This window comes from Schistocerca cancellata, chromosome 1, assembly GCF_023864275.1.
Source record: "Schistocerca cancellata isolate TAMUIC-IGC-003103 chromosome 1, iqSchCanc2.1, whole genome shotgun sequence".
NCBI lineage: Eukaryota > Metazoa > Arthropoda > Insecta > Orthoptera > Acrididae > Schistocerca > Schistocerca cancellata.
This window is the reverse complement of record NC_064626.1, coordinates 663,659,761-663,803,939: the sequence shown is the minus strand read 5'-3', so window position 1 is coordinate 663,803,939 and position 144,179 is coordinate 663,659,761.

Genomic DNA, 144,179 nt, shown 5'->3' with positions numbered 1-144,179 from the left:
AAAGGGCACGCACAAAAATTTGTGGAAAGAACGCACGTACGCATGGGCATTATTGTATCCATCGTTGCCTCATGGCGCAAGCAGTCTTCTATGAATCTCCTTTGCTTGGGAGTTTGTGTTGCGTTTATTGTGATGAAACGGCGACAGAAAAAGAAAACGCAAAAACGATTGTAGCTAATGAAGTATCCGGTATATAAACAACAGAGGTACGACAAATACAGTGATATGAACGTTTTGTCTGCAAATTTCAGAAGGACGTCACGACGAGATTTTAGATTTTCTGCTTAGGAAAATGCAGCAATAAGTCTGGCAATACAAGTTCGTTAGTTAGTAACTGGCGACTTATATACTCGTTAGAATTATTTATTCGTCATTTAAATACAAAGCATGTCAATTCTATCCAATTTGTAACCTGTAATGTGGAATAATTGTAATTTATTACTTGATTGTTTTGTACCTCTTTTCACTGTAGGAAATGCCTAAGCTTGTAATTATTAGCATATTTTGGTCATACACAATATTACAGTTTGTATCTGTTAGCATCTATAAGTACTCTTCTCATGTATAATTATGACTCGTTCCATATCCATGAATATTGGGTCAACGGAACACGAATATATAAACAAAAATAAAAGTGATTATTCCTGAAACTGAGAAATACTTAAGGGAAGTTATATGTTGTTATGTGAAAGTTAATTTACTTTCAATGCGTCATTTGTATTTAGTCCTGAAATACAATCCTGGAAATTGAAATAAGAACACCGTGAATTCATTGTCCCAGGAAGGGGAAACTTTATTGACACATTCCTGGGGTCAGATACATCACATGATCACACTGACAGAACCACAGGCACATAGACACAGGCAACAGAGCATGCACAATGTCGGCACTAGTACAGTGTACATCCACCTTTCGCAGCAATGCAGGCTGCTATTCTCCCATGGAGACGATCGTAGAGATGCTGGATGTAGTCCTGTGGAACGGCTTGCCATGCCATTTCCACCTGGCGCCTCAGTTGGACCAGCGTTCGTGCTGGACGTGCAGACCGCGTGAGACGACGCTTCATCCAGTCCCAAACATGCTCGTAATGGGGGACAGATCCGGAGATCTTGCTGGCCGGGGTAGTTGACTTACACCTTCTAGAGCACGTTGGGTGGCAAGGGATACATGCAGACGTGCATTGTCCTGTTGGAACAGCAAGTTCCCTTGCCGGTCTAGGAATGGTAGAACGATGGGTTCGATGACGGTTTGGATGTACCGTGCACTATTCAGTGTCCCCTCGACGATCACCAGTGGTGTACGGCCAGTGGAGGAGATCGCTCCCCACACCATGATGCCGGGTGTTGGCCCTGTGTGCCTCGGTCGTATGCAGTCCTGATTGTGGCGCTCACCTGCACGGCGCCAAACATGCATACGACCGTCATTGGCACCAAGGCAGAATCGACTCTCATCGCTGAAGACGACACGTCTCCATTCGTCCCTCCATTCACGCTTGACGCGACACCACTGGAGGCGGGCTGCACGATGTTGGGGCGTGAGCGGAAGACGGCCTAACGGTGTGCGGGACCGTAGCCCAGCTTCATGGAGACGGTTGCGAATGGTCCTCGCCGATACCCCAGGGGCAACAGTGTCCCTAATTTGCTGGGAAGTGGCGGTGCGGTCCCCTACGGCACTGCGTAGGATCCTACGGTCTTGGCGTGCATCCGTGCGTCACTGCGGTCCGGTCCCAGGTCGACGGGCACGTGCACCTTCCGCCGACCACTGGCGACAACATCGATGTACTGTGGAGACCTCACGCCCCACGTGTTGAGCAATTCGGCGGTACGTCCACCCGGCCTCCCGCATGCCCACTATACGCCCTCGCTCAAAGTCCGTCAACTGCACATACGGTTCACGTCCACGCTGTCGCGGCATGCTACCAGTGTTAAAGACTGCGATGGAGCTCCGTATGCCACGGCAAACTGGCTGACACTGACGGCGGCGGTGCACAAATGCTGCGCAGCTAGCGCCATTCGACGGCCAACACCGCGGTTCCTGGTGTGTCCGCTGTGCCGTGCGTGTGATCATTGCTTGTACAGCCCTCTCGCAGTGTCCGGAGCAAGTATGGTGGGTCTGACACACCGGTGTCAATGTGTTCTTTTTTCCATTTCCAGGAGTGTATATGTAGATTGGCATCCTTGGACTCGACAAATTTGGATTTCCATAGACACCAGAATCCACTAGAACGGAGGTTGTGTTTTTCAGTTTTGTATATTTTGCATCATCGGTGTGCTTCATTTCTATTTTTAGTAGTCTGTTGAGGAGCTACACTACCCTATCACTTCTTTTGTTCAGATGTCAGCCTCCTCAGTTGTGCTTTCAAGACGCCATAGCATGAATATTCGTCCACAATTTTCATACACACTTTTCATAAATTTTTGGATTATTCTTCTCAGTTTTCCTACTTCGAAAGTACAGCATAGCAAAGCATAGAGTAAATATTCGTCCACAGTTTTCATATACACTTTTCATAAATTTTTAGATTATGCTTCTCAGTTTTCCTACTTCGAAACTTACGGTATGTTATTATTACAGGTATACGATTAGTGACCTTTTATCTAACACGTGACGCTCTGGGCAACACATTTCGAACTTTTATTCAAATAACCTTCAGGAGAGTCATTACAGTCGATGTTTTTCTTTGTCTGTAATCATCTACAAACTTGAGCGTGCTTCCGTTGGAGACGACAGACGTTATTGCACATAAATCGCTTCACAGCACAAATGCTCACGCTTAGTAGTTGCGGTCTTGGAAGCTTACGCGCAAGCGTGTGGACGCACCTTAAGGAGAATAGTGTCAACTAACTGAAAACGAGGAACAAACATATCAATATCAGTAAAAGATAGCTCTTATGAAATTATGGCGCAACACAGTCCATCACAGAACTACACCCACACGGAAATGACGCCCCGGCTGCGATACCATACTTATGCCACTGGACCTGTGGAAAGAAGACGAATGATCCGCAGATGTTTGCCTCAGAAAGATTTCCAGAACAATCTTCGGTTTTTTTAACACAGCTAAAGATTTCACTTGATTGATCGATTTTACCATTTTTGTTTTTATTCTCGTGTTTCTTTCAAAATGGTTCAAATGGCTCTGAGCACTATGGGACTTAGCATCTGAGGTCATCAGTCCCCTAGAACTTAGAACTACTTAAACCTAACTAACCTAAGGACATCACACACACTCATGCCCGAGGCAGGATTCGATCCTGCGACCGTAGTGGTCACGCGGTTCCAGACTGAAGCGCCTAGAACCGCTCGGCCACGCCGGCCGGCGTGTTTTTTTAGTTTCTCCTTTCTTTCCTTCGTGCGCCATGGCCTCTTGTCCTTGGCGTTCCTGTGGTGTTGTGCAAGATGCCACAGCCAAGTTACGCCATGCTGTTATCGCTAGACAGTATTCTTAATTTTGTTGCCTCTGAACACTATGGAACTTAACTTCTGAGGTCATCAGTCCCCTAGAACTTAGAACTACTTAAACCTAATTAACCTAAGGACATCACACACATCCATGCCCGAGGAAGGATTCGAACCTGCGACCGTAGCGGTCGCGCGGTTCCAGACTGTAGCGCCTAGAACCGCTCGGCTACCCCGGCCGGCGATTATCTTACACATTCTTCTAAAGGTGGCTACACATGTAACTGTATACTTGGCAACCAAGTGTGATCAAGCGTTTTGCACAAGCATACACAAACCCCTCACTCCTCTACATAGCTCAAGCATGCTTTATAAGCATCGATTCGTACCCAAGTACGCCTAGCGCAGACGACCATGCATTCACATGACTAGTCCAAAATAGCGAAAGATTTTGCAAAGAAGTGAGATTTTCGGTACATTGTTTACTGCATTGCTCGAAAACATACAGTGCCAGTTGCTTCAGTTTCAAGTGACTCATTTTATTTGAATTCAACCATACCCACAGTATGATTCTATTTGCCATAGCATATGCTAATTACGGATTTGTTGGGTAACATCTCTGCACAAATGACAGAATACCGGATGAAGGTGTTCTTCAAAATGCAGAACTTTTATTAAACTTTTGTCACTGAACATTTGAATGGGACAAAAAAAGTCGCAAACAGTTCACGAAAATGCCATGTGTACACTAAGTGATCGAAAGTATCCGGACACCCCCAAAAACATACGTTTTTCATATTAGGTGCATTGTGCTGTCACCTACTGCCAGCTACTCCATATCAGCGACTTCTGTAGTCATTAGACATCATGAGAGAGTAGAATGGGGGGCTCCGCAGAACTCGGATTTCGAACGTGGTCAGGTGGTCGCGTCTGTACGCGAGATTTCCACACTTCTAAACATCCCTATGTCCACTGTTTCAGATGTGATAGTGAAGTGGAGAAGTGAAGGGAGACGTACAGCACAAAAACGTACAGGCCAACCTCGTCTGTTGACTGGCAGAGATCGTTGACACTTGAAGAGGGTCGTAATGTATAATAGGCAGACATCTCTATCCAGACCATCACACAGGATTACCAAACTGCATCAGGATCCACTGCAAGTACTATGACAGTTAGGCGGGAGGTGAGAAAACTTAAGCCAACATCACGCCGGTAAATGTCAAACAATGCCGCGCTTGGTGTGAGGAGCGTAAAACATTGGACGATTGAACAGTGGAAAAACGTTGTGTGGAGTTTCGCATCACGGTACACAGTATGGAGATCCGATGGCAGGATGTGGGTACGGCGAATGCCCCGTGAACGTCATCTGCCAGCGTCTGTAGTATAAGAAGTAAAATTCGGAGGCGGTGGTGTTATGGTGTGGTCGTGACTTGTAAGTCATTTTCAGCCAGGTGTCCGGATGGAGGGGGCTTGCACCCCTTGTTGTTTTGCGTGGCACTATCACAGCACAAGCCTACATTGATGTTTTAAGCACCTTCTTGCTTCCCACTGTTGAAGAGAAATTCGGGGATGGCGATTGCATCTTTCAACACGATCCAGCACCTGTTCATGATGCACGGCCTGTGGCGGAGTGCTTACACGACAATAACATCCCTGTAATGGACTGGCCTGCACAGAGTCCTGACCTGAATCCTATAGAACACCTTTGGGATGTTGTGGAACCGAATTCATACCAGGTCTCACCGACCGACATCGATACTTCTCCTCAGTGCAGCACTCCGTAAAGAATGGACTGCCATTCCCCAAGAAACCTTCCAGCACCTGACTGAACTTGCGAGAGTGGAAGCTGTCATCAAGGCTAAGGGTGGGTCAATGCGATTCTGAATTCCAGCACTACCGATGGAGGGCGCCATGAACTTGTAAGTCATTTTCAGCCAGGTGTCCAGATACCTTTGATCACATAGTTTATTCATGGGAGGCGATGCTTATCCTCTGAGGACTGATATGCTGAAACCATACATAGTTACTTGAACTGCATGAAAAAATTACAAATACCGATTATGCAGAAAAAATGGTTCAAATGGCTCTGAGCACTATGGGACTCAACATCTGAAGTCATCAGTCCCCTAGAACTTAAAACTACTTAGACCTAACTAACCTAAGAACATCACACACATCCATGCCCGAGGCAGGATTCGAACCTGCGACCGCAGCGGTCGCGCGGTTCCAGACTGAAGCGCCCAGAACCGCTCGGCCACACTGGCCGGCGATTATTCAGAAGGCGCATTATTGAGAAAATTACTGATATTTCTAAAGCACTCTTTAGAATTTTTCGCGCTGCTGTATGTTTGGAAGTAAGTCATATCGATAAAAAAGTAAAAGCAACTGTTGGTTTATATTATTATTTAATGGTCACTGTGGCTCAAAGCTATACTGTGAGTAAATCTTATAAGAACATGCAATATGGCGTAATTCATGCTGGCGTAACTTCAGATAATTCGACTGTGGTAGCAATATAAACATCTATCGCTGGAAACATTTTCACATCGCTTGACATGATGGTTACGGAAACTATTCACGGTACACAAGCTATGAAAACTGCCCGGTAACAGACGAGTGTTTGCACAAGCCCCCCTATTCTCGGTACACACGCTCAAGCATGCACACGCTTGCGTGCTTGTACAAGCTTGCATAACTAACATTAGATCAGGCATCAAGCAGTTTGTACAGGATGGGGCAAATAAAAGTGGCCCAGAGAACAGAGTTCCAGGGTACAAAGAAAGACACCAGAGGAAAGGAAATTCAGTACTAACCTGACTATGGCAGGCGTTGAAGGTGGCCACCATTCATCTTCTGACACTTTCGGTCTGTAGTCAGAAAGTTGCTGGAGGGGGATCGTAGCTGGACTGCTGGAATTGCTCCAATCTCATGCGAAATGTTCTGCTGCTGATCTTGAAGACTGGGGTTGTTGTGGTGCACCTTAGACTTGAGGGCTCCCCACACAACGTAATCGCATACTGGCAGATTAGGTGACCTGGGTAGCCAGCTAGGGTCGCGACCAGACCTAACAACTTTGTCACGGGTTAAGATTGTGAAATGTGTTCGAACGTTAGGCCGGCTGTAAGGGCAATTGCTCCATCCCGTTGGAATTGATTGTAGGTCTTTTCTTCCTCCGTTAGTGCTGCCGCTAATGGTTTCAAAATGTTGGCACTGTAACGCTCCGAAGTCAGCATCTGATGAAAGAAGATGGGACCAGTAATTTGGCGCGCAGACACTGCACACCAAACCCCAACCTTCTGATCAGCAGTGGCTGATCATGCAGTGGTGTTTTGTGAAAGTTATGCGGATTCTTCGCTGCCCAGAACTGTGTTTCTGTGACTTGACGTGACCACTCAGCTGAAACCAGGTTTCATCAGACATAGAGAACAGATCCATATCCAAGCCATTCATTGTTATCTCAGGGAAGTTCCATGCCGCTTTTCGCGGATGATTCTGTTGTATACAGAGAAGTTGCAGCATTAGAAAATCGCAGCGAAATGCAGGAAGATCTGCAGCGGATAGGTACTCGGTGCAGGGAGTGGCAACTGACCCTTAACATAGACAAATGTAATGTATTGCGAATAGAAAGAAGGATCCTTTATTGTATGATTATATGATAGCGGAAAAACACTAGTAGCAGTTACTTCTGTAAAATATCTGGGAGTGTGCGTACGGAACTATTTGAAGTGGAATGATCATATAAAATTAATTGTTGGTAAGGTGGGTGCCAGGCTGAGATTCATTGGGAGAGTCTTTAGAAAATGTAGTCCATCAACAAAGGAGGTGACTTACAAAACACTCGTTCGACCTATACTTGAGTATTGCTCACCAGTGTGGGATCCGTACCAGGTCGGGTTGACAGAGGAGATAGAGAAGATCCAAAGAAGAGCGGCGCGTTTCGTCACAGGGTTATTTGGTAAGCGTGCTAGCGTTGCGGAGATGTTTAGCAAACTCAAGTGGCAGACTCTGCAAGAGAGGCGCTCTGCACTGCGGTGTAGCTTGTTGTCCAGGTTTCGAGAGGGTGCGTTTCTTGATGAGGAATCGAATATATTGCTTCCCCCTGCTTATGCCTCCCGAGGAGATCAAGAATGTAAAATTAGAGAGATTCGAACGCGCACGGAGGCTTTCCGGCAGTCGCTCTTCCCGCGAACCATACGCGACTGAACAGGAAAGGGAGGTAATGACAGTGGCACGTAAAGTGCCCTCCGCCACACACCGTTGGGTGGCTTGCGGAGTATAAATGTAGATGTAGATGAACAGCCAGTTAGAAAACTGGAAGCTCTGAGGAGCATCTGCTGGTTTTAATGCATTAACAACAAACACTCGGTGGGGATGCATGTGCAGGTCCAGGTAGAGTATTTGCCATTCACAACAAGAGTCGAAGAAGGATTTACTACTGTTGTGTCGGCCATATAGGCGCTTAGATCTTCAGTGCAGGGACAAGTTTTGCACATACGCTTTCGCCTGCATTGTCACACGATACGGGTGGTTTGAAAATGGACATAGGCGTCCGAAACTCGTAACCAACAAGAAATAAAAAAAAGATACTTCTTAATGCAACTTATGACGGAGCTATAACCATTTATTTAAATAATAAAACAAGCTTCTGACCTGTCTTTTAGCTGCAGCAAGCTGCAGGTCCGTGAAATTTATAAACCTTGTAATTACGCAAACCTCTATTAAAACAAATTATTACTTCTTTGAAGTTTCTGTGCCAAATGTTCTTTTTGATGCGCTCGTGCAGATTGTATTAGACAAGCTGAGTTTATCACTATCACCATGACGTCGTTAGTCACACATTTACCATGAAAATATCATATGAAAAAATACAATTTTATAAGAATTTGCATCCCATTGCAGACGTATTTCATGCATAAAAGTTTCTTTACAAGCAAACTCATTTGCCTCTTAAACCATAGAGATCTTGAAATTTTGGACAGTAACAGAATGAAGTGCAATTTGAAATTGTTGTCTCTGCTTAACATGTAATTAATTGAGGTGGATCAGATTTATTGTCTTTGTATGCAGTCGTATCCTTAAGCCCTGTGCAGTGTGACCACATCCAAACAAATGATGACAAGACGGAGTTCTCAACAATAGAGGCGTCCCTGTAGCAGCCAATGCCGTTGCGTGGCAACAGTCTGGGACTAGACTATTGGTGAACAATGTTGATGAGTCCGTCCTCAGTCAGCAAAACCTTAGCAAAACGGCGAATCGTGGTAAGAGCACGGAGCAACCGTAGCAATCGCAAGGTAAGACACCGACAAACATTTTCCAATTTCTGAAAAATCCGTGGCACCCAAAACAATGGTGTAAATTCGAGTGCACCTTTCTTCGGAGGCATAACAAACTTTCACTGTCGTATATCTGTAATGAACACAACCAGCTCCCTTCCCTGCCCAGTAGCAGTAAATGTTTATCAGGCCCTGATCCGGCTAGTAATGGAGTATGCGTGCCCTGTCTGGGGATACGCGGCAAACCAGCACCTGGACAAACTCCAGAGGCTGCAGAACCGCGCCCTCAGAAGGGCACTGCACCTACCTCTTGGATTCCCCACAGACGACTTGCACGCCGCAGCCGAAATCCCACTCCTGAGAGAGCGTTTCCAGGATCTGGCAAGGGCCTTCTATGAGGGTTCTTCCAGATCTGGAAACGCACTCATCCACTCCCTAGGTCGGTACGACATGTCCCGCGGTAAGCACAAGCGCCCTATGACGATCTTCGACGATTAAGTCGAAGAGAAAATCCCAACACCCAATCCCTAATCCAGTTCCTTCCCATATAACACCAATACATCTCGCCTACCCCAGGCAAGCACCAGACACATTCACAACAATTCATCACATATCACAGACATCAAAAATATATAGAAAAAACACACACACACGTACACAGGGGAGTAAAAGCCAAATGGCTACAAACTCCCCCTCACACTTCCCCAAAGAGGGGAATGTATTAGATGAGAGCAGATATCTGTAATGAATATGAAGACCTCTCAAACGGCATTTATCTTCGGGGTAATTTGAGGGGGCAGATCAGTCACCCAGACTTCATTACCGCTTGTCTGTACAGTTTGCGCCGGAGAAGCCTGAATTAACGGGGCAGCTGAAGAACGGGATATAACCCGTCGACTTTGACCAATGACGTCATAGGTTACTCATAGATATTAATGTCTTTACTTTCGAGCCATAGATAATAAATCGGTTGTCTGCTGTGGATAAGTGCTATCATCGTAAATTGAAATAAATGAATGTGTTTTTAAAACACAGCGTTACTTCAGTCTGGAACCGCGCGACCGCTACGGTCGCAGGTTCGAATCGTGCCTCGGGCATGGATGTGTGTGATGTCCTTAGGTTAGTTAGGTTTAAGTGGTTCTAAGTTCTAGGGGACTGATGGCCTCAGAAGTTAAGTCCCATCGTTCTCAGAGCCATTTGAACCATTTTTGAAAACACAGTGTTAGACACTCTTTGAGGTTTTCTCGTTTGCATTGATTTAAACAATTGGTTCTTTCCAAATCATTCGTTACTTAATTTCATTCTTAGTGAGTTTGAGATAACTTGGAAGAATAGTTTTTCATTTAGAAGAGTTTTTAGTTTTTGATTTTCTTTTGTAGATATGAATTTATCTATTCCCATGAATACGGAAGACTTAAAGAAGGCCTTGAGCTTCGACATGATAGCAACCATTCGATTTTTGTAAATGTCTGAACTTGTTGATTATATTATATGTCGTGATTGCGGCGAACATATGCACTTGATAAATGTGTCTCGTTGTCGTACTTACGATTTATTCATGTAGAGGTGTAGCAAGGATCGACTATGACATTCAATTAGACGATGAACTTGGTTTTGAGGGATATAATAAAAATTACATACTGTTGGTGTTTGAGGTATCCTGTGTGGTTGCGCGTGCATGAATGTTGTATGAGTGAGTGTAACGTTTTAGACTGGTTTCGTTTTTTAGGGAAGTTTTTGGGGAATATAAAGTGTAGGTGACTTTGGTGGGGCGCGGGTGGAGGGGGGGGGGGGGGGAAGGGTGTTATAATCGAAATCGATGGATCTCATTTTGACAAAACCAAGTACAACAGGGGAGATCGTGCGGTGGGGTTATAGGTTTGGGGGGGGGGGAGGAGGTTGTAGTTTCAGGTCCCGAATGTGATGACGTAGTTTTTAAAGTAGTTCCTAATCGAAAAAAGAATGTGTTGGTGAAATTAATTGAAGATCATGTTGCAGAGGGCTCTTTAGTTATTTCTGATGGTTTTTCTTCATATAGGGATTTGAGGAATTGGGGTTTTCAGCATCATATTGAATTCAGATATCCATCAACTGGGGCTTAAAGCAATAACATAGAAGGTTGTTGGTCAGCCATAAAATCTGACGCATTTCGGCAGTACAAAGCCATTTAGATGGATATTCATGGAGGTATAGTGTACCCAATACATATTGCCCGTTTATGTGTTTTCTTAAACGTGTTGGGCAAATGTATCCCCCAACATTTGGTAGTTAATTTCAGGTTGGGTTGCGTGTTGGGAGGGGGGGGGGGGGGGGGGAGACTGCTCGGGATGATTAAAATATTGATTTTGATTTTTTGGGGTTAATCCATCATTCTTCATTTTCTTATGTTAGGTAATTTTCTTCTGTGTTTTTGTGTATTATTTTACTTCATTTCGTTGATGTGAACTTCTGGGTTTATATATTTGTGTGTATGTGTGCTTTTTTATGATGTTGTGTTTCTTGTGTATGTGGGTATGTGATTTTTCTTGACGTCTTTCAAGGCGAGCTTTGTTTTTTGTGGAGGATTTTGCGTATGTTAAGTTTATTTTTTTATTTTGTGCTGAATTTGTCTATTTTGATGCATTTCTTTGTCGTATTATATTGTTCAGCGTTGAGTATTGTTTCGTCATCTGCAGTACGAAATACAAATTTTGCAATTGTTGCTCTTTTTCCCTTTCCTTTACTAGTATCACTACGATTTTTTCGAGTCTATACTAGCACTACTGAAGGAGAAGAGACAGAAATACGTAAAACTTGTATCACGTAATTCAGTTGACAAATACAGGTCAACTGGACTACGGGATACTGGTGCTAGCTATACAAAAAAAAGTGACATATGTGACATTGGTATCTTTTACGTATATAGGTCAACTGAAGAACAGGATACAAATATTACATATGTCGCCATTTTTCGCCTTCGCTACCACTAGTATTCTATTCTTCAGTTGACCCACATGGGTCAACTGAAGTACAGGATACATATGTTATAAAAATCGTGATTTTCCCATTCGCTAGTACTAGTATCCTATTTTTCAGTTGACGTATATAGCTCAACTGAAGAATGAAATATAAATATTACTGTTGTTTTTTGTCATCGCTAGCAAGACTATGATAATTTTCAGTCGATACTGTAGTATCGAAGGCAAAATGAAATTTTGGCCCATTCTTCAGTTTACCTATATAGTTCAATTGAAGTATGGGATACAAATTTTATGTGTGTGGGGTTTTTTTCGCCTTCGCGTAGTTCAACTGAGGTACAGGATGCCATTGTTGCTAGATTTCTTCGTTTTCGTTAGCAATAGTATCATAGTCTTCAGTTGACCTATGTAGGTCAACTGAAGTATGGGATACAAATATTATATATGTAGATCTTTTTTTTGCCTTCGCTAGGAATACTATCTACGTAAGAACATAATGCTAGTATTAGCGGAGGCGAAAGAAGCAACAGCTGTAAAATTTGTATCCCGTGCTTCAGTTGACCTATATAGGTCAACTGAAGAATAGGATACTACTGCTAACGAAAAGGAAGAAATCGACGTACGTTAAATTTGTATCCTGTACTGCAGTTAACATATATATATATATATATATATATATATCGACTGAAGTTCGAATACAACACATATATATGTCAACTGAGGTATTCCATGCTAACGTTACATTTATTCCTTTTTTCTCTTATTTTTTACAGAAGTACTAGGACTCAAACAAGCGATATCCTCAACATAATGTTCGAAACATTAATGGAGTGATATATGTCCAACATGCTTTCTCTCCTGCATTCTTTGCTGTTAAATCTGTGTAATAAGTCATCTCTGGCAAATTCTGATGTCACTGGCCAAAGCCGACGCGTTGTATCCCGTTCTTCAGTAGTTCCATTTAATTTATGCTGAAGTTCCAGAAAACTGTGATTACCACAAATTATTCACTTTGCTCTGAAGTATCCGAGCCAAGTGCTCTATTGGACTCGCTCGTGCAGATAATGTTAGGAAAGTCGAGAGAGTATCACCATGGAATTTTAAAATAAATATTTTACCATGAACATACCATAAGGTATAATACATTTCTATGAGAATCTGTAGTGTCTTACAGACGGATTCCATGCATTGAACCTCCTTTGTAAGGAAGATTATTTAGCGCTTGGTCTCTTGTCTTGAAAAGTTTGGACCTGAACGTATTCAAACGTGATTTGTAAGTGCTTTCTCTGATTACGGTTAATTAAATAAGACTAATCAGCTTTAGTGTCTTCTTGCCAATGCAGTACCAGTATAGTGCTACAATATATACTTGCCTCCTCGTGTCCCTAGCGCTGAATCGGTTGAAACTGTTGGGTGTTGAAGACTTGGAAATGCTCACACAGTAAGTTTTCAATTAATAAAACCATAGCATAGAAGAAACGGGTTTAAACTCAGTATAAGTTCGGCTGAATATAGACTACAATATATAACCAAAGTGAAGAGACTTCCACAGGATAGGCTAGCATGTTGGGCTCCAACAAACCAGTCTTCAGTAATTATGTAACGCTAAGCAATTTCTATCATCAAAGAGTAATTTGTTAACACTGTGTTATTATATTTGTACAATGAATTTGAGTGTGAAATATCATTTTATTTTACATGAAATAGTCAGTTACCAGGTTGGGAACCTAGCTAGGGGTCTGTCTCCAGGAGTGGAGGTTCACAAATAGTTGGGTTGGTAAAGTGGATTGTAGGCAACTGGAGTGTGGGCAACTGGACAGCACTGTTGACTATGTGGATTCGCCATTATGAGGAGCAGCTACCAAATGTGTCAGCCACTGATGGTGCAACAAGATGGGTTAGCCACAGAAAGCTATGCCACTGGAAGTTTGATAGCTGAATGGTTCTGGTACCACAGGGGTAGGCCACATTTAGTTTTGGCTATGAGATGAGTCGGCCATCTGAGGGTATTGCAGTTTGGGACAGGTCAGAAACTAGATGAATTGGACACTTGTAGGGTTTGCAACTGGAGGTGCCAGCAATAAGAAAGGTCAAGAACTGCAAGTGTCAGACACTGGGTGGTCAGTTACCAGGGAAGATTCACCACCAAGGCGGTTCAGCAACCATGAAGATCTATAATGAGGGTGATTGACAAGCAGGTATATGCCACTGGGGACATCTGCAACCAGGGAGGTCAGCCAAAACAGGGCAAGCCACTGAAGGTGTCAGCCACTGAAGTAGCAACAACCGAAGGGTCAGCTGCAGAGTGAGGCAGTAACCAAAGGGGTCGCTATCCAAAGGTGTCAGTTACCAAAGGTGTCAGGCACAAAGGTGGTAGGTCAGTGGAGGGGTTGGCCACCTGAGGCGACAGCAACTGGAGGGGTGGGAAACTGGCTGGGCTGGTCACTGGAGGGGTGTGCCACAGAAGGGCATGGCAACTGAATGAGTTGGTAACCAAAGGGACAGATGACTGAAGGGGTTGATCACACAAGTGGCCAGCTGCTGGTGGGGTCAGCCACCTGAGGTGTCAGCAACCAGAAGGAGTGGCAACCGGAAGGACACTGGGGATGGATTCACCACCAGGATGTCAGTCACCAGCAGTGCACACCATCACCTGGGAGGGTCAGTGATGAGGGTTGTTGGCAACCATAGGAGCCACCTATGGAGTGTCGGCAACCATGGACATCAGCCACCACAAAGCTGTTGGCCACCGAAGGGGCCGCGGTCAAGGAATGGACTGTCCGTTATTAGCTAAATATTCAGTATATGATATGAACCCTGATTAATAAGCACCACATCCTCTGAAAACACAAATGAAGACAAACGGCCAGATTTTTGACAAGGAATTCCAGGACAGCTTCCCAAAACTATCATGAAAATATAGTACAGGATGTTCTTTCCCAAAGTTGTGTTGGATGTTTTCCCAGCATCCCCCATTACTGCGAGTTACCAACTCCTGGGACTACCCCCCCCCCCCCCCCCCTTCCATGATGCATGTAATCCTCCAGTGTCAACTCACAAGAGGATTTCCCTGGCTGCTGATCCCCATTCTTATCAACCACACCAGCTGCCAATTGCAACAGCTGGCAATGCCTCTGTCTGAGGAAACCTCAGACACACTTGTCTCTTATTCAGCAGTGGACTATGTTTGGAAGCACAGAAACTGACCTTGCAAGGATGTTCTAACCTTGCTACTTGCCTATCCACCTGTCGATATGTCCTGTTATCATTTGTCTGTATGAGATCAGCTGTCTTAGTCACTAGCTCTCCCTGTAAGCATAGGAAGCCTCTCTATCTTTTGGGCAATACTTATCAGGAATGAACATAAATATAACCCGTTATACCATGGTACAGTCGAAGTCGAATTTTAATTAAGAATTTTTGCATGCAACCTGGTGTAATGGGTACTTCTTGAAAATTGTTGCCTAAGACAGCTATAGTTAAGCTATAAAATAGGATACTAGCAAAGAAAGATGATCTGATGTATATAAGTCAACAGAAAGTATGATGAGGGTAGCCTGCATTTGAATACTGATATGTTGATAGACAAATGGCAATGTTAGAACATGATTGTAAGGCCATTTATGGTGTTAGTAAACATAGTAAACAAATGAGTAAAAGGAGAGGCAGCCAGATGGTACCACAGCTGGATGGATTGTTCACCAGAAAGGTCAGCCAGTGGATGGATGAGTCAGCTGTTGAGGCTGTCAACTGCTATGTAGTTGGTCGCCTTGAGGGTTCACCACCAGAGAGTCAGACAGGAGGTGTGGGCATAAACAATCAGAAGGGTTGGTAATGAGTGTTGTTGGCAACTGGAGGGTGGGCCACTGAGGGGATTGGTGATGAGGGATATTGGCAGGCGTAGGGTATGCCCACCAGAAGGGCCAGCCACTGAAGGGGCAACTGTTGCAGTTTTCAGCCATGGAAGGGGACTGCATCTGAAGAGATTGGTACTAAAAGGTCGGCTACTGAAGCAATTTATTGCAATTTAACGCAGGTACCAAAGGTTTCATTCACTTGAGGGGAAGTCAACTGTAACTGTCAGGAGCTGGAAGGGTTGGGCACTGGAGGATTTTGCCACTGAAGGTGTTTGCAACTGGCATGGCTGGTGACTAGAAGTAAATGACCCCTGGTGGTGAGTGATCAGGTTGTGTACCCACCTGGTGTCAGTCACCAGAAGTGGGTGTTCAGTGGTTGGGTCAGTAATGTGGATTGTAGGCAACTGGAGTGTGGGCTACTGGGAACTATCGACCAAGTTGGTTCGCCATCATGAGGGACAGCCACCAAATGTGTCAGCCGCTGATGGATCAACAACAGACGGGGTGAACCACAGAAAGGTATGCCAACAGAAGTTTGATGCTGCACTTAGGCTTTGTCACAAGATGATTTGGCCACCTGAGGATATGGCGGGGTATGGAGGCAACTGGGTGGGTTAGGCACTGGAAGGATTGGCTAGTGGAGGTGTCAGCAACAAGGAAGGTCGACAACAGCAAGCATTGGACACAAGGTGTTCAGTCAGCAGGGTGGATTCACCACTAGTTGGGGTGGACAATGACAAAGATCAGTAATGAGGGTGTCTGGCAACTGGTTATATGCCACTGAAGACATCTACAACGAGGGAGGTCGTCCAAAATGGGGGCAGCTGCTGTAGGTGTCAGCCACTGATGCAGCAACTATCAAAGGGGTCCATTACCAAAGGGGTCAGCTACAAAATTAGTGGGCCACTGGAGGTGTTGGCCACCTGAGGGAATGGGAACCAGAGGGTTCAGAAACTGGAAGGGGTGGCCTCTGGAGGGGTCTGCCACAGAAGTGCATGGCTACCAAAGGAGCTGGTAACCAAATGGGTAGGTGATCGAAGGGTTGGCCACACAATTGGATGTCAACTGAGGTGTCAGCAACAAGAAGGATGATTGACAACCAGGGGTATGTCACTGGGGACATCTGGAACCAGGGAGGTAGGTGAAAATGGGAACAGTCAATGAAGGTGTCAGCCACTGAAGTAGCAACCACTGAAGTGGTCAGCTACAGAAGGTAACAGCAACCAAAGGGGTGGGTAACCAATGGGGTGGGTTGCCAAAGAGGTCAGCCACAAAAGTGGTGGGCAACCTTAAGGGTAAGTCACATGAGGGGTCTGTGTCCAGAGGGGTAAAAACTGGAAGGGCTGGCCACTGCAGGAGTCTGTCACTGAAAAGCATACCAACTGAAGAAATTGGTAACCTAAAGTGTAGTGACCCAAGAAGTTGCCACACAAGTGTATGTCAACTGGAGGGGTCAGCCATCTGTGGTGTCAGCAACTAGAAGATGAAGGATCGGCTACCTGGTAGTCAGTCACCAGGGAGGGTTCAACGCTGGGCTGTCTCTCACTAGTAGTGTGTGTCAGGAAGTGTGGGGTTTGGTAGCAAGGATTGTTGGCAATTGGAGTGGTCACCATTGGCATTTTGGCAAAGATGGACATCAGCCACCATAGGGGTCAGCCACCAGAGGTGTCAGCCACTAAAGTGGGGGCCGATGGAGGGGTTGATCACAGAAGGAGATGGCTTGGCAACCAAAGGGGTTGGTAATCAAAATGGTTGGCTACTGAAGGGGTTGGTCACATTGGTAGTTGACCATCAGATGGGTTGGTCACCTGAGGAGCCAGCAACTGTAATGATTGGCTACTGGAATGGTTGGCCAATGGAGGTGTCATCCAACTGATGTGTTGGCAGTTGGAATGGTAGGCATCCTGAAGGGTCAGTAAGTGAGTAGTCTACTGATGTAATGGCTTTGCCACCAGGAGGTCAATCACCAGGAAGGGGGGTTGGCAGCTGTGTTGGTTAGTGAAAAGGGCAACAACAAAGGTGTTTCAGCGATCAGGGAGACTGGCAACCGTAGGGGAAGGTCACAGAAAGTTTTGGCCACAGAAAAGATGGCCACTAAATGGCTCAGACGCAATAGAGGATGACAACCAAACGGATCGTTAACTGAAGGGGTCAGCTACACATGTACCATGAATGTATCATAATAAATGATACAACTTTAGAATGATTTGTATTGCATTACAGACGAATTTCGTGCATTAATCTTTCTTTGTTAGGAAGCTTATTTGCGACGTAAACAAGAGAAACTTTGAAAAATTTGGGTCTTAACAGCGGATAACTTGACTTGAGATTAATGTGTGTGCTTATGTTCACTTAAGTAACTTGGATCAGCTTTGCGATGTTTGTGGCAGTACAGTTGTTATCCTCTCTCCCAGTATAGAGCTACCATGTACACTTGGCACCTCGTGTTCCTAGCTGTGCACCAGTAGAGAATGTTAGGTTGAGTGTGTTTAACATTACCTTGGAAGTACTGAGGGAGCAAATTCTTAAATCCTATCACCATATGATTGACGGTGACCAAGGCTTGATCTCAGTGATCACATGCAGCCATTTGAGTCTCGTACAGATTCCCGTATGGAGGACATAGTGATAGACGTCCCTGGAGTTGTGAAGCAGCTGAATGGGTTGAAAATAAATAAATCGCCAGGCCCTGATGAGATTCCAATTCGGTTTTACAGAGAGTACTCTACTGCATTGGCTCCTTACTTAGCTTGCATTTATCGCGAATCTCTTGCCCAACGTAAAGTTCCGAGCGACTGGAAAAAAGCGCAGGTGACGCCTGTATATAAGAAGGGTAGAAGGACGGAGCCACAAAATTACAGACCAATATCGTTAACATCGGTTTGTTGCAGGATTCTCGAAGATATTCTCAGTTCGAATATAATGAATTTCCTAGAGACAGAGACGTTGCTGTCCATGCATCAGCACGGCTTTAGATAGTATCGCTCCTGCGAAACGCAACTCGCCCTTTTTTCACATGATTTCTTGCGAACCATGGATGAAGGATATCAGACGGGTGCCATATTCCTTGGCTTCCGGAAAGCGTTTGACTCCGTGCCCCACTACAGATTCCTAACTAAGGTACGAGCATATGGGATTGGTTTCCAACTATGTGAGTGGCTCGAAGACTTCTTAAGTAATAGAACCCAGTACGTTGTCCTCGATGGTGAGTGTTCATCGGAGGTGAGGGTATCATCTGGAGTGCCCCAAGGAAGTGTGGTAGGTCCGTTGTTTTTTTCTATCTACATAAATGATCTTTTGGATAGGGTGGATAGCAATATGCGGCTGTTTGCTGATGATTTTGTGGTGTACGGGAAGGTGTCGTCGTTGAGTGACTGTGGGAGGATACAAGATGACTTGGACAGGATTTGTGATTGGTGTAAATAATGGCAGCAAACTCTAAATATAGATAAATGTAAATTAATGCAGATGAATAGGAAAAAGAATCCCGTAATGTTTGAATACTCCATTAGTAGTGGAGCGCTTGACACAGTCACGTCGATTAAATATTTGGGGCGTAACATTGCAGAGCGATATGAAATGGGACAAGCATGTACTGTCAGTTGAGGGGAAGGCGGATAGTCGTCTTCGGTTCATTGGTAGAATTTTGGAAGATGTGGTTCATCTGTAAAGGAGACCGCTTATAAAACACTAATACGACCTATTCTTGAATACTGCTCGAGCGTTTGGGATCCCTATCAGGTCCGATTGAGGGAGGATATAGAAGCAATTCAGAGGCGGGTTGCTAGATTTGTCACTGGTATGTTTGATAATCATGCGAGTGTTACGGAAATGCTTCAAGAACTCGGGTGGGAGTCTCTGGAGGGAAGGAGGCGTTCTTTTCGTGAATCGCTACTGAGGAAATTTAGAGAATCAGCATTTGAGGCTGACTGCCCAGTACAATTTTACTGCCGCCAACTAATATTTCACGGAAAGACCACAAAGATAAGAGAGATTAGGGCTCGTACAGAGGCATATAGGCAGTCATTTTTCCCTCTTTCTGTTTGGGAGTGGAACAGGGAGAGAAGATGCTAGTTGTGGTATGAGGCACCCTCCGCCACGCACCGTATGGTGGATTGCGGAGTATGTATGTAGATGTAGATGTGAATAAAATTTGCAGAATACATACTCAGATGAAGAGGCTCCCATAGGATAGGCTGGCATGCTGGGCTGCATCAAACTAGACTTGAGAGTGAAGAGAGCAACTCTGTCTTCCAAAAGTAAGATATAAAAATTGTGTTGTTACATCTGTAAAACGAATTTGAGTATGAAATATCGTATTACTTTGCTTAAAGTACCCTGTTAGAGAAATTTGCGAAGACTCTACACATTTTCCAGTCATAAATTAACGAGAAAATTAATTCCAGCTTGTACTTCGGATTCCAGCAGAAAGCAGATAGCGGTTTCTATTTCATGAATGGCTTTGGAAACAAGTATTTAAATAGATTTGTCAGAACTGTTGAAGTAAAAGAATGGACTGTCCGTCACTGGCTGGATAGTTCAGTGTATAGAATGAGCCCTTGGATAAAAACACATACAAAGACAAATGGTTAGATTTTTGTGAAAGGATTCCTGGGCAGTTTACCTAAACTATCATGACAAAAGCACAGGAAGTTCTTCGCCGAAGCTGTGTTGGATGTTTTAGCGATGCCCCAATGGAGCCAGCTGCTAATCCCTGCTGGCCCCCCACTTTCCACGGCATGTGATCTCCAGTGGTCATCTCCCAAATGTCTGATCCTCCTGACTGCCCATCCCCAAGGCTGTTAACCCTACCAGCTGCTGATTTCATCAACTGGCGACCCCTCTGGCTGCGGAAACCTCAGAGAGACTTTCCTCTGTTTCAGCTGTGGACTATGTTTGCAAACGCAAACAGACTTTGCAAGGATGTCCTAACCTTGCAAATTGCCTATCCACATGTCGATGTGTCGTTCTTCTATTAACTTTCCTATATGAGATCAGCTGTCTTAGTCACTGGCTTCCCCTTTAAGCTTATGGAGACTCTCTATCTTTTGGGCAATACTTATCAGGAATGATTATAAATTAACCCATTATACCAGTTTACAATGAAATTTTAATTAAATATGTTTGGATGTAGCCAGGTACAATGGGTGCTTACTGAAAAGTATTCGTCAAAGGATAGAGTGGCTTCTGAAAGTCCTTTAGAGTGAATTGGCTAAGAAAGATGATCTCATGTATGTAATTTAATAGAAAGTAGGATGAGGTTAGGGTGCACTGGAATATTGAAATGTGGGTAGACGAATGGTAACATTAAGACATATTTGCAATGCCATGTATGGTGTTAGTAATCATAGTAAACAGCTGAATAAGAGCAGAGGTAGCCAGTGCTACCACAGCTGGATGGGTTGGCAGCCAGGAGGGTCGGCTGCTGGATGCGCTAGCAAAAGCGGATGTCGGCTGGCGGGTAGTTGCTGGCTGGGAAGGGTTCACCACCAGGTCTTCAGTCAGGAGTTGTGGGAATCTGCAATAGGGAGTGTCCATAGTGAGTGCGATTGTCACCTCGTGTGTGGACCACTGGAGGCATCGGTGATGAGGAATGTTGGCCAGTATGTGGGGGGGGGGGGGGGGGAAGGGGGCATAGAACAAGGTGTCAGTGAGAGAATCATGCAAAAGCCTGCATATCAAAACAAACTGATACTCAATGCACTCAAATGACCAGCCACAACTGTAGCTCCATCGTAGCTCTGAGCATGTTCACCATTTACAAAAGTCTTCGATCGTATGGACTAACAGCTGTGACGCAGCGAAGTACTGCTGAGATATTACATTCATCAGTTACGTCATCCAGAATAACTTTGACAAAATTCGATTCAGTACGTCCTTTCTCATAATACTCATGAGTGTGTCTGAACCATAACCAGTCTATTCACTCTTATTAGATATCCCATTCCTTAAAATGCAGAAGAATACTATGAATGGTGTTTCAGCTCTTCTTTTTATTCAATGAGAAGATGTACAAGTTTAACAATGTTGCGTTTGTTGGGCTTTTGCATATTATGACATCCTGACAGCCACTTTTTGGTGTTGTGAAGACGGGTATTGAAACACCATATGCAGTATTTATAGTTATGTTGCGTGATTCACTCTTAGGTCTACACAATTGCATTATGTACTTTCCCTTTTGGAAAGTGTGGGCAGCAAAGCTGTGCCGCAGAGTCCCACTTTTACACTGGTGCCGTCCTCCTTTGATTTCCATGATTTCGCTGCTCTGCGGTACAATATGCAGCGAAATTTGTTGCTTACACTCCGGCCAACAGTGGCATAGTTAATTAATAGTTGAGACGATTTGTGGTGCTGAGATAACATTAGACTTTATACCTCATGTGTAATTTGTTATTTACATTAGTCATGAGTGCGTTTTCCGTAGCACCAGAGCAGAAATTACAACTTTTAACTCATCTAACCCAGTGGTTCCCAACTTGGGGTTAATTACCCCCTTATGGGGTAAAATGAAACTTTCTGAGTGATAAAAAGTAAAAAGGTTTGATTTTGTTTCAGTCATAAAACTAAATTATTTTTAAAAGGTCATTACTATTACAGTAGTTAACAAATTTAAACTTTTTTTTGCATCTGGTTTGTAAATGAGTGGGTTTACCTAATTTTGGGGTGTTGAATACACTGGTAAAATCAGTTTTTCTCTATGATGTCACATTTCCTAGATACACAGCAGAATAAAAAATGGTAATAGCGAAAATGGACACAATTAAGTCAAACAAAAATTCACATTCAGAACGTTTGAAATCAATACTATTTTATATGTATATATTGGCATGATGCCAATAAAAGATTCAAATTAGTCAAGAAGATTTTTTCACCTTTAATCGTCTTTAGTTTTTGAAAAATGCGATGAGGGAGTTCTTCTTTTGTTTGCCGTTTCATCACTCTCCCTAACAAGACCCCAGCCCAGCAGTAGACACCCATCATCGAAGGCTTCCAGTGGCCTTGGTAACGGTGTTCCATGGTACGAATGCCTTGGTGGATGCATTCACCATGCTCATCGCTTACGGCTCCCAAATTTTCCGGAAATAAATGAAGGTGAGAATGTAAAAAGTGAATTTTAAGCGACAATTTAGACCTCATGTTCTTATATTTGTCCCACAGATCATTCACAATGGTAACGTAGTTTTTGTCTTTTCTGTTACCCAAAAAGCACTTCACAATCGCTTTAAAGGAAGATCAAGTAGCTAACTGGGTATCTGTGAGTTTGGTATCAAAGGTAGGATCGAAACTTCCTGGCAGATTAAAACTGTGTGCCCGACCGAGACTCGAACTCGGGACCTTTGCCTTTCGCGGGCAAGCGCTCTACCATCTGAGCTACCGAAGCACGACTCACGCCCGGTACTCACAGCTTTACTTCTGCCAGTACCTCGTCTCCTACCTTCCAAACTTTACAGAAGCTCTCCTGCGAACCTTGCAGAACTAGCACTCCTGAAAGAAAGGATATTGCGGAGACATGGCTTAGCCACAGCCTGGGGGATGTTTCCAGAATGAGATTTTCACTCTGCAGCGGAGTGTGCGCTGATATGAAACTTCCTGGCAGATTAAAACTGTGTGCCCGACCGAGACTCGAACTCGGGACCTTTGCCTTTCGCGGGCAAGCGCTCTACCATCTGAGCTACCGAAGCACGACTCACGCCCGGTACTCACAGCTTTACTTCTGCCAGTACCTCGTCTCCTACCTTCCAAACTTTACAGAAGCTCTCCTGCGAACCTTGCAGAACTAGCACTCCTGAAAGAAAGGATATTGCGGAGACATGGCTTAGCCACAGCCTGGGGGATGTTTCCAGAATGAGATTTTCACTCTGCAGCGGAGTGTGCGCTGATATGAAACTTCCTGGCAGATTAAAACTGTGTGCCCGACCGAGACTCGAACTCGGGACCTTTGCCTTTCGCGGGCAAGCGCTCTACCATCTGAGCTACCGAAGCACGACTCACGCCCGGTACTCACAGCTTTACTTCTGCCAGTACCTCGTCTCCTACCTTCCAAACTTTACAGAAGCTCTCCTGCGAACCTTGCAGAACTAGCACTCCTGAAAGAAAGGATATTGCGGAGACATGGCTTAGCCACAGCCTGGGGGATGTTTCCAGAATGAGATTTTCACTCTGCAGCGGAGTGTGCGCTGATATGAAACTTCCTGGCAGATTAAAACTGTGTGCCCGACCGAGACTCGAACTCGGGACCTTTGCCTTTCGCGGGCAAGCGCTCTACCATCTGAGCTACCGAAGCACGACTCACGCCCGGTACTCACAGCTTTACTTCTGCCAGTACCTCGTCTCCTACCTTCCAAACTTTACAGAAGCTCTCCTGCGAACCTTGCAGAACTAGCACTCCTGAAAGAAAGGATATTGCGGAGACATGGCTTAGCCACAGCCTGGGGGATGTTTCCAGAATGAGATTTTCACTCTGCAGCAGTAAAGCTGTGAGTACCGGGCGTGAGTCGTGCTTCGGTAGCTCAGATGGTAGAGCGCTTGCCCGCGAAAGGCAAAGGTCCCGAGTTCGAGTCTCGGTCGGGCACACAGTTTTAATCTGCCAGGAAGTTTCATATCAGCGCACACTCCGCTGCAGAGTGAAAATCTCATTCTGGAAACATCCCCCAGGCTGTGGCTAAGCCATGTCTCCGCAATATCCTTTCTTTCAGGAGTGCTAGTTCTGCAAGGTTCGCAGGAGAGCTTCTGTAAAGTTTGGAAGGTAGGAGACGAGGTACTGGCAGAAGTAAAGCTGTGAGTACCGGGCGTGAGTCGTGCTTCGGTAGCTCAGATGGTAGAGCGCTTGCCCGCGAAAGGCAAAGGTCCCGAGTTCGAGTCTCGGTCGGGCACACAGTTTTAATCTGCCAGGAAGTTTCATATCAGCGCACACTCCGCTGCAGAGTGAAAATCTCATTCTGGAAACATCCCCCAGGCTGTGGCTAAGCCATGTCTCCGCAATATCCTTTCTTTCAGGAGTGCTAGTTCTGCAAGGTTCGCAGGAGAGCTTCTGTAAAGTTTGGAAGGTAGGAGACGAGGTACTGGCAGAAGTAAAGCTGTGAGTACCGGGCGTGAGTCGTGCTTCGGTAGCTCAGATGGTAGAGCGCTTGCCCGCGAAAGGCAAAGGTCCCGAGTTCGAGTCTCGGTCGGGCACACAGTTTTAATCTGCCAGGAAGTTTCATATCAGCGCACACTCCGCTGCAGAGTGAAAATCTCATTCTGGAAACATCCCCCAGGCTGTGGCTAAGCCATGTCTCCGCAATATCCTTTCTTTCAGGAGTGCTAGTTCTGCAAGGTTCGCAGGAGAGCTTCTGTAAAGTTTGGAAGGTAGGAGACGAGGTACTGGCAGAAGTAAAGCTGTGAGTACCGGGCGTGAGTCGTGCTTCGGTAGCTCAGATGGTAGAGCGCTTGCCCGCGAAAGGCAAAGGTCCCGAGTTCGAGTCTCGGTCGGGCACACAGTTTTAATCTGCCAGGAAGTTTCATATCAGCGCACACTCCGCTGCAGAGTGAAAATCTCATTCTGGAAAGGTAGGATCTTTCAGAAATTTTCTCATTTGTGGTCTAACAAATATAACCTCTTTCAGCTTTGCCACACTTAATTTGAGAAAATTTTTTTAAAGTGATTGAAGGCCTCACCTTCTTTATCCAGAACTTTTACAAAGTTCTTGATAAGGCCCAACTTGATATGAAGGAGAGGCAAAATGATTTTATCGGGCTCAGCCAGTGGAGTATTGTTCATGTTTACGTTTTCAAGAACATATGATTTCCTTATAGGGCATTCCTCGATTTGGTGTCACGGCTGTCCCAGAGGCACAAAAAGCAGCAGTATTTCGTGAATCCAGCCTGTAAACCTGTAAGGAATGCAACAACTTTTAAATTACAGCAAAGCTGCCATTCATGATCCTTACATTTGGTTGCCTCTAGACGCAAAGCCATGGTTTAATAAGTCTCTTCCATGTCTACTGCGTAAGCCAAAGGTACCGATCGAAATGCATTTCCATTATGCCGTAGTGCTGGTTGTACTGGAGTCAATAAATGGGCGCCACTCCTGTGGATTACGTTGTACACCTAGCTGCATCATCAGACCATTGACATCTCTACTTACACACATTGAATTCTGTATATCGAAATATAGAGCGAAGGAAGCACCTCTTGATCTGAAACAGGAAATTTTTGTCCCTGGAGCTAGAAGGTTCTGTTGTTGCAGTCTTGACCCCAAGAGTTCAGCTTACTGTTTCGAAAGTTTTAGATCGCGAACCAGATCGTTCAATTCCTTTGATTAAAGAGCTGAGGCGAAGTGTCATGATACTGAGGGCAGTACTCTTCTGTGTGTTCAGTACTTTATGATTCACTTGACATGGTGTCTGGTTCCGTGGCTTTCAAGTTACAGACATCAACAGGCAACCCCTCATCATGGGGCACAGAAAAATGCACTGAAGATACATTTGGATACTTTATTTTGTGTCTAGTTTTGCTTGAATGTCCCGAAATATTTGTAAGACAGAAGTAATAGACTGAATAATGGTCATAGGCTCACACCACACCATCGTAACAGCGAATGGGATGGCTCGGCGTTTTCCTTTCAACCACTCGGTTAAGGTTGTAGCACAGGTTATGCAGGTAATATGAGGTACAAAATTTTTATCTTGATTACCACGTCAACCATTTACTGACGATTTGTAGATCTTCTAGCTCTCCTCTGCAAATAAAAAACAAACAATTAAACATCGAGACAGAAGAAAAGCAAAAACGGAAATAATGAGTACGAAAAATAAAAAAACCTCTAAAAGGTATATTCGGATTCCACATAGCAAAATACATACTAGTTGATGTATCACATTCCAGAAGCAAAATGGCTTTTGACTAGTGTTATCATAGTTTTATAAAACTCTGATATTCTTTATATTAGTTGCTCCCGTGGTTCTCGCATGTACTGACGCATCCGGTCATCGAAATTCTATGATGTTTCGGCGCACAACCGTTACTCCACCATCAGGTGGTGCAGATGGAATGAAATATTGCTGCGGGTCGATGGTATTTATTAGAGATGGGTCGTTCGTGAACTAACGGGTCCAAAGGAACGGTTCACCAAGATGAACGGAACGAGCGAGGAACGAATTCTAAGGAACGGTCTTTCATAGTTCACTTCGGTCGCGGATTTCTACTTAAGAGTTCCCGGGAACGGGAAACGGTCGGTCGGAATTCCCACAATGGCACGTCGGCCGGTCTCGTTCCAGCCTCGGTCCCGATCCCACCTGTCTCGCTCTCGGTCTCGGTCTCGGTCTCGCTCGGCCGGACTCGTCCTTCTTCGCGTGGTCGCTCGTCGCAGTTCCACTGCCGACTACTCATAGCTAATTCAGTATCGAGTTGTTGTGTTTGTTTCGTTCGATTCGGACACCCATTCTAGATCTGTTTCAAACCTTTTTTGAACTCTGAACTTCTGGTTCTTTTCGTAATCTATTCAGCGTCCACGACCGGTAAATAAAATGTATTTTATAATTACGTCAGTTACGTAAAAATTACGTTGTATGTAATACATAAATCTTTTCAGGTAACAAAACGGCGTATCAGCTTACTTCACTATTTCGATAAACAGCAGAAGAAATACTTGTAAAAGGGCAAGATTTTTTGTTGGTATACATGCAAAGGACTTCGGCACGGCACACGCAAGTGGCCATTTTCCGTCTTTTTTTGATCCAAGTTAAAAGTGCATGTTCATTGTTATGGAAGGCAGACAGACTTACAACCGAATGAAGCCCGCGCTTCGTGATCTAGTGTATGGTGTCACATTTTGTAAAGAGAATATAATAACTCGTACAATATTATTTCAGTGGTACAGGGTGGCGCACGAAAAATCGGCCCTGAGTACTAGACTGCTCATTGTCATCTATTGTTTCGAAATTGTTTGCATTAGCTTATTTGTTATTCTTTCTCTGCCTATTTATTACATGTTTATCTATCCTGCTCGTAGCAGTCTGTACTCGGGGCCGGCTTTACGTGCGCCACCTTATATTATTTCATTGCGATCAGCCACATAACGCTGTAGTTGGCTAAACGAGATGTTTTATAGAATTGCGAAAGTTACAAGTGTTTGAGGATTCTGTTATGAATAAAAACTCTGTACTCCAGGGGGGAGGCAAGTGCCCCCTCTTGGCGCCTTCCATCTTCGGTAACCTATGCTACTAATTTTCAGTTTTTCATAAGAACCATATACCAAGCACAATGAACGGTGAACGAGTAAAAATGAACGGTTCTCAAAAAAGAACGGTCACCAGTGAACTAGTTCCCAAGGATGAACGATTTTGCCCCTCTCTAGTATTTATACCTGCCGGTCCAGAGTTCAGGACTCGCCGGTCCTGCCCATGCTCGTTGGTGGAGATGCGTGCGGCTGCGACGAGACGGGAAGTGTCTCAGTTGCTTTCTGTCCGCCGTCTCTGTCGCATCTTTCGTCCAAGAGGCAGTTTTGCTTTCGTGAAGCTTAGTACTAGGTCCCATGTCTTCCTCAGTTGGAAGCCAGTGTCCCTGCTGATTAAATTTTCAGTCACACGAATTTCAGTTGTTTCTTTGAAAATGCAGATCCAAATTTTGTCGTTGGTATGCTGGTAACTCGTTTTATGCCCCTTTTCAGTGCAGTGTTTTGCTATTGCAGACTTGTTGGGCTGCAGTAAGCAGGTGTGGCGCTCATGTTGTGCATATTTATCTTTAGTGGCGCGGATCATTTGTCCAGTATACCTTTTCTCACGTTCATACGGTACTTGGCAAACCCCCGTTTTTTTTGAGACCCAGGTCGTCTTCCACTATCCCTAATAAAGCTCGTGTTTTAGTTGGCAGTCGGAGACTGGAGTTTTGTGCTGTTTTCGCAGTAGTTTGCAATTTTTGACGGTATATTGGCAGGAAACGGCATGAAAGATGTCGTCTTCTTCGATGTTTTCGTTTTCAGGTCGTTCCTGGGATTTTATTCGTCGCAGTGCCGTCCGAATTTGTTGGTTGGTGTACCTATTCTCGTGGTAGATGGATTCCAGGGACTGCAACTCCTCTGTCGGACTTCGTTCATCTGAGATGGATATATGCGCTGCATACTAGAGTGATGAGAGCGCCTTTCGCTGCAGTCATGGACTGTGCGGCTGGTCCCGGCGGAAGTTCGAGTCCTCCCTCGGGCATGGGTGTGTGTGTTTGTCCTGAGGATAATGTAGGTTAAGTAGTGTGTAAGCTTAGCGACTGATGACAGCAGTTAAGTCCCATAAGATTTGACACACATAATTTAGGCTAAGTAGTGTGTAAGCTTAGGGACTGATGACCTTAGCAGTTAAGTCCCATAAGATTTCACACACATTAATTAATTAAAAAAGAACGCCTTTCTTCTACAAGGGATGTTGGCAGCTGGAGGCCCGGAAATGTAAATCCTTTTCCGTTGGGTTGTGATATGCAACGTGAGTTCACGGGCCGACGGGACAGCGCTGAACAAAAACGTCGAGGAAAGGAAGTCTGACATCTTTTTCTGTTTCTATCGTAAACTGGATGTTTACTTGGATGGAACTCAGGTGTTCTAACCAAGAAGGGGTGGGGGCTAAGAAAAGTAGGGCACTAGTGCTTTATCCCCCCACCAAGGCCCGCCGCAGTCGCCTCACTGTGGCAGCTGGTGGCCGGGTGTAGCAGGTAGCCGCGCTTCTAGCCGATCCAGTCGCCTGTTGTACAGTACATTCAGGAAATAACTGTCTATTACCTGAAGTGTAACTTACAGTTAGCGCATGTTACGAATTTTCCGAGACTCATGAAAGGTCGTGAAAAAAATATTGTGTAATATGGCATTTGTCATCCCGTGCAAGGTGTACTATTAAAATTTAGTTTTTCATTAGTTACGCATTTGTTACCAGTTTATGGTAGGTAAGCAGCGTGCTTGCCTTGCGTCTATTGAATATACTGCACTGCGATAACCAGTCTAGTCTGCAGGATATGTCAGATGCACGCTCCCTCGTCTGCATACACCACCATCTGGTGCTCTAGTGTCTTCACTTTCCACTTATGTACACAACTGGCCATTAAAATTCCTACACCACGAAGATGAGATGCTACAGACGCGAAATTTAACCGACAGGAAGAAGATGCTGTAATATGCAAATGATTAACTTTTCAGAGCATTCACACAAGGTTGGCGCCGCTGGCGACACCTACAACGTGCTGACATGAGGAAAGTTTCCAACCGATTTCTCATACGCAAACAGCAGTTGACCAGTGCTGCCTGGTGAAACGTTGTTGTGATGCCTCGTATAAGGAGGATAAATGCGTACCATCACGTTTCCGACTTTGATAAAGGTCGGATTGTAGCCTATCGCGATTGCGGTTTATCGTATCGCGACATTGCTGCTCGCGTTGGTCGAGATCCAATGACTGTTAGCAGAATATGGAATCGTTGGGTTCAGGAGGGTAAAACGGAACGCCGTGCTGGATCCCAACGGCATCGTATTACTAGCAGTTGAGATGACATGCATCTTATCCGCATGGCTGTAACGGATCGTGCAGCCACGTCTCGATCCCTGAGTCAACAGATGGGGACGTTTGCAAGACAACAACCATCTGCGTGAACAGTTCGACGACGTTTGCAGCAGCATGGACTATCAGCTCGGAGACCAAGGTTGTGGTTACCCTTGACGCTGCATCACAGACAGGAGCGCCTGCGATGGTGTACTCAACGGCGAACCTGGGTGCACGAATGGCAAAATGTGATTTTTTGGATGAATCCAGGTTCTGTTTACAGCGGCATGATGGTCGCATCCGTGTTCGGCGACATAGCGGTGAACGCACATTGGAAGCGTGTATTCTTCGTGGTCATACTGGCGTATCACGTGGCGTGATGGTATGGGGTACCATTGGTTACACGTCTCGGTCACCTCTTGTTCGCATTGACGGCACTTTGAACAGTGGACGTTACACTGCAGATGTGTTACGACCCGTGACTCTACCCTTGATTCGATCCCTGGGAAACCCTATATTTCAGCAGAATAATGCACGACTGCATGTTGCAGGTCCTGTACGGGTCTTTCTGGATACAGAAAATGTTCGATTGCTGCCCTGTCCAGCACATTCTCCAGATATTTCACCAATTGTAAACGTCTGGTCAATGGTGGCCGAGCAACTGGCTCGTCACAATACGACAGTCACTACTCTAAATGAACTGTGGTATCGTGTTGAAGCTGCATGGGCAGCTGTACCTGTACACGCCATCCAAGCTCTGTTTGACTCAATGCCCAGTCGTATCAAGGCCGTTATTGCGGCCAGAGGTGGTTGTTTTGGGTACTGATTTCTCAGGATCTATGCACTCAAATTGCGTGAAAATGTAATCACATATCAGTTCTAGTATAATATATTTGTGCAATGAATACCCGTTTTTCATCTGCATTTCTTCTTGGTGTAGCAATTTTAATGGCCAGTAGTGTATCTTCTTAGTCCAGTAGTAGACAATATTATCAGCACCCTCAGACTTATCGCAGATTAGGCACTTACCTATAAGAAGTAGTGCCTGAAAAAAAATGGTCAGAACTCCGAAAATATGCAGTCTAGAAAACATTAAAATGTAGTACCCTGTTGCTGCAATACGACTGAATCACAGTTGAAATCAGGCAATTCTTACAAATATCCGGGTATGACAGTTTGAATGGTCCGTTGTAAATAAATCAGATGGCAGACTTCGGTGTATAGATAGAACACAAGGCAAACGCTATAAGTCTACAAAGGGCATCGCTTAGATGTCATTCATCCGACCCATCCCTGAATGTTGCGCAAGTGTTTGGAACTCATACCAATGGGGCTAACAGGAGATACTGAGTGTTTACAAAGAAGGGCAGCACGAATGGTCACAGGTTTGCGAGACCTGTGGGAGAGTGTCACAGAGATGCTGAAAAAAAAAACCCTGAAATAGATGCAAACTATACCAAGAAATATTACGAGGACCACTTTTTTTCAACCTCCGATTCGCCGCGAGACGGAAACCACAGTGAAAATGTAAAGTGTTTTATTTTCTGCATTCAACTTCACCTTCCAGCTACTTCTCCTCACGGGCGCCACTCCGACTCAGACATTTGTTATTGTGCGATACCAACTTTCCAATACCCCCATCACAGGGGGCTTTCCGGCGATTTCCTGTGCTGGTCTGCAGCTCGCTCTCTTTGCCAAACTGATGTCCTCATAGCCAACGGTTCGTATAAGCGAAGAGATGAAAATCTGAGGGAGAGAAGTCCAGGCAGTATGGTGGGTGATCAAACAATTCCCACCGAAAACGCAGCAGTAACTTCGTTGTTGCACCTGCACTGTGCGGTTGGGCATTGCATTGAAGAAGGGAATGCATGACAGTTACGTTATGTGGGCTGCATGAAATCAAGCGGAACCCCTCAGCAGGAAGTTCACACTTTGCAGGAGACTGTATTATTCTAAGCATCTTTACGTGCTCACTGTGCAATCGGATCTGAAAAGTGCGACGTGACGCGATCAACAGGCATACTGTAGAAACTGCCCAACACTTCTATGCAAAGCTTTATCGGATTTGCACTGTGGCTCTAATTTCGCGACTGACCAGAGGATAAAAAAAAGCCCTCTTATATTGATAACTGAAGGGGCGAGAATGATATAGCCCAAAGTCACACTTTTCTCAAAACACGTTTTTTGTGTTAGTTTAACTTCTACTCAACAGAGGAAGCTACTGCGTAAATACACTCCTGGAAATGGAAAAAAGAACACATTGACACCGGTGTGTCAGACCCACCATACTTGCTCCGGACACTGTGAGAGGGCTGTACAAGCAATGATCACACGCACGGCACAGCGGACACACCAGGAACCGCGGTGTTGGCCGTCGAATGGCGCTAGCTGCGCAGCATTTGTGCACCGCCGCCGTCAGTGTCAGCCAGTTTGCCGTGGCATACGGAGCTCCATCGCAGTCTTTAACACTGGTAGCATGCCGCGACAGCGTGGACGTGAACCGTATGTGCAGTTGACGGACTTTGAGCGAGGGCGTATAGTGGGCATGCGGGAGGCCGGGTGGGCGTACCGCCGAATTGCTCAACACGTGGGGCGTGAGGTCTCCACAGTACATCGATGTTGTCGCCAGTGGTCGGCGGAAGGTGCACGTGCCCGTCGACCTGGGACCGGACCGCAGCGACGCACGGATGCACGCCAAGACCGTAGGATCCTACGCAGTGCCGTAGGGGACCGCACCGCCACTTCCCAGCAAATTAGGGACACTGTTGCTCCTGGGGTATCAGCGAGGACCATTCGTAACCGTCTCCATGAAGCTGGGCTACGGTCCCGCACACCGTTAGACCGTCTTCCGCTCACGCCCCAACATCGTGCAGCCCGCCTCCAGTGGTGTCGCGACAGGCGTGAATGGAGGGACGAATGGAGACGTGTCGTCTTCAGCGATGAGAGTCGCTTCTGCCTTGGTGCCAATGATGGTCGTATGCGTGTTTGGCGCCGTGCAGGTGAGCGCCACAATCAGGACTGCATATGACCGAGGCACACAGGGCCAACACCCGGCATCATGGTGTGGGGAGCGATCTCCTACACTGGCCGTACACCACTGGTGATCGTCGAGGGGACACTGAATAGTGCACGGTACATCCAAACCGTCATCGAACCCATCGTTCTACCATTCCTAGACCGGCAAGGGAACTTGCTGTTCCAACAGGACAATGCACGTCCGCATGTATCCCGTGCCACCCAACGTGCTCTAGAAGGTGTAAGTCAACTACCCTGGCCAGCAAGATCTCCGGATCTGTCCCCCATTGAGCATGTTTGGGACTGGATGAAGCGTCGTCTCACGCGGTCTGCACGTCCAGCACGAACGCTGGTCCAACTGAGGCGCCAGGTGGAAATGGCATGGCAAGCCGTTCCACAGGACTACATCCAGCATCTCTACGATCGTCTCCATGGGAGAACAGCAGCCTGCATTGTTGCGAAAGGTGGATATACACTGTACTAGTGCCGACATTGTGCATGCTCTGTTGCCTGTGTCTATGTGCCTGTGGTTCTGTCAGTGTGATCATGTGATGTATCTGACCCCAGGAATGTGTCAATAAAGTTTCCCCTTCCTGGGACAATGAATTCACGGTGTTCTTATTTCAATTTCCAGGAGTGTATAATAACAATGCAGGTATGGAATCTGTTACATAGACAAACTGAAAACTTATTTTTCTCAGTGTACAGCTGAAATTGTAATCTTTTGGTGAGAAAAATGGAAGCACCCAGAAGACATGATCCTATATCAGTGTAAGTTGGTATTTGTCACACCATCGGAAAGTATGTAAATAGTCATGAGTTCAATTCTTTAGGACAGGAGAACGATCACCAGACTGCATTATTGTTGTTCGTGCTTTGAATTTTACCAGGCCTGTAGGGTGTAATAAAGGGCCTGGACTGCGTAAGATGTTGAGTGATCTCTGTGAACAAAGATGTGTGAGACAGCTTAATCAGCACCTGGCCGTTTTTGAAAGGGTCCTTATTGTGGGTCACCTTTTGGTCGACTGGTCGAATCGCGCCATATTCAGTTTGTGGGTGTGACAGCGATCCAATGTGGGTAGACGTTCCATTCTTCCCATGGTTTGGAGAGGCACAGTGGCTAAATGGTTCAAATGGCTCTGAGCACTATGGGACTTAACATCGGAGGTCATCAGTCCCCTAGAACTTAGAACTACTTAAACCTAACTAACCTAAGGACATTTCACACATCCATGCCCGAGGCAGGATTCGAACCTGCGACCGTAGCAGTCGCGCGGTTCCGGACTGAGCGCCTAGAACCGCGAGACCACCGCGACCGGCGAGAGGCACAGTGATGTTACTCTTAGCATCACAGTGAAGGGTGCCATCGGGTATGACTGCAGGTAATGGCTGTCTTGCGATTGAAGGAACTCTGACGGCATCCTGTGTCCTCACGTGTTACCTCTCATGAGAGAATATCATAATGCCATTTTTCAACGGGACAGTGCTTGTTGGCAATGACCACATGTCTCTGTGGAATGTCTGCGTCATGTCGAGGTATTATTGTGACCAGCAAGACCCTGAGCTCTGTCCTCGATAGAACTTTTGTAAATGAAAATGATAATCTTATTTTATTACATTGAGTAATTACTAAATAATTTTTGTCCCGGCTAAAGATGTGGCCAAGTTGCTAAAGAACTCCAAGTTAACTTCGTGTTAAAGTGTTGTCTGTAAGTTGTGTGTCACTCAATCACAGTTCATACGACAGATTCTATACAACTATTGATTATGATGGAAGCAGTTATCTTCAGCAAAATGATCATTAAAACCACCGAATATCAGCAGCGCACAACACTGACTTATGTTACCTGAAACAATATTCTTCGCAACTCGTGCTTAATTAGTTTTGGCTCCATACGTCAGCTAGAAAAGTTTGTTATAAGGATCGTGCTATGAGCACTGTTTTTAAAGAACCAATCTGATTCGAAATATTTTCATTAAAATGAGTTCGGGACCACCGGTGCACATTTATTTTATTCATTTGTATTACGTTCGGCATTTATGTCTGCAGAGTTGCGTAATTTGAATTTGCCGCTGAGATAATTGTTAAGATGGCGGCAGACAATTGATAGAGACTTTCTATTGCTAGAGCATATAAGATAAGTATTTGAATTGCTTATTAAACTTTACTTTCGTATTGTGCAGTATTTAGACTTCATGAAGCAAACATTTGATTTTTCTCTAAGGAAAACACAGACAAAAACGCGATACAAATCGCTATCATCAATGGTTGCGCTCCTTGCAGCGCAAAGAAATAATCAACACAGATAATGCTTACTGAGAGAGAAATTAGTCACAAATAATTTTTCACTCATATTTATAATAATAATGAACTCTATTCACAAGTAATAATTAACAAATAATTACAATTTCTTAACAGGCCTCAGTTTGATATGCGTCCGCAACCTACAAAAGCCAACCAACAAAAGGTAAAAAACAAAGGAAGACAAACGCAGATCATAAAAGGAATTTACAATTATCATTGTCTTTGTATGATAGACATCGATATATCCAATTATATCATAAAATATTATATAAATAATTAATATTTATCATCGTTTTCACTGTTTTTTTTATATGTCGAATAGATAATGTTTATTTAATGTTACAGACACCGATCTGAAAGAATTTCTGTCTGTCATTGATTCTCTGGTTCTAGTGCAAGAGGACGCCAGAAAAAATTCTGACGTGATCAGCAATACCAATAGTCCTAATTTCCTCTCGTCGCACTGTAGCTAAAATTTATCTCGTGGATGTTACACCGTACTCACGATATCAAGGATCAGTTACAACAGTTGTGTGCCAGCTTGTCTTGGTAGAGGCTATAACGGGTTTATGACACCCTTCCCAACAGTATTAGTGCAAGCATCCAGGCCAGCTGAGGTGGAACGTCATACTGATCTGTGGGCTCATACTGTAAGCTTCTTTGTAAATATCAATTGATTTTTTAATCACTGAAAGAACATGCAATACCCTTTCAAACCGTGAAGTGACAGTGTATATTTTGTAAGTAGGCTGTTTAGGTTCTTATATTGGTAACGCCGCCGCCACGTAGCGCTCTCTGTGTGAAAATCACTGGCTGTGCTGTGTGCAGTCTGTGGCTAGTTTGCATTGTTGTCTGCCATTGTAGAGCGGCAGCTGGATGTGAACAGCGCGTAGCGTTGCGCAGTTGGAGGTGAGCCGCCAGCAGTGGTGGATGTGGGGAGAGAGATGGTGGAAGTTTTGAAATTGAACTGCTATATATATTATGATTATTAAGGTAAATACATTGTTTGTTCTCTATTAATATCTTTCATTTGCTAACTATCCCTATCAGTAGTTAGTGCCTTCAGTAGTTTGAATCTTTTATTTAGCTGGCAGTAGTGGCGCTCGCTGTATTGCAGTAGTTCGAGTAACGAAGATTTTTGTGAGCTAAGTGATTTTTGAAAGGTGTAGTTTAATGTTACTCAGGGCCATTCTTTCGCAGGGATTTTTGACAGTCAGATTGCGTTGCGCTAAAATTATTGTGTGTCAGGTTAAGCACAGTCTTGTATAAATTGTTCTAAGGGGACGTTTCATATGGCGACCCTGCCAGGATACCTCACTGGAATCTTCTGATTTTTTCTTGTAGTTTGTGTAATTAGCGTAGATTTTGTTTATTGCTAGCGTGTAATTGTAGAGAGAATCTCCTTTGTAGTTGCAGTCTTTCATTGTTGTACAGTAAAACAGTTGTGGCATGCAGGTAGATTTGCACCAAGTATTTCGCAGCTACGCTTGCAATTAACTAGATATTATTTTCAGTGCTATGTTAATGTATTCTCCTATTTTTGCTATTCAAATTGTGTTTTTCTGTGTTATCGTGTGAAATATTGTCACAATAATGGCGTGTGAAAAACGTAACATTAGGTTCCAAAGTAAACTGAGAAATAATAGTGACGACGAGCGTAGCTTATCAGCACCACTGTGTAGTGAATTAACAGACATTCCAAGTAGTAATTTGGTAATTGTGCATAGGGAAATGGAGCGGGCGGCAAATAATGGTGTAGACAGTGAAACAGGTTGTGAACAGGGTCGCCATATGAAACGTCCCCTTAGAACAATTTATACAAGACTGTGCTTAACCTGACGCACAATAATTTTAGTGCAACGCAATCTATCAAAAATCCCTGCAAAAGAATGGCCCTGAGTAACATTAAACTACACCTTTCAAAAATCACTTACCTCACAAAAATCTTCGTTACTCGAACTACTGCAATACAGCGAGCGCCACTACTGCCAGCTAAATAAAAGATTCAAACTACTGAAGGCACTAACTACTGATAGGGATAGTTAGCAAATGAAAGATATTAATAGAGAACAAACAATGTATTTACCTTAATAATCATAATATATATAGCAGTTCAATTTAAAAACTTCCGCCATCTCTCTCCCCACATCCACCACTGCTGGCGGCTCACCTCCAACTGCGCAACGCTACGCGCTGTTCACATCCAGCTGCCGCTCTACAATGGCAGACAACAATGCAAACTAGCCACAGACTGCACACAGCACAGCCAGTGATTTTCATACAGAGAGCGCTACGTGGCGGCGGCGTTACCAATATAAGAACCTAAACAGCCTACTTACAATTTGAACACTCATTACCACAGAAAATCAGCACATACGAAACAAGAGTACGACTTGAACATCTCTGAGAGCCACGGTTCTGTTAAATCTTGAAGCCGATTTTCGGAAAGGGAATTTATCGTTAATTGAACTTAACTAATGGAGACACTTACGCCACATGAGTGTGATAATTAACACCATGGCACAGAACTGGCGAAGAGCAGCTGCGAGGCTACCGAAGGATTCGCAGCAGCGTTACAGTTGATAAATTTCCTCGCCCAGCCGCTGCCAACGTGGTACTCGTAATTGGCTCTGGGATCTCCAGCGTCGTATTTCATAGCGTGGACGCCTACATAATAAGGCAGCGTAAGGAACACCGAATAACCGTGCGTGTTACAAGCGCACGTGGACCTTCATACGAGAATACATCTGGTAAATTACGAAAGATGTTTTATGCAGTAGGTGTGAACAGTTGCATCTGTCCATAGATTTCAATATTAATCAGGTTACGAATCCGCTTACACACATCCTCGTTACGGCTGAGTGAAACAGTAATCTACCTAAATTGTGCCAGTGCCGATGAAACAGCAAATCCTCAGCATCAGCGGGCGTTAAACGGTGCAAAATCCGGGTATTTGGGAAGCATTGTCCTACAAAAGGACAATGACGCTATAATAGCACGCAAGCAAGTTTCATTCAACATGGAATCGTCACACGCCTCAGAAAAATCTCATCGTTTTTTCACTTGTTAAATAAAGCTGAGTGTTGTTCTAATATTTGTGTCGTACTTAAATATATGGCAAAATAATGATGAAATTACAATGAAAAGAGTACCCGTAACTGCATACAGGCGTTGAGTCAACGGGACAGTTGAAAACGTGTGCCCCGACCAGGACTCGAACCTGGGACCTCCTGCTTACAAGGCAGACGCTCTCTCCATCTTTTTTTTATTGTTCTCATTTTGTTCGATTTTGTCCGTTGCATTTGTTCGGTGCGCATGTCCCATGACACCCGTTCAAGTTCAGTGTTCAGCTGTTGAGTCAGTTTTTTATTACAGGGGGCAGCTAACCCTCTGACCGAACACGCTGAGCTACCGTGCCGGATACTGGTCAAATGGCCGGTGAGCCTTATATATATATATATATATATATATATATATATATATATATATATATATATAATGATGCGTTATTTTAATGTGAAATGGAAGATTTCAATGCGAAAATCAGTCAAAAATAAAGACCGCAGATGTCACGGCCGCTGTTTACAACCTGACTGATTTTTCTAATGGTTCAAATGGCTCTGAGCACTATGAGACTTTACATCTGAGGTCATCAGTCCCCTAGAACTTAGGACTACTTAAATCTAACTAACCTAAGGACAGCACACACATCCATGCCTGAGGCAGGATTCGAACCTGCGACCGTAACTGTTGCGCGGTTCCAGACTGAAGTGCCTAGAACCGCTCGGCCACACCGGCCGGCTATTTTCCTAATGCTGGAGACATCATCACAGGCTTGAAAAACGTTGTAAGACGATTTTCCCTTTCGCAGATACTTCTTCGCCAGAAGCTTCAGATCTTGTAGGATCTAATGGAGTATTTATCTCTTTGTCAGAGTAGCTATTGCTCCTGGAAGTACTGACATAGTTTTTGAACACACAAAGTTCTTGAATGTCAGTGCTGCGAAGGAACTGGGCCACCGCGCACCACAGAAGGAGTGTACAGAGTCCGTAGCGCATGTCGTCTACGTCTGCATCTACATGATTACTTGCAATTCACAATTAAGTGCCTGGGAGAGGTTTCATCGAGACACTTTCAGACTGTTTCTCTACCGTTACACGTTTGATAGCGAGCTGGAAAAACATACATTTAAATATTTCCGTGCACGTCCTGATCTCTTTGACTCTGTTATGACGATCGTTTCTCCCTATGCAGGTTGGGGTTAACAATATATTTCCGCTTTCGGAGGAGAAATTTGATGATTGAAATTTCCTGAAAATTCCTTTGTTTTGTCGATTGCCAGTCCAACTCGTGTATCATAGACGTGAGACTTTCTCCCCTACTCCACGATAATACGAAACGAGCTACCCTTCTTTGAACTTTCCTATCTGGTACGGATCCCACACCAGGCAGCAGTATCCAGACGAGGACGGACAAATGTAATGTAGGCAGTCTGTTTGGTAAATTTGATACATTTTCCAAGAGCTCTATCAATAAAACGCAGTCTTTGGTTCGTCTTCCCCACAACGTTATCTATGTGATCGTTCCAATTTAAGCTGCCAGTAATTTTAACCCCTAGGTATTTGTTCAACTGATAGTCTTTAGACTTGCTTAATCTATTGTGTGACCGAAATTTAACGGTTTCCTTTTAGTATTCATTTGGATAATCTCACTCCTTTCATTATTTAGAGTCAATTTTCACTTTTCGTACCAGACGGATGTCACACCTAAATCATTTTAGAATTGGTTTTGATCTTCTAATGACTTTGCCGGACGGCAAATGATAGCATTATCTGCAAACAATGTAAGAGGGCTGCTCAGATTGTCTCCTAAGTCGTTCATGTGGATCAGGAACAGCAGATGACCTATAACACTTTCATGCGGAAAGCTAGATATTACTTCTGTTTTGTTCGTTGACTTCACGTCAGTTCCTACGAACTGTGACCTTTCTGACAGCAAACCATAAATCGAGTCGCACAATTGAGACTGTACTCCATAGGCAAGGAATTTGATTAGAAGTCGCTTAACTCCACTGTCGATAGCACTTATTACTTCGTTTGAATAAAGATATAGTTGTGTTTCACAAGAACTATGTTTTCTGAATCCGTATTGGCTTTTCGTGAATAAATCGTTTCCTTCGAAATAGTGAATGTTGTTTGTACACAGTTTGTTTAAATTGGCTCTGAGCACTATGCTACTTAACTTCTGAGGTCATCAGTCGCCTAGAACTTAGAACTACTTATACCAAACTAACCTGAGGTCATCACACACATCCATGCCCGAGGCAGGATCGAACCTGCGACCGTAGCGGTCGCTCGGCTCCAGGCTGTAGCGCCTAGTACCTCACGGCCACTCCGGCCGGCTACAAAGTTTGTATTCCAAGATCCTACTGCAAGTCGACGTCAGTGGCAGGGTTCTGTAATTCAGCGGATTACTCCTATTTTCCTTCTTGGTTACTGGTGCTGCCTTTGCAACTTTCCTGTCAAATGTACACAGAAGATACTAAAAGAAAAATCAAAATCCGGGCTAAAGAATACAATAGTAATTGTCGTTTCGGCAACACTCGTAAATCGGCAGTAGCAGATAATGCACGAGTCCAGACAACAATCTATGTTATGCTATACTGAGAGCTACTGAAATTCAGTAACGTAAACGCTAGAGATCAAATGGATATCTGTGACAGGTATCTGGTATCCGGCCTATTTGGCCTAACTTTTCTTTCCGGGCGGTTACTAGAGAGTAGGTCAATTTCCCGCGGTACCGGATTTTCAATAAATTACGAAAATTTCATAACATCGAACTTATTTAATTAACATGTGAGATACTATTAACACAAATAAAGGCACAATAGCTTCAAATAAAAACACTGGTTATTATTAACGTTAACAAAACAGTAAATTAATTAGTGTCCGTACTGAACTAGAGGCAGGCTACAATGAATGAACACAATTTTTTCTGCATTAAGAAGTAATAAGCGATTCTGCTTATCTCCATAAAGATCAGTTGAGGGAACAGACTTTCTCTGGGTACTCTGCTGAAATGCACTGAAAGAAGAATTCTAGTGAACTTTGTCAAAACAGGGTACCATGTCGCACTAGCCGATCATCAAATAGCAGGGGTCTCGATTGCCATCGATTGGGACTGCCTTCAAATAACAGTCAATCTTAGTTGCTATCCCGTTTGTTTCTTGACTGCAAGCGCGTTAACAAAACGTGTCGTGAGCTTCGCAAGTCAACAGTTGATTCAGTCTCATCTCCTCTACTTATTTTAGCAAATATTGGAGAGCAGACACCAGTGGAAGTTTCTTCGAAAAATTCCAGCAGGGCCTTCTGTCCAGCTCTTTCAGCTTCAACAACCCCCAAATAGTCTGTTCTGAATCTTGGGTCTAGAAAATTTGCAATCGAGTAATTTGGATCTTAATTTAACTCTTTCTACCCGGAGGGAAAATTTCTTAAACATTTATCTGATGTGTACCAATTTCCACACATTATGATGTGTAGTATCAGGTAAAAATACTGAAAAATTTCGCTTAGTGATATTTTGTTCAAGAAGTCACTAGCATTAACATGCTACTCAAAATGCAATCATGTATAAAATGCAAATAGCATTTGATGGAAATGTTTTAGACACCTTACATACGTTAAGTGAAACATTCTCCGTCTAATATGATGGTGGAATTTCCTTAAAGTAATGAAATGTAGAAAAACAGACTGCACTTATTTTGATAACTGATGCTTTGTGTTCTCATTGAAGTTTTAAATGAACTGTTGCTCTCTGGTGGTCACAATATGAAATAAAACAGCTGCCAAACGGAAGTCGGGAGTTTACACCATCGTTGCGTTCTGGGGTGACGCAAAAAATGTGATGTAGTTGAACCACTGTAACATTACGAGTCAAGATAGCTGTAACGGAAATTGAATAGCGTAAAGTTATCATTAAAAACGCACGCCGCGCGATTTAATTGAATAGCGTAAAGTTATCATTAAAAACGCACGCCGCGCGATTTGTGACGATTTGGTTGGTCATAATAGTAGTAACATGCTTTTGAATACAATTAAAATATAACGGCGATACCTGTTTAGTGTTATTGGAAACAATATGTAGTAAATTAATGAGTAAGATACCTGTTTAGTGATATTTTGTTCAAGAAGTCACTAGCATTAACATGCTACTCAAAATGCAATCATGTATAAAATGCAAATAGCATTTGATGGAAATGTTTTAAGACACCTTACATACGTTAAGTGAAACATTCTCCGTCTAATATGATGGTGGAATTTCCTTAAAGTAATGAAATGTAGAAAAACAGACTGCACTTATTTTGATAACTGATGCTTTGTGTTCTCATTGAAGTTTTAAATGAACTGTTGCTCTCTGGTGGTCACAATATGAAATAAAACAGCTGCCAAACGGAAGTCGGGAGTTTACACCATCGTTGCGTTCTGTTTAGTGTTATTGGAAACAATATGTAGTAAATTAATGAGTAAGATAGCCGATCCTATAAGAAGAGTGAAATTGGGCATATTAAGGTGCTTTGCTTTATGTCGACTAAGCCCATGATACGGCGTCTTTTTTTCCGTTTACTCTTAGAAAACAAAAAAAAAAACAAATAAGTAACGAAGTGCTAATTGTGCGTTGTGAAAAATATAGGGGCGAATTTTAAATAGCTACAGTGTATAGTCAGACTAACAAATGGACATTCAGTTACGCGAAATAGCGGACAGCGAAGTGTGGTCATTAAATTGAGTACACCTACAGGGCGGTCAATTCTGGGATAAGTCTATTCGCATCTCACGAGGGACGCGGTATTGAGACCGGTTTTTTTCTTATTATATCACGGAGAGCGGGCTTCAATTTATAAAAAGGAGAAAAGCTGTATCATTATCATTGACTGTTCATCAAAGGGTTTCGGTGAATGAGTGGTGAATGCGAAATGAAACTGTGAACGAAGTTATATTAAATAAAGCAGAAGAGACAAGACAGTTTGGTCGTATCTGTTATTATTCCATCAACCGTAACATTTCTTCTCGTTGTACGAAGCCTTTATAGACGATCGTTATGACAATTTGCTTTGAAGGGATCTCGTTACGAGTTAAGTTTTGGGGACCTGGTCAACAAGGGATAGTTCGTAGATATTAACTACTGCAGCTATTCTGGAATCAGGTGCTACCGTGACCGTTGTGTGTTGTCAATGGCTTAAGGTCATCATATCTCATGCTATAAGATCGACGCGCCTTTCCTCTTGGTATAACGGTGTCTCACGGTAACAACGACAACGCCGACGGCGAAGGAAGATACGGTAGAAGTGGCGCCACAACGTGCGGCTCGATCGAGGAGGATTGCTGCATCGAGTCGAGTGTCATCCGGATTCACGAACCCTAGAGTTGGAAAATATTGTAGCAGCCAGTGAGTCTGTCCAATGAAAGAGGTATTCTTCAATAATCGCTAAAAGTGAGCGATACTACCAGGTATGATTAAAATAACTGTATAATTATAAAAAAAAAGAAGTTGAGACTTGTGATTTCGGTAGATAAATATATATAAATACATAGTGAAAATAAGTGTATGTCTTGGTAGTGAATAATCATGTCAAAACGAACGAAAAGAATACATGATAATGTGCAGTTGAGTAGAGTAATGAGTAGAGAGAGAGAGGAAAGTGAAGAGGATATGGATGATGCATCCCATGAGCTCAATCTGGGACAGGAGACATGTACAGATAATAATACAGTTATTGATTTAGAGCCGTTAGGAGATTCAAATACAATGATAAGTAAGGTAAGCAGCGTGGGAGAACATAAAGATCTTGAGGTTTCGGAAGTAGATCAGCAAGTTGATCCTCAAAATGGAAATATTAATCAAAAAATGTTTGATATGCTGGTATCAATAAATACTCAAATGGGTGTAATGAATGGAAGGCTTGGTTCACTAGAAAAAGATAATAAGCAATTAAAAGAGGACAATCAAAAGTTAAACGAAAAATTTGAGGCCAAATTTGGTTCATTAGAAGTTAAAATGGATTCTTTGGAAAGCAAACTGAACACCTTTGATTATAAACTGGAAAATACTAAGGAAGAATTAAAGGCGGACTGGGAGACTCAATTAAATGCGAAATTTGGAGAACTAGATGTAGAGTTTTCTAACACCTTAGAAAGGCAAAATAATAATTTAATGGGAAAACTTCATGACGTAGAAAAGAAATATGAGGTAGTTTCGAAGAGTTATGATGGCCTGTCCAATAGGATGGTTAAGTGTGAAAGCAGCTGTTTCAATGCTAGCGCACAGATAGAAGAGCTTTCGAAACAAATAGTCGAGTTTGAGTCCGATGCTCGTAAGGGGATTGACAAGTATTTAGTAGATCAAACTAAAAGACTTGACGAAGATCTATCTGAATGGATAGAAATAAAAGGAAATGAAATTGTAGACAAGGTTAAGACTACTATTGGATCCCAGCCAAATGAAAATATCAATGAGCACCTAAGTAGAAATGATGAATTAATTAAGCTCTTCACTAGCGAAATTCAGAAAATAAAAGAGAAAATAGTTGATGAGTTACCTAAATGGCAAAAGGAAACCAATCATAAATTGGCGGAGTTAGAACGAAAGTCATCACAAAATTTGTTGACAGAGGACGAACGTTCGGAGAATAGGTCGAAAAACAACCAAACATGTGAAAATACGAAGTATAATTGTGGTGAAAATTTGCATTGGGAAGTTGATGATTCGGTTGGTAAAGATGATGATTCTTTTGGTCAGCGAGGATATTTGTCTTCTTTAAAGGTGGAGAACAGCATTTTTAAAAGTAGACAATTCCCAACATTCTCCACTGAAAAGAACAACCTGCATCCGAAAATCTTTGTCAATAATTTGAAAAGAATATTTCCACGTAGCTGGTCAGAACACGACCGACTTCAATTTATAGTATCCAAAATTACCGGAGAAGTCGCATTATGGGCCGCTGAAGTAAGTGAAAGTTGCCATACTTGCGCTCAGTTTGAACAACTTTTTTTTGGCTAAATACTGGTCGTCGAGTAAACAAGAGAAATTAAGAAAAGAGGTTTACCAACCTGAGTATTTTAACAGTAAAAGGAGTACTGTAAGGCAATATTTTGAAAAGTACATAAATAAGACACGTTATTGGAGTGATCCAATTTCTCACAAGGAAGTGATCAGAATTTTGAAGGGAAGGTTGCCCATAAATATGCGTGAAAAGTTAATAAATGTTCCTGACCACGATGTAGAACAGTTCTTGTCGGTGATTGACTCTATAGATATGATTATGGAAGACGCAAGACAAATGAGTGGTAATCAAATGTCGACTCACACTCATAGTAATACGAATAATTATAATAATAATAATAATTTAACGTATGATAATAATAATACCGAAAACCAGGTCAAACCCGCATCACAGGAGCGTGGACAATCTTCATCCTATGGTTGCAATAAAAACAATGGTTATAATAAATATAGAAGAGATACTTACTGTGCTAAAGGTAAACCTCGATATGGTGACGCGAATGTGCATAGTAGTGATATTAATAAGAGTAACAGGTACCCAAGTGATGATCCCAATTGTATTCGACCTTAGGAAGATAATTCGAAGCATAATGTTCATCGGCAGGATGGAACAAATGCCTCGAGTCCTCATCCAGCATAAGGAGTTATATCAATGGGCGAAGGAGCCTCCAATGTGCGACGGGGTGAATACCATAACTCAGATCATACTGTACGGATTGTGGAAGTTCATGAACCCCCACCGATTACTCAACGAGATAGATTAAACTAATACCAGTCACCAAATGCCTTCCTAGGATGACTGTAAAGGAGAAGGAAGGCAGGCATCAATTTGAACTGAGAGTATTAAGGTGCAATAATGATCAGGATATAAGGAATGAATTAATTGAAGAAAAACCTGAAGTTTCTAATAAATGTGGACAAATTTTACAGGCAATAATTCCAACAAGTATAAATAATGTTGATGTTGAAATATTAATTGATACTGGAGCAACTATTAGTGTCATGACGCTGGACTGTTTAAAACAGATAAGCCGAGGGGTAAAAATACCCACTTTTCCTATCACAGGATGTACCGTGTCTGGCGCGTTCAGCGCAAAAATGCAAAAAGTTGTGAAACAGGTACGTGTCGACGTTACAATACGGGGGGCTCAAATAGAAAGTACATTCCTGGTTGTTCCTAAAATGACAGTACCATGTATCTGGGGTTTGAATTTTTTATGTGAGACCGGTGCAATCATTAATTTAGAGAAAGGTGAATGTATGTTTAATTCCAATGGTAATGTTTTGACAGCCACCCTGAGAAAGGGCCGAGTAATTCCAAATCAGTTGTGTATGAATCTAATGGTAAAATATGTCAGTATTGATGATGAAAATGTGTATGATATATGCCTTATCGAATGTTCTGAAGAAATGATTGATAAAATGTCATTGCAGGAAAAGGTGTTAGAATCAGAATATTTATCTGTTATCCAAAGGAACGAACTGTACTACTTGTTGGAAGCATATCAGTCGATTTTTAGTAAACGTCCGGGTATAATAAAAGACTTTGAATTCCATATAAAGACGTATGCACATAATCCCTTTTGTCATACTTCCTATTCTATCCCATGGACAAAGAAAGAAGTAGTCAGAAACGAAATCAATAAAATGTTAGAATGGGGTATTATTGAGCCCTCAGATTCCGAATATTGTAACCCTCTTGTGACGGTAATTAAACCCAATGGTGACATCAGATTGGTGTTGGATGCCAGAGAGATCAATAAGATCATTATACCTGTACAAACGCGACCGGACAACCTAGAAGAGTTAGTACAAAAGTTTTATGGTGCCCGCTTCTTAACTCCTTTGGATATGCGTAGTTCATATTGGCAAACTAGAATATCGAAAGAATCTAGAAAATATACTGCATTCATTTTTCTGGGCCAAAGTTACCAGTTTACCGTCATGCCATTTGGGTTGAAAATAAGCGGTGGTGTTTTCATATCGGCATTAGATACTGTACTGGGCAGAGACCTTTTGAATGAAGTTACGTTATATGTGGATGATTTGCTAATTGCTTCTGAAACTTGGGAGGAACATTTGGAATTATTAAGAAGAGTTTTTGCGAAATTTTTGGAATACGGAGTTACTGTAAATTTGAGCAAATCCAAGTTTGCTCATAACCAATTGAAATTTCTTGGACATATAATCACTCCTGAATGGATGCGATTAACAGATGTGCTTATCCAAAAAATAGGACGAAATTAAAGTCATTTATCGGATTAGTTTCATTTTTTCGACGATTTTTACCCAATCAGTTAGGAAGCCAAGACTGTTTGTTACGGCTGTTAAGAAAAAATGTCATGTGGGTGTGGAACTCCGAATGCACGCAAGCTTTTGATAACATCCGCAATGCTTTGACTAATGCTCCACTGTTACATCATCCGAGACTTGATCAAGATTTTTATATTGCTGCGGATGCTTCTGAAACAGGATTGGGTGCCACTCTTTTCCAGAAGATATCAGTACCATCAAAATAATTGGGTTTGCCAGCAGAACACTCTCCAGCTGTGAACGTGCATATTGTACTACTGAATTGGAAGTACTGGCCGTGGTCTGGTCCCTTAGAAAGTTTCGCTATTTTGTATATGGAAAGAAGATCATTGTATTCTGTGACCACAAAGCTTTATCTTTTATTTTAACAGGAAGGATGTTCCATTCACGTTTAACCCGGTGGGCCTTGCTACTGCAAGAATATGATATTACGCTCAAATACAACAGAGGGAAAGACAACATCATAGCCGATGCTCTTTCAAGACTACTGAAAAGAAAGAATGATGACGAGTGTGAAGAACGGACTATTGACTTTAAAGTCATGAATTTATCAAGGCAATATTGTGAGAGGCAGATTTCACAGCTATGTCGAAGTCTTCCACAACTGCAAGAAGATGATTAAAATCCGGAATATTGTATCGAGTCAGAGGCTCTTTGTGCTGTCTCATTGGTCTGTAAATGTTTGTTAAATGCCTCATCACCGATCATGGACATACAGGAGATACAAGAACTTATTTTTTAGGCATGCTGTTGAAAGCAAAACGCTAAGTCACTCTCAAGAACAGTATCAATTAAAATCCGGAATATTGTATCGAAAGAAGGATGAAGAAGATGTTTGGCAAGTTTGTGTTCCAAATAAATATTTAGAATCACTAGTATGGTACACTCACTTGAATTGGGGTCATTTTGGTGCCGCTAAATGTACAGCCAAAATAGCACAATACTGCTATCATCCAAATTTGGGACGTATAGCTACAAATATTCTTAAGAAGTGCAAAATATGTCAGAAGGCGAAACCCATAAACTATTGTCAGAAGATAGAATTACATCCTATCATCCCACAACAACCTTTAATGTTGGTGTCATGTGATGTCTGCGGACAATGTCCCATGACACGTGGACGGTTCAAATATGTATTGGCTTTCTATGATCTCTTTTCAAAATATGTTAAATTATATCCTTTGAAAAATCTCCACGTTCGACCCATGTTACGCAAATTTATGAACAACTATATAACTGAGCTTGGCAAACCTTTAATGGTCTTGACAGACAACGCTGCTTATTATACAAGCAAAGTATGGAGAGACACTATGAAAGAACAAGGAATCCAGCACATTTACATCTCAAGATTTTACCCTTGTGGAAATCCGGTTGAGAGAATCTTCCGAGAGTTGAACCGATTTTTACGGACGTACATACCCAAACAACATTATAAATGGATCGATTGGATTTATGAATTTGAGAAAGTGTATAATGACTTACCACACTTATCGACTGGTTATTCACCTAACCAAATAGTATTTGCTGAAAGTATTGTGCCAGAATGGATGAAGAAATTACCTGCGATAGAACAAAAGATTACCAAGAAAGAAGATATGGTGAAGAAGGTCTACGAAAACCTAAAGCATCAAGCACAATTGAGAAAAACCCGTTTTGATAAAAATGTGAAGAAAGTAGTCACATATGATGTAGGGGAAGAAATTTTATTGAGAAATCACCCAAAAGCATCAACCAGGAAAAGACTGAATAAGAAATGGCAATATTTATATACAGGTCCATACAAAATAATGAAAATACCTCATGAAGGGAGCTACCTCCTGGCAGATTGTGATACTGATGTAATTAAAGGCTTGTTCCCTCACATAGACCTGAAGAAGTATTATCAATAATGAGCAAAATATAGATTCAAGAAACACTGAATGATACCAAGACTACACTCAGTGGACTAAATAAAAGCACCAGTGGATAAATACGTACTTATACTAACTTACAAAGAAAATTAAAGAATGTACCGACGATTTCCATGAGATACCTTCTTGGTATCAGCAACAATGTCGACGCTGAAATACGATTTATCCTCTCACCGAACAGCGAGGATGGATGATTTAAAAGTGGAATTAAGATGAACAGAAAAGGACCAAATCCTCTCTGGTTAAACAAGTGGCCTAATAAGGGTTTTGGCCTAGGATGCCAATCGTCGAACCCGGCTGTGATCCCTGCCTTGCACAGTCGGTTGAAGAACTGAGGGCTTCATCCAAGAAAAAAAATGTGGTGTGAATATGAAGTGATTAGTGTGAAGTGTTTCTAAGACAACCTATAAACAAATGTGGAATTTACATCACAGTCTGGGGGGCCGTGTAATATTACGAGTCAAGATAGCTGTAACGGAAATTGAATAGCGTAAAGTTATCATTAAAAACGCACGCCGCGCGATTTAATTGAATAGCGTAAAGTTATCATTAAAAACGCACGCCGCGCGATTTGTGACGATTTGGTTGGTCATAATAGTAGTAACATGCTTTTGAATACAATTAAAATATAACGGCGATACCTGTTTAGTGTTATTGGAAACAATATGTAGTAAATTAATGAGTAAGATAGCCGATCCTATAAGAAGAGGTGAAATTGGGCATATTAAGGTGTTTTGCTTTATGTCGACTAAGCCCATGATACGGCGTCTTTTTTTCCGTTTAATCTTAGAAAACAAAAAAAACAAATAAGTAACGAAATGCTAATTGTGCGTTGTGAAAAATGTAGGGGCGAATTTTAAATAGCTACAGTGTATAGTCAGACTAACAAATGGACATTCAGTTACGCGAAATAGCGGACAGCGAAGTGTGGTCATTAAATTGAGTACACCTACAGGGCGGTCAATTCCGGGATAAGTCTATTCGCATCTCACGAGGGACGCGGTATTGAGACCGGTTTTTTTCTTATTATATCACGGAGAGTGGGCTTCAATTTATAAAAAGGAGAAAAGCTGTATCATTATCATTGACTGTTGGTGTTAAGCAACCAAAACTGTTCATCAAAGGGTTTCGGTGAATGAGTGGTGAATGCGAAATGAAACTGTGAACGAAGTTATATTAAATAAAGCAGAAGAGACAAGACAGTTTGGTCGTATCTGTTATTATTCCATCAACCGTAACATTTCTTCTCGTTGTACGAAGCCTTTATCGACGATCGTTATGACAATTTGCTTTGAAGGGATCTCGTTACGAGTTAAGTTTTGGGGACCTGGTCAACAAGGGATAGTTCGTAGATATTAACTACTGCAGCTATTCTGGAATCAGGTGCTACCGTGACCGTTGTGTGTTGTCAATGGCTTAAGGTCATCATATCTCATGCTCTAAGATCGACGCGCCTTTCCTCTTGGTATAACGGTGTCTCACGGTAACAACGACAACGCCGACGGCGAATGAAGATACGGTAGACCACGAAAAATGTAAAACGGAACCCGAACGATCGTGCGGGACAAGGTGGAAAGAGTTAAGGAGCTGAAACGACTTTCTAATTCCGCTTTCAACGAGACTCTCATGTGTGTCCGCTTTCAACGAGGCTCTCATGTGTGTAATGTGTGGTAAGTCAGAGGCTCTTTGTGCTGTCTCATTGGTCTGTAAATGTTTGTTAAATGCCTCATCACCGATCATGGACATACAGGAGATACAAGAACTTATTTTTGTTAATTGTTCAAAGGACTTCAAAAGCCTAACCGACTGCTCAATCGAACACCACAGATGAGACGTAGAATTAGAAAACGTATCGGTCTGCCAAAAACAGCGACAGAGCCCGTTTTTATTCCAGTCGGCTCGGCAGCAGCTGTGCCTTTGTTAATTGCTTCGAATTTATCTAGTTGTTTCACTATTAAGTAATTTTTCATAGTTGAGATCCCTGTTAGACAAAAAATATTTCATTATGTTTCAGGTAGGTTACTGATTCTCTATTGGTTTAAATGATTGCTTATAACTACGCGTCACAAAAACATCTGCGCATTCAAAAAACAGTTTAGTTTAACAGGCCTCTACTTAATTATATTAATATTATATCGTATCTCTGGACAAATAACTTGTTGATCAGAGTAGCAAAACACGAACAAAAGACAAGCTGACGCTTTGGTGCATACCTTCTCCGTAGCCGGCCGGTGTGTCCGTGCGGTTCTAGGCACTTCAGTCTGGAACCGCTTGACCTCTACGGTCGCAGGTTCGAATCCTGTCTTCGGGCATGGATGTGTGTGATGTCCTTAGGTTAGTTAGGTTTAAGTAGCTGTAAGTTCTAGGGGACTGATGACCACAGATGTTAAGTCCCATAGTGCTCAGAGCCATTTGAACCATTTGAACCTTCTCCGTTACGAGATATTTGATGTCGGCACAGCAAGCAAATGGCAAACTTAGTATTCTCACTGTTTGTATCAAAACATTAGCAAACAGGCGATATTTTTTCAGTGATAACATTTTTCGTAATTTATCTTGCAGTTAACAAACAATTTTCAGTAGTAACCTCAATAAGTGAAGGTGATCGTAACTCAGCCACGAGAAATTTGAAGCTGACACAGCAAACAAGAGGAATGTTATTATTGTCAGTGTTTACCTTAGAATATCCCCAAATGAGAAATTTTGTAGTATATCTTTCTATTACGAAATGATTTTCAAAAGTAACCTCAAATGACAACAAGTGAAAGTGGCCCTAGTTCAAAAATGAGGTCAAATGGCTCTGAGCACTATGGGACTTAACTGCTGAGGTCATCAGTCCCCTAGAACTTAGAACTACTTAAACCTAACTAACCTAAGGACGTCACACACATCCATGCCCGAGGCAGGATTCGAACCTGCGACCGTAGCGATCGCGTGGTTCCAGACTGAAGCGCCTAGAACCTCTCGGCCACCACGGCCGGCGTTGGCCCTAGTTCGCAAGAAATCAAATAGTCAAGTAAGTCAATTGCTATGTCATTCGCTCGCTTCGCTCATGAACAACGATGCCCGAATTCACCCAAATGCGCCTAAGCGTCCGCGCGTGACGTCTGCTGGTTCGTTCAGACCTGCACGTTACGACATGCTCCGTGGCAATGTAAGGCGGGATATACGGCCATCGGATAACCGGCTTAGAGAACAGCCAAGCAGCTATCCGCTCAATCTCTAACAAACAAGTCTTCAACATAAAAGGAGGAGGACTGATATTATACAAGTTGTGGGCACTAGTTGTAAATAAACAGCACGAACATTTCTGCAGCATAGCCTCCCATAACACAGGTCGGAGCGTCTCCATTATCTTGGGCAGAGGTCGCATGACTTCACGACCCGGTCCTTGCGCCGTCATGTATAAACAATTGGGCTTGCTGAGTTCTTATTGTCAAAAATCAACTATCGACGCCATTACAAGCTCTAGTACTAGGAGCCGAAACATTATGCAGAGAAATATACCTTAGGTCACAGCCGGATGCCCGTACACCAAATATCACAACCCTTAAGTGGAAACTTTGAATATGATAAGATACATGGCAGGGGTCATATGTTAGTAGAACTTGCTAAGGCACGTATTCGTTTTTAACACACTCTTATAGAAGAAAAAATTCTGAAGGACCAAACGCAACTAAACAAGAAATCTATGTAGGTCCACACATATAAAAATGTATGTGTGTACATTTCAGCATAACCTTAGAGCCGGCCGGAGTGGCCGAGCGGTTCTAGGCGCTTCAGTCTGGAACCGCGCGACCGCTACGGTCGCAGGTTCGAATCCTGCCTCGGGCATGGATGTGTGTGATGTCCTTAGGCTGGTTAGGTATAAGTAGTTCTAAGTTCTAGGGGACTGATGACCTCAGAAGTTAAGTCCCATAGTGCTCAGAGCCATTTGAACCATTTGATAACCTTGGAACACCTCGAACAATTTCAAGCAAATACAGAACACGTACCACTTACTACCATGCGACAATAAAAGAGGGGGTGTACCCCAGTAATATACTTAGGTGAGCAGTGGGAGTGTGGAGGCGGTTAGCATCTACACTTGCTGTGATCATTACAGAGCCATATTAAAAGTATCTCAACACCTATTAGTGGACATTAGTATGGGTCATATCTGATGCGTGGCCATCGAGGTTCGGGTGATTTAGTACACATCGATTTCTCTTGTCTCGAGCCAGGAGTCGTGCGCACCAAGGCGGCCACGTGATTTTGATGTTTATGTAAGGTGAGCGACAGCGGCAGGTGGGTCGTGGTGGCTTGGAGGAAGTCGGTGACCACGTGAATGAGCGAGGAGCCTTCGGCGAGCAGACTGTAAGTTGCGAGGACGGGCAGCAGGCTGGAAGCGAGCTGTGCGGTCAGCTGTTTGTTTGTGTGCCGAGGTTTGGCGGCTCCATGGGCAACTTGAGAAAGGGTTTGCATCTATGCTTTACTTCCAAGGGCCTTTAAAAAGAAAAGTGTGGCTAGATGTTGTGGCTATTTATTCATCACTGTATTAATGTTTAAATCTTGAGGTACACTCGTGTATCTAAAATTGTCATGAGTCTGTGTGTCGTATTGGAGGGCGTAAGCCACGCAATGGGACAACTATTTCTAGGCCTGTTTTTGTTACTGAGCCTTGTGATGAGAAGTAATATAGCGTGTTTAATGACAAAAGCACATTTTAAGAATATTTTGCAAGTCTCCTAATCACGTATTCTCGCTATGTTGTAGACAAGGACTAAATTGCTTCTTGGTTGAAGTGGTGCGCGTGGGGCCAGCGCCATTTCCATCTGTGGGCTAGGCAGGTGAACTGTTGTCTGCTTGTGCTAAGAACGGCAGCATTCGGTAACTATGTTGTGTTTAATGGTTTAGTGAGATTTAGCATACTGCTTAATCTTGAATGTTGCCAGTAATGTACGCCATACTACCTGGTTACTAAATAGAGCTAGTGTTCTTGTAACCCCCTTATTTCAATAGCTGTTTGTCTGCAGTGGGCCGCTTAACTGCTCGGAAAATAACGAATGCTTAACGTGTTGGGTTACTAATAAGAAACGGCTGCTGGAAATTTTTTTTGTCGAAACATCCTGCCGTTTACAATCCACGTACCTTGTTTCGTAGCTTGACCATCTCTAAGGTCAATGTCCTTTCATCTTGCCGAAGAGGTTTTGAATGGTAGCAGAGGGTGGTTCGTTTCTTTGATTCATACAAGCGTGACACTTGGAATTTGGACAGAGTTTAATTAAGGCAGTGTTTATTTGCAAAATTGTTTCATTGTGATGGACTTCTATTTGCTCCGACTGTACAATCCTTTTGTTTGTGGTGTTCTTCATCACCAGAGCTAGAAGCATCTTTGGGATAAATTACCTGAGGAAGGAACAGCTTCAATACGGATTGCAGGTGCTTGAGGAGTCCGACCAAGGCAATCTCGCCAACCTGTATCTACACTTGTGGGACGCCTTAGAAAAGCTGGTTAAGGGCCATATATTGAGGTTGCACGCTCTGATGAACCTTGTAATGAATAGAGTGAACGACCTTCGAGTGTTAGATGTCGACGTTAACAATGCATCCTCTATACAGACATTGCAAGAGGAGATTTTGTCGTACAGAGGCTCCTACCCTTCCTAAGTCAGGTGGGGGAAGACCGAACACATAGTACTGGCAAATTACTGGAAGGCAAGTAGATTGTTCTAATTAGTTTCTGGAGCTTTCCAACCCATTTTTGCTAATCATTCATAGTGTCAGGGACCTTTCAGTTAATGATACGTAGCCGTGCGGAGTGGCCGCGTGGTTGGAGGCGCCATGTCACCGATAGCGTGCTCCCTCCCGTTTGAGGTTCGAGTCCTCCCTCGGGCATGGGTGTCTGTGTTATTCTTAGCATAAGTTAGTTTAAGGGATTTCACACACATTTGAACATTTAATCATATGGATAGTATAAAAAGATTGTGGCTCACCGTTAAATTGGAAGAGCAGGAGGTCGTCTTTCAAGTTTCTCTCATAGTAATTTGTCATGCAATTTATCCACTAACACAGGGGCGTCTAAGCCATTTGGTAGCCCAAGTACTGGAAGCAGGGTTTAGCCCCTCTCCACAAGATAGTTCTGGAGCAGTGTCTCGGTTCACATCGGAGAAAGTACTTGGCTGAACATTTGTAGAGTGCAAAGCCGCTGAGGAAGCATTGGCAGAGTATGTCAAGAGGGTCTTGGTAGCCTGGATTGTCCTGTCTCTTGAGTCCTCTGAAACCAACGCCGTCCATTAAATTTTGGAAGGGATCCATATGATTGTTCGTGAGTTGTCTCTGGTGAGAAACCAACATCTTTTCAGATCTGGATAAAATTGTTGTTAGCATTGCAGCAGGGGAACAAAAGGCCCCGCCCGCTGCATCGGTGTCCCAAGTTGTGCGTTCTCAGTGGAGAGCACTTGCTCTCTGTATGTGCCGTTGTTAACATGGAGTCTGTGTGTGCCTTGCTAGATTCCGGAAGCACTGTCGCTTTAACTGATTTTGACTGGTTTGAGGCTCATAAGCATGTGGTGGGCTTTTCCCAATTACAACCAAGGAGTGAGGGGTGTTGTACAGCCGCTGGGGACGCCCTTGTGATCGTCAGGCAAATCCGAATCACACTTGGTAATGGCAAGTTTACGTGGCCCGTTAAAGTGTGGGTGCTGAAAGACTCGGTGGTTAGGTCCTTGTTAGGATATGATTCCTAGTCTGTAGTCAGTGTGTATTACACTACGGGAAGCGAGAGTTGTTCTTTAAGTTCTACCCTGAAATAGGTTTAAATTGTTAAATATCTTACGCTTATTAGTGTCTGTAATGTTCAAGAAGAGGAAGCCGAGTTCGGGGTAGGACATTTGCCGACAGGTGAAAGGGAGTGCTTGTTGAAATTGTTGCAGCAACTTCCCAAGGTATTGACTAATAGACTGGGTATGGCCATCAAAATAGTGTAAGATAAAAGTAACGGATCAGAGCCGTGTCAGGCAGGCCCGCTATCGGCTTCCGCCGCCCAAAATGCGTGATTTGCCTAAAATAGTAGATCAACTCTTAATAGACTGTGCCAATAGGCCGTCGGTGTCTCCGTATACTTCTCCCATATTTTTGGTCCCTATGCTTAGTAAGGGTGGATACCATCCAATAATGGATTACCGGCGCTTTAATCAGAAAGTTGTCCTTGAATGGGTTCCACTATCGGACACTATTGTTTTACATGGTTTACAGGGGTACGAATTTTCACTGTTTTGGACCTTTAGCAGGTGTATTATCTGGTACCATTTGCCGAGGAATCTGTACGGATTATAATCTCTATGAATTCAATTGGGTGCCTTTTGGGTTAGCCACCGGGATGGCGGTTCTCTCGCGCTTGTTAGATAATGTGCTTGGAGACTTGAAGTGTGTATACCATTACTTGGACGATATTGTGGTGTACAGTGTTAGTTTCAATGAACATTTAAGGCACCTAGAGCAGGTCTTGACTCGTTTAAGGGAGGCGGTGCTGACGGTAACGCCAAGGTAGATCACTTTTGCTGCACAAGAGATTTCCATCTTGAGGTATATTGTGTCTGCGATGGGGGCTGAAGTAGACCATTCGCGCACAAAGGCTATTTACAATTTCCTTGATTCTCGCAATAAGAAGAGTGTTGCACGGCTAGCGCCGTGTGTTGGTGGAATGTACACTCCTGGAAATTGAAATAAGAACACCGTGAATTCATTGTCCCAGGAAGGGGAAACTTTATTGACACATTCCTGGGGTCAGATACATCACATGATCACACTGACAGAACCACAGGCACATAGACACAGGCAACAGAGCATGCACAATGTCGGCACTAGTACAGTGTATATCCACCTTTCGCAGCAATGCAGGCTGCTATTCTCCCATGGAGACGATCGTAGAGATGCTGGATGTAGTCCTGTGGAACGGCTTGCCATGCCATTTCCACCTGGCGCCTCAGTTGGACCAGCGTTCGTGCTGGACGTGCAGACCGCGTGAGACGACGCTTCATCCAGTCCCAAACATGCTCAATGGGGGACAGATGCGGAGATCTTGCCGGCCAGGGTAGTTGACTTACACCTTCTAGAGCACGTTGGGTGGCACGGGATACATGCGGACGTGCATTGTCCTGTTGGAACAGCAAGTTCCCTTGCCGGTCTAGGAATGGTAGAACGATGGGTTCGATGACGGTTTGGATGTACCGTGCACTATTCAGTGTCCCCTCGACGATCACTAGTGGTGTACGGCCAGTGTAGGAGATCGCTCCCCACACCATGATGCCGCGTGTTGGCCCTGTGTGCCTCGGTCGTATGCAGTCCTAATTGTGGCGCTCACCTGCACGGCGCCAAACACGCATACGACCATCATTGGCACCAAGGCAGAAGCGACTCTCATCGCTGAAGACGACACGTCTCCATTCGTCCCTCCATTCACGCCTGTCGCGACACCACTGGAGGCGGGCTGCACGATGTTGGGGCGTGAGCGGAAGACGGCCTAACGGTGTGCGGGACCGTAGACCAGCTTCATGGAGACGGTTGCGAATGGTCCTCGCCGATACCCCAGGAGCAACAGTGTCCCTAATTTGCTGGGATGTGGCGGTGCGGTCCCCTACGGCACTGCGTAGGATCCTACGGTCTTGGCGTGCATCCGTGCGTCGCTGCGGTCGGGTCCCAGGTCGACGGGCACGTGCACCTTCCGCCGACCACTGGCGACAACATCGATGTACTGTGGAGACCTCACGCCCCACGTGTTGAGCAATTCGGCGGTACGTCCACCCGGCCTCCCGCATGCCCACTATACGCCCTCGCTCAAAGTCCGTCAACTGCACATACGGTTCACGTCCACGCTGTCGCGGCATGCTACCAGTGTTAAAGACTGCGATGGAGCTCCGTATGCCACGGCAAACTGGCTGACACTGACGGCGGCGGTGCACAAATGCTGCGCAGCTAGCGCCATTCGACGGCCAACACCGCGGTTCCTGGTGTGTCCGCCGTGCCGTGCGTGTGATCATTGCTTGTACAGCCCTCTCGCAGTGTCCGGAGCAAGTATGGTGGGTCTGACACACCGGTGTCAATGTGTTCTTTTTTCCATTTCCAGGAGTGTATTTTCCTTGCTCGTTGTGACAGTTCTAATGTAGTTGCATGTGTTATAAATAAAAAATTGGTCAAAACATCCTGCCGCTTGCAATCCAAGAATCTTGTCTTCTAGCTTGACCGGCTCCACGCTTCACTTTGTATGACGTCTTGAAACCTTGGATGGGGAGACTTTCAAAGAGGTGTGGAAGAATGATAGCTCATACGTCCTCAAGAGCGGAAACCAGCGAAGGTGGTGATGTTGGGCACTGGGATCTGAAGCGATGTCGACATTCTAACTCATCGCAAAAATGTCTTGTTGGGTTCTGGCCGGGACACTGGGTGGACGAGTCCATTTCAGAAATGTTAACTGTACGGCACACAGTCAATTGATCACACATGCATCTTTATTATTCTCGTCTCAGAAACATACATAAAACACAATCTATACAACTGTTGACAAACCAACAGTGTATGTAATCATTGACTAAAATTTGGCCACTTCCAGTGTACTTTGCGTTGCCTGGTGCTCATCTGTGCAGATGACTGGACACAATCGACACTGAGGCACATGTTGAACAGTCTGTTCTTCTCTGCAGTCATATTGGATTTTGTTTTACGATGTATCCGCATTTTTCCAGATTAACCCGTGATCTACCCACTCCTGACCTTAGCCTATTCAAGAATTCCGACATTGTCCAAGTCTCTTCATGACCAGGGAGGGGGGGGGGGGGGTAAAGATTCTAAAATATTTTCCAACCTGGAGGATGGGATTTCTCAATCATTCATAGTTGCAGCCTGCCTTCATCAGTGGTTGCTAGTTTCTCCGACGTTCTGAGGAGTCTTTGTGGGTGGGCTTGTTGTTCATGCATGGAATGCGCTTTTTCCTGCTCCAGTTTCGCTCTTTCTCTGTCTGCTGCTACTTCTCTTCGAACAGGAGTCTACTTCAAGCATCGCTGTGCACTGACTGCAGAAATGTGTGGCTTATGAGGACCTTCTCGGCAATAGTAAATCATTCTTTTGAGCTCCCTACGCACAATCACTGTGCTAGCTAGACAACTGATAGTACTTCGCAACTCCCGACTGATTCCTTTCGTTGATTTCATACGATTTTTAGAACCACCCTCCGTATATCTCGACGCACCCTATCGGTCAGTGCATGAAGTTTGACTGGTTTTGGCGTAGCTGCAGTTGGTCCTTTGCATTTCTATTTTGCAATCACATCACACAGTCGACTTCGGCCGCTTTAGAAGGGCTGAAATGTTCCAAATGGATTTGCTACTCTGCTTACATCCAGTTACTTGTCCACGTTCGAAATCACTGGGCTCTCCCGATCGAACCTTTCTGCTGTTACTGTTTCTCTACTGACAACACAGTTTTTTTCCACGCCCACACCGACATGGTGACCAAACCAAAAGTTCTACTGTCACCTCCGTATAACATGTTAGTTTTCGAATCAGGAGTCACAGGATGCGGGCTGAGATGTTATCCATGCGTCTGGGTAGGATTACTCATTGACATGGCCCATCAGGAGACACAAAGTGGACGAAAGCGATCGAAGGGTAGCGGTTTGTAAGGGCAGAGGGAAAAAACCACCAAGGGAAAAATCCTCTGCGGCAGTAGGACGGGTAGTAAGGGCAGTAGCGGCTTGCTAGCTGCGACAGTGCATTCAAGGTGAGGTTATGTTAGTGCGAGGTATCGTGCGTCGTTATTTTTGTCACTGCGGGTGCTCGTTGTAGATGGATCAGCCCGGGTGCTGCAGCTGGGCTCCTGTTAATTCTCCTGTTCCTGCTGCAGCGGCTGCGTTCCTGTAACAGTCAGAGGTCCGAGGTCGTCATACATTAGTGGGCGATCGGCCATAGATCAGCTCACAGTGTAGGGGGTGTGTGTGACTGGTTTGTTTGTTGTGTACAGTACGGCTTCCCTGCGACTGCCTGTTTTTCGGTGGGCCGAGCAGTTGGGGTTGCCTGTAGTAGCTGTGTTGCAGAGGCTCGCCAGTACTGTTGTGTTAGCGTGCTATGGACCATAGATGTTTAGTTCCTTGCTAGTAGTGTCTTTGGTCTATTATGTTTCCATCTATGGTTGTGGTTGTAGTTCCCCAGAGAAAGAATAAAAGGGTTATGCGAGTGTCTCGTGTTTCTGTACAGTCGTGTGGAGAGTTTTTGGACTACCTGCAAGAGGGTATCTAGCCGATATTCCCGGTGAAGGTCCGCGGTGCGTGTGTAACGCGGAGCATCGCTTATGATTCTGAGTACACAGTAATTCTCGCCTCCTTTTATATTGGCGCGACGGCTCTCGTGACATCTAGCGGACAGTTCCGCAGTACAATGTCCGCATACATCAGATAGCGTATTTAAAAGACGAAAGTAATGAGAAGTAGCAGAAATGAGAACAGCGAGAAATTTATCAGGATCGATGGTCACGAAGTAGATCAAGTTAAGGAATTCTGTTACTTAGGCAGCAAAATAACCAATGACGGACGGAGCAAGGAATACGTCAAAATCAGACTAAGACTGGAAGAATGGGCATTCCTGGCCTACTGGTATCAAACATAGTCCTTGACTTGAGGAAGAAATTTCTGAAAATGTACACAACAGAATGGAACACAGCATTGTATGGATGCGAAAAATGTACTGCTGGAAAACCAGAACAGAAGAGAATCGAAGCATTTGAGATGTGGTGCTACAGACGAATGTTGAAAGTTGAGTGGACTGATAAGGTACGGAATGAAGAGATTCTGCACATAGGAAAATGGCTCTGAGCACTATGGACTTAAGTGCTGTGGTCATCAGTCCCCTAGAACTTAGAACTACTTAAACCTAACTAACCTAAGGACATCACACACATCCATGTCCGAGGCAGGATTCGAACCTGCAACCGTAGTGGTCGCGCGGTTCCAGACTGTAGCGCCTAGAACCGCTCGGCCACTTCGGCCGGCTCGGAGAGGAAAGGAATGTGTGGAAAACACTGACCAGGAGTAGGGACAGGATGATAGGACATCTGTTTAGACGTCAGGCAATAACTTCCGTGGTACTAGAGGGAGCTGTACAAGGCAAAAACTGTAGAGGAAGACAGAGATTGGAATACATCCAGCAAGTAACTGAGGACGCAGGTTGCAATTGCTACTCTGACATGAAGAGGTTGGCGCAGGAGAGAAATTCGTGGCATGCCGCAGCAAACCAGTCAGAAGGCTGATGATGACTACAAAGAAAGCTATTTAGACGCATGCTACGTAGTCTGCAGCCTAGGGTCCTGCACCACGAAAATTTAAAGTAAAAGAGTATATTAGGTTTAATACAATGATATGTAAGTGTAGCAAGCATAATTATTTTGTATGGACTTATTCGGTGGAATTTTTCTATGGACAACTGTATGGACTAAGTCAACATTTAGCTCTCAAAGCCCGCGCTCACTCGCGTCAAATTCATGTAGGCATTCGGTTAGACACGGACTCTACAGTTGCCAAAACCGCTGAGGCTTTTAAAGGAATGGTGAACGGAATTTTGATAGTCCGAAGTGAATTCGATTTCTCAGAAAGTCGATTTACTCCCTGCCTCTTTTCGCAGAACCAGAACCCATAAAATGTCTAAAATTGTTTTCCTAATACTGAAGTCGCTCCAAGAATGTACTTGTCACGTATGATCACAAACAGCGGCGAAGAAAGGTCATTTTCAAAAATGAAGCTGAAAAAGAAAGGATTCGAACTATGACATTAGAAGACTGGCTTGGCGTTTCGGATTCACTCATTACTAAAACTGGTCTTTTAAGTTATGAAGATGTTGTAAGTGGGTTTATTAGTATGAAGTGTAGGTGCAAATCAATTAGCGAATACTATAATCTAAAACTTCCATTTTAAGGTTATTGTTTGGGAAAGTATTGTTTCGGAATTAATTGTAAGTAAAATTTGCTTTATTGAAACATTGCTCTTGTTATCTTGCATTTTCCTAACACTCATGTTTCCTTATTGTTGCAGTGCGTTATTTTTAATGTTCAAATGTCCGTCTCGATAGCTGGATGGTCAGTGTGACGGACTGCCGTCCTAAGGGGCCCGGGTTCGGTTCCCGGCTGGGTCGAGGATTTTCTCCACTCAGAGACTAGGTGTTTGTTGTCTTCATCATCGTTTCATCCCCATCCGGTGTGCAGGTCGCCTAATGTAGCGTCGAATGTAATGAGACCTGCACCAAGGCCCCGTAAGGGGCCTCCCGGCCAATGACGCCAAACGCTAATTTCCAATGTTCAAATACTGATTTTTGCGTAGGTGTGAAGGGCAACTTTTGCTCTTATTTTTAAAATATGTAGCTGTTCATTGAAATGGTAACAGATTGTGTTGAATACTTTGGTTTCAGTTCTTACCATTTTTTATTATTTATTTGTTACTTGCTCGGTCGGCATTTTCAAAAACAACCATCAGTTTTATGTTAAGCATTAAATACAGTATTCTTATAGCTCTGTACTGAATTACGATATACTTTACAAATGTTGTTATTCTGTACTATATTACAAATGTTCCTCAGCTACGCTACGGCTGAGTCAGTGTCTGTATATGTCCTTCAGTTAAGCCTCAGAGCCATGCACTTTACATACAAGTACATGTTCTACTGATTGGATTTCACAGCACTCAAATACAGAACTGTTAGACAGGCCCCATTTCTTCATCCGTAGCTTACATGTATCAGCATTCATTCTCACGTAATTTAAAGTTGTCCACAATTTTCTCAGGATATTTAATTTTACACTTGGGATCATCCAGAAAATTTCAGTTCTTATGTCCATTTACAGCCAATAATTATTTCCAAGCTGTATTTATTCTGTGCCTTGCAGTTCTTCGCCGATTTCCCATAAAACTGGCCTAAATAAAAGTATGATCGTAGTGCCAGCTCTTGATGTATAGAGCGTTCTAGGTTGTCTTGGTTTTCTGTACGCTCTTGTGACTATTGTCAAGTAATGTCAGGGAGCTCTATTATTGCTAGGACGGGAAATCATGCACATGAGGTGACCCTGAGTATTCGAGGGATTATTCAAATTGTGTCCTTCATTTGACGTCCACTTTATCTGCAAAGATACAATTTATTACACTATAGAACAAGTAATTTTTATTGAATACTTTACTAAACGTCATATTGATAGAGACGCATGTCAGCATTATTCAAAATACTCACGAAGTCTGTGTGAACAGCGCTCGGAACTTTCTACCAGTCGTTCAATTCCTCCACGATAGAAATCTGCACCTTTACTACGCCAGCATTTGAGTATCGATATCTGAACTTCTCCATGGCTGAAAAATGTCTTTCCTCCAGATGTTCTTTCGTCTTGACGAAATGATGAAAATCCCAGTGTGGAGGATCTGGACTTACCTATCAGCATCACCTACGCCTGTGCAGCCTTAATTAAACTCTTGGCACCATTTCATTACGGCTGGACGAGACATTGGAGGAATTTAAAGTTGTTCGGTGTGAAATTTACAGATTTGGCCCACAAGAATCATACTGTCCCACGTACTTCGACTTTGGTGTACGTTTCCAGTTGCCGTACCATTTCAGCCTCACCCTATGATGCACCTGTAATCCGAACCGCAGCAGAGTTCTGTCTGCAGGAAACCGGAAACATGTACCTTCTTCTGACAAAGCGCCACTCCTGATGCACAGTGGTCTTAGAGCAGGTAGACGTGTACCTGTGCGCTTCTCACACACAGAAGTCCTCAATCCATAATCCCACGTCGTTCCAGCCAGCTTCGACAAGGTGGCATTGCATTACTTCGTGTTCTGTTTTGTAGGCTCTAGATTTGAGCTGTGTGTTAGTGTGATCTAATTTCATTCACAAGCGTTTCGGCTTATAAATTAATTTATATATTGTACAGTAACAGGTTATATAGGTAAGTAGTACACCTTAAACGCTGCCTTGTAGGCTTTCATTCGAAACCTGCTCTAAAACTCCAGTTCTGCGGGTTGGTCAACACATTTCTCCTGGTAGAGCCTGCATCAGTGGTTCAGCATGGGAGTATTTAGGTCGTAAGCACGGTCCTGGTTGATAACAGTCCTAATGTAATTCAGTACTTAGAGCAGGGGTGATGGGATCTGGGAGCTGACGAATTCTTTGTTTTTGTGTTTGTTTTGCACAGAATTAGTTCAAGAATGGTTCACATGGCTCTAAGCACTATGGGACTTAACATCTGACGTCATAAGTCCCCTAGACTTAGAACTGCCTAAACTTAATTAACCTAAGGACATCACACACAACCATGCCCGAGGCAGGATTCGAAACTGCAACAGTAGCAGCAGCGTGGTTCCGGACTGAAGCTCCAAAACCGCTCGGCCACAGCGACCGGCACAGAATTAGTACGGTCCATCATTCAGTGTTAGCTCATTCTGTAATTTATATCTTCACAGAATATAAATTGCATTTTATAAGAAATAAGTTAGCTGATCGTGTGACTTTTCTGCTTTTCATGTAACCAAAGCTATTACTCTCGATGCAAGTACTGTTTACACGAATCATCATCAAAAAATACACGTATTTGTTATTTTGCACTCAATAAAATATTCATCACGATCAAATGCAAGATTTTTCCTATTACCATTGGTAAATGCAGAAGTTGTTTATGAATAACAAATACATGTTTTATGTAAATTCGATGAAATATTGAAGCGATGTCTAATATATTTTTGTTTTTTAGTTTTTTTATTTTACCTGTTTGTTGAGAAAATTGCGTTTTCTAGCGGTATATGATAAATAAATTCTTTATTGTTTTGTACATTTTTGCTACAATATGCCTCTGTTTCACATAACAAATAAAGTTTTCGAATAAAATCTTAATTATATATTGACAGTTTCAATTTTGATATAAATACTGTTTATTCTCAAGTAACAGACAGAAGGATAAGTATGCTGATTAAAAATGTTCTGCAGGTTACGCGGCCCTTCATATATCGTCACTCAGTTTCTTGATGGTTCACCGCTTCCGGTCTTTAGTGGAATCCAATGACACTGGTCGCATATGTAAAGAAAGCGACCCTTATCAGGTAACGTCCGACATGTATGTAACGCACCAATGTACAGGTAATGCTGGTACGACCTTAATTACTCAAAGCTACTAGAAAAACTAGCGTAGTCTACGCTTGCTTATAATAGTCAACAGAAGCCTAAGGTAGTCTTACAACGCTATTTTAGAGTGTTTGCAGCAGTTTCAATGGAATCTGGTACACCTGTGATATACTAAAAGAATTAAAAAAAATGGGGGATTGCGCCACAACTAGCGCTTCTGCGGATAGGAGTAGGTGAGGCAAAGGGGTCACATGCAAACTTAATTCTAGAATGCCTGGTGCAGCAAATCCAAACTTAAAACGGAGACACCTTTCAGACCGTTAGTGTGGACTGGAATGGGAAGGGAGAGACACGTAAAAATAATAGAAAACTATCGCTGTTTCCATTCCATAGTTTCCAGTGTAACTCCGGGTAGGAAAGGAGAGGGAATGACATGCGAAAAAGGTCAGAGATGACATTGGTATCTAACATACAATTTGTGTGGCCCCCAGGAAAGTTAGTGATAGTTTAGGTTGCATTTCACCACTGGGAATGCTGTAGTGTAGCGTTTGGAATGTACTCGCGTAAAAATAATTACCATTATAATTAATTTATAAAATTTTGTTTACAATACTATATGCTGCATTCATAATTTTAGAAACTAGTGACTAGTTTTTTTGCGTTGTATACATATTTTTCTATCGTAGGTAGCAGGCCAACGCTGGACAATGAGCTAATGCCTGATTTTATTGAGCAATGGAAAAAAATATGCAGTACTAAAGAATTTAGAGTTTTAAGTGATGATAGACGAGTAAGATGTATCATAAAAATAGATACAAAGCTGAAAAGATACAGACTCAGTAGAAAAGAAATTATAAATGCGTACCGTGGTCGTTTATTTATGGATAAAGAGGTCTGACAATTTGAAGTGAAGCAACAAGTTCAGCGGCTTAGGAAAACGGAGATTACACGCGACGAAAGGGATTATTGTTTAAGAAGGCAGCTAGAGAAACAGTAAAAGAGTAACAGACGCGAAGCAAACAAATGAAACAATCATGAATGGAACATTCGAGCTATTCTAAGGGAAGAAGATGGTTTCAAGCAAACTATAATACGAACGTGACAGAATATCAAGAAGTAAACAGAAGTGTTCGGAAAAATTCTAGTCTGAATCTGAGAAGACACAGTGTAGGTTTGGCAATAGAAACATATGAAAATAATAGGAGTTTCAAGAAAAGAAAAAAGAAACTCGTGTTGAGTAGATGCCACATTTCATCATTAATGAAACTTTTCAGAGTTTGTGACTATGTAATGGAAGTGGGTCTACGAAGAAAATGACTACATGGCCACAAGCCCGGAAATGTTTAACTTAGGATTTCAACGATCGTGGAGGCTTACTCTATAACGTATTTCATCGGTTAAGATGTTACAGTAACTAACGGCAGAGAGACAAATTGTTGTGGGATGGAAGTTAAGGCACAACAGCAGCCTTCATCCGCACGAGGCTTGCGAACAGCTAGAATAATTTAGACAGTAAGAAATCTATACATAGCGCTATTAAAAATTAAAGTCCCCTCCACAACGTTTTTCTGTCTGTATGTAAAGAGCTAATCTGAGGAACTACTCAACGGATTTTGATACGGTTTTCACAAACAGATATAAAGATTCACTAGGGAGGTTTGTGTGTATTTTATACATATTGTAAATTACAGTCACATATGACGTTTTTCAGTCGTTGTGTGAAGGCTTAGGCACTACTGTAGGGATTTTGAGACGTTGAATCATTATGAGTAAGGTTTGTGTACATCAATACATGATAAAAGAAGTCGTCCGGCTGCAGATACTTAGTGCTACCTGTGCGAATTCCTGCCGTGTTGCTAGTATTATACACTAGGAGTGCTTTGTATCATTCAAGGTATTGAGGAAAAGACAGAGAGAAAGAGAGAGGAGGGAAGGGAGTAGGATAAGGTTTTCATTTGCTTGTGCGAATCTGTCCTGTAAATGTAAACAAAGGTTTTTTTTCTGCTCGACAAACATGATTGGTGAAGCTATGAATATAAGATCTGTCTGTAGGAAAGATTGTTTTCTTTAGTGTTACGTCAGTTCTTCTTGAGATCAGCTTGTTACCGCTGCTGCGTTGAAGCAGACCAGAAGAATGAGAAGAGGAAATCGGACAGCGGTTGACGAAGCTACTGTATGGTTAGGAGTTGGACTACTTCTGGTTATACAGAGCTAGGATAACATTGGAACATCATGAACATCATATTTAAAGTATACATGTCGACCTGATGTCCGTTTGCTGTTTTCTGTAGTCAATTTGTATCATTCACTGGCGAATGTCGCAAGGTGTTATTTCCGTTCACTAGAGAAGTCTGTGTTATTCATAATTAAGAATTATATCGCTAGTGTTTACCTAAGGACGGAATAAAAACTGGAGACATTGCTGTTATTAATTACAACCATAGATTAAATGGGATCTACAAATAAATTAGCAGGCTGATACATATCTACATCTATATAGTTATTCTGCAAGCCATCGTACGTTTCCTTCCCTGTTCCACTCGCAAGTAGAGAGAGCGAAAAACGACTTTCTATATGCCTCCGTAAGAGCCCTAATTTCTCTTATCTTCGTAGTCCTTACGCGCAATCCATCTTGCCGGCAGTAGAATTGTTCGGCTATCAGCTTCAAATGCCAGTTCTCTAAATTTTCTCAATAGTGTTCCTCGAAAAGAACGTCGCCTTCAACACAAGGATTCTCATTTGAGTTCCCGAAGCATCTCCGTAACGCTTAAGTGTTGTTCGAACCTACCGGTAGCAATTGAAGCAGCCCTTCTCTGAATTGTTTGGATGTATTCCTTCAATCCCACCTGGAACGGATCCCAAACAATCGAGCAGTACTCAAGAATAGGTCACAACAGCGTCCTATATGCGCTCTCCTTTACAGGTGAACCACTCTTTCCTAAAATTCTCCCAATAAACCGAAGTCGACCATTTGCCTTCTCTACCATAAGTCTCACAAACTCGTTCCATCTCATATCGCTTTGCAACGTTACGCATAGATATTTAAATGACATGACTGTGTCAAGCAGGATACACTAGTAATACAGAATCCGAACAGTACGCGTTTGTTCTTCCTACTCATCCGCATTAACTTTCATTTTTCCATAGTTAGAGCTAGCTGCCATTCATCACACCAACTAGAAATTTTGTGTAAATCCTCTTGCATCTTTCTACAGCCACTCTATTTCAACACCTTACCGTGCAACACAGCACCATCAGCAAAGAATCGCAGATTGCTGCTCTCCTGTCCGCCAAATCATTCCTGTATATAGAGAACAACAGTGGTCCTGTCACACTTCCCTGGGGCATTCCTGGCGATACCGTTGTCCCTGACGAACACACGCCGTCGAAGGGAACATACTGGGTTCCATTACTTAAGAAGTCTTCAACCCACTCATACATCTATGAACTTATTTCATATGCTATCCAATTGGGCACCGTGTCAAACGCCTTCCGGAAATCTACAAATACGGAATCTGCCTGTTGCCCTTCATCCATAGCTCTCAGTATGTCAAGTGACGAAAGGGCAGGCTAGCTTCGTACGGGCGATGCTTTCTAAAACCATGCTGATTTGCGGACATAAGCATCTGACTCAAGAAAGTTTATTATATTCAAAGTGGAAATATTTTCAAGAATTCTGCAGCAAACCGAAGTTAGGGATATTGGTCTGTAATTTTGCGGGTCCGTTCTTTTATCCTTCTTGTATACAGGCGTCACCTCCGCTTTTTTCCAGTCGCATGGGACTTTGTGCTGGACGAGAGACTCACGGTAAATGGAGGATAGCTAAGGGGCCAATGCTGTAGGAGTACTCTTCGTGAAACCGAACTGGGATTCCATCCGGACCTGGTGGTTTATTTGCTTTCAAATCCTTCAGTAGTTTCTCTTCGACAGGAATGCTTATTACTGTGTCGTACATACGGGAGTTTGTCCGGTGGTCAAATGACGGCATGTTTGTACGATTTCTTGAACGTGAAATTTGAAACTTCGGCTATCTTCAACTTCCACACTAGGCTGATCAACAAGGGACTGAGTAGAAGCCATAGACCCGCTTAGCGATCTTACATAGGGCCAGGATTTTCTCTGATTCTCTGTCAGATCTTTTGATAAGGCGTGACGGTGATAGTTTTTGTATCTTTCGCGTTTAGATCTTTTCACACGAATCTCTACTAACCTTGTCGTCATTTGTGCGTTCTCTTTTGAGCCGAGAGTGCAACATCTGCTTCCCCAGCGTCTTTTCCGTCCTTAACCCACTTACTTTGTACATAACTCTCCTGACCCGTACAAGATCGTAACCATCTTGTTCGTTTCGACTAACTGCGGCGGAAGCATCTGGAGTTATTGTGTCGCCTAGGCAAGGATGAAAAGTCCGTAGTATGTGTACCTCTGAGTAGGCCTCCACGTTCCTGTGGAATCTGGAGTAGACGTTGCAGAATTTGCCTGAATTTATAGAAATGATTATCTGTGTTTGAACTTACCACATTTTGGATATTGTGACATTACGTTGCCGAGGGTAATAGATATACAGCGTGGTTTTAGCAGTCGATACATAACTCACGTTCGTGTGGTAGCCGTTTCCTTTTTCGCAGTGGCGTTTTTTCGCTGTCATACAATAGATGGATGTGAAGCTTTGCAGAACTGTGCTGAAGAAACTCAAACTTTGCCTGTCACTTCCTGTGTATGAAGACTGATCGATCTGCAAAAAAAGTACTGATCCAGTACCCTGTCGCACGGAGTCTGTCCCCAGTTGCCTGGAAACTCCTTTCACTCCTCAGCAGCGCAGCACATACCTGGTCGACTTATGTCACCAGTTTCCAAGTTAACCCTGGCCCCACCCTTCTATTCAATATAATCTCCTTCGCAGTATGCGCTTTTTCCGTGAATAGTACCTGTCATAATTACCCTCAAAAACTACTAATTTACTGATGTCAATTCAAGACTGTTAAAGCCTTCTTTTAGTTTGTCAGATGGTATTAAGTACAATGAGACACACAGTTGACAAGTAATTCTTGAATCAGAACAGAGCGATAAAAAACATAACTAGTTTTTGTTTTTGCTTGGGCTTAAGACTGAGTCAGAACATTTTCATTGCCACCGTTATCAAACGTTTTTCCCACTGGTGTAATGGTGTTCATAGAACTACAGAGCACTGCGTTGCAAACCTACTCCTTCAGTACCAATGATACTTACAAAATATTTATTGTGTAAGACTCATAAGCTCCTTCTGATTATAGCAGAGTTTCATCCTTTTTTTTCCTCACATTACGTAGGCGCGATTTTGTCTCTACCTCTCTTTCTGATTATATTTCCAAGTTGAAAAATCCACATCTACATTTTTACAGACATTTCAAGAGAATATTCGATCAGCAAGAATCTAAATATTAACAAACAGCAAAAACAAGTGCTCCTGTCGGAGCACAAAAAAAGCGAATATGCTTCTGTTTAAAAGACTGACTGGAAAGTGGGGTACCAGCTGCCTCTTTTCAAGTGTTTTCCACTTCCAAAAATGTTCCCACAATTTTTTGCATGCGAACATATACGCGTTCATTTGAAGATGCTACTCACATCCCATTCCCATAAGCGCCCCAGCTGTAACTCGCTCACACCGGCTAGTCCATCGCTGTAAGTAACTAATACACGTCCACTGCCAATTCCCCATTCTCACTCATTCAGCCAAACTCACTGTCATTATCTTTTATGTATCTCTGGCACTGTCTCCTGGCTCACAGCACAGTCTTCTTCATTCTGTCCTCTTATTACCATCTCCTCTGTCACTGTCTCCCTCTTGCTCTCACTTGCTGCTATTTCTTTCATTCCTTCGCACTGATGCGGTCTCTTCTCACTGTCATTATCTTTTTCTTTCTCGTTGTCGTTGTGACAGACTTTCTTTCTTTCTTTCTTTCGCTTACGCCATAGTCCCGCAGCGATCGCAGGGACGGCATGGTTACAACGGATTTGGCAATGTTAGAGTTAGGGATGGCCGGATGCCCTTCCTGCCGCCAGCCCATACCCCCCAGGATGGAATCAGTGTACCCCAACTGTATGCGTCTAGTGTAAATCGCGAAATAGTGCAGACATGTTGCAAATATCTGCGACGCGTGTAACTGAGACGTAACGTGGGGACCAGCCCGGTATTCACCTAGCGGGATGTGGAAAACCGCCTAAAAACCACATCTAGGCTGGCCGGCACACCGGCTCTCGTCGTTAATCCACCGGGTGTATTGGATTCGGGGCCGGCGCGCCTACCCGAGTCCAGGAAGCAGCGCATTAGTACGCTTGGCTACCCTGGCGGGTGTCGTTGTGATACTGTCTCTCATCACTGTCTCTCACCCACTTCCACACTATCCTGTTTATTTTTCTCCCACTGGCAGTGTCTGCTTCACTCTTTTCCTAGCTCTGTTCCATTACTGTCAACTATGTTCCACCGCCACTGTGTTCCTCTCTTCCTGTCACACTGCCATTGTCTCCTCTGCTCTCTTTATACCACAAACACTGTCTACTGTTTACCAGTATTTATTACTTTTCTGTCTCTTTCCCCCTGTCACTGTCTGCTTTCTCTCAGCATAAAAGGGCATGAATATATTTGCATGACAAAATTTATAGGAAGATTTTTTAAAAATGTGCTGAGGAAAATAGAATGAGACAGGTTGGTATTACACTTTTCTGTCTGTATTTCAAACAGGAGCATATTAGGTTTCTTTTGTGCTCCGATATGAGCATTTTTTCGCTGGTTCCCTTCTTTTCCCTGCTACAGCAGTGCATCGTGCTCATATGGGTCAGTAAAATTTAGATATTGTACTAATGTGAAATTCAAATAACACAGAACTGATTTCACAGGGCAGATGGGCTTTAACGTGCCAAAAATTCTGCATGTGCTTCTGTATTACATGGTGTTTCCTGAACCCCTTGAACCGTTCTGATGATAAGAGACACTTTGCAGCATACCTCAATGGTATGTCGCTTTTTAAACTTTTTGTCATGCAGTACACCGCATGATGCGCAACTTCACTCCCGACGTCCATGGCGAGGTCCATCTTAGCAACCACGACACCATGCAGTCCCGTACAGATGGGCCCAACAACATGCCGAATGGACCGCTCAGGATTGGCATCACGGTCTCTTCTCCGATGAGTGTCGCATATGCCTTCAACCAGACAATCTTCGGAGACCTGGCAATCCGGTCATGTTGAATGCCTTAGACATACTGTCCAGCGAGTGCAGCAAGGTGGAGGTTCCCTGCTATTTTGGCGTGCCGTTATGTGGGACCGACGTACGCCGTTGGTGGTCATGGATTGTGCCGTAATGGCTGTACGATACGTGAATGCCATCCTCAGACCGACAATGCAACCATATCGGCAACATATTGGCGAGGCATTCGTCTTCATGGACGACTATTCGCAACCCCATCGTGCACATGTTTGAATGACTTTCTGCGGTATAACGATATCGCTCGACTAGTGGCCAGCATGTTCTCCAGACACGAACCCTAACGGACATGCCTGGGATAGATTGAAAAGGGCTGTTTATGGACGACATGACCCACCAACCATTCTGAGGGATCTACGCCGAATCGCCGTTGAGGTGTGGGACAATCTGGACCAACAGTGCCTTGATGAACTTGTGGATAGTATGCCACGACGAATAGAGGCATGCATCAATGCAAGAGGACGCGCTACTGGGTATTAGTGGTACCAGTGTGTACAGCTATCTGGGCCACCACCTCTGAAGGTCTCGCTGTATGGCGGTGGTACAACATGCAATGTGTGCTTTTCATAAGCAATAAAAAGGGCGGAAACGATGTTTATGTTGATCTCTATTCCAATTTTCTGTACAGGTTCCGGAACTCTCGGAACCGAGGTGATGCAAAACTTTTTTTGATGTGCGTAGGATGGTTGGTGGTAGCTAAGCAGCCCAGACTCAGTCGCAGTCTTCTGTCTTAGTCAGCCTTCAACAGCTAGCTCTTGCATTGGTAGTGGGAGCTTCACACCGCATGACGCTCTTCAGAGCTTCTTGTAATAGCTGTACTTTATTGCTGTTTGTTATTTTATAAAGTTTCGGAGAAGGTTACATGTTGAATAAAACTTCTTTTTATTGTATTTAGGTGTTAGCTAATCATTTCTGGTCCTGTCAAGCTTCCCCACAACGAAAGCTTCTGCAACACTCTGAGGCCTCCTTCCCCGTACCGTCTTGTACGAAATAATACACAATTCTTTAATACTAGTCTGCCATTTGGCGAAAATTTAGCCTTCTGTGTGAAAATCGAGATGAGACTCAGACGTTAGTTTACAAATTCTCTATTATTGCAAAACAGTGGAAACAAAAATAATGGAAATCCATAGGGAGGACTCACTTTTACATCTACATAATAGCCCATAAGCCACCTTACGGTGTGTGGCGGAGGGTACTTCTGATAATCTGTCCTCCCCCCCTCCCAAACCCTCCCTTCTCTGTACCTGTAAAACGAATGGTTGTCGGTAAAGCTCGGTATCAACTGTAATTTCTCGGGTTTTCTCATTGTGGTAATTTCGCGAGACATATACAGGATGGAGTGACACGCTGCTCTGTGACACACAACGCCTCCCTTGTAATATCTGCCACTGTAGCTTTCTGAGCATTTCAGTAGTGCTCTTGCACTGATAAAGCGATCCAGTGACGAAATGCGTCGTTCTTTGTTGGATGTTGTCTATCTCTTCTATTTATCGAACCTTATAACAGTCCCAGATTCACGAGAAATACTCAGGAATCGGTCGAACAAGTTCACTTCTTTTATGGAACAATTCATTTCCTTTAGAGTCTTCCCTTGAATAGCAGCTTTCCAACCACTTTTCCTGCAATTTGTTTTACATAATCTTCCACATTTACATGAATCAGGGTGGTAACTCCTAGATACCCCCAGGGGGTCCTCAACTGTTTTATGGATACGTGTGTGACGAGTATGGGACCCCATGTTAGTGCAGCTCTCTTTTCCGGGCTGCATACCTTCCCTTCCCACTTCCCTCCCTGTCCCCGATCCTTCCACCCTCCCCGCCCCCCTCCCTTCCTCGTCTCCCTCTCTTTGGGAGTATGTTTTGTGCCTACGTCCGGAGACGGACGCTTATGACTGTAAGACGTGGTTTCTCTTCTTTTCTCTTTATACTGGAAAGTCTCTGTCCTCACGTCGTCCTTCTCTTTTCCTCGATTCTTCTCTTAACATTCTCCACTGCGGTGTTTGAGACCTCTTCTCTTCTTTCCTTTTCATTGTCCTCCCTTTCTCTTTCTTTCCTGTCTGTGCGTGTCTGAAGGCCGACCCACGCGTTCCCACGCGTAGCCAGTGACAGGGTAACGCGTTATTCCCTGCTCCGGATAGACAAGTAGGACACGTACCTACCCCCTGGTAAAGGCCAGGCCCAGGGAGGGGTGATTACCCGAGATGGTACCTTCTGGACGTGCCAATTGGTCCCTCCATCCGTTTCTCGGGAGGTATGACCTGAGGTGTGGACAATCACCTAAGGCGGGAGTGCCCTCAGTGAGGGGCCCCACTAGGAAGGAGCGCGCCATCGGAGACGCTAGTAATCATTGGGGAGACTTTCGCAATGGTTTCCTCTACTTCTACAACTTTTGCCCACAAGAGAAAGTTAGATTAGTCTGAGCCACGGACAACTCTTCCACCAGTGCCAAAGTTGCTAGTTGTTTTCGGTCTGACGAAGGTCAAGACTTCTCCTCAGTCGACCCTTTCGGTATTCAGAAAGGTGTCGACGCAATTGCAGGCCCTGTCAAGTCTTGTTCCCTGTTACGAGATGGCACCTCGTTAGGAACAGACAGTGCCCTCCAGGCACAAACATTGCTTCGAACTACACTGCTTCACACCTTCCCTGTCCGGAAGCACACCGTACGTTAAACTCATCGTGAAGTGTGATTTATACAAGATCACTCGACGGATTATCCGATGAGGACATTAAAAAATTACGTGTCTGATTAGTGCGCAACGGTCGTACATCGCGTATTAGAACTAGCTGAAAAAGAATTGGCACCGACCTGTACTCTCTTCTTGAAATTTGACAGAGTTCAACTTCCATCCAACATTAAAGCGGGATATGAGATCATTTCAGTTCGCCCTTACATCTCCAACCCTACGTGTTGCTATCGGTGTCAGCGCTTTAATCATACCAGCCAGTCGTTCCAATATGGCCTAATGCGTTACATGTGGCGAGGATGGCCATGAGGGTGATTGTCCACTTCCATCCCCTCATTGCATCAACTGTATGGGCGACCATGCTGCTTCCTCTAGAGATTGCCCTATCTTTAAAGATGAACGAATTATTCAGGAAATCTGAGTGAAGGAAAAGGTGTCTACCTTTGATGCCCATAAGTTATTTGTCAGTAGAAAGCCCAATGTGCTCCCGGCGGGCCAATATAGCACTGTCCTCGCCTCTCCTCGACCTACTAAGTAGGTAGCCATGCAGACTTGCGATCTCACCTCTTGCGCCACAGTCGTCCGACCGGCCAGCCCAAAGATCGCCCTTTCAACCTTCCCACTATCACCCGCTCGCTCTAAGGCTCAGACTTCGTCTGCTCCGCTAAATCACGGGCCCCAAAATCGGAAGCCCCGACTTCCAAAAAAGAGCCTACTCGTGAAGACTTTTTACGTACTCACTCACTGCCATCGACTCCTCCCTCTTGTCATCGTCCTGCTTTCAAGAAGGCTCATAAGAAACAAAGTTCTTCTCCTTCTCCACCACAGCGTGTCTCTTCTACAGCGCCATCCAGCAGTAGCCACCCTCGGCCGTCATCCGTGTCGCTGAGACGCACTGCTGGTGGCCATTCAACCAGTCGATCACTGTCGGTAGGAGCTGCCCCCGAACAACCGATGGATCAGGATCTTCTGTCTTCGGCTGAATGCCGTTTGTAACGGAACATATTAAAGGCTTTACTGTACCGAAGTATGCGATACCCTCCAAATTCAACCAGTTTAACGAGTATTTATGATTATAGAAAAGTTATTGTGTATGTTAACAATGATTGCATAACATGTCTGCATAAACAGTCAACCCATTAAATTATACTGAGTAACTGACCCACACAAAAGTTAATATCACTTGATCACTGATACAGCAAATGTCATCATGTAAAAACACTGAGTTCATCTTAAATAATTAATATGGAGTACGAAAAATAGTGGCCAACTTAGGTATTTTGGATCTCCTTAAATAAAAATCAACCAGTGAAACCTATTTGTTCACTAGGAGCGTTTTCACTCAGTATTCACGAAATCAATCCTATTTTAGACGAAAACCAATGTAATTCTTAATAATTCATGTTATTTACTTATTTATGCAAATTAGAGAAGTCAATTGACAAACTTCTAAAAAACGGCCTTTTTGTAACAAAGAATTATTCTGTCAAGTCAACAAATCTGTCTGTCATTTTAATAACATGTTAAATTATGTCACTCGATGCAAATTAATAACTTTTCTGCACAAATTATGATAACAGATGTACATGTGACTTGTAAACTATATCTCTTTTTAATAGTTCTTTGACAATGTTATAAATACAAGCAGCAAGAACGGTCGGGAGGCAGTCGGAATGTCACTTTGGTAAAGTGTGTTTGTGTGTTATTGTTTGAGGTGGATAAACAATGCAAAGAACATGTAACGGAAGTACTACTTTGTGTTGAGTCATGGTCTTTGGTGGTCAGTGGAATTGAGATGGCCACCAGAACAACCAGATGTAGAGCCAGCATCAGCATCGAGAGACAGCAGCGATCCAGCAAGTAGCAGCGATTACTACAACACAATGCATTTTAATGGCGCCAACCTAACATCAAGTGCTAACAAGCTCCGTAAATGGGAGTGAAATAGTGCGATTATAGCAATTAGCAATATCTAAGACCAGGCGACCATTACACGTTCCACGCCGTCGACTGCCGGCTCTTAGCTGTCGTTGAGTGTACAGCAACCGTGGTGAAATTTTTCCCTTTTCTGTCCACCCTACGTCAATTATCCATTGGAATAACCGCGGAATTCGCTACAATCGAGATGAATTGTCGATCCTTTTACGATCCTACTCGCCGGTCGTCTTCTGTCTTCAGGAAACAAAGCTACATCCCCACGATCGTTTTGATTTCCCTCATTTCCAATCAGTTCTGTTTGATCTCACCTCTGTTGATGGCACTCCGGCTCACGGGGGACCTATGATTCTTCTTCATGATACTATCCATTATCACCCAATCCTCTTAAACAATTCCTTCCAAGCAGTCGCTGTATGTCTTTCCCTTTCTGGATACACCTCTCTTTGTACCATATACATTCCATCGTCAACACCAATAGCAAGAGCCGATCTCCTTCATCTCCCTGGTCAGCTCCCACCTCCCTATTTGTTGGTTGGGGACTTCAATGCCCACCACCCGCTTTGGGGATCTCCGCTTCCTTGTCAGAAAGGCTCCCTCTTGATTCACATCTTCCGTCAAGTGGATCTTGTTTGCCTCAACACTGGGGAGCCTACATTTTTGTCTGCCTCCACGTCCACTTCTCTCATTTGGACCTTTCGGTTGGTACTGTTCAGCTCGCTCTGCGCTTTGAATGGTTCGCTCTTGCTGATACACAAACTAGTGACCATTTTCCATGTCTCCTTCGATTACAGCCACAAATGCCATCTATGCGCCAAAGAAGCTCAAAGTTTTCCCAAGCTGACTGGACACTTTTCTCCTCTCTAGCAACATTTGATGACCATCCATTTCCTAGCATAGACGATCAGGTCACTCATGTTACAGAAGTTATACTTACAGCCGCGGAACAGTCAATACCTTGGACTTCCTCTTAGCCCCGGCGCCCCCTCCCCCCCACCCGACAGTTCGTTGGTGGGACGAGGCGTGCCGTGACGCAATACGCGAGTGGAGGAGAGTTCTTCGCATTTTCCGCCACCATCCTACGTTGGCCAACTGTATCCGCTATAAGCAGCTACTTGCGTGATGCCGTCGCATCATCCGCGATAGCAAGAAGGCAAGCTGGGACTTCTTTACAGCTCCTTTAACACCTTCACTCCCTCATCTCTGGTTTGGAGTCGAATTTGACGGTTATATGGCATGTCTAGTTTTCACCGATCTCTGGGCTAATTGTCGCGCAAGATACCTTAATGGACCCAGTCGCAATTTCTAACTCATTGGATCAACATTTTTCTGAGATTTAGAGCTCTTCAAATTACCCGCCAACCTTTCTCCAGAAGAAACGAGCAGCAGAAGTGCGACCTCTTGCTTCCTCCTCTAAAAATCGCGAAACCTATAATACTGTTTTTTCTATGCGGGAACTCCAACACGCACTCTCCTAGCCTCGTTCTTCCGCCCCAGGACCGGATGGTATCCACTTTCAAATGTTGCTGTATTTATCATACCGTAGTCAGCGTTACCTCCTTCGCCTTTATAATCGAATTTGGACTGACAGTACCTTTCCCAGGAGATGGCGGGAATCTATCGTCATTCATGTTGCGAAACCTGGAAAGGAAAAAACATCTCCCCTCTACCTATGGCCCCTCTCTGTCACGATTAGTGTATGTAAGGTTTTGGAGTGGATGATAAATTGCCGTGTAGGCTGGTGGCTGAAGTCCAAAAACCTTTTAACACCTGCTCAATGCGGTTTCCGAAAGCATCGTTCCGCAGTTGCTCTCTCCACTTATATCATGAACAATTTCCTCAGGAAACTCCAAACGGTAGCTATATTTTTTGATCTGGAGAGGATATACGATACCTATTGGAGGACAGGCATCCTCTGCACACTGTTCTCTTGGGGCTTTCGAAGTCGGCTACCTCTTTTCATTCGTGAACTTATGACAGAACGCACATATATGGTGTGGGTGAACACTACTTTCTCTCGCACTTTCTCCCAAGAGATCGGGATGCCCCAGCGCTCTGTGCTAAGTGTTGTACTGTTTGCCATCGTCATAAATCCAATTATCGACTGTCTCCTTCCCGATGTCTCGGGCTCCCTCTTTGCCGACGATTTTACAATCTACTTCAGCTCTCAACAGACCAGCCTTCTTGAACGACGTCTTCAAGGATGTTTCGATAGCCACCACTCATGCGCCGGTCGGAGTGGCAGAGCGGTTCTAGGCGCTACAGTCTGGAACCGCTCGTATCCTGCCTCGGGCATGGATGTGTGTGATGTCCTTAGGTTAGTTAGGTTTAAGTAGTTCTAAGTTCTAGGGGACTGATGACCTCAGCAGTTAAGTCCCATAGTGCTCAGAGCCATTTGAACCATTTTTTTTTTAAAGCCAGAGACAAACAGCACATCCATGCATTTGACCTCGGGTGCCGGCTGGATTGAAAAAGAAGAAATGTGTCCATTAATGAGCAACTCAGTATATCTTCTCGTGTCAACCAGAAAATTCTCCTGTTATTTGGCCGTGTTGTGAAAAGAGATACAAAAACCTAGAGAAAATAAACGTGGAAGGGAAGATCTGGGACAAGAGACCGACAGGAACAGCAGCGAGCAAGTGGAGAGATCAAATCAAGAAGGGCTTCGGTCTACCTTTCAGCAGGCTGTGAAAGATGCTGGCATCTGCCCGGGATGGAGGCGCTTGGTTCGTGAGGTCACGATGCTCAACAATGAGCACAAAGGCTTGTGATGATGATGAAATGACGATGATGAAGTCGGAATTTTGCGCATAGTTTCCGAAATACGCGCGCATTATCAAGATACCATCCAACTAATTTACAAGTCTCCTACTGTCTCCGACACAACGTCAATCTTAAAATTTGTTCTCCTCCTTCCTCAACATTAATTACCTTTCTAAATTTCACGTTAGTTAAATGAAGTAGGATGTTAATATGTTAATTGCTCATGATTTGCTCGTACTGCTTAACGCGTAGCACCCTAGCTTTCTAGGCAGGGATATAAGCCAGATCCGGATAGAACCAACGCTTACGACCGGTTTTTAGGCGGTTTCAAAGCTCGTCTCGGGAAATGCTTCGCTGATTTCGATACACCACCTCATAAGACACGCCAAACAATAAAAGCACGATAATACACACAAAACAAAGTTTACCTCATTGACAGCCAAATGAAGCACACTACTTACCGCTCTTGTGTTAACTACGACTTTGGAGGCGGGAATGACTTCCGGCCACAGAACGAAAACAAATTTGGCATACATGAAAACAGCGCACCACGTACAAAGGGGCAAACGCTAGGATACATAGTATTTTAAATTTTACTGGTACAGCCTTCACTTACCGACTGAGAACAGCGCCGTTTGTGTAGAGTTGTCAGTGCTAACAGACAAGCAACACTGCATGAAATAACCGCAGAAATCAATGTGTACGACGAACATATCCGTTAGTACAGTGCGGCGAAATTTGGCGTTTTGGGCTATGGCAGCCTTGGCTAATGGCACAACACCACCTCAGCACTTCTCCCGGACTCCTGACCATATCCGTTGCACACTAGACAACTGGAAAACCGTGATCTGTCCAGATGAATCCCAGTTTCACTTGGTATGAGCCGATTGTAGGATTCGAGTGTGGCGCAGACCCCACGAAGCCATGGTCAAAGTCGTCAATAAGCCACTGTACAAGCTGGTGGTGGCTCCATAATGGTGTGGGCTGTGTTTACATGGATTGGACTGCGTTCTCTGGTCCAGTTGAACCTCTTGGAGACCATTTGTAGCCATTCGCGGACTTCATGTTCCCAAACAACGATGGAATTTTTATGGGTCAAAATGCGCCACGTCACCGGGCCACAATTGTTCACGATTGGTTTGAATGACATTCAGAAAAAGTCGAGCGAATGATTTGGCTACCCAGATCGCCCGACACAAATCTCATGCGACATAATCGAGATGTCAGTCCGTGTACAAAATCCTGCACCGGCAGCACTTTCGCAGTTATGGATGCCTATAGAGGTAGCATGGTTCAGTATTTCTGCAGGGGACTTCAACGACGTGTTGGTTCGATGCCACGTCACGTTGCTGCACTACGCCGGGAAAACGCAGGTCCATCACGGTATTTCGAGGTATCCCATAACTTTTGTCACCTCAGCGTATATTGCTAATATTTCGCTATTCAAGACATTTGTCTGACGTATTCACTGCGTATCAGACGACTCATGTACTAAAATTTTAATCCCTATCTACAGAGGAAAGGTGTTTGCTGTAAGATATTAACTAATACGCTACAAGTGGTGCCTTGTTGTCATAAAAGAAATTCTTTAGTATTGTCGGTAGGTAGCTGCGAATTTGGTTGCGACAGTGTCTAATTACATATCCCGCACACAATATGATAAAGCTATCTTCTCCCTTTATAAGCTCTGTCTCATACTTAGTTTTTTATGTTACTCAAAAATACATGCGAGCTGACTGCAGTCACCACAGTCAAACATTATACACATTGTATCACAAGTTGAAACGAGACTTAGCGGAAAAGACTACATTTCGCTAGTCTGCACACCCGCCTATTGTATCCTTAGGCATTTTTTTTGTGGACAATGAAAGCCGACCTGATGGCATGCCTACTACGTGTCCATTCCTTATCAGTGGTAACGTAGATCCACACTCGGTCTCCAATGTTTGTAGCGTCGAGTCATCAAGCAAATTGGCATTTTTTGAGACGATATTAGTGAGAAATTAGAGAGTAAGGTACAGAAGAAATTGTTAATGACATGTCTCAAAAGTAGTGGTAAGTGGTTCCCTGAAAATGGATCCTCCTTAAAATTTCAGAAAAAGAACTTCATGTAAATCTGTACATCAAATAGTCATACCAACAATTGACATAGATTATGAACGGAGTCAGTAAACAGGGTAGAATACTTCAAATTTTTCGGTATACATAATTATGAAAAACTGGTACTAACATATCACTAAGCTGCTGAAGCAATTAATTTCAGCTACTGTTGCTTATCGTGCAACTCTCTCGGAAAGAATCAACCTCCTAACATATTTTGCGTATTTCCAATCAATAATGTCTTACAGAAATGGAGATGGAGAAGAATGTTGTTGCAACTGCACTCTGTCACTAATCGATGTAGCTATTGTGACTTTTATACGTTAACGACAGTGTAAGACGTGCCCGTGATTTGCGTATGGTAACTGGGGCGCTAGTTCCAACAAATTATGTGAAACACACATTCATATAAATATTACAACTACGCAAATAAGTACAAATGTCTGTTGTCCAAAGCACTGATTCATTCAGTAACGCAAATGCTCAATGTTAATACGACGTGCTACAAATGTTCCTAGCTTACGCCAGTGTCTGATCAGAGTGTCCAAATTGGTGTATACGATTCTTCTTCTCGGCGTAGACGCTTCCCCATCGCGAAGTCACTGGGCTACTGATATCCTGTCGCACTCGTCGTCGGCATGCGTGCCGATTCCTCCGACGTACAGGTCTACGCTCCTCGGCGGATGAAGTGCTATTTAATTGCTGAGCTCGATGGAGCTGAATATCTGTGGAACGGGACCTCGATGGCGCTGAAACAGCCCGTTAAGCCTCGGAATGCGTATTGTATTCTGGTTTGTGGCGTGATATGAAACTGTGCACTGCTTGTTCCAATTGACTGCCCACGTACAACACACTTCCTGTTATGCAGGCGATTTAGAATGAAGGCCGGTCGAACGGCTAACAGTGTCGTCCTGCCTGGCGTTCAGGCTGTCCCGTGCAACCTGCGCTGCCAGAAGTACGACTAGCTTGCAATGGAGTCGCGGTCACATCCCTCCCACATCAGGGGAGAGATACGGAGCATCATCTATTGCAGCCACTGCTGTGGGGGCAGGAGATGTACCTCCATGCTGACTTCTGTGCTTCAACTGCTGGACTCGAGCTCCTCGGGGTTTGGTTGCTGCAGGACATCAGTGTTGGCTGGCGGCTGAGGTTCTGTAATCCTGTCCCCCTCCATGGTTGACTTGTCTCCTCTGAAACTGAAAAAGGTTTTTCGCTTGTGAAATGGAAAGGGTTACCATGCTACGACCACTGCTGGCCCACAGGTGTACAGCAGTAACATTACCTTCATCCATTATGCTGTATATCGAGTTCTCCATTTAACGTGCTACTCTCCTCAGGTACCATACTTTTTCCCTGTATGCACCTCTGAATATATTATTTTATAGTCAATACTGAATTCCGGAGTAGACAACATTCCATTAGAACTACTGACAGCCTTGGGAGAGTCAGTCCTGACAAAACTCTACCATCTGGTGAGCAAGATGTATGAGACAGGCGAAATTCCCTCAGACTTCAAGAAGAATATAATAATTCCAATCCCAAAGAAAGCAGGTGTTGACAGATGTGAAAATTACCGAACTATCAGTTTAATAAGTCACAGCTGCAAAATACTAACGCGAATTCTTTACAGACGAATGGAAAAACTGGTAGAAGCCGACCTCGGGGAAGATCAGTTTGGATTCCACAGAAATGTTGGAACACGTGAGGCAATACTGACCCTACGACTTATCTTAGAAGAAAGATTAAGGAAAGGCAAACCTACGTTTCTAGCATTTGTGGACTTAGAGAAAGCTATTGACAATGTTGATTGGAATACCCTCTTTCAAATTATGAAGGTGGCAGGGGTAAAATACAGGGAGCGAAAGGCTATTTACAATTTGTACAGAAACCAGATGGCAGTTACAAGAGTCGAGGGACATGGAAGAGAGGCAGTGGTTGGGAAGGGAGTGAGACAGGGTTGTAGCCTATCCCCTATGTTATTAAATCTGTATATTGAGCAAGCAGTAAAGGAAACAAAAGAAAAGTTCGGAGGAGGTATTAAAATCCACAGAGAAGAAATAAAAACCTTGAGGTTCGCCGGTGACATTGTAATTCTGTTAGAGACAGCAAAGGACCTGGAAGAGCAACTGAACGGAATGGACAGTGTCTTAAAAGGACGATATAAAATGAACATCAACAAAAGCAAAACGAAGATAATGGACTGTAGTCGAATTAAATCGGGTGATGCTGAGGGAATTAGATTAGGAAATGAGACACTTAAAGTAGTAAAGGAGTTTTGCTACACTCCTGGAAATTGAAATAAGAACACCGTGAATTCATTATCCCAGGAAGGGGAAACTTTATTGACACATTCCTGGGGTCAGATACATCACATGATCACACTGACAGAACCACAGGCACATAGACACAGGCAACAGAGCATGCACAATGTCGGCACTAGTACAGTGTATATCCATCTTTCGCAGCAATGCAGGCTGCTATTCTCCCATGGAGACGATCGTAGAGATGCTGGATGTAGTCCTGTGGAACGGCTTGCCATGCCATTTCCACCTGGCGCCTCAGTTGGACCAGCGTTCGTGCTGGACGTGCAGACCGCGTGAGACGACGCTTCATCCAGTCCCAAACATGCTCAATGGGGGACAGATCCGGAGATCTTGCTGGCCAGGGTAGTTGACTTACACCTTCTAGAGCACGTTGGGTGGCACGGGATACATGCGGACGTGCATTGTCCTGTTGGAACAGCAAGTTCCCTTGCCGGTCTAGGAATGGTAGAACGATGGGTTCGATGACGGTTTGGATGTACCGTGCACTATTCAGTGTCCCCTCGACGATCACCAGTGGTGTACGGCCAGTGTAGGAGATCGCTCCCCACACCATGATGCCGGGTGTTGGCCCTGTGTGCCTCGGTCGTATGCAGTCCTGATTGTGGCGCTCACCTGCACGGCGCCAAACACGCATACGACCATCATTGGCACCAAGGCAGAAGCGACTCTCATCGCTGAAGACGACACGTCTCCATTCGTCCCTCCATTCACGCCTGTCGCGACACCACTGGAGGCGGGCTGTATGATGTTGGGGCGTGAGCGGAAGACGGCCTAACGGTGTGCGGGACCGTAGCCCAGCTTCATGGAGACGGTTGCGAATGGTCCTCGCCGATACTCCAGGAGCAACAGTGTCCCTAATTTGATGGGAAGTGGCGGTGCGGTCCCCTACGGCACTGCGTAGGATCCTACGGTCTTGGCGTGCATCCGTGCGTCGCTGCTGTCCGGTCCCAGGTCGACGGGCACGTGCACCTTCCGCCGACCACTGGCGACAACATCGATGTACTGTGGAGACCTCACGCCCCACGTGTTGAGCAATTCGGCGGTACGTCCACCCGGCCTCCCGCATGCCCACTATACGCCCTCGCTCAGAGTCCGTCAGCTGCACATACGGTTCACGTCCACGCTGTCGCGGCATGCTACCAGTGTTAAAGACTGCGATGGAGCTCCGTATGCCACGGCAAACTGGCTGACACTGACGGCGGCGGTGCACAAATGCTGCGCAGCTAGCGCCATTCGACGGCCAACACCGCGGTTCCTGGTGTGTCCGCTGTGCCGTGCGTGTGATCATTGCTTGTACAGCCCTCTCGCAGTGTCCGGAGCAAGTATGGTGGGTCTGACACACCGGTGTCAATGTGTTCTTTTTTCCATTTCCAGGAGTGTATTTGGGGAGCACAATAACTGATGATGGTCGAAGTAGAGAAGATATAAAATGTAGACTGGCAATGGCAAGGAAAGCGTTTCTGAAGAAGAAAAATTTGTTAACATCCAGTATAGATTTAAGTGTCAGGAAGTTGTTTCTGAATGTATTTGTGTGGAGTGTAGCCATGTATGGAAGTGAAACATGGACGATAAATTTGGACAAGAAGAGAATAGAAGCTTTTGAAATGTGGTGCTACACAAGAATGCTGAAGATTAGATGGGTAGATCACATAACTAATGAGGAGATATTAAATAGAATTGGGGAGAAGAGGAGTTTGTGGCACAACTTGAAGAGAAGAAGGGACCCGTTGGTAGGACATGTTCTGAGGCATCAAGGTATCACCAATTTAGTATTGGAGGGCAGCGTGGAGGGTAAAAATCGTTGAGGGAGACCAATAGATGAATACACCAAGCAGATTCAGAAGGATATAGGCTGCAGTAGGTACTGGGAGATGAAGAAGCTTGCACAGGATAGAGTAGCATGGAGAGCTGCATCAAACCAGTCTCAGGACTGAAGACCACAACAACAACAACACTGAATTCCATTTTCCTAATTTCATTTTCTCTTGCTGCTGTTACTTCATGCGCAAGGGAGGGAAAGTGAAGCATCTCGGTTGGGGACTTTCCATTATGAAAATTGTCCTTCTAGGATATGAGAAACATAGTCCGTGCGTGTTCTTTATCGCTGTCGTAGCTTAGTTTTCTTATTTGTACTTTAAAGTCCTCACGTAACGTCAGCTACACCGTTTGATGTGGGGTGGAATGGTGCGCTACAAAGATGCTCTATTCCGTTTTACATAAAAAAACCTGCAGTATCTCTAGCGGTAAATTGTGTGCCATTGTCACTAGCAATGGCTGTTGGTAAAACTTCTACTGAAAGTATCGTTGTCAGTACTTGAACTGCTTTTACCGCACCTGTGCTTGTCATTCTTGTGACGTGTGAGAAATTAACAAAGACGTTTACTAGTAGGAGCCAGTCCGGCATAGTGGATTCTACATCAAGGTTCTGACGCTTTGTGCCATAGATAATACAGTATGACTTCGTGCAGGAGCTTGATATTTCCTGCACTGCATAAATTTTAGCAATGTATTATCTACGGCCTTCTATTAATCCTTCCATTAGATACGTTGATTTCTTGGTAGCGGATATTCCTCAGAGGCATCTGTGCGAGAGTTTTGATAGATCTGGTTTTACTTCTTTCCGATGACTACTCCCTCTTTCGCTTCTAGTGACAGTGGGATGATGATTCCTTTAAAAAGTGATAATGCATGTTATAGATTCCAGAAGTGCACCATTATTTCTTTTTAGACACTGGCCACTTAGTTTCCATAAAATGTATTTTAGTCTCGATGGTATTTCATCTTTTCCTACTACTTCTGCTGTTCAATACAACGAAAAAACAGAAAAACAGCCGAAGTTGCAAATTTCACTATTATCAAGTTGGACTAGTGTCGGGTCGGGACCTATTTTCAGATACTCCATATAGTCAAATTATTTTCGCAAATGTAAGAACCATGTCAATATAAAAAACATATACGTACAACAAAGTGCAAATGAACAGTTACAGAGCAACAGGGTTAGCCTTATCCGTTATCCACTTTTTCTTGGAGGTCTCGGACAATCACATAATAGCATTCGATGTCGTTGATCCTACATGCTGCGTTTATGAACAGACGACGGATTCAAGTTATTACTAGATTATTCTATCATCCAAGTACACACATCCATACCCGAGGCGGGATTCGAAACTGCGACCGCAGCAGCAGCGCGGTTCCGGACTGAAGCGCCTAGAACCGCTTGGCCACAGCTGCCGCAAACGAAAGTTGGTAGGCGTGTTTGTATATCTGAAAGTTTATATCAGTTCATATTTCTTACTAGTCGCATAAGAGTACCTGTAGTTGCGCCATTATGAGAATGCAAATCAAGTTTGCTTCACGTGCACCCTTACCGTGTGCATTAGTTGGGTTTAGATTGGACGTGATTAATTGATGCTGAAGGCGACAAAGACGTCGTCATCAACACCTTACTGAGTTTGAAAGGGGTCGTGTAATAGTGCTACGAGAAGCTGTATGTTCCTTCTGCGATATTGCAGAAAGACTTGGCAGGAATGTAGCCACTGTACATTATAGCTGGCAGCGGTACTAACGAGAAAGTACTATCGCAAGAAGACGGAGCTCTGGACACCTACATGACACAACCGAGAGGGAAGACCATCTTGTTCGACTTATGGCTCTGGCACATCGTACTGCATCTGCAGCAGCAATTTGAGAGGCATCTGGTACCACAGTGTGTAACGTCCCCTTAGAGAAATTATAAATGACTGTGCTTAAACTGACACACAATATTTTTAGCGCAACACAATCTGACTTTCAGGAATCCCTACAAAACAATGGCCCTGACTAACAATAACCTATACCTTTCATGAATCACTTACCTCACAAAAATCTTCGTTACTCGAACTACTGCAATACAGTGAGCGCCAATACTGCCAGATAAATAAGAGATTCTAACTACTGAAGGCACTAACTACTGATAGGCATAGTTAGCAAATGAAAGATTTTGATAGAGAACAATGTACACTCCTGAAACTGGAAAAAAGAACACATTGACACCGGTGTGTCAGACCCACCATACTTGCTCCGGACACTGCGAGAGGGCTGTACAAGCAATGATCACACGCACGGCACAGCGGACACACCAGGAACCGCGGTGTTGGCCGTCGAATGGCGCTAGCTGCGCAGCATTTGTGCACCGCCGCCGTCAGTGTCAGCCAGTTTGCCGTGGCATACGGAGCTCCATCGCAATATTTAACACTGGTAGCATGCCGCGACAGCGTGGACGTGAACCGTATGTGCAGTTGACGGACTTTGAGCGAGGGCGTATAGTGGGCATGCGGGAGGCCGGGTGGACGTACCACCGAATTGCTCAACACGTGGGGCGTGAGGTCTCCACAGTACATCGATGTTGTCGCCAGTGGTCGGCGGAAGGTGCACGTGCCCGTCGATCTGGGACCGGACCGCAGCGACGCACGGATGCACGCCAAGACCGTAGGATCCTACGCAGTGCCGTAGGGGACCGCACCGCCACTTCCCAGGAAATTAGGGACACTGTTGCTCCTGGGGTATCGGCGAGGACCATTCGCAACCGTCTCCATGAAGCTGGGCTACGGTCCCGCACACCGTTAGGCCGTCTTCCGCTCACGCCCCAACATCGTGCAGCCCGCCTCCAGTGGTGTCGCGACAGGCGTGAATGGAGGGACGAATGGAGACGTGTCGTCTTCAGCGATGAGAGTCGCTTCTGCCTTGGTGCCAATGATGGTCGTATGCGTGTTTGGCGCCGTGCAGGTGAGCGCCACAATCAGGACTGCATACGACCGAGGCACACAGGGCCAACACCCGGCATCATGGTGTGGGGAGCGACCTCCTACACTGGCCGTACACCACTGGTGATCGTCGAGGGGACACTGAATAGTGCACGGTACATCCAAACCGTCATCGAACCCATCGTTCTACCATTCCTAGACCGGCAAGGGAACTTGCTGTTCCAACAGGACAATGCACGTCCGCATGTATCCCGTGCCACCCAACGTGCTCTAGAAGGTGTAAGTCAACTACCCTGGCCAGCAAGATCTCCGGATCTGTCCCCCATTGAGCATGTTTGGGACTGGATGAAGCGTCGTCTCACGCGGTCTGCACGTCCAGCACGAACGCTGGTCCAACTGAGGCGCCAGGTGGAAATGGCATGGCAAGCCGTTCCACAGGACTACATCCAGCATCTCTACGATCGTCTCCATGGGAGAATAGCAGCCTGCATTGCTGCGAAAGGTGGATATACACTGTACTAGTGCCGACATTGTGCATGCTCTGTTGCCTGTGTCTATGTGCCTGTGGTTCTGTCAGTGTGATCATGTGATGTATCTGACCCCAGGAATGTGTCAATAAAGTTTCCCCTTCCTGGGACAATGAATTCACGGTGTTCTTATTTCAATTTCCAGGAGTGTATTTACCTTAATAATGTTCAAAAATCATAATATATATATAAGTTCATGACATCCAGTCTTACAAATTTACCGTCTCTGATGGACACACGTCCAGATCATCCGCTCTCAAAACTCCGCCATCTCTCTCCCCACATCCACCACTGCTGGCGGCTCACCTCCAACTGCGCAACGCTACGCGCTGTTAACATCCAACTGCCCACTACAATAGAGATTTTTTCAACAATGCCCACCAGCCTCAGACTGCACACAGCACAGCCAGTGATTTTCGTACAGAGCGCTACGTGGCGTTACCAACATAAAAACCTGAACAGCCTACTTACAAGTGATATAACGAATTGTTACAAATCGGTTACTTCAAGGACAGCTCCGAGCCAGACGCCCTGTAAGGTGCATTCTAGTAACCCAAAAACACCGCCATTTGCGACTTCAGTGATGTCAGGCGAGAGCTTATTGGAGAGCAGGGTGCTTATCAAAACTGGTTCTGCCTCGGTGCCAGTGGTGGCTGTGGGTTGGTTACGAGGCCAGTAGAAGGCATGCAGTCAACCAGTCTGCGTGCTGCACACATTGGAGCTACACCTGGTGTTTTGGGTTCGGGATGCGATTTTGTTTGACAGCAGGAGCACTGTCGTGGTTATCCCACGCACTCTGACTGCAAATCTGTAGATCAGTCTGGTGATTCGACCTTTCGTGCTGCCATTCGTGCACAGCATTCCAGCTCGCCACATACCGCTGTTGTAACCCAACATATCCTGCAGAGTGTCGAAGTACCGTGGCCTGCATCAGATCTGTGTCGAGTCGAGCACATACGAGACATCGGACGACAGCTCCAGTGCCATCCACAACCAGCGTTAACCATCCCTAAATTGACCGACAAAGTGCAAAAGGTATGGGCCTCCATCCGACAGATTGACATCTGCCACCTGTACAAAACAGTGAATGCACGTTTGCATGCTTACGTTCAGCATTCTGGTTGTTACAATGGTTATTAATTTACCAGCATTTCATATATGCAATGGCTTCCCTCACGCTTACATTAACCTGTAATCTTGTAACGTTAATCACTTACGTATGTTACATAGACAAATGTATTGCCGTGATTTCTTTACTTTATGTTAATTAATGTTTTGGTTTTTTGATTATTGTCCGTCAGTGTATTGTTTCTGAAGGGGTTAATGGTTTAATATTGTTAGTTCGTTTAGTTTGTTTTTGATGACGCGACCATCCGGTTATTTTTATAAGTTGTCTAAGTTCAGTGCCAATCTGTTTAAAATCAGCAACCACTAACGCTAGGGTCGACAATTTGTACATATTGTGTTATCTACTGCAGATTCATCTCTTCGTAAGCTACTTGCTAAAGGGAGGCAATACTAAGTCACTGGTTTTTAAGAAATTCACCAGAATCCCCACCTTTCTTCCAGTTGTTATTCCGAAGACATTTAGCGTGAACAGAGTTAGCTCACTCCTATTGTCCATAGCCAGTTACCTGTCACTTCTTGTGTCCTTCATATACACTCCTGGAAATTGAAATAAGAACACCGTGAATTCATATCCCAGGAAGGGGAAACTTTATTGACACATTCCTGGGGTCAGATACATCACATGATCACACTGACAGAACCACAGGCACATAGACACAGGCAACAGAGCATGCACAATGTCGGCACTAGTACAGTCTTTATCCATCTTTCGCAGCAATGCAGGCTGCTATTCTCCCATGGAGACGATCGTAGAGATGCTGGATGTAGTCCTGTGGAACGGCTTGCCATGCCATTTCCACCTGGCGCCTCAGTTGGACCAGCGTTCGTGCTGGACGTGCAGACCGCGTGAGACGACGCTTCATCCAGTCCCAAACATGCTCAATGGGGGACAGATCCGGAGATCTTGCTGGCCAGGGTAGTTGACTTACACCTTCTAGAGCACGTTGGGTGGCACGGGATACATGCGGACGTGCATTGTCCTGTTGGAACAGCAAGTTCCCTTGCCGGTCTAGGAATGGTAGAACGATGGGTTCGATGACGGTTTGGATGTACCGTGCACTATTCAGTGTCCCCTCGACGATCACCAGTGGTGTACGGCCAGTGTAGGAGATCGCTCCCCACACCATGATGCCGGGTGTTGGCCCTGTGTGCCTCGGTCGTATGCAGTCCTGATTGTGGCGCTCACCTGCACGGCGCCAAACACGCATACGACCATCATTGGCACCAAGACAGAAGCGACTCTCATCGCTGAAGACGACACGTCTCCATTCGTCCCTCCATTCACGCCTGTCGCGACACCACTGGAGGCGGGCTGCACGATGTTGGGGCGTGAGCGGAAGACGGCCTAACAGTGTGCGGGACCGTAGCCCAGCTTCATGGAGACGGTTGCGAATGGTCCTCGCCGATACCCCAGGAGCAACAGTGTCCCTAACTTGCTGGGAAGTGGCGGTGCGGTCCCCTACGGCACTGCGTAGGATCCTACGGTCTTGGCGTGCATCCGTGCGTCGCTGCGGTCCGGTCCCAGGTCGACGGGCACGTGCACCTTCTGCCGACCACTGGCGACAACATTGATGTACTGTGGAGACCTCACGCCCCACGTGTTGAGCAATTCGGCGGTACGTCCACCCGGCCTCCCGCATGCCCACTATACGCCCTCGCTCAAAGTCCGTCAACTGCACATACGGTTCACGTCCACGCTGTCGCGGCATGCTACCAGTGTTAAAGACTGCGATGGAGCTCCGTATGCCACGGCAAACTGGCTGACACTGACGGCGGCGGTGCACAAATGCTGCGCAGCTAGCGCCATTCGACGGCCAACACCGCGGTTCCTGGTGTGTCCGCTGTGCCGTGCGTGTGATCATTGCTTGTACAGGCCTCTCGCAGTGTCCGGAGCAAGTATGGTGGGTCTGACACACCGGTGTCAATTTGTTCTTTTTTCCATTTCCAGGAGTGTAATTGTCTTCTTCGGATTCTTTTCCAGTAGGTTCACTTGCGATTTCTCCGTTATCGTCGTCTTAGTGTTCTCTTTCTGCACCTTTTTTTTATTTTTTCGACGTGCCACATTTATATTTGGTCTGGCTTTCACTCTTGTTGCCCTCTCAGTACCTTGAGATTTTATAGTCTTCTGGTTGCTAATACTTTCTTCTGCTGCCTAAACGTTGTGCTTTGCAGATCGTGTGATGATAGTTGATCGTTTTCTTTCTGTTGAATTGAAATTTCATGGTCTCTGTAGCCTGTGTCCTGAACACTAGTCGCAGACAGGAGTTCATCGGTTTCATACTTTCGATTGTTGTCTGATTTCTTGCGTATTTCATTTGTTGCTGGTTTCTTGTTCAATGGTGGGAATTCCTCTTCAACTAATCTATGGGACTGGTCAGTGGATTCCGTCAGAGTATTGTCGGTGTTGATCGGTGCAGTACTTGAAGGAATAATTTCTTCTACTACCAGTCTTGTCCACTGTTGCAGATTATTCAGTAGGATAAATGCTCACCGTGGGCAGTTTCCCCAGATTCCTGGTTCATTGCAGACGCGACATATGGGAGTTTGTCCATCATACGTGTCTTGCAACTGCCTACAAGAACGTCGGACGGGATGTCGGACGTAACAAATATTCGTACAGATCTAATCACGTTGTAACTAACTGTTAGATTACTTTTAGAATTCGACCCTTTTCGCCTGTCTATAATTAGAAATTGTATGTATCAAATCCTTGTTGTCTAGCTCTGCAGGAAGATTTAACACCCTGACAGTTTTCAGTTCGCTGTTGGCGTTACTTATATCACCGGTACTAACAGAATCATCACGATGATCGAATTCAAATTTACCTCGGGTTTTCAGTAATGTTCTGTCCAACATAAGCGAACTATACAATCTAGCAAAAACAAAGTATTTCTCATTATCCATTTGAATGAACTCAGCATTATTACCAGAAATAACGAAATTTCCATGCAGCATCCACGAATTTCCGAAGCTATAGGTTGCAAATGTGCTTTATTCTTGTTAAAGGCGAACTGGAACTGCTCGCTAGCCCACGGAATGCGAAATGTATTCTGGTTTGCTTAGTGATATTAAACTGTTCGCAACTTGTTCCGTGTAATTGCCGACGACCTCTGCTGTAGGCCGCTTCAATGGCTAACGGTCTCGCACCGCCTGGTGATTAGACTGTCCCGTGTAACCTGCGTGGCTAGAGGGAAGGCTAGCTTGAAGTAGAGTTGTCTTCTTCGTTGATCCATTATGGATGTTTGCAAGCCACCTCAGTTGGTGTCGCCTGGTCGCCAAGAGCTGTTGCATAACGATTTGATTGACGGATCCAGTTATATGGCTCCTTCCGTGTATAGCGATTTTACGACTATGATGTGGGGCCTGAAGGTGGCATCAATGTAATGCCGAAACTAGTATCACATTAGAAATTCATAAAATAAATTTCTACAATACATACGGCTGTTGGTAAATTAGTGCATCAATAAATGAAGTAGAGTTGCGACCACACGACTGTCGGCCGCAAAAGATTTGATGTTGAGCAAAGGTACAGCCAAAATGATGAACATATCCGAGGGGAAAGACTAATTGAGTTCCAAATAATCACAGGAGGAGGAGGAGGTTCAGTTGGAAAAGGCCGAGAGATACAGGAAGTTTTCATTTAGATTACATCACGGTAAGGTAGAGATTCCGCAATTAGATTTGGATTGTAAGGCGTACCTAGGGACAGATTAGACACAGGCCACAATTTAGTAACGATGAAGAGTAGGCTGAAGTTTAAGACACTAGTCAGAAAGAATCAATGCACAAAGAAGTTGGAATATGGAAGAACTTACGGCCGCTGTGGCCGAGCGGTTCTAGGCGCTTCAGTCCGGAACCGCGCTGCTACTACGCAGGTTCGAATCCTGCGTCGCGCATGGATGTGTGTGATGTCCTTAAGTTAGTTAGGTTTAGGTAGTTCTAAGTCTAGGGGACTGATGACCTCAGATGTTAAGTCCCATAGTGCTTAGAGGCATTTGAACCATTTATGGAAGAACTAAGAAATGAAGAGATATTCTTGAAGTTCTCTGAGTCTATAGATACTGTGGTAATGGATAGCTCAGTAAGCAGTTAGGTTGAAGTGGATTGGACATCTGTAAAAAGGGCAATAACAGAAGTTGGAGAGAAAAAATTGAGGATGTGTAATGATGACGATGAGTCTGGCTTAGGAAAGCTGAAGGTACCAGAGAGGCAGTTTGACGTTGCCGTTGATAACGGAAATAAGAGTAAAGAAAAATCAAGACACGTCATCTGAATTTGTCGACCTGGAAAAAGCGTTCTATAATGTAAAATGGTGCTAGATGTTCGGAATTCTGAGAAAAATAGGGGTAAGCTATAGGAAAGACGCCTAATATATTATATGTACAAGAACCAAGAGGAAACAGTAGGACTGGAAGTACGAAGTGCACGGGCTAGAAAGGGTGTAAGATAGAGTTGCAATCTTTTGCCCCTACCGTTCAGTCTCTAGGTCGAAGAAGCAATAACGGAAATAAAAGAAATATTCAAGAGCGGGTCTAAAATTCCTGGTGAAAGAATGTCAGTGATACGATATATATTGATGAAATAGCAGAAATGAGAACAGCGAGAAACGTATCATAACTGGTGATCGAAGTAGATGAAGTTAATGAATTCTGCAACCTAGACAGTAAAATAATCAATGACGGACGGAGCATGGATAACAAAAAAAGCAGACTAGCAATGGCAAAAGAGGTATTCTTGACCAAAATAAGTCTACTAATACCAAACATAGGTCTTAAGCTGAGGAAAAAATTTCTGAGAATGTACGTTTGGAGCACAGCATTGTGTGGTAGTGAATCATGGACATTGAGGGAACCGGAATAGAAGAGAATCGAAGCATTTGAGATGTGGTTCTACAAAATAAGGTTGAAAATTTTGTGGAATGATAAGATATGGAATGAGGAGGTTTCTCCAGTATGGGCGAGGAAAGGAATGTGTGGAAAACAGTGACAAGAAGAAGGGACAGCGTGATAGGACCTCTGTTAAGACATCAGCGAATAACTTCCATGGTACCAGACGGAGTTGTGGAGGGTAAAAACTGTAGAGGAGGACAGATGTGATATATCCAGCAAATAACTGAGGACTTAGGATGTAAGTGCTATTGTGAGATGAAAAGACTGGCAAAGGAAAGGAATTAGTAGTGGGTCGCATCAAACCAGTCTTCTGACTCAAAAAAATGGAATTGCACTTATAGAATCTAATACGTGAGGAAAGGTACTGAGAACACCAGTGACTAACTCCTAATGAAATAAATAGAGCATGTGAAAATTACTTCGTTTATCTGGTTGCTTTCAAACCGGAACGCAGGGAGGATTGTATAATCAAACGACGGAATTTTGCACACATACCTTATGCAAGTGTTCATAGCTAGCTCGAGTCGTCTGGAGTTTTCACTATTTGTGTTGTGCTAAACTACGTGATAGCAGTAAAGATTTAGCAAAGTAACGAGTGGACTGATTTTTCTTTGGTTTGGTGTAGGTAAATTTTTGTGAATTTTTTAATTGCATGTAGGCAGGAGAAATTCCCTGCATGCTCTACAACTTTCCCGCATTTTGTGCGTTTACATGGAACCTTGAGGTGGCATGTGACGTAGTGTGAAGAATGCTTAGTATGAAAGAAAAGCGTCTTCTCTCAAACATGTACTTTTTAGATTAACATAATATGAAAAACGAAATTCATGTTGGATAGAATACATCTGGGGAATTTAGAATGAACTATTTTGGCCACTTAGATGAATTCAGCGAACGTGCAATTCACATACCGGAAAAAGTAATTAAAATTAGTACAAATAGGATCATATTTGGGTGACACACAATAAGGTTACAGAATATAGATTTCCAAACCCTATTTTAGCTGTCGTTGCAGTATAACAGACATATTCGGGCTCTTAAGTGCAAATGATCTCGACTTTCAGAGCTGCTTCTGCCTGCTACAGAGAACATGTTTTAGATGTGACCAAAGGATGGTTGGTATTGAGGACAAGTAGTACTAGTCGAAGAGGGTGAGGCTGCAAAGAAAACTGTTCATAGCAAGATAAATAAATAATCCCAAAACACATCAAAAAGGAAAAAAGGACAAATAAAACACACAATTTTCTGGCCTAAGATGAAATACGGCTAAAGACTTCTCATCAACTTCCGAACCCTACTCATAACACAACAATGAAAGAGTACAGAAACAACTGTCGCACAGCTGTAAAACAGCAGGCAAGTAGGATTTCTTTAGGCTGTTTGGGTTGGGCATAACTTGGTTTGGATGGAAGTAAGGCAGCTTGCCCGTTCTGCTGGTAACGTTTGACAGATTGCCAACATGGCTAACAGGCAAGCATGAGCGGGTTAAAAGCGAAATATGTACGAACATCTTTGGCATAAAGCATCGAATTCATCTCCTGTTCGAGGTGTGATACGCTCTTGCCTTCACAGTTGCCGTGAAGCAGATCAGATGACAGACTGAGGGCCGAACAGGATATCACAACTCTAGTTAAATAAGAGTCGATTACAGACTCAACTAAGTATGTATATTTTGAAAAAATACCGATAATACATTAATAACGAAGCTCACATGATTGAACAAGGTAAAAAGACACTAAAATAGATGTCAAATGTGTCTCAGCGCGACATTAGTTATTATTGGACTGGCAGATAACACGCTCACTGAAGAAAAACCTTACATATAAGCAATCAAAGTATGTATGCAAAATGAAGAAATAAAACATGAAACTGGGGGATGAGCGAGATAGATACTCACCAAGTGGAACCTACAGGCCCCGCCCCTTTATAACACGCCATCATCACGTCACAAGCCACACACCCTTTCTGCCACGTCATCGTGCTTCTCCTCCCTCCCGCCCCCGTTCCCGTTTGGTTAGACTGGTTTCCAATTTGTTTTTTTTATCTTACAGTGACCTTTGACCCAATACATTTTGACTAGCGTTTGGTGTTTACAATTTAACTCAACGAATATACCATTCTGTACGCTACGGGGTGACTCGTTTTCCCGGTATTGTTCTTCTTTAGCAAGACAAGGGCTGATTTGGAATCTGACTGAATATTATTATTTCTTTAGCCGGCCGCGGTGGTCTAGCGGTTCTAGGCGCTCAGTCCGGAGCCGCGCGACTGCTACGGTGGCAGGTTCGAATCCTGCCTCGGGCATGGATGTGTGTGATGTCCTTAGGTTAGTTAGGTTTAAGTAGTTCTAAGTTCTACGGGACTGATGACCATAGATGTTAAGTCCCATAGTGCTCAGAGCAATTTGAATTTGATTATTTCTTTAGGTAGCAAGCTGAATAGAAAGAAAGCTTCACGGATTGAGATTAGTTCCGCTGTCATGACTGTGTCGTCTTCCGCTAGTTTAAATGTTTTACAATTTTGCCTCGTATCACGAAAGAAGAAGATGAAGAAGAAGGCGAAAGTTAATTATTTAGAATCCCCAAAGGGACGCATTGAATCTTGCTCTATCGCTGCTGTTAAACTTGCCTGTTCTTCTAAGTTAGCGTGCTCAGTTTCACCGATGAACACGAAACGGCCGCGATCTCAGGAGCAGAATTCGACTCTGCCGACCGTAAGGCGAGCGGCTCCAGGGGGGGCAGGCGGGGCCATTCGTCTGCCAGCGGACGCCGTCGCCTCGTTACAGGGAGCGCTCTGCTACCACTTCTAACGGTTTCCCAAAAATTAACTTTAAATCTGACGCTCCGTGGGATTAAATAGTGCCATTGCTCAAGTCCCGACACAGGCACTGTGCACGAATGTCAGAGTGCTGACAATGGTTAATAAGGCCCCACACGCAGATTACTTACGTATTCTGGAAAAGCTCACTCATCAAAGAAATAATACACTCCCGGGAAGCACCCTTTTACAAGTGAATGCTGTACTGGTCTTTGACAATTTTTGGCTAACTGTGAACACCAGAAGATCACAACAGAGAGGTCGAAACGTCAGTTGTTTGCACAGTTTGGTTTGTGTTGGGACAGATAACAAAGGTCACAAAGTGTTTTGTGGCGCACATGCAAAAAAAAAAGATATATTTAGCACCAAACACTATTATCAATTACTGTTCTGTACATTACACTAAACTTAGTGACTTAGCGTTTCAGATAACTTTTTTCGTCACTTCGGCGCATGTGGAACGACACTTCCGCGTTATGACACATACGCGTTACCCATGAAGTCTGCAATTACATGATGTACATCTGCATCTACTAAAATGTAAAATCAGTCGCAGTATTTACGTATGCTTTTAATCCTTATATTAACAAGGGAACATTTATTGATATTAGTTTTTGGTGTTATTTAAGATACTGAAAAAAGATGCTTCGTCGAATGAAAATCGAACACCCGCCACGACGGAGTCAGGGAATGGTTTCATTCAAAAGTAATCACCACACGCGTTAACACATGAACCCTTTGCCTAACGATTTAAGTTCCGTTAGCGTGAGCCGTAAGTGACTGCAAGGTACGGATGCGCCTTACAATTCCCGGCGCTTACACAAGTTACGGCTGCGGTGCACTACGCCTGGTGGCGTCCGAAATCGTGCAGACGCCCTCGGGGTTTGTAAGTACGTGTGTGAGATACCAGTGACGTGACATGTCTACAGGTATCATAAATAATGACGAATAGTTGCCCGTTGGAAACGAGACATTCATTGTCTCAAACGCAACGATATATTCATAAACGTTTTATTTCCCTTTGTAAGCAAACATACATTGATGAAATACATCTTAATAATAATATTCACAACAATGCATTGATCTAAGACTGCATAATATTTTGTTCAAAACATTATGGGACCTGTTACGTTAGTAGGTTGGCAAACATATTTTCAAACGCAACGTCTTCACAATGACATGTACACGAATTTAATAGTATTCGATTGTATGATATCGTTCAAAACAAGCTGGCACATGTAATGCAACCCTGCACTTTTTGCATTCACGCATTGTTTCGCTGCGTCGTTTATGCTTTCTGCACACTACACAAGCTCTCGCAGGATTTACTTTTGATGGCGTTGGATCAATATGTTTGGGAAAATGTGCCCAATGTTGCGCGTGCAGTCTTTGTAGTATATCGCCGGATGCTAATCGTCCCTGCCGATTATATTCCGGTAAAGGTGTAGTTTTCAACAGTGATTCTGCAGTGTGAATCCTATATTCTGCGTAGCTCTGTCGTTATCCGCAATTTATTTTCTAATACAAAATGTACGTGTTAAATAAAGCAACATCAAATAGGTAAAAGAATATCTTGCGGTATCCTTTCATGCATTTTCTCATCACAGGGGAGCATGCGAGCATCTGATCTTGGCGATCAATTTCAATCATGCCTCTATTGTATTCGACGACACATTTCGGTTTCCACGACGCATTGAGGAGAGGTGTGTCTGTTGCAATCATTTCTGCTGTTAAATGTTTTGTGGAAAGCGTGTAAACGTCTAGTTTATCTTTCCATTTTAGTGCCAATATTCCATTACAACTTCTCACTGTATATTCTCCCTTCTTTAAATTTGCCTTCAGGAAGTCTGTGGGCGTATTTTTTCTGGTTGAGCGCACTGCTCCAATCACATTAATTTTATTGGTGAGGAGAGTTTTGAAAAGTTTCGGTGAAGAAAACCAGTTATCTAAATATACAGAATGCCCTTTGTGTAATATCGACTGTGTTAGTTCTAGAACTACACTTTCAGAGGCACTGCCACTAGCATCACGTTTGTCACTACCCGTGTATATCTTAAAATCATAGCAGTATCCTGAACTTGACTCACACAATTTATAAATTGCAATACCAAACCTCGCTCCTTTTGGTGGGTTAAATTGTTTGTAGGATAAGCGCCCCTTAAATTTCATTAATCATTCATCAATGGCAATATTCTCTTGCATTGTGTACACTTCCTTAAATTTTTGATTGAACATATCTATGACTGGCCTTAGTTTGTACAGCTTACCTGTGTTGTTGGCTAAACTGTTATTCGCTAGAAGCAGAAATCTACTTATGTGCAGAAATCTCCTGAATGGCATCGTCTTCCTAAATATTGGCGTTTCTATAACGGCCCTCCTAGACCAATATATCTGAATCGACAGTTTCCTTACTTCAGCCATGATTATGCATAGCGCAATGTATATTTTTATTTTATTACAGTCGATAGAAGACCACTTTTGGTCTATTTTTCGTCTCTTCTGTTCATTGTTGAATACGTCTTGTGCATATCTATTCGTCTCTGTTACGATGTTTTCCCAAAATTTACTATTAAATATTATATAGAAAACGTCTAATTCTCTTATGCTTGTACTCACGTGCTGTAAAGCTGCTTACTTTATTCCGGGAATTTCCGTATACGTCCAGATTGTTGGTTCATTGTCTTCCTTTTGCCACATCCACGACTCTGATTGTTGCTGGTAGGTTTGCTCTTCCTCGTCAGTATCATCTTCAGTCACCAGCCGCTTACACCGTTTTCGTACAGGAGGTAAGACGTCGCTACCACTGTCACTGCCGCTGTCAAAATATTCTGCAAAATCATTGTTGGGTATGCCACCACATGTCTCTCTTTCCTCGTGAACGCATTTGCTACACGTCGGGAACATTGTGAAAGTATTTTTGTGATGTCGGCAGGTCCGAATGCGGCGAAAGCCACGTGTACTCGATCAGCTCCGCAACGTGTCAGAGACGTTCTGTTTACATTTGGCGCGGCTGACCGACTACGTCCCTCACACGACATGCGCTTCTTCGGCGCGGTAAACGTACCACGTCTCTGAGACGTCTAGTTGATGTTTGGCCAGGTCGGCACGCTACATCTCTCACACGACATCGTAAGCTAAGGGGTTAATCTCTCTGGGAGACGGGACGATCGGTTCCTCTTTCGTAGAACGCTGACGGATCCACAATGGCACCCATTCTTCTGGAGGAATTCGACGAGCGGCGGGCACCTGCAATCGGAGGTGGTCTTCACGACCTCAGCGGAACTTGTATGAATTGCTTTGGATTTCTCTGGCGGGAGAGATGTTACACGTTTCTTTTGTTACGTTTGTTGTTTGCCCTCTGGCTTTCAGAATGCTATCGGACGGAACCTTCCTCTTACACGATAACGCCCGCCCCCAGACTGCCAATCAAACGAAGGCTACGCTTGGGCGGTTTGGCTGGGAGACACTATAAAACTCCTCCGTACAACCCGGATCTTCCACCATGTGGTTTTCACACCTCCGGCACCCTGAAGAAAGGCGGGCGTGGACATTGGTTTCAGTCGGACGAGAAAGCGCAAGAGTAAGCGCGATTGTGGATCTGTCAGTGCCCGACTGCGTTCTACAAAACAGGAATTGCTTGTCTCGTCTCCCGGTGGGATAAATATCCTAACGCATGTAGTGACTATTTTTCAAAGGAACCATTCCATGGTCGTGTTGTGGTGCGTTTCGTTTTCATTTGACTGCCCTCATATCTGGTAGAGAGTCACGTCTTCTGTAAGAGGGTGGAACAACTGCCCAGCAGTGCCCAGCCTAAGTGGCGTAACGAGAAACGACTGCGGTCAACACCGAAAGCCAGTGGTTTGTCTAGCAGAGGACGAATGCTTCGGCCGAAGACTTAATAGACTTAATATTCCGAGGACTTAATATTAAGTGCAGTAGGACATAAAGGAAAATCTTTCTCACACATTACTTAAGATCGCTGTTGCTTGCTATTTACGGAAAGACAGAGGGATGGAGGGAGGGAGGGAGGGAGGGAGAGAGAGAGAGAGAGAGAGAGAGAGAGAGAGAGGTACGCTCATTGACTTTGACTGGTGGGGTGGGCCGCTATGACAGAGCGGTTCTAGGCGCTTAATTCCGGAACCGCGCTGCTGCTACGATCGCAGATTCGAATCCTGCCTTGTGCATGGATGTGTGTGATGTCCTTAGGTTAGTTAGGTTTAAGTAGTTCTAAGTCTAGGCTACTGATGACCTCAGATATTAAGTCCCATAGTGCTCAGAGCCATTTGAACCATTTTGACTAGTGGACTACTTCAGCCTGTATTTGCATCTGCATTAGTTCGTGTCTGTTCTTTGTCCAAAGACCTGACCTTGGCACAGTGCATAATCGAGTATAGGTGATTGCAGCAATAACTATGTTGGTCACTATGTATTGTAAGGCTATGTATCTTACATTACGCCAGCATTACGAGTAGTGATTTGTTACGTATTCAGCCGGCCGTGGTGGTCTAGCGGTTCTGGCGCTGCAGTCCGGAACCGCGGGACTGCTACGGTCGCAGGTTCGAATCCTGCCTCGGGCGTGGGTGTGTGTGATGTCCTTAGGTTAGTTAGGTTTAAGTAGTTCTAAGTTCTAGGGGACTTATGACCTAAGATGTTGAGTCCCATAGTGCTCAGAGCCATTTTTTTGGAATTTGTAATTCCATGAGCGAAAATGTGAAAAGAGGACACATTCCAGTGTATAGGTACATAAAGGAAATGCCCCAACAGGCAACAATGTGTCCTCTTTTCACATTTTCGCTCATGGAATTACAAATTCCAAAAAAATGGCTCTGAGCACTATGGTACTCAACATCTTAGGTCATAAGTCCCCTAGAACTTAGAACTACTTAAACCTAACTAACCTAAGGACATCACACACACCCACGCCCGAGGCAGGATTCGAACCTGCGACCGTAGCAGTCCCGCGGTTCCAGACTGCAGCGCCAGAACCGCTAGACCACCGCGGCCGGAATTACAAATTCCCTTAAACTTTCTGTCCTACTCTGAAATCAGACATGGAAAGGCAGTATAGTAAATGGCCACATAGAGATCATGCAAACTTGCTGACACCACGTATGCTAGATGTGCTGGACAACTGTTGAACATAGACTGAACATTTCGTAACTCCGACACTGTGCCCTCCTAAATAATCCCGTCCATACATATTTTCAAAATGAAAGTAAAGTACAGCACGTTACCTCCGTCTGCACAGTCACCCTTTGTACAGTAACCATCAGAAAAAACCAGTTTTGAAACATTCACCTACAAGCCGCCTTGACCAATTACGTTTCACATGTTCTTTCTTAAATATTTCACTCTCGCGCACATCCCAACATTATTATTATAATTATTCAGCAGGAGCGGTAAAGCTCATTGTCTTGCGTAATGAACCCTCTGTGGCCGATAGATCAATGGTAAAAGTACTCACCCATATTGATTCCCTCCCCCCCCCCCCTTCCTCCAAACACACACATGAACCGAGACTGAACACCTTGTTAACCTGCCACGAGGGGGGAGGATATGGTCGCAACACAAAGCATTATTTTTTCTAAATATCTGTCATACAATACCCCTTTTGTTTCCAAAAGTTACGGAGTACATCCAAAATTCAATATTCGAGCTCCAGCGTCCGGGTACCAGTGTCTAATGTGGCGGCACCAAAGACCATTCCACCTTCCGGTTAATGGTGGGGGGAGCGGGCTTCCTACAGTGTCTAACCATGGCCTATCGCACCTGCAGATCGCTGTTCATCCTTTCCTCTCACACCTAACTTGCTTACCAAGGAAGGAACTTGCTTACCAAGGAAGGAACTTGCTTACCAAGGAAGGAACTTGCTTACCAAGGAAGGAACTTGCTTACCAAGGAAGGAACTTGTTGGCAATATGTGACTGTGCAAGCAGAACCTTTGAAAACTCACGCTATCATTAGAGCAGACGACACATACCGTGCCAGGCACCACCCAACCCATACATCAAAAGAAAAACCAAAATGAATCAAACATGAGGACGCTTGAGAATTAGTAAGGGACGTGCATTTATAAATAAATAAATTCAGTTTGTTTTGTAGGTCCATGCAAACTGAACAATAGTGAAAAGGGGGAAAGTACCCTTTCACTAATAATGAAACTGCTGATTATTTCTCGATGCTGGAAGCATTAAGGATCTTAACAGTTTAAAGAGACGATCTTCAGGTGTCATGGTTGGAAGTACAAGTTGTATAAACGTTTGCTGTTACTGTATGAGAGACGTTACTTTGCGTACTTGCTGATTTTTATTACTCAAGATTTGCTTTTGTTCATTCTTCTGTGTTTCTTTCACTACTGTGTTTTACTTTGTCGGTCTTATCAATTATTTCGTGACAGCCTAAGACAGTACGTAGTTTAACTCTTCCATGGGGTACAAAGTATGTTGCATTCGTGGCTGCCAGTTTGAGAACCTGTGGAAGCGATACTCGGCAAACTCCTCCGCGCATCTAGCGCAGTGTTTTCGTGCCCCCCCCCCCCCTCCCTCTATTTCCTGACTCGTGTCGTCTGCAAAGGAGCTGCGTAGGGTGCCTCTCGTGATAGAGCGATTCACCCGCACGTGTCCCTGAAGTCGTTACGAATGCACACTTGGAAGAAAAAAAATATAGGATCAGGTTATTCTTTAGAAGTTGCATTAATAACTTTTTAAATAAAAACTGTAGTCTGTTACTCAAGTATGTTCAGAACTGTCATTTTAAAAGCAGTTTGGGAGACCTCACACTGATCTCAGCGTTACTACCGCTTCTGAAATAAGTCCTGGAAGTCATTCGTTGATCGACTGTTTTGTACTTCATTGTTAAACAGTATCACTTCGTTGTTTATAAATTTGGGATGGAAGAAAAGGGGCAACTGCAAGTAGGTCTCGTTCTCTGAGAGTTCCGTATACGCGTAATTATGTATGAAGATAGTTCATCTGAAGGGGTTGATGAATATCAAAATATGTGACATAAATCGCCGTGTCCGTTGATTGCATTGATTTAAATGCTTCAATTTTTTCCACCGCTAAGGGATCGCAGACCTCAGTGTTTGACATAAATTTAATACCTCCAGTCATCCTGAGAAAAAGAGCTCTTAGCAGACCTACAGACATAGGGACAAAAAAGTGATCCTATGAATCTTGCACTTTTACCGACTGCGATACGGAACCCTAAAAAAGTCTGATGGTGTAAGTTTGCACTGCTTGGACGCGTTGTCGTAGTGAGGTATCAGGGTGTTTGTATGGCGCGTCAGTGGACAGTTTGTTTTATCCTCCCTCTTATGCCTAGAATGTGTTCTTAGATCTCCTTATTAACTGTTTAATGAAGATGGGTTGCCTCCTTAGGAACATTGTCAAAGAAGTAGAATAACCTACATCTACATCTACATCTATACTCCGCGAGCCACCTTACGGTGTGTGGCGGAGGGTACTTATTGTACCACTATCTGATCCCCCCTTCCCTGTTCCATTCACGAATTGTGCGTGGGAAGAACGACTGCTTGTAAGTCTCCGTATTTGCTCTAATTTCTCGGATCTTTTCGTTGTGATCATTACGCGAGATATATGTGGGCGGTAGTAATATGTTGCCCATCTCTTCCCGGAATGTGCTCTCTCGTAATTTCGATAATAAACCTCTCCGTATTGCGTAACGCCTTTCTTGAAGTGTCCGCCACTGGAGCTTGTTCAGCATCTCCGTAACGCTCTCGCGCTGACTAAATGTCCCCATGACGAATCGCGCTGCTTTTCGCTGGATCATGTCTATCTCTTTTATTAATCCAACCTGGTAAGGGTCCCATACTGATGAGCAATACTCAAGAATCGGACGAACAAGCGTTTTGTAAGCTACTTCTTTCGTCGATGAGTCACATTTTCTTAGAATTCTTCCTATGAATCTCAACCTGGCGCCTGCTTTTCCCACTATTTGTTTTATGTGATCATTCCACTTCAGATCGCTCCGGATAGTAACTCCTAAGTATTTTACGGTCGTTACCGCTTCCAATGATTTACCACCTATGGCTTAATCGTACTGGAATGGATTTCTGCCCCTATGTATGCGCATTATATTACATTTATCTACGTTTAGGGAAAGCTGCCAGCTGTCGCACCATGCATTAATCCTCTGCAGGTCTTCCTGGAGTACGTACGAGTCTTCTGATGTTGCTACTTTCTTGTAGACAACCGTGTCATCTGCAAATAGCCTCACGGAGCTACCGATGTTGTCAACTAAGTCATTTATGTATATTGTAAACAATAAAGGTCCTATCACGCTTCCTTGCGGTACTCCCGAAATTACCTCTACATCTGCAGATTTTGAACCGTTAAGAATGACGTGTTGTGTTCTTTCTTCTAGGAAAACCTGGAGTTAATGTTGCTCTTCATTTGTCGGCATTGTGTTTATCTGTAGGAGATATGACCCTTTAGCACGCGGAGAATGCTACTTAATGTAATATCACTGGTAAGTGCAATGCTTTACACCAGACGTCACGAATATTTTTTCACAGAGGGCCAGGTAATTGACCAAATGACGATCGCGGGCCGCACATCATTCTGTACAATAATTGCAAGCCAGGACGAAAGCTGTGGGGAAAAAGGACGAGAGAGTAAGTTCATTATTATGTGTTAATCATGAGTGAGTGGCATGCAATGCACAAAAAACAAGGACAACCAACACATTTGTTTACAAAAAAAATTATCAAATACGGCCAAGTTAGCAAAGAGATAGTTATATCAGACCTAATGGGCACATATCCGAATCTCACAAACAAGGTAGCAATAAACGTTAATCGTATTTGTGAAACTGACGTTTAAACTTAAAAGATGTCATTGATATTTAGTTGGTATTGCTGCAACCAGTCAAGAGAACTTCTTTCAATCGTAAATGAGTCAATCTCCTTCGACGTGCCGACTTCACATACTTCATTTCTGAAAATGTTTGCTCACAGGTACAAGTTGTTCCAAACACTGATCCCACACCAGCGGCAAATTTCTTCAGTTTCGAAAACTAAGCATCAGGTAAGCAGCGATAAAATTCAACAAGTTTTCCTTCTCTGTGCCTCTCTTTCAAGGAATCATTCACTTGGAAACCAGTGAGCTCCAACTGTAGTTTAACTTGCAGTCGTGAAGGTTACAACCAAACGGATTCTGGAACAGAAGAATATTACCCTCAGTTCTGTCAAGATCTGAAAAGTTCTACAAAAAATGCTTCAAGTGACGGATAATTTTTTTTCGAAAAATCAGCGAGACTTCTTCGTGGATTGTAACACAAAACCATTTGAAAAAGTGAAAATGAAAGGTTCTCTCCTTCCATTTGTGCTTCAGAAAAGGACAGCTTTCTCCGAATACCTTTGATGGTTGCGTATAGATCATAAACGAGGTTTTCCTTTCTTTGACGTTTCAAACTGAGATTATTCGTGTGGTGTGTGAGGACAACTTTGACAGGAAGGTAGAATTTGACAGCTGTGGATCTGCTCTCTCTCTCTTTGCAGGGCCATCCCACTCCTATGTGATAAGGGAAATCACAGAATTCAGATTAAATTTCTTCAAGAAAAGCCTGGAAATGACGGTGATCGGGTACATATGCCTGAATAAAGTTCGCAGCAGAAAGGACTGCCTTCAGTACACAAGAAGTATCTCTTTCCCATACAGTGCTTGCTGATTTGTGATGCAGCGTATGAACAGAGCGTTCGGAAGTTGCAAATCTTCCAACTGAGTCCTGATCTGCCCCACCAGACCTTCCCTCACTCCAGCATGTTTTTTTCTCCATCAGCTATAACGTTTCCATTGAAGGTTACAGACTTCAAAAATTTTTTGCACTTCATGAAAATATCTTTTCCAGTTGTTCCAAAGATACTCAAACGGATAACATATCGTTTGCTGTCTGAGAGTCTAAATTGACATTATGAATGAACACGAGAAGTTGTGAATCACTCAAGAGATTAGCAGACTCTTGCAGCGCCAGAGAATACCACAAGACGTTCCTGGCTTTCTCGCGTATCTGCAGTACTATTTTCTCGGCAATTTCTTCTTTTCTCCGCACTACACTTGTGAAAGCTGATACTTCCAAACAAATCGGTTTCCTTAGGACACAAGTCCATTTGATGCTACCATTGTACACTCATTGATGAAGTCTCCATCGATAAACGATTTTCATCGTTCTGTCACGTGCATTATTTTGGAACTCGTATGAGCGACATTCACTTAGAGCAAGCTTTCTCGTCATGAGATTAAGGAATTCTATATTACATTTCATGTAATTTCATTTCTCATTTTGATAGTGTAACTTTCCAGGAAACTTTATAATGTTAACAAATGGTTCAAATGGCTCTGAGCACTATTGGACTTAATTCCCTAGAACTTAGAACTACTTAAACCTAACTAACCTAAGGACATCACACACATCCATGTCCGAGGCAGGATTCGAACCTGTGACCGTAGCGGTCGCGGGGTTCCAGACTGTAGTGCCTAGAACCGCACGGCCACCCCAGCCGGCTGTTAACAAATGTTTCGTTTCATAGTGAGACCGAAGATTGTACTCTTTCGAAACGGCAACACTTTCGCTGCATGTTACGAAATTAGTTTTCCGGTGCTTTGTTTCCACAAAGAAGCACTTTGCTCCCCAATCCTTCATTGAAAGCGCGACACCCGGCGTCCACATTGCTTCCCTAGAAGCTGCAATGAAGGATGAAACAAGCGGGAACTGAAAATGAAAGACTCTGAATTATAAGTACAATAAAAATCTTGGGCTGCCGCGAAATAAGCAGAAATTACAACAAACAAGAACATTTATGCAGAATAGTTTAAAATTGACCATCCTGAATTGAAGTCACATAGTAACCAGGAACTCTCCAAACGTGTGATCTTCTCCTAGTATTCTAAACGTAATTTTTAAATTTAAATTGTATCAGGACGTCTCGTGTTCCATACTTTTCATCAAGCATATTCAGTTTCCGTCGGCGGGCCAGATGAACTGACGTGGCGGACAGGATCCGGGGCGCGCGGCCTAGTTTGGTCACGCCTGTTCTACACAATCCGATATTACAAAGTCAAGATGTGTTTCCCTCTACCTGTTTTCGTAATTTTTTTCTCCCTGATTCGCTTATCTTCTTCTCGTTTCTATCTTGCTGTGTGATTCGAATTTTGCAAGATCTAACTTTTCAAAAAATGTGGACACTTTTTTACAACCTCAACTCCCCCAAAAGAAATGAAAATGACATAAAAAGAACGTAGATCACACAGCAAGATAGTCATTTGGCCCGAAATTAATCGTGTAATTCAGTAAATTATATTTCGAACTAAAAACATTATGAAACTAATATTTATTACCATCTCACTCTGAGTGTAGTAATCATAAGATAAATATGGTAGAAGCTCCCAGAGGTTAAAAGACCAAGATGGATTTTAAATTTCCTTTCATTTTAATAGTTAATAGTTAATTTCGTCTTAACAGATGCCTGCCACATAAAAACGGTCTGTTGTTCGAATATGTGGGCGGGGTGAAATAAAGTACGAGTATAGTTAAACCTTCGGGATCTTCTTCGTAATTGTGTACAGGAATATCGCATTCGATATTATTAATTACACAATAGACCGTGATGAGTTAACATACGTAGTGCTGCCGTATTACCATTAAAAATCAGAACACAAGATATGGTGGCTACTTTAGCTATAAATACAAGCCCGCGTGAATCAGTTTTTGGCGACAGGGAGTTTTATAAGGTTGCCAGCTGAACTAAAAGTTAGGGTCAAGTACAGGTTTACTAATAAGGATGTTCAAAGGAGGAAGAAAGAATGTTATTATTTAATAACTTGTCAGTGGAAAGGGAGCACAGCTTATTGAAAGCACTAGCTCCTGTTTCGGTATGTTTTCATGCGTGCAGGGACTTAGATATCAGTTTGTGTTACGCAAAGTACTTCTACGAACTGAGCTGTTTGCTTCACCGGGTGCTGCGAGTGCGAGAATGAGGCACACCCTGCGAGTGTATCTAAGACAATTGTTTCACTACCTGATCAACACGATGAGCTCGCTTATCTAAACAGCGCGAGTAAAGATGTAATTGGCGCACTGTACGAAGACTCGAAAATATACGGGGTGTGAAGGATATAAGTGCAGATAATTTTATATCTGGTACCTTAATAAGTACACACATCAGTGTGTAGGTTGTTTTTTCTCTGCATCGAACAGTCTTCCCACAAACACGTCACATAATACACTGCTGGATGTTTTCTGCACGGTCGTAACTGCACCGCTAAGTGGACTACGCCTCTCTGTATAGACTATATCCTTTGCATCCACTCGTTCGCACCTCTACACCTGGACTGCTGCACAGGGGAGAATAAGCATCAATGGCTTGCTCTTGCCACACATACTTGTGGATACTAATCAACTTAAAAACATATGACTTGAAATAACTACAATTATTAGTCGGCAAATGATGTGAATACTGATGTAATGTTGTTCAGTACACTGTGCTCAGTGACTAGTAAAAATATCTGCACTTATGCCAGTTACATGCCTTATATTTTACGATTCATACGAGCAAAGTTAGAGGAACAAAGTAGATGCATGTATTACAGGGTCGGAGAACTTAATAGGGAATATAGTTCCAGACACGACAGTATTTCTAGTAACAAAATTTCTTTTTTTGGTCAGTGCGCACGTCACACAAGCGCTGGCTGACATCCCAAGGGTCAGAAGTCGATGCATGTGAGATGAGGCGAGACTGGTGACTAGGCGGAATGGTCCAGCCTGGGCTCCCAAACATGTTGCAAAACAACAAGGGCGAAATACACATCATAACATCGGGAATGCGCACTTTCCATCTTTTGTCTTAGGGTTGCGTTATCATGGCTGCCGAGAGTATATTGTATTGCGTTATAGTGTACCCATAAATGTTGTTTGTAACTGATATGGGAAGCTAGTGTGAGCGAACAGTTTTACAGCATAAACATTGCAGCAGCTGCAGCTCTAATATGAGTTATGACATTAAGCAACACTTTCGGATAAATCTGATAACTATCGGACTATTACTCTAACAAATTAAACTTAAATTGCTGACCAGGAAACAGGATGTCCCAAAAGCAACGATTAATTTTCGTGATACACGTGTTTAATGTAGAAAACATGTATCTATTCAACAGGGGCACATATGAGGCATAAAATATCATTAAAATTCCACGTCATCGCTCTGCATGTCAACACAGAGCACAGAGAGCACATTTCAGCTGTAGCCCAGAAAACGTTCCGTAGTTGATCAGGTGTGATGCTGTTATTCGCCTCTAAAATACTGTCACGCAACTGACGCAGTTTACTGATTGTAACCCTTTATACATGAGACTCGATGACCCCCCCCCTCCCCCTCCCCGCGAAGAACAATGAGAACAAAACAGGGAGGAGCCCTATCATGATCGTACACAACAGAACCCTATCATGATCGTACACAACAGAATTTAGAATTTCAAGAGACTGCAGTTCCGGTTCCAGAAAAAGCTCAAGCATGTCAAGGTAACTGGTACCTGTCATCGTTTGCTCAGTAAAAATGGTCTATTAAATATTGTCTTCGACATTCTAGCCATAGTTCACTTTCGAGGTATTTCTCTCTCATTGTTGCACCTCCTGAGAATCTATGTCGGCCTATGTCCGCCAGTTTTCACGATTCACAAAACCATCTGTATGAAATATGGCCTCGTCTGAGCAGAAGAGGTTATGGAACAGGTTCTCATGTTTCACCATCTCCAAAAATGTTATCACACCTTTCCATAAGCGGTGGCATGATCTGCCTCCTTCAGACGATGCTTTACCTGAGTGCGATAAGCCATTTTTTTTAGCCTAAAACAAAGAGCACCTCAGTGTTTTACGCAACATTCAACTCACGGCATAGCCTACAAACGGAAACACGTAGGCTTCTCTCAGAATGGCTTCCTCAGTGCTCTGCGCCTCATCGTCAGATGTTGATGGGTGTCCAGGAAGTTTCTCATTAAGCATACTTCGTTTTCGCCTGAATTTGTTGACAAGAATACTGAAATGGTTCAAATGGTTCTGAGCACTATGGAACTTAACATCCGTGGTCATCAGTCCCCTAGAACTTAGAACTACTTAAACCTAACTAACCTAAGGACATCACACACATCCATGCCCGAGGCAGGATTCGAACCTGCGACCGTTGCGGTCACGCGGTTCCAGACTGAAGCGTCTAGAACCGCACGGCCACACCGGCCGGCGAAGAATACTGAATTTCGTGGCTCTTCCCACATCGTCTACGGTATAGCTCTTCCTCGAACGTTTTACCATCAAGTTTCCAGGAAACGACTATTCTTTCTTCTGCAGAGAGAATATCTCAAAGACCTGTGAAAGACTAATTGATTACATCAATGTTTTCACGAAAATAAATCCTTAATTTTGAGACAGCTCTTAGTATACAGCAGAATAGGAAAGAAATTGAGGACGTACGAGAGGAAGATCGGTTTGGTTTTGAGATGGTAAAGGATACCGGAGAAGCTTCCTCTGCATTCCGATGAGTAATGGAAGCGAGACTGAAAACAAATCAGGATATCGTCATTGTATTTGTGTATCTAGAGAATGACTTCGACATTGGAAAGTGGAATAAGACGTTAAAAGACGAGAGCGAAAGTACAGAGGCAGACGAATATCCCAAAATAATTAGCAAAAGTGTGTGAGACCAAGAAATAAAAGTTCATGTTAAAAACGTGTAAGTCGGCTTGCAACTTATCACTAACGTTAAGCCTTGGAGACCCAGTGATGGAAGTGAACTGCAATTTTAGAAGAGGAATAAAAAGTACGAGAAAGAGATCCCAATGCTACAACTTACAGACGTCATAGCGACTCTGGTCAGAGCTAAGGAAAACTTACAGCTTGATAGTTGACTGTCACAATCACTTTTCTTTCGCGTATTTTAAATCGCACACACTCTGCAACGATATATTAAGGGCTAAGAAATCGATCTCTGAAAGCATGACTGTCTTTCACACACTCAGCAAGAGTCTGTGGAAGCATTTCGTAGGGGAAGCTTGCGGACTTAAAAAAAAAAAAAAAAATTAATGATGGCCCTCAAATACGTAACCTCAGACTCAGAGTTGAATTTTAAAAGTTTCGGCTGGTTTCGTTGCCTAGGGGCTGGGATACGTAGTTGCCGCATTACAAGCCAAATACTGCTGAGTCTACAGTATACAATATGAATATACACATGGATTGAATGGTCGAAGGCTCCTATCACTCGGCAAATGGGAATTTTGAATGTAACATAGAAATTCATTAATGAAAGATTGCAATTAAATAAAATCTGCAGGTCCTATTTTAACGACTTTAAATGATGAGTACGATAGCAGAAGTACTTTTAAGAATGCCGTTTATTTCTGCAAAACACTTATTGGTATCGATGGTCCAGCAATTAAATAAAATATAAGTTGAGTAACAGGGAAACAACAAAATGGTTCAAATGGCTCTGAGCACCATGGGAGTTAACTTCTGAGGTCATCAGTCCCCTAGAACTTAGAACTACTTAAACCTAACTAACCTAAGGACATCACACACATCCATGCCCGAGGCAGGATTCGAAGCTGCGACCGTAGAGGTCACGTGGTTCCAGACTGAAGCGCCTAGGACCGCACGGCCACACCGGCCGGCGGGAAACAACAGATTCCAACTTCACGTAATTAGTTATGAGCAACAACATAGCTCACGAGATATTCACTTATAAACGCATACTACGTCTTCACTACAGAAACCATGGAACTCTCACAAGTGCACAAACCGGCACTACCAAATATTTCTATCTCCCGCGACCAAGCGCAAACTGCTCAACACTCTGCAAGTATTTCCTGCGACCGTCCGTCGCGGCTTCCCGTCCAGCACCCTCCCGTGTCCAGTGCGACCCGATGCTTCTCCCCCACCTCTATGCAGTCTTTCCATTGACTTCGGTAGTCGCCTACCGTAGTAACGAGAGCTGCGATTGGCTAGAGCGCTCACGCCATGTCTCCAAGCCAATGCACAATCACAAACATATTGAAACACAACTAAGTACTGAATTTACATTTAAATAACTTGAAATTAAACAAACATTCCTCTGGCTGGACCATAAACACGCTGTAATACACAGTATTAAATACATAAACAAATTAAATAAACTTATTTCGAAGGAAAAGACGCAAAAGTAGTCCAGTAGCCTAATATCTCTGTGCTTCCTAAACACAGTAAATATTTGAGCAATTTCTTAATGAATAGTATATATCGGATACAAACAAAGATACAGACGAATATACACTCCTGGAAATGCAAAAAAGAACACATTGACACCGGTGTGTCAGACCCACCATACTTGCTCCGGACACTGCGAGAGGGCTGTACAAGCAATAATCACACGCACGGCACAGCGGACACACCAGGAACCGCGGTGTTGGCCGTCGAATGGCGCTAGCTGCGCAGCATTTGTGCACCGCCGCCGTCAGTGTCAGCCAGTTTGCCGTGGCATACGGAGCTCCATCGCAGTCTTTAACACTGGTAGCATGCCGCGACAGCGTGGACGTGAACCGTATGTGCAGTTGACGGACTTTGAGCGAGGGCGTATAGTGGGCATGCGGGAGGCCGGGTGGACGTACCGCCGAATTGCTCAACACGTGGGGCGTGAGGTCTCCACAGTACATCGATGTTGTCGCCAGTGGTCGGCGGAAGGTGCACGTGCCCGTCGACCTGGGACCGGACCGCAGCGACGCACGGATGCACGCCAAGACCGTAGGGTCCTACGCAGTGCCGTAGGGGACCGCACCGCCACTTCCCAGCAAATTAGGGACACTGTTGCTCCTGGGGTATCGGCGAGGACCATTCGCAACCGTCTCCATGAAGCTGGGCTACGGTCCCGCACACCGTTAGGCCGTCTTCCGCTCACGCCCCAACATCGTGCAGCCCGCCTCCAGTGGTGTCGCGACAGGCGTGAATGGAGGGACGAATGGAGACGTGTCGTCTTCAGCGATGAGAGTCGCTTCTGCCTTGGTGCCAATGATGGTCGTATGCGTGTTTGGCGCCGTGCAGGTGAGCGCCACAATCAGGACTGCATACGACCGAGGCACACAGGGCCAACACCCGGCATCATGGTGTGGGGAGCGATCTCCTACACTGGCCGTACACCACTGGTGATCGTCGAGGGGACACTGAATAGTGCACGGTACATCCAAACCGTCATCGAACCCATCGTTCTACCATTCCTAGACCGGCAAGGGAACTTGCTGTTCCAACAGGACAATGCACGTCCGCATGTATCCCGTGCCACCCAACGTGCTCTAGAAGGTGTAAGTCAACTACCCTGGCCAGCAAGATCTCCGGATCTGTCCCCCATTGAGCATGTTTGGGACTGGATGAAGCGTCGTCTCACGCGGTCTGCACGTCCAGCACGAACGCTGGTCCAACTGAGGCGCCAGGTAGAAATGGCATGGCAAGCCGTTCCACAGGACTACATCCAGCATCTCTACGATCGTCTCCAAGGGAGAATAGCAGCCTGCATTGCTGCGAAAGGTGGATATACACTGTACTAGTGCCGACATTGTGCATGCTCTGTTGCCTGTGTCTATGTGCCTGTGGTTCTATCAGTGTGATCATGTGATGTATCTGACCCCAGGAATGTGTCAATAAAGTTTCCCCTTCCTGGGACAATGAATTCACGGTGTTCTTATTTCAATTTCCAGGAGTGTATATTTATAAGCATGCTGCTACCGTTTTTTCCTGTAACTGTGGAGTACTTATGGCCTAACAAGATCAATAGCAATCAGCCACTTTGACCTCCAATAACTCATGTACCATTAAAGTTACATGCCTGTGATTCATACCAATTTAAGAAACTTCCTGGCAGATTAAAACTGTTCCCGACCGAGACTCGAACTCGGGACCTTTGCCTTTCGCGGGCAAGTGCTCTACCATCTGAGCTACCGAAGCACGACTCACGCCCGGTACTCACAGCTTTACTTCTGCCAGTACCTCGCCTCCTACCTTCCAAGCTTTACAGAAGAATCTCATTCTGGAAACATCCCCCAGGCTGTGGCTAAGCCATGTCTCCGCAATATCCTTTCTTTCAGGAGTGCTAGTTCTGCAAGGTTCGCAGGAGAGCTTCTGTAAAGTTTGGAAGGTAGGAGGCGAGGTACTGGCAGAAGTAAAGCTGTGAGTACCGGGCGTGAGTCGTGCTTCGGTAGCTCAGATGGTAGAGCACTTGCCCGTGAAAGGCAAAGGTCCCGAGTTCGAGTCTCGGTCGGGCACACAGTTTTAATCTGCCAGGAAGTTTCATATCAGCGCACACTCCGCTGCAGAGTGAAAATCTCATTCTGGATCCATACCAATTTAAGTTTACACTAATAGCTTTGTAAAGGCACGCCGATCGACAAAATCGGATGAGCCGTTTAGATTTTGGAAATTCCTTGCTGGTTGTTACTTGTATGATTTAGAGCCATACAGTAAACTTTAAACTAATAAAGATATTGAGAATCCGATTACACCATCAGAATCGTCATGCAAATAATGGCTGTTTTCTACAAGAACTGTGAAATGTCTGGCATTATGGTTTCATAAAGTCCATCTTTGGCACTCCCAGCATACAGATCTCCTTCATGGACACAAAGCACAGTCCTCGACACAGCGTCAACATGGAGTTCCCAGCCACGCGGTCGGCTTGGACCACGCGCTGACGCTACCCTTCTTGCTCTGGCTAACATTCGGCACCACGCGGTTGCTGATGAGCCTCGGCTAGCCGAGCGGCCACACCAACTCCGAACACAGAATATTTTCAGGGCACCACAACTCGCCCGCTCCCTCACAAGCTATAACGGCCAATGAGAAGTGAACGTGTCAGGTGGTTCTCTGGGAATGATGGCTTGAATGCAAAAAGAAGAGCTAGTTGGACGCTGGCGATCGCATGTACTGGTGCGGTGAGACGTCGTTATGGTTGAGTGAAATTGAAGTAGAAATCAAGTCAGAGTTATTTACTCTGAGATTTCGTATTATAAATGAGTGCATGTTTTCCTGTTCGTATTGCAAGCCTAGGTGTAGTGATAAAAAAAAATGGCTCTGAGCACTATGGGACTTAACATCTACGGTCATCAGTCCCCTAGAACTTACAACTACTGAAACCTAACTAACCTAAGGACATCACACAACACCCAGTCATCACGAGGCAGAGAAAATCCCTGACCCCGCCGGGAATCGAACCCGGGAACCCGAGGGTGTAGTGATATTTACAGCATTTTCAGAACTTCTGGGAGTGCTTATCTTTGTTGACTCGGTAAATTTGTCGTATGGTGAGATAAGTAGCTTTCTAAATGCGGTACAGAATCGGATTTACATTAGTCCCACAGAATAATTTGGAATTTAAATTAGAGAGCTTCTTTCTATACTTTCTGAGACATATAGAATTCTTTCTGCTTAAATGTGTCTCTCGTAATGAGTCATTGTACCACGTTTTCCACCCACAGATGTCTTGTGCGTCATGGTGGCTATAATTAAGCTTTAAATGCAGTTACATTGCTGGTTATCATTAGGTTGCACAAAGTGAACCACTCCTGTTCTCATGTCCAATTCCTTCAAAAACTTGTAGTCAGATAGCTTTATTGTATGGTTTAATGGGTCTAAACTTCGTAATGATAAGGACATTCAGGATATATTTCAGGATACGTTTATGTGATTCGAAACGGTCTTGCAACCAGCGGAGTTGGGTGGACGGCATACTTGGCCCAGAACATGGCTTACGGTCTGGAACCACGCGACCGCTACGGTCGCAGGTTCGAATCCTGCCTCGGGCATGGATGTGTGTGATGTCCTTAGGTTAGTTAGGTTTAAGTAGTTCTAAGTTCTAGGGGACTGATGACCTCAGATGTTAAGTCCCATAGTGCTCAGAGCCATTTGAACCATTTTGCCAGAACATGACTTAAGGATAAACATAACAAACACTGTGTGTGTGTGAAAAAATGGTTCAAATGGCTCTGAGCACTATGGGACTTTACATCTGAAGTCATCAGTCCCCTAGAACTTAGAACTACTTAAACCTAACTAACCTAAGGACATCACACACATCCATGCCCAAGGCAGGTTTCGAACCTGCGACCGTAGCGGTCGCGCAGTTCCAGACTGAAGAGCCTAGAACCGCTCGTCCACAGCGGCCGGCTTGTGATTGTGAAGAGTAGTAGAAAGCAGAAAAACGACTTTCTCAAACACCAGAACTGTAAACGAGACAGTACTGGAAGAAGTGTTACGATTCTTCTATCTAGGTAGAAAAATTACGCAAGGAGTTGAAGAAAAGGAAATGTAAGGAGTAGAGTGACACAGGCAGAGTAATCTGTTTTGTGTAAAAGGGCTCTACTGGAATTAGGTATTGTTCTGCAACTGAGAAGTAATTCCTTAACATGTACATCGGGGACACAGAATTCTATGGATCGAAAGAGAAGTCTGGAGTAAAAGGAACTGAAAGCTTTTAAAATATGCCGCAATTAAAAAAAATAATAAAAGCTTGTTCTCTCAGATATTCTAATTTGCTGAATAGCGGTGGGCTTCCGGCTGTTCAGCCATGTTGTTTTTTCCACTTTATGCGCAAATTTGGACGACGGACACTGTCCTCTTCTTCGGGTGCTGCGAGTTGCGCTGTTACCTGTGCTCGGTCCTTGAACTTCCCTCACACTGAACTACTGTTGATCTGGCGTCGCTATTTATAACTGGCGTAACTTCACATCGTCGCCAGTCGAGGTGGATGCTGTCACTTCTGTACGTTGACAACGGCCTACGACTTGCCGTTATACAGGGTATTTCCATAAGAACGTGAAAAAATGTAACAGGGCATAGAGGATGCTCCACTGAACAATTTGAGGTAGGGAACAGGGGCTCGAAGACGCCAGATTAAGGAGATAATAGTAATAAAATCACATTACTGTGTACTTTATTAACATTAGTCAACTGCAAGTACCACCATTAACACAACGAACGTACCATTTGTACCGCATCTTACAAAATTTGGTGAATATGACGACCATCAACCTCAACGCAAGCATGACATCGGCGAGCAAGATTCTGACGCACTCTGGCAAATATGCTTGGTGTGTTTCGAATCACATCACAGGAAGCTCCAATTCTGGCAACTAATTCCATCTCAGTGCCCAATGGTGTCTCATACACAAGTGACTTTAGATATCCCCAGAAGAAATAATGAAGGGGATTCAAGTCAGGTGACCTCGCAGGCATGGAATAGGACCTCACCTTCCTACCCAGCGACCGGGAAATAGTGTACTGGTTCTTCCCCATCGTATTGTACTGTACATCTCTGAATAGCACTGTTATTTATTCGTAACAATTTCTGTCCTGGGATACTGTAAATACTACACAACAGAGCTATCTTACAGAAAAGTAAAGTAAACAAAACCTGCATCATGACCCCGGGATACTGTAAATACTACACAACAGAGCCATCTTACGGAAAAGTAAAGTAAGCAAAACCTGCATCATGACCCTGGGATACTGTAAATATTACACAACAGAGCCATCTTACGGAAAAGCAAAGTAAGCAAAACCTGCATCATGACCCTGGGATACTGTAAATACTACACAACAGAGCCATCTTACGGAAAAGTAAAGTAAGCAAAACCTGCATCATGATCCTGGGATACTGTAAATACTACACAACAGAGCCATCTTACGGAAAAGTAAAGTAAGCAAAACCTGCATCATGACCCTGGGATACTGTAAATACTACACAACAGAGCCATCTTACGGAAAAGTAAAGTAAGCAAAACCTGCATCATGACCCTGGGATACTGTAAATACTACACAACAGAGCCATCTTACGGAAAAGTAAAGTAAACAAAACCTGCATCATGACTTCCTGGTAATCAGGCTCGTCCTCCTTGTTTCCTTGCAGAAAATAATGTACATGTAAATAACCAGCACAGTACGTGTAAACTTGTTCGCATGTTAGTTTTAAAAAAGCTGGAAAACAGTAATGATAGAAAAGGCGGTAGACAAATTTACTTCATCTTCTTAAGCTGGCTTCTTCGACCCCAGATTCTCTACCTCGTAAACACTCTGTATGTCTGTGCGAGAGGGGAGCTACTTCCAGCATTTAGTATCAGGAACGCATACACATAAATAATACACCTAATCAATAGTTACAAATGTTTTTGTCCATAACATTGATTTGTTCAGTAATACAACCATTAACATTTTGAGACCTGAATTTTTTCTGACGGAAGGAAAATTTTCATTTTCTGATAATGCTCTTTGGTGATTTTTAATAATTTTAAATGCAAGATTTATACAAAAATATGTACCCATTTTCAAAACTTACTTCGTACACTTGGCATCACTTTATGGATTAAAATAAGTAATTACGTAATATTCTCTATTGTGATGAATAGTAAAATTATCATTTCAATGATTACTATGTAAAATTTCAATAACAGTATTCAGTTATACAGTGGAATATAGCGAGCCAACCACATACATGTGTACTGGTGCTCAAGAACTGCTCTGCGCTGTCAAGAGTTGCTGCACACTGCTACAATGACTTGATGATATTTTCATAGTGATGTCCGTCAGTTGGCAGCACTTGCACATGATGAAAAGGTTGAACATAAAAAATGTGTACCTCCGGTTTCCATTGGAAAAGATAATTCTGTTACGACTAATACACAGTAAATTTTAATGAGACATTTGTAGTCGGAGGATCTGAAAGAGTTAACTTTCATGCGATGATGTTCCATTATTCGTAGACTGCCAGTTTAACATTCAGAGAATAAGTCTAAATCAATGAATACGACTATCCTCTTACAACTTAGACACACCCTCCATGGCGATGTCTTGCATTGTTACTGGGCTGCTGACTCGTCGTCGCCAGGTGGCGATACCTTCAGTGAACAGGCCGTTGTATCTCGACAAGTGAGCAGAGAAGCAATCGGAACACCAGTTCCCTGCAAAGCCGCGAAACACGGCTTATATTCTGTCTTGCGCAGTGATATGGAACTGCGCCCTGCTTGTCTCATACGACTGCTGACGCCCAGCGTAGTTCCTGTTATGCTAGCGACACTCGAATGGCTAACTCTCTCTCCCTCCCTCCCTCCCTCCCTCCCTCCGCCTGGCGTATAGGCTGTACCTCGCAACAGACGCTGCTAGAGGGAAGGCTAGCTTGCAGTGGAGTTGCCACTACGCGACTAGTAGTCATAACCGTAGGCGACAATGACTTCCATTCCCGACGGCCACTAAGCCCTTCGATGCTCTGCTCTTTTTTTTTAATTACCACACACTGACATTCCATTAAACGCACATTCCCTCCAGTATTTCCCAGCTCTGGCGGATATAATGGCTGGCGAGTACTTAGTACATTTGGTGCCAGACACCAAGCCTTTTTTAACTTGAAATATCCGCCCTTGTTTAATAGGTCTTCCGAATTATTCTCTTCGATAGACTCCGCAATCACGCTGTCCCAGAAATTTGGGATTTACATCACGATATTGGTCTCACAGTATTTCATTTCTTCATTGCACTCGAGGCACTGCTCGGGGCAGCTGATTTGTTTGTTTTTGTCGGTTTATAACACTACTGGCTGTTACTAGTTTCGTAATACGCCGATAATGTTACTCCTATTAAAGAAATTGGACCGTGACCGTGGGATAGTGGAAAAGCAATCGGACTATGTTTCGTTACTTGTGTGAAATCTTATGGGACTTAACTGCTAAGGTCATCAGTCCCTAAGCTTACACACTACTTAACCTAAATTATCGTAAGGACAAACACACACACCCATGCCCGAGGGAGGACTCGAACCTCCGCCGGGACCAGCCGCAGAGGTTTCGTTACTCGAAGAATTACTTTTGATAGGGAACAGCAGTTGAACTAGTTGGATTAGAAACAAGGTTCTGGTAGTTTCAAAGTACACTGTACACGGAAAAAAAGAACTGTCGCGAGGCTGATGAGGAAAAGACATGCCAAGCAGTTACATTGTTCATTAAGAAAATTAAATACTGCGAAAGGCTTTACTTGGTACTAAAATCTGTTTTGCAAGTAGGACACGAAACAGCAGCACAATCTAACAAGTATTTGAACAGCAGTTTGTCATGAGCAACACTGATAGAAACTTACAATGTTCTGGCAGCACACTGCCTCTCACTAACATATACTTTCTGTATTCAACAGAAGAAACCTAAGGTTTATTATACAATATCAGTTACTGAGAGAGGAGCAGAACAAAATTTGGACATGACGGGCTTTTACCAATTTGCTATTGAAGACACAGACAGAGAAATGGGATACTGAAACTGATATGTTAACTGATATACGAGTACGTGTTTTCATGGGAAGTACATACTTATTTGCATTAAGTAGAGTACCTGGACCTGTTGTCGGAACAGTTGTAGCCAGTTAATCTTTCAAGAACACAAATGCAATTAAAATAGCAGCTCCTCTTTCACTGTGGTAATGAATGCACTATTGGCTCAGCATTTGGTATGGGGACTCATAATCTGTTTTATTAATTGACTACGGTCAAAACTCAACACTTCTGGCAAGACACAATAGGGATGCCCATCCAAACATAAATACATGAATATTAGAACCTTTACGAACTTGTGGAGCAGGAATTCATGACGTCGGGCATGACGTTCAGTGGCCAATAATCACATTTTATGATCACTGTTTCATTTAGTTTCTTTTAATAGTGAGCCGAGATTCTGGCAAGAATGAAATTTAAATAGAGTGATTAAGTCTTTTCTTTGCAATCAAACTTTTGCAAATCTTTAACTATAGATATGTGCAAATTACGTGGAGTATTTCGGAAACAAAACTAACTCAACGCATAAGAAATTTAGCACTCCACAAAAGTTAATGATCACTATAAAACAATAAATACTTCGCAGTTCAATTAAAGAGGACACTCGGATATATTGCATCACTAGTCACAGGATACTGTCTAGGTAAAATGACTTAAGACTGAAGTCAATGTTCAGATGAAACTTGAAATGTAAACGCTTATTATTTGCATTTGAAGTAAATTATTGCTCCATGCAAATAAATACAATACTAAAGTTTTACTTGAGCTGATTTTCTTGGCACCGGGTTGTTATGATTCAGAACCAAGCAACAAATGCCATGAAAAATTATCCAGTGATCTTCCATATTCGGGGCTTTACTAGTTTTTCTTGCTTCTTTACTCGTTCCTTTCAACATACGAGACATGAACAGTTTGCGTGCTAGCCCCCCACTATATCGTGCGACAGAGAGTCCTTCCGGTTGTATCGACAAATCTACCTCTTCTGCTAACTTGTTTCGTAACGGAGGGATTTCCCTCCAGGTTTTACGTAAGTACAAACCTACGTGCTCTATGCATGAACCAGTCGCATAAATACTATTTTAACGTACGAGAGCTTAACAAAAACATAGTTTTTAAATTTACATGCTTCCGTTAAGTCTTGTGAAACAGCTTTACAGAAAATATGAACAAACTTTTACACAGGAGTTGAACCAAAGAATGTAGTCATTCAAATATCATATTAAGCATAAAAGGACAAAGGAGTTGAACCAAAGAATGTAGTCATTCAAATATCATATTAAGCATAAAAGGACAAAGAAGATACATGAAACAGGTATCTTCGACAAGTCCCTGATATTCCTTGAATCTCTCCTCAACTGCTCTAATAGTCGGCCCCACGTAAGACGCGTCACATTCGCACGGAATGCGGTGTACACCCAGCATTCGGAGATCTAGATCGTCTTTAACATTACGAAGAAGACTAAATTCACTGAATACCATGTTCCTGTGGGAGAATACCAGTTTTTCTGGGTATTGGACTAGGATCAAGTATGTAAGCGATTCTTCGCTTCTCTTTATCTGTCTCAAACTCTATCTCAGTCCTTCTAGAGTCTTATGGCAACCGCCGCTCAGTTTCACGATCAGAGTGCCTATTCCTTCGGAACACTATTCGTAGGTGGTGGTGTTCCTCGGCGAGACTCTGCTTGTCTGAAAGTGAGCACAAAATGGAAACAGTTCGAGTGACTACCCGGAAGATAAAGTATGACTTGAAGTAGAGCTGAAAAGAGTTGACGAGGGAAAAATACAGTGGAAGAAAATCATGAGAAGATGGTACAGGTCTTTCAGTAATGAGGACCAATTAACTTGGCGCTAGACGTAGCAGCAGAGTGGAAATGTAGGAGGCACAGACAGAGATTGGACTATGCAAAACACATGATAGGAGCTTCGAGTGTAGTGATTCCCGAAAGGATTAAAATATTATCACCAGGTATGAAAAGACAGAAGGCAGCATAAAATCAGTCGAATGACTAATGACTTAGGAACACAAACTTTTATTCAGGGTTTCATTCTTAAATGCTAACGCTAACTGCAGTGAGTTACGCAGACAAATTGCACTCTCAAAACCCAAATTCACGGAAGAAAAATGAATGTTTATTATTTCCCTCTTTTCGTACTTGTTTCTTATTCTACTTCAGATGTTAAATTTACATTCCGCCGATTTCAGTGCCAAATTGCTCCATTTTCAGGCATCTAGCAAGGAATCTATCCATCAAGAGGTCGTATGAGCTTTCTCGTGTCGCTCATCGCTTCTTTCACCTCTGGCAATGGTTTTCAGATGTCAATATGCTAGATTGTGGTGTGTTTCGGGGTCCACGTTAAATTGTAGGTTCCTGTACATACGGCATGCAGGATAAGGCAATTAAAAGATCGTAGGAAGGCAAAGGCATACCAGCTTCAGTGGGACCACGCCTAATAAACCACTATGGCGCTCTAATTTGCTTGCTGGTTAAGGACAGTGATACATTTTTTAAAATAATCACTTATTTATAAATGAAAATAGTTTACTTTTGTGTTAACATAATACGTTGAATTAAGTAATACAAATGTTCAACCTCTAACGGTAATAAATATGGCTCTTATCGGTACAATACAGTTTTCAAGTAAAGAACAGTAAATAAAGAAAAAAATGAACATATGTTACTGATCTTGACGAACAACTTTTCAAAGGGTTTATAAAACCAAATTCTGATGTTAGTACATTTGCACAGGGTTACAAGGATAGATGGGTAAGGTAAAATGTAAGAATTATTGAAATAAAATTTCATTTTAAAATATATTCCCTTCGATGTCTGTACAGTTGTTCAAGCACGATTTTTGCATTTTCATCCCAGTGGAGAAGATTTGTCTGATAAAATTTGCAAAAAGCTTGTCTGTAACTACGATCGCTTCCTAGCTAGACAAGTTTTTCATATTATGTAAATGATAAGTAGAAATCTGATGGGGGCTAAGTCAGAAGAAAACTATTGAATAGGAACCATATCTAGTCCCAGCCTACGCATTTTCTCCATCATCATTCTGTGATGACTAGATAATTAAAGCGTTGTTCTGGTAAAGAACTTTTGCTTGTGCCAATAAGGTTTGTTACTCAAATACTTTGTCTCAAACGTTTCGGTAATGAAGCAAAAAGTGAGCCTAGTTGTAGTTCTGCCTTTGTCCAAGTAATCTGTCAGAGTTACACAACAAAAATTCCAGACATCAGCGGCGTTCACATTCGTCGGTAAATCGTCGCAAGTGTCAGGAGTCTAGTGATGAATCAATGTTTCGTCCGTGATTAGTATTATGCACAAGAAGTATCAAAGATTTCGCGTAGGCACTACAAAATTCTGGCTAGAAATATTGTTTCATGTTCGTATAAAAGTCAAACATCGTGTCACCCAGCGCAGGAACTTTCTACGTCCACTTTTTGTAAAGAATGTAATATACTCCTTTATTTAAGATGCCAACAACGTCAGCTATTTAACGTTCATTTTCGTGGAACTTCGTTACTGTATCATAAATATTTCAATGTTTTCTGTCAGATAATCTCAGGTTTCAAATTCTATGCTTTTGCAAGCACCTCTAAACTCATTTGTAAAAAAATAAATAAATAAATACTACTTCAGAGTACAGTAGCCATACGCTTATCGAATGAATGCAGCACTTTTTCCCGCCCACGCAGTTATTTGAACTTTTCCTTCGCTTCACAACCGGTTTTGACTTTTTAAGGCATTCTGCAACGATTATCTCCAAAAATTATCGTATGGTAACTTTTACATTCAAATGAATTATTCTTTACCATTTGCAGTCTATTTGTTTTCGATCTCTTTGAAACGTAAATCATAGAATACTAAAAATGAGAATGTTTAATAACAATACTAAAATCAGTTTTCTGCATCTTTCACGACACATGTCACTAGCCGATTCAGGTGGATACCAACGTACAGCTGCAATGTCTCACTCATCTGAAACTTTCAACAAATCTATAGAAGAATCGTGCTCACCACCACTGTCGCGATTTAACAAAATTCTTTGCTTTTTCACAAAAAATTCCTAATTTATTAATTTTGTGTGGCAATACAGCTTTTCATTAGTGCAGTATGACAGTTATTTATTACTCTCGTGAAATAAATTAGGTTACTGGAAACTGTGTACTCTTTCTTCAGCTCTGGGTTCTTAGGTCACTATGCACGGAAATCTTGTCTTTAGGAAATAATACAACGCTTCGTGATTCGCCAACGTTTGGGAACGTGCAGCGTGGTGGACGGTTGCAACTTTCTACATCTACATGGTTACTCTGCAATTCACACTTAAGTGCCTGGCAGAGGGTTCATCGAACCGTTTTCATACTACTTCTCTACCATTCCACTCTCGAATGGCGCGTGGGAAAATGGAACACCTAAATCTTTCCGTTCGAGCTCTGATGATCATTTTTTATTATGATGATCATTTCTCCCTACGTAGGTGGATGTCAACAAAATATTTTCGCATTCGGAAGAGAAAGTTGGTTATTGAAATTTCGTAAATAGATCTCGGCGCAAAGAAAACCGCCTTTGTTTCAGTGACTGCCACCCCAACTCGCGTATCATATCAGTGACACTCTCACCCCTATTGCGCGATAACACGAAACGAGCTGCCCTTCTTTGGACTTTTTCGATGTCCTCCGTCAATCCTACCTGGTAAGGATCCCATAGTGCGCAGCAGTATTCCAGCAGAAGACGGACAAGTGTAATGCAGGCTGTCTCTTTAGTGGGTTTGTCGCATCTTCTAAGTGTTCTGCCAACAAAGCGCAGTCTTTGTTTCGCCTTCCCCACAATATTATCTATGCGGTATTTCCAATTTGAGTTGTTCGTAATTGTGATTCCTAGGTATTTAGTCGAATTGACACCCCTTAGATTTGTGCGATTTATCGTATACCCAGAATTTATCGGATTTCTTTTAGTACCCAAGTGGATGACCTCGCACTTTTTTTTTTGTTAGTGCTAATTGGAATTGATCGTCTGATGATTTTACTAAACGGTAAATTACAGCGTGATCTGCAAACAGTGTAAGGGGGCTGCTCAGATTATCACCTAGATCATTTATATAAATCAGCCCCCTGCGGGTCCGGGGATTAGAATAGGCCCGAGGTATTCCTGCCTGTCGTAAGAGGCGACTAAAAGGAGTCCATCCCCCTCACGGGGGTAGTTAGCGCCTGCGTCCGGAGACGGACGGTTCCACGACCTATAATTGTGGTCTTTTTGGTTTTTCACTTCTCGTTTCTTCCTTCCTTTTGTTGGTTCCTTTCTTTGCTCTTCTCCACCTCACTGTCTTCCTTACTCTTTCCCTTGACTTCTCCTTGCCTTCTCATTGCCTTCTTCTCCTTGCCTTCTCATTGCCTTCTGTCTCCTTGCCTTCTCATTGCCTTCTTCTCCTTGCCTTCTCATTGCCTTCTTCTCCTTGCCTTCTCATTGGCTTCTTCTCCTTGCCTTCTCATTGCCTTCTTCTCCTTACCTTCTCATTGCCTTCTTCTCCTTGCCTTCTCATTGCCTTCTTCTCCTTGCCTTCTCATTGCCTTCTTCTCCTTGCCTTCTCTGGTCTCCGCCTCGGCGTTTGAGACAGTCTGTCCTCTTTCTCCCTCTCTCTCTTCTTTTTCCTCTTCTTCCTTCCTCCCTGTGCGTGCCTGAAGGCCGACCCACGCGTTCGCATGCGTAGCCGGTGACGGGGTAACGCGTAATTCCCCGCCCTGGGTAGACATGTAAGGCACGCGCGTACCCCCTGGTAAAGGCCAGGCCCGGGGAGGGGTGATTGCCTGAGCTGATACCTTCTGACCATGCCGATTGGTCCCTCCGTCTGTTTCTCGGGAGGTGTGACCTGAGGTGTAAACATTCACCTAAGGCGGGAGTGCCCTCTGAGAGGGTCCCCACAAGGAAGGAGCGCGCCATCGGAGACGCTGGCAATCATGGGGGATTCCTCCGCAATGGATTCTACTCCATCTCTCTCGACTTCTGCCCAAAAACGGAAACGTGACCAGCCACCAGTGACAAAAGTACTACCGCCTGCCCCACAGTTCCTCGTCGTTTCTCGATCTGAGGACGGAAAGGATTTTTCCTCTGTCAAGCCTTTCGCTATCCAGAAGGGCGTAGATGCCATAGCCGGATCTGTCAAATCTTGTACCAGGTTGCGTAACGGTACCTTATTACTAGAAACTGAGAGTGCCTTTCAGGCACAAAAACTGCTTCGGGCCACACTCCTGTACACGTTCCCTGTCCGGGTGGAGGCCCACCGAACTTTGAATTCGTCTCGTGGTGTAGTCTATACTAGCTCCCTCGACGGATTGACTGACGAGGAGATTCAATCTTTCCTCGCTGAGCAGGGCGTGACGGCTGTCCATAGGGTCATGAAAAAGGTCAACAATGACCTTGTACCGACCCGGACACTTTTCTTGACCTTCGATAGTGTTAAGCTGCCATCGCGCATCAAGGCGGGCTACGAGGTTATTTCTGTTCGCCCCTATGTCCCGACACCTACGCGCTGCTACCAGTGTCAGCGTTTCAATCACACTCGACAGTCTTGTTCCAATGCGGCTAAATGTGTCACTTGTGGCAGGGATGCCCATGAGGGTGACTGTCCACCTCCGTCTCCTCGTTGTGTGCACTGTCAGGGTGACCATGCCGCATCCTCCCGCGACTGTCCTGTCTATAAGGAAGAACGCTGTATCCAAGAAATTCGGGTCAAAGAGAAAGTGTCCACCTCGGCTGCTCGCAAGCTATTGGCTAGTAGGAAGCCCACGCTGCTCCCAGCGGGGAAATACAGTACTGTCCTCGCCTCTCCTCGGACTACCAGGGAGGTGGCAACCCAGACATGCAATCTGACCTTCAGCACCACAGTCGTCCCTTCGACCAGTGCTAAGATCGCGCGGTCGACGTCTCCTCTTCCTCCCATCACCCCACAGACACCAGCCCCTTCATCAACTTCTGCTAAGACGAAGACCCCGAAGTCAGATGCACGGGCCTTCAAGAAGGAACCATCCCGTGCAGACTTCCTACGTACCTCGACCTCCCAGCCTTCGACCGGTACTTCCACCAAACGTCCTTCCAAGAAGGCTCATAGGAAGCACAGTTCTCCTTCTCCGCCACGGCGCATTTCTTCTCCTGCGCCACCCAGCGGTTGCCGCCCCAGGCCGTCATCCGTTTCGCCTGGCCGTACCGCTGGTAGCCGTACATCTGGCCGTTCACCGGCGGAGGAAGCTCCCCCTCCCGGCCATCCTCCCGAGATGGCCGATGAACCTATAGACCCCATGGACGATGACTGTCCGCCTACTGATAGCGGCGGCAGTGCTCGCTCGAAGCCAGGCCCTCAGCGGCCTTCGAGGTGACCCCTTCTTTCATTTTCCTTTTCTTACGATGGCACTTATTCACTGGAATATTCGCAGCATTCGCTCCAACCGAGAGGACTTGAAGTTGCTGCTCCGCTTGCACCGTCCGCTCGTCGTAGCCCTCCAGGAAACGAAGCTACGCCCATGCGATCAAATTGCCTTGGCACACTACACCTCTGTGCGTTTTGACCTACTCCCTGTGGTAGGTATCCCAGCTCATGGAGGGGTTATGTTGCTGGTCCGGGATGATATTTACTACGATCCCATCACGTTGCACACCGGTCTGCAGGCAGTTGCCATCCGCATTACTCTCCCCACTTTTACGTTTTCCTTTTGTACCGTTTACACTCCATCGTCATCTGCCGTTACCAGGGCAGACATGATGCAACTTATTGCTCAGCTACCTGCACCATTTTTGTTAACTGGAGACTTCAATGCCCACCATCCCCTTTGGGGCTCTCCAGCATCCTGCCCGAGGGGCTCCTTGTTAGCAGACCTTTTCAACCAGCTCAATCTTGTCTGCCTCAATACTGGCGCCCCTACTTTTCTTTCGGACACATCTCACACCTATTCCCATTTAGACCTCTCTATATGTACTCCCCAACTTGCACGCCGGTTTGAGTGGTATGCGCTTTCTGATACATATTCGAGCGACCACTTCCCGTGTGTTATCCATCTCCTGCAGCATACCCCCTCTCCGTGCTCCTCTAGTTGGACCATCTCCAAGGCAGACTGGGGGGCTCTTCTCTTCCAGGGCGACCTTTCAGGATCAAACCTTCACAAGCTGCGATCGTCAGGTCGCACACCTCACGGAAGTCATTCTCGCTGCTGCTGAATATTCCATCCCTCACCCTACTTCTTCTCCACGTCGCGTACCGGTCCCCTGGTGGACCGCAGCATGTAGAGACGCTTTACGTGCTCGTCGACGTGCTTTACGCACATTTAAACGCCACCCTACAGTGGCGAATTGTATCAATTATAAACGATTACGTGCTCAGTGTCGTCGTATTATCAAAGAAAGCAAGAAAGCCAGCTGGGCTGCTTTCACAAGCACCTTCAACAGTTTTACTCCTTCTTCTGTTGTCTGGGGTAGTCTGCGCCGGCTATCTGGCACTAAGGTCCACTCACCAGTTTCTGGCTTGAAGGTCGCTAATGACGTCCTTATGGCCCCTGAGGCTGTCTCCAATGCCTTCGGCCGCTTTTTCGCAGAGGTTTCGAGCTCCGCTCATTACCACCCTGCCTTCCTTCCCCGCAAACAGGCAGAGGAGGCTAGGCCACCTAACTTCCGCTCCTCGAATTGTGAAAGTTATAATGCCCCATTCACCATGCGGGAACTCGAAAACGCACTTGGCCGATCACGGTCCTCCGCTCCAGGGCCTGATTCTATTCATATTCAGATGCTGAAGAACCTTTCTCCTGCGGGTAAAGGTTTTCTTCTTCGTACATACAATCGCATCTGGATTGAGGGACATGTTCCCGCATGCTGGCGCGAGTCTATTGTTGTCCCGATTCCTAAGCCGGGGAAGGACAAGCACTTGCCTTCCAGTTATCGACCTATCTCGCTTACCAGCTGTGTCTGTAAAGTGATGGAGCGAATGGTTAACTCTCGATTGGTTTGGCTGCTCGAGTCTCGACGCCTACTTACCAATGTACAATGTGGATTTCGTAGGCGCCGCTCTGCTGTTGACCATCTGGTTACCTTGTCGACCTTCATTATGAATAACTTCTTGCGGAAGCGCCCGACCGCGGCTGTGTTCTTTGATTTGGAGAAGGCTTACGACACCTGTTGGAGGGCGGGCATTCTCCGCACCATGCATACATGGGGCCTTCGCGGTCGCCTCCCTCTTTTTATTCGTTCCTTTTTAATGGATCGACAGTTCAGGGTACGTGTGGGTTCTGTCCTGTCCGACACCTTTCGCCAGGAGAATGGGGTGCCACAGGGCTCAGTTTTGAGCGTCGCTCTCTTCGCCATCGCAATCAATCCAATAATGGATTGCCTCCCACCTGATGTATCAGGCTCGCTTTTCGTGGACGATTTTACCATCTATTGCAGCGCGCAGTGTACACGTGTCCTGGAGTGCTGGCTTCAGCGTTCTCTTGACCGTCTTTACTCCTGGAGTGTCGCCAATGGCTTCCGTTTTTCTGCCGAGAAGACGGTCTGTATTAACTTCTGGCGCTACAAAGAGTTTCTCCCACCGTCCTTACGACTCGGTCCCGTTGCTCTACCAATCGTGGAGACAACCAAATTTTTAGGCCTTACATTTGACAGGAAACTTAGCTGGTCTCCACATGTGTCATATTTGGCCGCCCGTTGTACCCGTTCTTTAAATGTCCTCCGTGTTCTCAGTGGTATGTCGTGGGGAGCGGATCGAACCGTCCTACTTCGTCTATATCGGTCGATCGTCCGCTCCAAGCTGGATTATGGGAGCTTCGTATACTCCTCTGCACGGCCATCCATCTTACGCCGCCTCAACTCCATACAACATCGGGGTTTACGACTTGCGATCGGAGCATTTTATACTAGTCCCGTAGAGAGTCTTCATGCTGACGCTGGCGAATTGCCACTCACCTACCGGCGCGATATACTGCTTTGTCGGTATGCCTGTCGGCTACTGTCAATGCCCGACCACCCGTCTTATCGTTCCTTTTTTGACGACTCTCTCGACCGTCAATACGGGTTGTATGTCTCTGCCCTGCTACCCCCTGGAGTTCGCTTTCGTCGCCTCCTTCAACACCTTAATTTTTCACTCCCTGCAACCTTTCGAGTGGGCGAGAGCCACACGCCACCTTGGCTCCAGGCTCAGGTCCGCGTTCACCTTGACCTCAGCTCGCTCCCAAAAGAGGTTACCCCCGGTTCGGTCTACCACTCCCGTTTTTTGGAACTTCGTTCGAAGTTCATCAACATGACTTTCATTTATACAGATGGCTCTAAGACCAATGACGGGGTCGGGTGTTCCTTTATTGTCGGGGCACAAAGTTTCAAATACCGGCTCCATGGCCATTGTTCGGTCTTCACAGCTGAGCTCTTTGCCCTCTACCAGGCTGTTCTTTACATCTGCCGCCACCGACATTCTGCTTATGTCATCTGCTCCGACTCCCTGAGCGCCATCCAGAGCTTCAGTGATCCGTACCCGGTTCACCCTTTCGTACACCGGATCCAACGCTCTCTTCAGCAGCTGGTGGATGTCGGTTCTCCGGTTAGCTTTATGTGGGTTCCTGGCCATGTCGGTATCCCTGGGAACGAAGCTGCAGATGCCGCGGCCAAGGCTGCGGTCCTCCAGCCTCGGACAGCTTCTTGTTGTGTCCCTTCGTCCGATTTTAGCAGGGTCATTTGTCGGCGCATTTTATCGCTGTGGCATGGCGATTGGGCTGCACTTACAGACAACAAGCTTCGGGCCTTAAAACCTCTTCCCGTGGCTTGGACGTCCTCCTCACGCCCTTCTCGGCGGGAGGAGGTAGTTTTGGCCCGGTTAAGAATTGGACACTGCCGGTTCAGCCATCGCCATTTGCTGACGGCTGCGCCGGCGCCGTTCTGCCCATGTGGGTAATTGCTGACGGTTCGACACATTTTAATGTCGTGTCCACATTTTAACACACTGCGTCTAGATCTTAACCTGCCAAGTACTTTCGATGCCATTTTAGCGGATGACCCACGAGCAGTTGCTCGTGTTCTTCGTTTTATCAATTTGACAAACCTCTCTAAGGACATTTGATGATGCTGTTTTTTAATCCTATGCCTGTCAGTCTGTCTTTTATCGTGTTTTCCCTTTTAGTTGTTGTTGTCAACTTGTGCCTCGCGGTACATTCTTAGAGTAGTCAGGGCGCTAATGACCATTGAAGTTGTGCGCCCTAAAACCACAAAAAAAAAAAAATATATAAATCAGGAACAGCAGGGGGCCTATGACACTACCTTGCGGAACGCCAGATATCACTTCTGTTTTACTCGATGATTTACCGTCTATCACTACGAACTGTGATCTCTCTGAAAGGAAATCACGAATCCATTCAGACAACTGAGACGATACTCCATATGCACGAATTTTATTAGTAGTCGCTTGTGAGGAATGGTATCAAAAACCTGCACAAGAACGATATTTTCTGAATCCGTGTTGGTTATGTATGTGTGTATTAGGATCATTTAATACCCGGCGTTGCAGAGAGATGTATTTATACCAATCTTCCCCTTCCCCGTTTCTCTGTCCACCGCCCCCACCCTCCGCTCTCCGTCCACCTCCTCCTCCCCTATCTCTGTTATTCTGCTGCTCCCCCTCCCTCTGTGTCCATTTGCTCCTTTCCCTTCTGTCGAATTCCTCCTCCCCCTGTCTTCGTCAATCTCCTCTTCTCTTATCTCTGTCCATCTCCTCCATTACCCCTCTCTGTCCATCTGCTCATCCGACCTCTCCCTGTCCATCTCCTCCTCTTTCCTTCTTGTGTCCATTTCCTCTGTTCACCTCCTCCTCCAGCACTCTAGCTATCTCTTCCTCTTTTCCTCTCTTTACCTCCTCCTCCAGCACTCTGGCTCTCTCTTCCTGTCCCAGTCTCGGCCCATTATCTTCCTCTTTCCTTTTCCGGTCTATCTTCTCCTCTCCCCTCTCTCTGTCCATTTCCCCCTGCCATACCTCTGTCCATCTCCCCCTGTACCTGTCTCTTCCTTGCCCCCTGCTGTCTGTGTCTATCTCCTCGTTCTCCGTTCTCTCTTCACGTTATCACACACACCCAAATAGGAAGCTTGTGGCTCCCACTCCTTCAGTATTTCTTTCCATACTGCAAATAATATGTGTACCAAATTTAACTGAAATTATTCCATGGGTTTAGGATGAACGTTTTACCAGTGACTTCGCACACTTACGCACATGTCAAATGTATTTCACACTTATTTAACAAAGTTCACGCGTATTTGTACACACATTTCACGTGTTATGTTGTCCGCCCCCGTTAGCTGAATGGTCAGCGTGACGGACTGCTAATCCTCTGGGCCTGGGTTCGATTCCCTGCTGGGTCGGGGAATTTTCTCCGTCCAGGGGCTGGGTGTTGTGCTGTCCTCATCATCATCCTATCACCCTCATCGACTGCAGGTCACCGAACTGGCGTCAAATTGAAAGACAAGCACCCGGGGAACGGTCTGCCCGACGGGGTCCTAGCCATGCGATTAAATTAAAAAAAAAACTTGTATGTACAGCGAATTTTGCCTAGCAGCTTCATTTTCAAGAAGCTCAGTGTTTATGACGTCATATCTCCTAAACTATGAGCTGTACAATGCTATAATTTTGCAAATGTATCCAGTTACATAAGTGACTACTGTCTGCGAATGGCGTCGAGGATAGAGTAGTAGTAAAAAAGTAATAAATTTAAACGTCTTGCATGATGGGGTAGCATCTCAATATTTATGTCGTTATATCTCCTGAACTAAGTTTCGTACAATGATGTAATTTTTCTGGTACATTCAGTGGCATATGTGAATACCGTCTGAAAAATGTCACGAATACTGTTAGTAAAAAGAAGTAATAAATTAAAAAGTCATGGTTCACGTAGCATTGTTACACCATTAACAGCGAAAATGTAGTAAGCGATAAACTTTTTTTCTTTCATCTTTTTGTGAAGGTCGTCGGGGAGAACAAGTTTCGTGAAGGTTCGAAATTATGTGCAAACTTTGTTGGAAGTCTTCAAGTGCTCTCATTCTAAATACTGGATGACTAAAGTATTCGCATGGATATTTTCACATCGTGACCTACACTGCTTTTTTTACTCCCCTCCCCATCCCTTTGATAGGTGGACGGTTCTTACCCCAAAGTGATTCTTTCCAGATACAAAGCGATATGTGTTCCAGGTTCGACTGAAGGCTGTCAGTGCTTTAGGTTCAAAATGTTGAACATACGTACATTCAAAGATATACTCTGATCAGCCAGAGCATTATAATCACCTACCTAATAGCCGGTTAGCCGGTATGTCCACCTTTGGCAAGGATAAAACCGGCGACGCGTCGTGGCACGGAAGCGGTGAGGTCTTGGTAGGTCGCTGGAGAGAGCTGGCACCACATTTGCCTACACAAGTCACCTAATTCACTTAAATTTCGGGGAATAGTTCAATGAGCTCTGTCACCAAATTCAATCACAATCCCCACATGCGTTCGATCGGGTTCAGATCTGGCTATCTGGGTGGCCAGCACATCAATTGGAACTCGCCATTGTGTTCCTCGGACCACTCCTTTCACACTCCTGGCCTCGTGACATGGCGCACTATCTCGTTGAAAAATGTCTCTGGCATCAAGAATCATGATGGTCATGAAGGGGTGTACGTGGTCTGCAACTAGTGTAAGATACTCCTGGGACGTCATGGTCCCTTGAACGACCTCTACTGGACCCATCGATGCCCAAGTGAATACTCCCCCAGAGCATAATGGAGCCACTGTCAGCTTGTCTCAATCCTGCAGTACCGATGTCAGGGAACTGTTCTTCTGGAAGACGACGGTTTCGCGCTCTCGCATTGGCGTCATGAAGAAGGTATCGGCATTCATAAGAACATGTAATGCTCTGTCATTGCACCAGCGTCCAGTGCCGAGGGTCACATGCCCATTTCAGTCGTACTTGCCGATGTCGTGCTGTTAACATTGGGACATGCAAAGGTTGTCGGCTGCGGAGGCCCATTGTTAGGAGTGTTCGATGCACTGTGTGTTCAGAAACGTTTGGACCCTGCCTAGCATTAAAGTCTGCTATAAGTGCGCCACATTTCGCCGCCTGTCCTGTTTTACCAGTCTGCCCAGCCTACGGCGTCCGACGTCTGTGGTGAGGTGGACACTGTAACAACACATTTACGGAAAGAGTTACGTGAAATACTTTTAACAATGCTGTGCTTTGCTTTTCTTTATCATCATTACCTTTTAGCGGAATAAAATGTATATATGGAAGTCTTATTGTTCTGTATCTGGCCTACAATTTAACGAACGATTTTTCGTAACTGCAACTCATACTAAGAATCAATATATCTTCCCTACTTCATAGTGATTAAAAGTTGAAATTACTCTGTTATGAACACTGATGTTACAGTTCGTATGATCGTTCAAAAACACAAGTTCGCAGTGGATTTTAATTCTCGTTAAAATGCTATTTCATAACACGACTAGCCCAAGAACATGAGACTCTCATTAAAAAAAAAATACGTTGTCACTATAAAGTTTGCCAGATCAGAACGGAGCACAGCAAGATTCCTATCAGATTCTGAAGGTACACTAAATTATTTGCACTGTAAATAATATCCTATCAGCAGCCCGCGTCAACCTGCAACACATCATAAAATCTGCTGATCTTCACTGCCAGTCTGGGAGCTAAAAGAAATAATATTATTTTACTATTATTTTACCGCTTCCTTGCGGTATGCTCGACTATATTGTAAGTCGTTTAAATACGCCGCGGCAGCGGCTCTTCGTTCTCCACGCAGCTCAGCACCACAGATAATATTTATATAACTGAAAAATGTCTCAACAGGATGGGATAATATGCAAGCAAGCTTAACAATAAATAATACAAGTTTTCATTTATACAACTCTATTAAAACCTTTAAATATCTCAGTGATTACAGACCTTTGTGAATTCACACGTAATGGCGTACATTGCTTAGTCTCGACAAAAGAGTGCTACATTCGCGTTCTCTACGACAACAACAGGAGATCTTCCTCGCACAACTTCCAAATCAAGAAGACAAAGACATTAATCTACATCACGCATTATATACTAGTTCCTTTTTTAATCTCTGTTTAACATTTATCTTCTGTGTCGGTTTTATTACTCGCCGACGCAGACGTTTTCAAAAATAAATAATAAAAAAAATACATAATTTTATGCAATGACACAATATGATACATCTAATTCTCTGATTACTACATAATATATTGTTTTTGTTTCTCTAGACGTTACAACACCCAACCCGACTTGTGGACATGGTTTCACCTTGGTTTCCCCACGTGTTGTAGACACTCACCACAGCACTCCTCGAACACACGGCAAGTCGTGCAGTTTCCGAAATGCTCGTGCGGAGCCTTCGGGCCATCAGAGTCTGTCCTCGGTGAAACTCGTAGATCGTGCCTCCTTCCCATACTACACACGGTCAGCACGCTCACTGACGCTACATTGCACCCTTTGAGAGTATGACTAGCAGTCATTCTCGCCAGGTGACCCTGCTATCGGCTGGACGGGTTTATACGATAGTAGGTCGGTGGCTGTAATGCTGTGACAGATTAGTGTATTATACGTACACCCACATTTATATTTTGTATGGATTACCGTCCTAGTGTTCTGTTTGAATTTTTTTGGGGAAAATCCGTTTCACTTTACTCTGTTCCTTTCTCCTACCGCTTTTTCTCAGCTTATCGTTCACTTAAGGGCGAAAGAAATCTTGAACGTAAGTTGACTCCATATTACATATTTATTCACGCAGATGACACAATGTGGAGCGCGATACACTTCTCTTATTGTCAGAGAGGGCGACAGCCGGTGATCGGGTTGTGGGAACCCATTGTGCCTTTGTGCTGAGAGTTCCGAGGCAGAAAGCATCCAAGCATCGTTGGCATATGACAGCCATGACAAACAATCATGTGTGAAAACGTTATCCCAATAAGGAAAACGCTTCCTTAACGATAGAGGTCTGCGAATATTGAACCACAGATAGCAAGCTATGCAAATGATGTCAAGAGACGGTTTTCCTACCTGCGACAGTGTCGCCAAATACCGAGAGGAACACTCGTTGATGAGTCTTTCCTTGTGGGAATTCCCGGCTTTGCATCGACGGTGGCAGCAAGTACTTGGCACATTATACAAAACACGGCGGTAGTGGTACAACGCTCGTCACCGTCAGTCAGATCTAATCCGCCGCGTAGACCAAGCGCCCTCACTTCCCTACTCCGGAGCAGTATCCACACCCAACATCAGCGGCGACGAGAACTCGGAAATTTCCTCACGGCGTTACGTAACGCTAATTACTCTCCGTTGAGCTACATCCTCGCACTACTGAACCACATGTTTTTCTGTTGTATCGTCCGTACTTAAGAATAAACAAGTCAATTATATGGTTTTACAGTATTTATTACGTAAATAGCATGTACAAGTAGTTAGTACGAAAAATGGAAGATACAAAAACAAAGACAATATAACAGTGGGAAAGTGGTCTCTGCCAGCTTAATTTCGAATACCTTGCTGTGACACGGCCCCTCTTCTGAGTCTTTGGTCTCCTGTCTGGTTTCATGCAACCTGCCCCGAATTCCTCTCCTGTGCCAACGTCTTCCCTCTTCACCTCAGAGTAGCCCTTGTAACCTACATCTTAATTATTTTCTGAGTGTATTCCAATCTCTGTTTCCCTCTACAGTTTTGACCCTCTATTGCTATCTCTACTACCACGGAATTTATTCAATGATGTGTTAACGGATATTCCACCATCCTGCTCTTCTTCTTGTCAGTGTTTTCCATATGTTCCTTTCCTCGCCGATTCTGCCAAGAAGCTACTCATTCATTACCCTATCAGTCCACCTAATTTTCAACATTATTCTGTAGCACCACATCTCAAATGCTTTGATTTTCTTCTATTCCGATTTCCCAACAGTCCATGATTCACTATCACACAATGTTGTGCTGTAAACGTACATTCTCAGAAATTTCTTTCTCAAGTCTAGGTCTATGTTTGATGCAAGTCGGTTTCCCTTGGCCAGGAATGTCCTCTTTGCCAGTTCTAATCTGTTCTTTATGATCTCCTTGCTCAGTCTATCATGGATTATTTTGCTGTCCAGGTAGCAGAATTCCTTAACTTGATCTAATTCGTGATCACCAATAATGATAAGTTTCTCGTAGTTCTTATTTCTGCTAGTTCTCATTACTTTCGTCTTACTTTGATTTACTGTCAGCTCGTATTCTGTTCTCATTAGATTGCTTATTTCATTCAACAGATCCTGTAATTCCTCTTAACTTTCACTGAGGGTAGCAAAGTCATCAACTAATCTTATCGCTGATGTCCTTTCGTTTTGAATTTTATTTCCACTCTTGAACCTTTCTTTTGTTTCCGTCGTTGCTTCCTCGATGTGAAGATTCAACAGTAGGGTTGGAAGACTACATCTCTGTTTTACACCCTTTTTAATCTGAGTACTTCGTACTCGGTCTTGCACTCTTAGTTTTCCTCTTGTTTCTTGTAAATATTGTATACTACACGTCTTTCCCTATAGCTTACCCCTACTTTTCTCAGAATTTCGTCGCACGCTTTCCCCAGATCGACAAATCCTCCTTTTTTTTTAAATTCTTGCTTCCATTATCATCTGCAAAGCCAGGATTGCCTCTATGGTGCCTTTACGTTTCCTAAAGCCAAAATGATCGTCACCTAACACATCCTCAATTTTCTTTTCCAGTCCTCTGCGTAACTTGGATGCTAATTATCGCACTTGTCGTCTCTTGCAATCTTCGGAATTGCGTGGATGATGTTTTCCGAAAGTCAGATGGTATATCGCAAGATCTATGTATTCTACACAGCAATGTGAGTAGCCGTTTTGTTACGACTTCCCCGAATGATATTAGAAATTCTGATGGAATATTATCTATCCTTTCTGCCTTATTAAATCTTTAAGTCTTCCAAAACTCTTTTAAATTCTGACTCTAGTACTGGAACTTATATCTCTTCTGTATCGACTCCTGTTTCTTCTTCTTCTTCTTCTTCTTCTTCTTCTTCTTCTTCTTCTGTCACATCATCAGACAAGTCTTCCCCCTCATAGAGTCATTCAAACTACTCTTCCCATCTATCCGCTCTCTTCATGCATTTAACAATGGAACTACCATTGAATTCTTAATATTACCACTCTTGCTTTTAATTTTACCGAAGGTTGTTTTGGCCTTACTATATGCTGAGTCAGTCCTTCGGAATCATTTCTTTTTCAGTTTCTACACATTTATCATGCAGCCATTTCGCCTAAAATCCCTGCACTTCCTATTTGTTTCATTCCTAAGGGCCTTATATTTCTGTATTTCTGAATTTCAATCAATATTATTGTACTATCTACATTATAGCAGTATAACTACACTGACGGAGAAAAATCACAACGCAGAGAAGAAGAAGAGCGACATAAACGAAAGTTGGTAGGTGTGTTCCAACATCTGGAAGATTACGTATATTCAGTTTTCGCGCCAGTCGCTTAAGAGTGGTGCTAGTAGCGCCACTATGAGGATGCAAAGCAGGTTTGATTTAAATACACTCTCTGACGGCAGTGAATGTTAGTTTCCTTTGAAACTGGACCTGGTGAGTTCATAATAGTCGAGAATGCCTTTAACGCGACGAAGACGCCATTTATCAACACCTCACTGAATTTGAACGAGGTCTTTTAATGAGGCTACGAGAAGCTGGATGTTCCTTCTGCGGTATTGCAGAAAGACTTGGCAGGAATGTAGCCATTGTATATGATTGCTGCCGGTGATTGTTACGCGAACGTACGGTCGCCAGAAAAACGGGCTCCGGACTGCCATTTGGCACTACTGAGACGGGAGACCATTGTGTTCAGCAAATGACTCTGGTGCACCGTACTGGGTCTGGAGCAGCAATATGAGCAGCAATTGGCACTACAGTGATGCAACGAAACTATTACAAATCGTTTACTTCGACATCTCCGAGCCACACGCCCTTAGCGTGCATTCCACTGATCCCCAACCATCCCCGTGTGTGACTTCATTGGTGTCAAGCGTGAGCTCACTGGAGGGCCTGCTGGAAATCTGTTGTGTTTTCTGATGAAAGCTGGTTCTGTTGCTGTGCTAGTGATGGCCGTGTGTTGGTCATAAGAAGGCCAGTTGAAGGCCTGCAACCAGTCTCTCTGCGTACCAGACACACTGGACCTACACCTGGAATTATGATCTGGAGTGCGATTTTGTATGACAGCAGGAGCACTCTCGTGGTTCTCCCAGACACCCTCACTGGTTAGTCTTAGACGTTAGTCTGATGATTCGAACTGTTGTGCTGCCATTCATGAGCACCATTCCAGGGGTTCTTTTCCAATAGGATAACGCTCGCTCACATACCGCTGTTGTAACCAAATGTGCTCTACAGAGTGTCGAAATGTTGCCTTGGCCTGCTCGATTACCAGATGTGTATCCAATCGAGCACATACGAGACATCATCGGACGACAACTCCAGTGTCATCCACAAGCAACATTAACCGTCCATATATTGACCGGCCACACGCATGGAAATCCATCCCACAAACTGACATCCGGCACCTGTTCAACAGAATGCATGCATGCTGGCATTCAACATTCTGGCGGTTACACTGGTTATTAAAGAATCAGCGTTTCACATTTGCAATCCTTTATCTCGCGCTTACATTAACCTATGATCTTTCAACGTTAATCACTTAAATACGTTACCTAGACAATTGTATTCGCGAAATTCTATTAGACTCCATTAATTATTTTTTGATGTTGCAATTATTCTGCCGTCAGTGTTTTTCTTAATAGTTGGTTTGTGATATTGGTCTCCCTCTTCAAAACGCTCTTTTAAAAGCGCCCAGCACTTATGGGTTACATTCATGCTGGACGTCAAGCAGACTCTTTTTTTTTTTTTTTTGACGAAATTCGTTTTTTCCTTATCGTCCTATATTGTTCTATTCCACATTTCTTGGAATTTGTCAGTGCAACGTACATTTGGATGTTAGGTCACTGTGGTCTAGGGGAAGTATCTTCGATTTGCGATCAAAGCTTTCTAGCTTCGTTTCCCGCACATAGTTTAAATTGTGAATACAAATAATAAGCGATGGCGGCCGAAGACTTCCAGAATAAGAAATCACCTTCGTTCTGGCAATGGCCTTGCCAAAGAGGGCGGAGCGTGGGACAAGGTTTCATGGCACACATTCGCACTTGGGTTGAGAAATTATCCGCAAAAATGCAAACGAATTAACAGTTATCAACGGTAGGTTAATGCAGAAGATAATGGAAACCACAACATTAAAGACACATAAAGTTTATATGCAGGACATTTGGTCTCCAGCTGAAAATGTGTCGTGATGACCGTTACAGTGGCAAAAGATTCCACATCCAAGTCTCAAGCATGGGACTGCTTAGGGCAAACGAACGATGAGCAAAAGACTGAGTAGGAAACGGAAGGGTAACATTTTATGAGTCAGGGTGTGGAATGTCATAAGTCTGAAATGTGACAGGAAAAATAAAAAATCTGAATAGGAAACTGTAAAGATTCGGGTTCGATGCGGTGAGGTTCAGTGAAGTGGTCAGCCGAATATAGAGTAATATCATCAGCAGCTGAAAACTGTGTGACGTGCGTAGGATCCGTCGTGACAGAAAGATAGAGCGGAAAGTGAGGTATTGTGAGCATTGCAGTGGTAGAATTATTTTCATGAGGATAAACAGAAAAACGTTAACAGCAATTTTCAGGTACACATGCCGACACTACAAGCAGAATAAGAAGAGATAAAGACTGAATACGACGATCTTGAAATGACAATTCAGCATATATATAGAGAGAGATGATCTAATAACCATACGGGATTGAAATGCTGTGGTAGGGGAAGAAAAGGAAAGCAGAGTTACGGCAGAAGACGTAATCAGAAGTATGAATGTGATAGTAGAAAACTTAATTAAGTTCTGCAATGATTTTCAACT